Source organism: Podarcis vaucheri, assembly GCF_965113315.1.
Source record: "Podarcis vaucheri genome assembly, chromosome: 15".
In the NCBI taxonomy this organism is placed as follows: domain Eukaryota; kingdom Metazoa; phylum Chordata; class Lepidosauria; order Squamata; family Lacertidae; genus Podarcis; species Podarcis vaucheri.
Window position 1 is genome coordinate 23,883,682 of NC_138753.1, and position 101,188 is coordinate 23,984,869.

At 41.0% G+C, this 101,188-nt stretch overlaps 1 protein-coding gene and 1 long non-coding RNA gene across 4 annotated transcripts; one reads left to right on the forward strand and one right to left on the reverse strand.

Annotated features, from left to right (window-relative positions):
• Positions 1–643: 643 nt before the first annotated feature.
• ARHGEF12 (Rho guanine nucleotide exchange factor 12) lies at positions 644–99,526 on the reverse strand. Of its 3 annotated transcripts, none has more exons than XM_082200929.1 (42): positions 98,224–99,526; positions 57,187–57,210; positions 55,799–55,887; positions 53,453–53,509; positions 45,958–46,056; positions 44,441–44,490; positions 43,507–43,564; positions 42,461–42,639; positions 41,849–41,926; positions 40,664–40,783; positions 40,043–40,177; positions 36,075–36,146; positions 33,502–33,594; positions 32,488–32,598; positions 32,132–32,230; positions 31,369–31,411; positions 30,977–31,082; positions 29,982–30,119; positions 29,667–29,699; positions 28,123–28,234; positions 27,617–27,719; positions 27,270–27,476; positions 26,883–27,015; positions 26,566–26,601; positions 25,811–25,965; positions 25,031–25,177; positions 24,467–24,552; positions 23,150–23,275; positions 22,156–22,270; positions 21,146–21,246; positions 20,853–20,930; positions 18,964–19,039; positions 18,442–18,609; positions 17,288–17,375; positions 12,387–12,476; positions 12,109–12,185; positions 11,481–11,711; positions 9,868–10,329; positions 8,901–9,211; positions 7,144–7,216; positions 2,529–6,430; positions 644–1,826 (listed from the first exon to the last, which is right to left on the reverse strand). In XM_082200929.1, exons 1-41 carry the CDS (start codon positions 98,253–98,255, stop codon positions 6,420–6,422), a joined length of 4,602 nt encoding a protein of 1,533 aa, XP_082057055.1. In that variant the 5' UTR covers positions 98,256–99,526; the 3' UTR covers positions 644–1,826; positions 2,529–6,419. The 3 variants fall into 3 exon arrangements, with proteins under 3 accessions (XP_082057055.1, XP_082057054.1, XP_082057056.1); XM_082200928.1 differs by having other exon boundaries at positions 27,270–27,479; XM_082200930.1 differs by lacking the exon at positions 53,453–53,509 and having other exon boundaries at positions 27,270–27,479.
• LOC309519885 lies at positions 33,620–41,922 on the forward strand. The gene is made up of 3 exons (XR_014214050.1): positions 33,620–34,387; positions 39,469–39,658; positions 41,834–41,922. It is a non-coding gene; the product is annotated as an uncharacterized lncRNA (long non-coding RNA).
• Positions 99,527–101,188: the final 1,662 nt, after the last annotated feature.

A 101,188-nucleotide genomic window follows, 5' to 3' on the forward strand; every position in this document is an offset into this window, starting at 1 on the left:
AACAATAGCCAGAAGTGAAGAATTCAGAGCCAATAAAGACCCTATCCAGCTTTCTCCTCTGACATTTCAATTAGGGTTTTCATGCTCCCTTCTCAAAGCAAGAGATAATTGTGATTATTTTTCTGTGAATGTTTATTATTATTATTATATTATTATTATTATTATTATTATTATTATTATTATTATTACTACTACTACTACTACTACTATTAGCAGTAGCAGTAGTAAACTATATTTTTAATGCTGTACACTGCCCCGGGATCTTTAGAAAAAGGATGATATATAAACTGAACGAATTTTACAGTTCACATACAGTTCAGCATGAACAGTTTTGTGCTGAAACTCTCCTAGTTTGAAGGATTACACTGAATCTCATGGAACTGGCAGAAGAGTCCTCTGTTTGCAGGGGAGGAGTGTTCTGTGCCTGAGAAGCAAAAGACAAGTCAGAAATGTTGCATTCTTTTGTGACTGTTGCGTGCTCTCTATAAGCTGAGAATAGATCTGATAGCCTCAGATGTCAGAAAAGGGGGTTCTTTATCATGGAATTGCCAAATCAGTGCAGACAGACAAGATCACTGGTCCACCAGGCTATTAGTGTGAACTTGAATCTTCTGGATTTAACAAAATACCATAGTCAAATGTGTGGGTTCCTTTAAGCTTTTTTACTGGCATTTGAATGCTTTAATTTTCTATTTCCCAGATTCCAAAAAAACAAACAAACCCAACAAAACCTCTTTTTTAAAATGAGCAATATTTTGTTCCAGAAACATACCACCTTATCAGCTAATTAATAAGAGCTATTTTACAAACATACAATACATCTGGATAATTAGAACAATAAATTCTTTTTTTCTTAAACATTCAAACATGATCAGTTAAAAATACAAGGTATTAAGAGGATTTCTTTTTTTTCTTTTCTTTTTTGCATTTCAAATTCCAGATTGTTCCTGTGTTCCTTAAAAGTAAAACCGGTTAAAAGGAGTACATGATTGTATAGTGAACAAATAAAATACATTTTTAGTAGGAAGGAAGTTTCAAAACAACTCTTTTTTTGTTTTTTTTTATTCTTAAAGAGCAGTGTAGTGTTCTGGCTGCAGTATCCCTTTTGGAGACCATTGGCTTATCAGCTGGCATCTGGGGACGGAGGGAGGAGGAGGACTGAAGGATCTCTTTGAAATGGGGACAGCATGGGGTCAAGTCCATCCATCAGATGCAAGATGCACCAATATTCCAGATGAGAACAACACAAGGAGCAACCACCAACACCTTCCTCTACCTCAAAAAGAGCTTTCTATCAAGTTGGAACATTTATGCTTAGACAACCATGGAAGAGTCCAAGAAGCCAGGGCCACAGCTGTTCTCAAGCTTTGGTTGTCAAGAATCAAGGGTCCCTATTGCCCAGGAATTACCTCCGCCCACTCCCACTCCAGGAATTGGTCACACAAGTACTATATGCCTGATGTCTGCAAGTGCCACCTAGCAACCCTATTCCTTGCATGTTTAAATGGTAGGTTAACAGCAGGTGGCAGCGTCAAACCAGGCGACTGGGCCCAGGACTGCCATGCTAAAAACTCTGCACAGAAGACTCAGTATTGTTTCCTCCTCCCTTACTACAGCGTTTACACAGTGAGGTTTGATCTACACACCAAGCAGAATGAGGGGAGGATGAGGAAGCAGAGCCCTGGGATGTGAGTAGCCCTCCTGCTCCTTCCCAGGGATCAAAGGATTCTTTATCTATCCCACCGCTCACAAATCATTCTCAACTCTGGCAGAAAGTGTTTTAAAAAATGAATATGTGAATGTATCTTCTTGCTTTGGACTCACAGCTGTCCATGGAGGCGCAGGTCAATTCTGTATCCAGGGCAGCTGTCTACCAACTCCACCTGGTACCTGCCTGTGGACTGTCTTGCCAGAGTGGTGCATGCTCTAGTTATCTCCCGCTTGGACTACTGCAATGTGCTCTACGTGGGGCTACCTTTGCAAGTGACTCAGAAACTACAACTAATCCAGAATGCGGCAGCTAGACTGGTGACTGGCGGCGGCCACCGAGACCACATAACACCGGTCTTGAAAGACCTACATTGGCTCCCAGTACATTTCCGAGCACAATTCAAAGTGTTGGTGCTGACCTTTAAAGCCCTAAACGGCCTCGGCCCAGTATACCTGAAGGAGCGTCTCCACCCCCATCATTCTGCCCGGACACTGAGGTCCAGCGCCGAGGGCCTTCTGGCGGTTCCCTCATTGCGAGAAGCAAAGCTACAGGGAACCAGGCAGAGGGCCTTCTCAGTAGTGGCGCCCGCCCTGTGGAACGCCCTCCCATCAGATGTCAAAGCGATAAATAACTACCTGACATTCAGAAGACATCTTAAGGCAGCCCTGTTTAGGGAAGTTTTTAATGTATGATATTTTAGTGTATTTTTGGTTTCTATGGAAGCCGCCCAGAGTGGCTGGGTAAACCCAGCCAGATGGGCGGGGTACAAATAATAAATTATTATTATTATTATTGCTGAAGTCCAAGGCAAGAATACCATCTTGCTTGTCACAATGAGCGAAAAGACACAGTTTCAGTTTATATCTTTACAAATTATTAACTGCAAATTATTAAAAGCCAAATTATTAACTGCATTGTAATCATAGTGATTGCTTCCCAGCTAAGAGAGCCAGTGTGGTGTAGTGGTTAAGAGCGGTAGACTTGTAATCTGGAGAACCAGGTTCATGTCCCTGCTCCTCCACATGCAGCTGCTGGGTGACCTTGGAGATAGTCACACTTCTTTGAAGTCTCTCAGCCCCACTCACTTCACAGAGTGTTTGTTGTGGGGGAGGAAGGGAAAGGAGAATGTTAGCCGCTTTGACACTCCTTCGGGTAGTGATAAAGGGGGATATCAAATCCAAACTCTTCATCATCATCATCATCATCATCATCATCATCATCTATATTGCTGCAGGCAAAGTGCCAAATTGGACTGGGGACCATATTTTACAATATTCCACCCACCTACAGTGCAAAGAAAGAATGGTCTGCAAGTTTTAAAAAATAAACTCAACAAGGTACAGGCATAGGTAGTGCCTCAGAGAAAACATTAAAAATATCAACCCCGGGGGGGGGGGAGAGAGTGAGAGAGTGAGAGAGAAAAACTGTCTACCAGGCCCTCAGATGTGGCAGTTAAGAGTTGATTTATCACAAGAATTGGAGTTAATGTTACTAAAAGCAGATAAAAGCAAAAGCACTGCAAACAGAGACGACTGCTTTGGCCCTTCTGTTTTTACTGGAAAATTTGAGTGGTATATAAAGAAATCCCAACGTTCATCTAAAGCTTTGCGCTGCCTGTGCTCTCAGACAGCCCAGAAAAAAGAAAATAAACCCAAAGAAAAGAAAGAACAGTCCAGTCTACCACTATTGGCATTCTATCAACTCATTCTGCTTCATGTGTAGACCAGGTCCAAATGATGCAAAAGCAGGCTGTGCAGGAAGTTGACATCTGGATCAAGGCCTTTGCCTTTTGAATCCCCCACCCCCTGCAATAATCTTCTTCTATAAATCCAGGTTAAACACAAAAAAGTACAGTGGAGCCAACATAATGTTATCTTGTCCATGAAATATTCCATTATTTCTTTTTTCAGCCTGTGGTTTTGTTTTGTTTTTCATTTTGCAAGGGAGGAGGAAAGGAGAGAGAAAAGGCTGTTCCATACTATTGTCCAGTCTAAAGAAGGGAATGTTCACAGCCAGACATGAAGGACAGGAAAGGATTCTTTGGTTGGAATTTTTCATGGCTATTCTAGTACATTTAAAAAAAGGGGGGGGACCACACACGCCCAAAACCAATGGGAATCCCCGCAAAGTGCATTTTAGTGTTGACCCTCTTCACAAAAAATGGATCTGTGCCTGGGGTCTGTTGTACAGTAGACACGCTAGGGAGTTAAGACATCCCCAGTGATTTTAGGATACTGTGTTGGGAGCAATGGACAATCCCCATTTCTCACCACCTTCTCTTTCTTATAAGCTGAATAATGCCCTTAACAGGAGATTGCATAACATGGCATAAGAACAAGCCTGAAAAACACACAAAACTAAACACCACCAAAAGGACAGGAGCACAGTACTGTTTCACTTCCCGGGGTGGGGGGAAAGAGATGGTCACATCCTCTAAGGATGACTAAGAACTCTTCAGGCTTTGCCACAAAACCTGCATTCGCCTTGTATGCCCTCCTTTCTCAGGTTGATCCTCAGGAGATTTTGGCAACCTGACCCAGAGGCATATTGTAAAGATGCTGAAGCAATATCTTGCCAGACACCTCTGCAGGTCAAATCTATAGTGGAAGTGCTACAGCAGACAATGATCTTGGGACTCCTGCCACAGAATGCAGCGAAGAGACCGGCAACAAGAATCTGCAGTGGAAATCTGAACTCTCCACTGCTCAAAAGCTACTCATGCTAGGGAGAGGTCCATGTTGTGAGCGTGATTTCTTGATCGTCCTAGACATGGGCTGTGGAAAGGGAATGTAAAAGTGTTGCTAGCATGATGTTACATAGCTAAGAGGTAAAAAAGAGGGGCTATTTAAAATCTGAAAAGGTCCATGTTTATCTTCCATACTCAGGCACACCTAGTTTTCCTAATGCCAAGAGGTGGCAAAATAGAAGTTTTACATGGAAAACAACATGAAATTATAGAATCAAGCAGTTATGAAATGGGAACAAGCAGATCCACGAGGCACTCAGAACGGCACTGATAAAAGGAAGCTCATGCAGATATGGAAGGAGACCCTTTGGTTTTGGGGCACTTTCTGCCACTGACAAGGGATGGCAATCCGTACAACTTGCTTCTGGAAAATCTTATCTCCCCATCTTGACAGACATCAGTTCATGGTTTCAAAATGTTGGCGGTTGGAGGGAAGGGGAGGTTTTTAAAATTTGTCCTTGCACAGCCTGCCCATTTTTAGTACTACTATTCCTCCTGCTAAGGGAAGAAGAGGTTTGTGTTTCGCATGACTGGGAAATAACAAGCGTTTTGATTCTTTGCCATTATAGCTACAGGGAAAATGTGTCTCTGTGTTAATGGAGCAGGCAGTATGACCTTCACGCTGGAAGGAGGGGGAGAAAACAAAAGAAAAAGAAAAATTCTCCACACTTCGCAGCACATTCAACATGAGGAACACAAGTTACGGGGATTTCTAGAGTTCGGCACATTTAGATCTGAGTTGTTCCCCCCCCCCCCAAAGGCCAGGATTTGGGAACCTGGTGCGGGGGGGGGGGGGGGAAAGACCAGCCACTTGCAATGAAAGGAAGAAGCTGCATCCTGAACTGTCTGTCTCATGGAGGTAGCACCCAGCCTTGTACCACTTCCGGTAACCAGTCTGGAATGTCCAGTGTTTTTACGTATGTGCTGTGAGCTTTCAATTTCCATTCTTAGACAGGGTTCAGTTTCAAAACACAAGGATGTCAGAATTCCTATTAGGAAAAATACTGCGGAGCTGCTCCCATGGAGGCTTCTGAGCTAACCAGTGTGATTTCAGAGCACTTTGGCACAAACAGTGCAAAAAACAAAACAAAACCCCACCACCCCAAACCAATCCCACTCTCCCAATCCCATTGCACATGCAATGGCCAACAAAGCACACCTCTGGGTGTCGAACATACCTGGGATTTTACTCAGGAGTACCTGTGGCTAACTCCAGTGGTAGAAGGTGCTCAAACCAGGAGTGACTTAGCAGGCACATTCTTTGCCCCACCTCACTGCTTTCAAAGAGAATTCAAAGCCAAAGTAAAAATCCCAAGCCTTTCATCTCCTTGTCAAAGCACCAGGTGCCATTGCAAGGAGAGCCCAAAGGCTGCCAACCTTTCAAGTGCCTGGTTGTGTACAGCATGGCATACCATCACTGCACAGGGGGTGGGGGGACCATTACAGGCGAAGCTCTTTTGAGCAGTGGACTGGTTGCTGGCAGAATCCAATCCAGTGAAAAGTCAAGACACGCTCTCACACACAAGCAGCCCTGAATGTGGGTCCAGGAGCATAGGGATGTTGGGGCCTAATAAAATACAAATTAAAGTGTGCTTTCAGTACATGGAATGAAGTCAAATAAATACATTGATTTTTTTTTGTATATGTCTAAATACATTTTTATATATCCTACACCCAAAGCTTTATACATTTGGTTTCTTCTTTTTGTTCCTCTCTTTCCTCTTGTTTGGAATCAAAAAGAATTACTGGTAGCAAAGGAGGAGAAAAAAAATCACCACCTCTCCCTGACAAGCTAGTGCAGAGGCCTAAAAGGAAACCATCCTCCACCCCAACCCCCCCAGTTCCCACTCTGCTGCACTTGGATGGTCCACGGAAAGAGCCCTCATGCTGCAAGAGTCCAAGCAGAAGCCGACAGGTGCCAATGCGAGGCCAATGCTTCCATCCAACCTCCGAGAAGCTTGACTAACTTTTATCTAAAGAGAAAGAAAGAAAGAAGTAGAATGCAGTATTATAAAATAGCAGCTAAGCACTATGGATCTTATGCACAGGTGTTTCTATCGCAGGTGCACAATCCATGCTCTGGTGCTTTAATGCATCTCTGCACTAAACAGTTATATGTGAGCCGAAGACAAAACACAAACAATTATTTCCATTTGTCTGCTCCCTGAGGCTGCAAAAAGAACATGAGGTGTTGAGATGGAAGATACATACACTGTATTAACTAACGCTAATGCAGGAGAGGGGTAAAAGTGCCTATAGAATTGTACGCTTCTTAAGAGATCTCATATCTACAAATAGGAGGCTACAAAAATGTCATAAGAATGAACATATTACACTGGGTGGGGCAGGTCAGCTTGTAAATTATGACCACTGGAACATGGAAAAATAACTCTGAAATAAGCTATCAGCTTATCTTCTGTTGGGCCCTTAGAACTATCACGTTATCAGGGGACTGAGTGCTGAGCAGCAAGGAAGGGAGCACCTCCTATACCATACAATCCCCTAAGAGAAAGGTGCACAATGCCAGCAAACCCGGGTATTGAATTAGAATGTTTTTTAGCCAGCAACTTTTCCTGAAAATTCAGGAGCTGCAGTGAAAGCTCTAAAAACTTTTGCAAGAAAGATTAACAACTGTTGCCCCTTGTATTTCTGTTTAGAAGGTGCCCAGGGAATGGGGAAGGCATACCTGAGTGCTCATCTGTGGGGGCTGTTCCAGCCAGCCTTTGTTGAAGAAGAGTAGCATAGTTCTCCTCCACTTCCTGGAAGATACAACCCAACACACATTTGATCTGTGGCTCACTTGCAGACAGGCAATCAGATCAGACTCACTGAAACTGTGTCTGGCCAAGTTCTGGAACAGATTCAGTCCTCCATCACTGAGAACTCCAGTGATGAGAGAACCTCTCCTATTCTTTCAAGCTATTACTTGTTTTCTCTCCAGATATGGAAAAGGTCTTGCAGGTTTGGCAGCAGATGAAAACAGCAGCCCATCAAGGACAGAAGGGCAATGCTTCAGAAGGGAGCAATGCCATTTTTACACCACAGGAACCCCACTCATCCCAATTTAGCATCTCTTTGGCATTGGCCTGTCTGCCTTCGGTATATCTTCCTGAAGCAACTCTCACACAATCATTACTGGGCTAGCAAAACTCTGCACTTTCTAGCATCTTGAATGTGAAAAGTCACTGAGCACATTTCCCAGATGGAGAAGAGACACAGGAAGACTCTCAAGTCAAGTCCTATGTTGCATTTTCACATGTCAACCTCATGCTCCATGAAAATTCCTGTCTTATTCAGAAGGCCCACATTCCTAGTAATCTGTGAGCAGAGTATCTCTGAGCCACAGTGCAAAGCTGACAAGGAAGGAAGTCTGACTTATAAATATGTGTACATCCTATGCCTATGCCCATGGCATCACTCACAGGAGCAATCATGTGCCTGGAAAAATGAAACATATTAATTGCTCCACCTTATCCATCTGTGGTGCAGCAGGAAGCCAAGCCTAAGTGAGATGAAGCAAAGGCTGAATTCCCTCATCACTGGACTCTATCTTGCAATGTTTTGTCTTTATTCAGGTTGGTGCCAGGATAAAAAACAGATTGTAGAGAATAAGCCCTTAAACCCTTATTTCATTTATTTCATAATATGTGTACACCGCTTGATTATTTAAAAAAATCAACACGATTTACAAAGAAACATGTGCTTCATATTGGACTCGCACATGATGCACAATACTCTTTGGTTTCTTGGGACTGTTAAAAAGTTGCAAGAGCCATCCAGTTGGTTGTAAGGAACTGGCCTGCCTCTGACAGCATTGCCCTAGTCCTGGTTCCGTCATGTAACAACCAGCCCTTCTTCCCAAGGTGCTGCATTGTCTTCACATCTTTCCCCCTACTTTGATTCCTGTACTTTCATTTCACTGTGGCCAAATCCCTAGCTTGCCAACTTTAGATCTAAAGTGTCCCTGTCTCTCTTTGAGCCTCTAAGATACAGAGAAGTTCTCACCTGAAACTGTGGCTTTTGACACACTCGTTTCAGTAAATGGAAACTAATCTTAGACTCTAGATTTTCTGCTCCACCCCCTGCCTCCTTGCTGCCTGAGATTTTGAATGATACCTCACAATACTGGATCCTAAAATCACTCTTTCCCTTCATTCACATTCCCCACATGAAGCCTTCTCTTTCTCCAGGATTACCTTAAGGTTTTCATTTCTTTCCCTTTGAAAAACTCAACTGAACTGAACTCTCCTGGTCGTGGAACAAAACTCACCACCAATCTCAATTTGAAAAGCTACAGTGAAAATCAGTGAAGAAAATAAAACACATACAAATCCTCAGCATGCCTTGTTCCCCAGGAAGCCTTTTTGTTCCCAATTCCCCACTTTCTAAGCATGTTTTTAGAAAAAAGAAATGCAGCCAAATTTACACAAGAACATACTGTACCTTTAAGTGTTCAAGGTTGGCTTCTATCTTCTGGATGTAATGCATTATCAGGGCACAAGACTCCACAGAGAAGGGAGGCCTTAGTACACCTGAGCAGGATTCCTTAGCAGCTTCCCAGTGGGAGGCCATTAATTCCTCTGCAAATGCCAAGTTTCCTCCGTCTGTCCGGGTGTCTTGCAGAGATGGTGGTGGTTGGTGGGAAGAGTCCATTGTGCTGTTGCCTGCAGTGCACTGTAGAACCAGCGAAGTTACCTCCTCATCTGTGGAGCTCTCCTGTACTGGGCCATATCCGTCAAGGATCAAATAATTTCCTGTGAAGACAACATCTTAACACTAACGCTTCCAGATAAGAGCAGCTCATCTAAGATGGCAGCAACAATACTGTATGTACCTGCCCCTAACACCTGTGCATGCCATGCAAGTATACAATTGGTGTAACTTTAGCAAAAAATGTCAAGATGCATTCAGTATGTGACTGGACTCAAACCTCTCTGGAGGTTCTTCTCCCTAATCTCAGGTGCTTTGGGTTAAACTGTGATGAAACAGGATTTCATGGTAAGAAAGCTACCCCATCTCTCCTGTGGCTCCTGACACAAACCTGGATTTGTGAATATGAACCCTCTGCAGAATTCGTCTGCCAAAGTCAGTATTTGCAGCCAAGAACACATCATTTTAAGTTTTGTGAAGGTACAAATTTCTTACAAATTTCTTCCATGGAACACTGCCCTTGAATGGCTGATGATGTAGGCCCCCTGCCCCCCCCAAAAAAGAATTGATGTACTGGGAGGTATCTTCCCACAGGGTTTTTAGGTTAAGGTTATATGCATTCTCACAACCAGTGAGATACAGTGGATGGACACATCTTCCTTCACAATGATATGTGCCATCAGAACTGACGTCTTAAGAGCTCTGCCCAAATTATAGCAATATTTCATTTCAGCCTTACACATTTGTGGCATTTATTCACCTGAGATCCGCAACTGCACCTCTTCTTCCTCCTTCCTTTCCGCCACTTCACCCTCTGATTGGTTCTCATCGCTGTGGGCTTCCCGAGCATCAAAAAAGTGCTCTCCACCATCCTCAGAACCTATCACTTCAGGCTCGGTGGTTGGGGTATCTGGGTTTGTGCTCAAGGGGTCCATTAACTGACTGCTGTTTGACACAGTGTCCCCTGGTTGAATGAATTCACTTGAAGTCCGATGACTGCAACAAGGTCCAAAATTATTTGTTCCCATGCCAGAGGGTGTCCTACTGGCCCCGGAAAGGGATGTCTTGTCATTGTCCGAGTACTGTAGTCCTCTCTGGACACAACTCTCCACTTGGGTCCTCTGACAAATTGTCCTATGCCTGGCAATATGCTGCCAGCCTTCGGGAGACTCCTTCTCAGACATGCCCAGCTGCTCCATTAGCAATTTCTTCAATAAGCCCACTGAAAGGGAACATAAAATCATCACAGATCTTGCAGGTCATCTCCTGCAACTGAAATTAACCTGTGCACATAAATGATAATGTTAAAGACTGGTGCTCTTGAGAAGGCACGAACTCAGCAGCCAGCTCCTTTTCTCTTTTTAGAGAAGGTGAAAGATGTAAGACATGTCAGGAGACAATAATCTAAAGACTGGCATGTTATCTAAATGCAGCCATGTGCATCTCTATGTCAAGGCAACAGCTGCCAGCTCCTCCACAAATCTCATCCCATTTCCCAGCCTAGGTAGAGTGGTACTTTTCTGAGACACCTGGAGCACAGCAGCCATATCCCTTGCCTTTCATTTGTTCTCATGCTCTAGACCTGGTTTAATCAGAAAGCACATTTTGGTGGTTGAGCTTCACCTTCCTGACACCTCTCAAAGACATAAGGCATGGTTGAGTAGGCAATAGATTTTATCAACTCATCATTTATCCCTGTGTGTGTATCTTGACCAACTGGCAATCTAGGAAGTGGAGAAAATTACCTGGTGCTTTTAAAGAATACAAAGGTTTTTTAACAGGGAGCGCGCTCCCTGTGGAATGCCCTCCCTTCAGATGCCAAGGAGATAAAGAATTACACAAATTTTAGAAGAGATCTGAAGGCAGCCTAGTATCAGGTTTTTAACGCTTGATGTTTTCATTATGTTTTTAGACATGCTGTACGACAAACTGTATTAATACAATACAATATAATATAATATAATATAATAAATATAATATAATATAATATAATAAATATAATAAATATAATAATTGTTGTTATGTTATGTTATGTTATGTTATGTTATGTTATGTTATGTTATGCTATGCTATGCTATGCTATGCTATGCTATGCTATGTTATGTTATGTTATGTTATGTTATGTTATGTTATGTTTTATGTTATGTTATATACACCACCAATTCACCAACCTAATGATGGTACCAAAGAACCACTTCCTTTTAAAAGGTATTTTACAAAAGCACACAACCAGCCAGCACCTAGCTCTTTTCTGCCATATTTGGCTCTCTCTCTCTCATGCTCATTTAGCTCAAGAGACAATGGACAGCAGTTGAGTACCATCAAATCCACCATTCACTTACTCTTGGGCCCCACACATCCTCAGCTACTTACAATTTCTTAGTGCATCCAATGCCCATCGTTCTTCTGAACTTTGGAACAAGTGCTCTGGACTTGTGTGGCTGTAGTGCTCAGAGGACTCTTTGATCAGCAACTCTGCTGCTGGTTTTTCTCCAAACTGCCTGCCTGCCTCCAGGAGCTCCTCCTCTTCCAGCTTCTCAGACATTGTTGCTGAAGGAGACTGAACCTTCGCCATCAGAGGAGACTCCAGTCCCATATCTTTATCTAACAAGCAAATCACCAAAATCAATGCAAACTCAAAACTGCTTAAAATACCTTATTTAAATTTCTATCTCTCTTAGCCTATAGCTTTAGGAAGGCTATAACAAAATACAGACATTGCTATTAAACATGCTAAATGCACGCATGGTTCTAGTCCTGCAGATGGGGACAGAAGACAGTAAAGTATAAATAGATACAGTACATTGGGCTATTAAGAGACACAAACCTGGAAGGAATAAATGGACCATGGCTCAAAAGTGACTTTTGTGCCATGTGCACATCTAACACTTGAAACACAATTCACAATAAAGAAAACATTGGATTTGCCATAAACCATTAAAGGTATAAAGGTAACTCACGCCACAGTGGTGGGACCCAGTACCAAGCGTGTAACTTTTACCTGGACTCTGCATGCTGCTATCAGGAGTAGCTTGTTCTTCCTTTAATTTCTGCTGGTCTTCCTCCTCATGATCTTCCCTGCAAACCAAAGAGAGAAAACAAATCAACCACATAAAAAGTGGTATCACAATCCACAACTTACTTCTTTCTTTCTTTCTTTCTTTCTTTCTTTCTTTCTTTCTTAACCTGCCCGGTTATAATGTATGGAGTTTGAAAAGCAATACTAAAACCAGAGTGTGCGTGCCTGTGTGTATGTACATAAGCAAACACACAACTTACTCGCATGGCCCAGACGGCGGAAATGGAATTACGCTTCTACCTCGTCCAACTTTCACTGTTCCTGCCATCCGTGCTATGAGGTCCTGCCACCTGTAGATAAGTAAAAAAAAGAACTAGTGTAAAACATGATGCCCAAGAAAAAGAAGTGTGCAGAGTTTTAGCAAAACTGCTAACTGATTCTTCCTGCACTTCTTCCTCACATCTTTCTCATACACAGGGACAAGAGGTTTCAGTGCTGCTCACAACTCTTTCAACCTATCATTTCAGTTTGCCCCCGTCGGCCTAAATTTACCTTTGCCAGTTCCTTGCATACATTTTTTCCTTCTCTTAGGGTTGATGTGTGAGCAGAAGCAATAAATGACTGTTCAGTATGGAGAGAGGGAAAAACAGCTTAGAAACAAGAAGACTTGTCTCTGTGATGGCCAAGTAGCTAAGATTGCACAGGGTCTCCGTCACAATCACACAAACCCACGAAAGGAAATTCTTTATTCCTGGAGCACATGCTGCTTTGCTGTACATGTACTCAGTTGTCAAAAAGAAAAAAAAGTGGCTACTGGATGAGGGCTGAAGGGACCCAGAGCAGGGAGGGAAGCTGATGTGAGAAATCCCAGCAGCAGAGCACTGAAAAGGGGGAAATTGGTGACAAAGCACAGCATGTAGCTATTCTGGTTTCCCTAAATGTTTAAGGTACGCGCAATGACAAAAAATGCATAAAAACTAACTGATCCTGCTAACACCAAAGCCCTAAGAAATGTACAAATGCAGCAATGGGAGGGAGAAAGAAAGAAAGAAAGAAAGAAAGAAAGAAAGAAAGAAAGAAAGAAAGAGAGGTTAAAAGAAGTCAGGGAAGGCAACCCCTAGCAAAGGAGAAATAACTTGTTCTGTCTCACCTGCAGCTTCCCATTTACATTTTTTTTAAAAAATAATCTGCTAAGAAACTAACAACCACTGCTTCCATGCTGGCTAAAAAAAAGCTCCACAATGTGCAGTCTGCTTGGAAAATGCAAACTACTTCCAGCAATGTAAGATTTTACTGAGAAAAACTAGTCAGATTATTTGGCAACTGATGAATAAAGAGTTTATTCTGAACACCAGAAAACATTGCAACCCATTAAATATGCAGAGAATCGCTGCAGAAACTATCCCCAAACATATACCTCTAACTCCTGCGCTTAGAACTTAATAGCCCATTTGAGATTCCAAGTAGGTGAACAAAAACACACAGACAAAACTTGTCAGGCTGCTGAGATCTTTAGGTACACAGAAGAAGTCATTTTAATTGCACATTGCCTGTAGGAAAGACAGACTTGCAGATTTCTCTTTCTGCAGCAAACTTTTTAAATTTATAATTAATGCTCCTCACGCCTTTTCAGAACATTTGCAGTGTGCACATGAAGATGCTGCAGAATATGCCTTTTAAACTCTAAATCCTCTGTTACAGTCACCAAATATGTCTAGTGTGCAAGAGCAACCACTAAATATGCCATTCAGGATTAACTATTGAGTGGGAAGAAACATTATCAATTAGGGAAAGAAATTCAAGGCACATCCCAAGACACTCAACACAAAAGGCCCATTTGGGCCTCTTGCATGAATAATTTTAATCTCTGGCATAACCTGTATGACCTCTATCAGGAGAGATGGGGGAGTGCAACCCTGCTGGTCTCCTTGGCAGCTCGACAGTTTTTGATGCCACTGCTCATTGTATTCGTCTGGAATGACTCAGGGAGGCAGGAGTTGGAGGTACTTAATTATAGTGGTTCTACCACTCCTTCATGCAGGGTCACTAAGAGAAAGTGGTACTAGGAGATTGTTGCTTGGCTTCATGGCTTTGGGGCTATGGGAATCCACATGGGTCCATTCTGTGTCCTATGCTATTTAGCATCTATATGAAACCACTGAAAGTTGTCATCTGGGGATTTGGAGCACAATGTGATTGGTATGCAGATGACACACAGCTCTATCTCTCCATCCTATCTGAAGTAGGAAAGGCTGTGCAGGTGTTGGACCAAGGTCTGAAGGTAGTGAATGGCTCAGCTTATAAACTCAGGCTGAATTCTGGTAAGATGGATGTGATGTAGGTGGGTGATTCCTGTGTCTGGGAATTAGGCGTACAACCTGTCCTGAGACAAGATACACTCCCCCTGAAGGAAGAGCTTCATAGCCTGGCAGTAGCCCTGGATTCCAACTTGTCATTTGTCACTCAAGTGCCTTCTGTGGCTAGGAAAGCTTAGACATATTTGCCAGCTGCAGCTTTCCCTAGATCTGGATAACTTGCCCTCCGTTGTCCATTCTCTGGTGCCTTCCCACTTGGACTACAGTAAACAGCTGTGTGCAGGGCTGCCCTTGAAGACAATCCAATGGGAGCAGCAAGTTTAGAATGCAGTTACTAGGCTGGTAAGTGGGTAGCCTGATGGATGATGTGTCACCAGTTCTGAAAGTTCTGCACTGGCTACAAGTGAGCTACAAGTGGGCCAAATTCAATATGTTATTCCTAGCATATAAATCCCAAAATGGCTGGGGACCAAAGTACCAATGTTAGAAACTGATATATGAAAGCTAGAAGCTAAATGGCACCTTAAACTTAGATTATGGCCATTGCAACAGAGTGTCTAGGCACACTTTTTTATAACAAGAATACAAAGCTGAAAATCAATGAGCTGCAGCTAAAATCTTATGTTCATTTTTCACATGGTCTAGTCCTCATCTGAAGACTGCAAAAAAATAAATAAATAAAGCGATACTTCTCCTGCCCGCACCCCTAATATTCTTATGATGATCCCTTCTCCAGTCTTCAGAGTGTGGCTGGAAGTTGGGAAACTGAGAAAGGTCCTCCTTTTCTTCCAGCAGTGGCAGTTTTAATCTGAAATCTTAGGTGCAGTACTGCATCCAGAGCACAGAAACTACTCACATTAATGAAATTCCCTGTCGCAAAACGTGCCTAGAACAATGGGAGTTTTGAACACTGCAAAATACCTAAAATATTGGGGAAAGTACTAACCATCATCTTGGACTCAGCATGCGAGGCTTTGTTGGTGGGTTACTCAGTTGGCAGTACCCCTGAGAGGAACTTATTAGCAGCAGTTCCCCACTTGTAGAATGCCCTCCCTAGTGAGATGTGTCTGTTTCCTTCGTTACTGACTTTCAGGAGAAAATTTAAAATATTCCTCTTTGCCCAAACATTTGGCAGCTGAAACACACTGTCCTTGGCACCCATGAGATCACTGGTTAAGAATGTTTTTACAAATGTTTTTAAATTGTGTTTAGTAGCAGGGTTTTGTTTTTTGTAATGTTTTGCCATTGCTGCTTCTGCTGCCCTGGGCTTGTCCAGGAGGAAGGGCAGGATAAAAATCAAAGAAATAATAATAAAACAAGTAACATGGGAAAGGAAATTCTGAAAGCAAAGCTGTGGCCTGTTGACATAACTGTTCTGCAATGTTAGTTCCCCCTCCACCTTTGGGATTTGCTTCAAAGGTGTTAATTAGTGGCTGAAAGAGCAGTCCTCTGTGAAAACAGGATTTGAGTCAGGAGAAAGGAGCCTTGTAAATAACAGCCGAGCTATCATCTCTCATGCTACATAGAGGTGAGTTCAGAAACAGAAAGTATGAGAAAGTATTCAATTAGGGAAGCTGGCAGAAACCTCCCACTCACCCACCCCAACCACATTATAGGCTGCATTGTATGGTACTGTTAGGCGGATGGAACATAATTGACATAGCATTCAACACATGGTGGTGATTTCAGCTACTTAAATTTGCTTCAGGAAATATATTTGATAATAACAGAGTAAGGCTTTTTAAATGCATATAAATATGATCTTGTAAAATTGTACTGTAATATAATGGATTCTTCTGAGAAGATTACAGTAAAATAAGGAGAGAGTATATAATTCAATGAAAGCAAACAACGACCAGGGAATTACCAAAGATGAGGAGCAAAATTTATGAGATGCCCTCAATTTCCCCATGTCTTAAGATAGTAGGTATGTATGTATGTATGTATGTATGTATTTAAATCAGTATGGCATAGTCACTTCTGGTATCCCTGACCTTCTAAACAAACTCTTAATTAAAACACCATGCAGAAAGAGGAAATGACAATTTTCTGCTATACAAGACTTGAGGACTATTAAAACAAACAGCAAGAGGTTTGGATCACTGCCAACTCCCTGAAGCTGACAAATTTTCTAAGAGTCTCCCTTCTCTCTCTTAGCTGTAGCAGTTTTAAAGAAAAGGTGGGGACATGCCAAGACTTCAAAATTTCTATAAGCAGCCTAGATCACTTTTGCCCAGAAAAAAGCTGTTCCTTTTAACCTTGCATAATTTACTGCAGGGCACAAAATGCAGCAGAAACAGCAAATTGTGCCGTTTCATCAAGACTTCTAGCTTGAAGATTGTACCCTGCACCCTGCTTTTGAGTCAATTGAGACAGAAGTCCTAGAAGACCACCAAGCAAGAAGATGGCATTTATACTAGCTCATTTATTTTAGGAAAAAAGAAACAGGTTGTCCAACATTATATCTCACTGAAAGCAAGCATCCTATCTCTCTATTTGAATCATTACAAAATGTAACCAGATACAAGGTATTCAACCATCTAAGTTTGGAGGTGTTGCTGACTTAAGCTTACAACCAAGGCCAGCTCTATAGATGGGTAAGCTATGCAGGCTCCAATGCTGTAGACCAGCTGAATCCCTCTAAGTATATGCCCCATTCTTCCTAGCTGGAGAGGAGTTTAGAGCATTAGCCCAGAGGCTGTAAAGAGGGGGAAATCAGGAATTCTAAAAACAACTATACTACTTTGAGTGGGAAGCTGCTTCATAGATCTTGAACACAAGATTTATCTCCCTCCTTAGAAAATGATAAGCACACTGCATTGGCGATGACTGCCAAGCTCACTTACACAGTCTTTTCAGAAACCGTCTGTGCCACCAATTCATATATCTGGGCTCCATTCTCTGACATGGAGATGACAAAGAAGGCTTTGTTATCTGGGGGGAAATACAGAACAAGTTAAATCTGATGGCATCTTGTCTTGTTTTGTTTTACCTAGAAATCAGGAGGCATGTACTGTAGCTAGGGCTGGGGAGGAGAGCTCACACAAAGAACTGCATGAATACAGGATGGGATTTCATTTCTAGTGCTCAAAAATTGATGGCAGAGCAATGTTACTGCTCCCTATATTGACTTCTTGAATTCCCAAGAAGAAATATTACTGGAGTGTCTGCTCTGTTCAAATCTGCAGGGTGGTTATATACTGAGTGCACACTTGTGTTTAATCCAGCTATGTTATTTCCAACAAAAACAATAAGACCATAGTGTTGTCTGGCCATACTGTCCGAAACAATACATTTGAACAGAGACTGTTCCTCCTGGTATGAACAAAGCAGACACACTCTAAACCAACTGATGAACAATATTAAGCACATATAAGTTGCAGTCATGCACCCTAAATTAATGCAACTAACAAGCAAATCTAGGACCCAGGGGTGTCAAGTTTCTAGAAAGCATGGTAAACTGGATAGAAAGTTGGGCTTGCACCTGGAAGAATGAGCTTCAAGTCTGATATTTACCATGGATTCATTATGTGGCCTTGGAAAATAATAAACAGGGAATACCAGTGACCTACTCACATCATTACTGTGAGGACAGAAAACTAAAGGAGTGCTTTGGGAAGTAAATGTCGGAGCTACCTAAATGATACAACACAGCAGATGTAGCTAACAGCAAAGCTGTTCCAAGCTTAGGCAGGCATACTTCGGCAAAGTTTCAAAAGTAGAATGAGATAACATTAGGCTCATCCCAACAGACACAATCTTGCTTCAAGGCACTGATTGTGGGGAACATGGAGAGGGGGGAAACGTTCTCATACAATTTCCCTGTGCCGTTCAGGCTTGATCCAGTTACAAGGATGCATAAGCAGACTGTAATCAGATCTGCAGCTCTAGTTCAGTGTAGACTCATTTTTTCCACCTGAGCAATGGCTCTGTTAGACAAAACTACCTTCCTGAAACCATCTTTCTTCTGCCACCATCTGGCCCTCGGAGCTGCACTAACCTGTGGCCACCTGGCGAACCAGCACCGTATTCAGTTTGATGACAGGGCTGAATATATGCTTGCACTCTGCAGCAGAAGCCAGGATCTTGCTGTGACATCTCAGCACCAGTCTATCATCTTGCTTCTGTAAAAGCACCAGAATATCCTCCAACAGCAGCGTGTAGAGATCTGCAGTGGGTTATAAGGGCAGTCAGGAATGGGTTACTGATCACTCTCTGTGGCACATAGACGGCAAACCCACACAGACACAATAATCAGCAGTGTGCTCTCTCAGCAAGGCATGCAAATAATTCACCTTGGAACTACAGAGGGGATTGAATCATCTGGCATATCACTGCTGTGTCCTTGCATAATCTTAATGATCCTCCAACCCATTCCAAAATGCCTAGAAATAGCTTAATCAGCTTCAAGAAGCCTACATACATTATTGTTAGTAGCTAACTTGTGCAGGTGCACCTCCTAATTTTCCCCTTCTACTTAAAAATCTCACAAAAAGCCTGTCAACATGATATACATGATTACCAATTGTCTTGTCCCGATTCACCTTCCACGTCAGAGGCCCTTCATGGATCATCTTCTTCTTGGTTAAATCCAAATTCTGTCAACATAATACAGAGCAAAAAAGCACCATTCACAGGAGGTTCACCAATACTGACTGGAGGACTCCATAGTCTTTCAGACTATGACAGTTTAACATTAATAATGTGAAAACGAAAAGCAGTACCCAGTTAAAAGGCTGGAGTATAGCCCCAAGCAACTCAAAACCCGGGGGCACCTCAAAGACTATTCAGATAAATTGTAACAAGAGCCTTCATAAGCTAGAGTTCACTTTGCCAGATGCAGGACTTCTTGAATATTTTGATATCAGATAGTTAACATTTAGAATTCCTATGCCTACCTATAAAATTCTAGTATAACGATTGGAGTGGAAAGGTTTCCCTAGTCTGTACAAAGGCTCCATTCACCAAAAATGACAAACCATGACTTTCAGTTACAGAAGCAGTTGCAACCACTGGGCTTCCACATTTCCCCCTTCCACTACATTACATGAAGGGAGCTTTTGCTTCTAGCTTATGGAAAACCATAATTTGTTCTTTTGGCCACATGCAGCCAACTATGGTTTGTCATAATCTAGAAGTATTGTATAAATTTCTAATCTTCTCCCTTTATGCCCAAAGAGGGGAGGGGAGGACATGAACCCAAGGCTCTGCTCTAGTCATTTTCATAACAAACAAAGGACAGTCAGTAGAACCATCTATTTGGGGGCCCTATCATCTTTCGTCATATCACAAATCTGCAAATTAAACTGCTGATTCACCAAACTTCCATAGCCCACCCTTGGTCCTATGAATATGACATCCTATAAATCAAAAGCACGAAAATGAACCAACAGGGGTTACAAATATATAGGTACTTGCAAGGTCATGTAAGTTCTCAATGCCTGTCACGCACCTGAAAGTTTCCAATACTGAGACGTTATGCATGTAAAATAGAATTTTTATGAGCCCTTCCTTTCTGACCTTTCAAGCACTGCCATCACAAACTTAACATTTCATGATCACCTTGAATTCTTTATATCACAGTTTACAGTTTGTAGTACTTTTCTGGTAGAATTTTAAACTTCATGGTATTACAAGCTACTGAATGATATGCTCTGAATTTCAGAACATGCATGAACCTAAGTAATTCCGAGATTCTTAGAAATGCACAATTAAAGAAACATATTCCTGGAGAGTACTTATAGGAATTTTTATAACATACCTGCACATGTATATCCCACAGTGCAAGTCAGCTAACTGGCTTAAAAGTTACTTAATTCATTAAAGCGCTGCTGGTCTTTTATGGGTTAGAAAAAGGCACTTGATCAGATGAAACTTCATGCCTTTATTTTTGTCAATACAATGCATAGCAAAACCTAACAGATCTCTGTGTTTTAACTGGTGGGCCTTGTAGCATTGACTGATATTAAATCAACCCCTTCCCTACTCTTCACTAAGAGATTCCATATTGGGCAGGTAATAAATGTCAAAAACCAACTACTGTCAGCTAACACGAAAACTCTATGCTCCTTTGGAAAGAAAGGTGGGTTAGAAATTTAATAATAAATAAATAAATAAATAAATAAATAAAATAAAATTAAAATAATGAAATAAAATATGGAAGTCTAATAGAGCTTACAAAATGAGGAGCAGCAAGAAGCTGAAAGTCTTGTAGGAGAAAAACAATAGTAAGTAATAACTCCAGGGAATATGTAGCTTCATGCAAGATGCAAGCACCACCACCGGTACATTCCATAGGCTACAAATATTGTATGTGGTGACTCTGGAGGTGGCGCTGGTGGCAAAAGGATCTAAGAATATATTAAAATCTGATGAAATTGACAGGGCTCGTCTCACAATGTTTCCACTCACCCTGAATTCATCCAGCATAGGGCCCTCCAACTGCTTCAAGTAGGACAAATCAAGACGGCGCTGGTAGTCTTCCAAATGCTATACATGAAAGAGAAAATTAAGCCAATTACATTGGCGTGACTAAATGGCTGCATCCAGGCAACAGCACTTGATCTCAATTTGGGATCCCTTTAGGAGGACAGTTGCACATATGTTGTCTCCATCCTCTTGCTATGGATATTACACACCACGGCAGCACCTCTCACTCTTATCTTCTCCAGACCAAGACCCATGGACCTCCCCCTTCCTCTCACCTGCTTATTTTCTGCTTCTTTGACAGCTTGGTTCACATAATTGAGGATCTGCCGACAGTGATCTGCTGCTTTCTTCACTTTCTCTTTCTCCCCAGGTTGTTCTAGAAATGAAACAGTGATCAAGACAGTTGTCTCCAGAGAATAGTCCACAAAGGTACATGTAGAAGTTGTCACATTCTACTTGACTCAATTAACAATAAAAAAGAGCATTATGCTGACTGTGTATATAATATTCTCTGATTACTATGCCTCCTTCTCATGTTACAACTTAAAAGATCTAGAAGTGTGACAAAAAGTCACTGCTGTGTTTCCTAACATATCATTAGCACACGTCATGTACATTGTTGGCGTCAAATGAGAGCTGTATACTGTATAGCTCACTCTCAAGAATCTCAACCCTGCTATTAGGATAAGCTGTGAACAACACATATCATCTGTTATTGACATGAGAAAAGGAGTGCATCTCTGGGGGTGAAGTCAAATGTTAAGTTCTGAAGCCTCTCTCATGAATGAGTATAGCTGCAAGGTAGCAGAGGTTTAGGATCAGTTTTCCTTTTCCTAAGATGGGCTATCTTTACAGGTTGATGAGCCCCCACAAAAGTATTACATAGTATTACACAGATGCACTTTAACCAAAATTTAGCAAGGTTCTGTTTCATGCATGCTACAGCAATTAAGAATATAGAAAGGCAGCAATAGCAATGACAAAACAAAGCGCTCATAGTTCTTCCATCCCGAGTAAACTCACAGGGATGCTTTACAATTATTTCAGCAGAATTTAATAATTTTTGAATTACATTTTTATTGACCAAGGGAAAGTAGTTTACCTCCCCAATTCAGAGAAAGACATTTGGCACTTGAAAGAGGAAAAGTGGCAATACGTTAGGGGCAGGGACTGACGGTACTGAATAGAGTGAGTCATGGATGTCAGGTTCCTTTTGAAACCCAAATTGTTCTTTTGCAGCTGCTGAAGTCCCAACCACTCACTAATTGAAAGAGCTATATGGTACCTGTGTACTTTGCAATGTTATCCAGCAGAAGGGGATATTTGGTCAGCCTCTGCATCTCAGTGGGAATTATATCTTTCAGCTGCAGTCGGCGACAGAGTGGATTGCTCTCAGCATCCTAAATTTAAACAGCATAATAACAGCATTTGTCATTTTTATTAAGGCCATAATTACCTGAATGTGTACTGTCTATTCATCATATAAATGTCTTGCTGGCTCACATTTTTGGCAATTAAATACAAGTCAAGGAACGCTAAGATTTATCAGACAGACAACACAGCCCTGTTGTACTGGGCAATTATATAGAGGAAAGGCTCATCACAAAAACTGGCGGTGGCTTCCTTCCCTCATTACTTCATATGGACCTGATATCATCAGCAATCAATCTCAGTCACCTACTTAAAGAGGAGCCGTCTTAGTCTTTAGTGCCATGGAGAAAATGCACTACACATTTTTCAGAACTCACACTGCTTCCAAATTGCCAGACATTCCAACCAATGTGAAAAGGCTTTTCCTCAGTAATGGATTGCATAAACCCAACCACATCTCCCCTCATTGCTCAACAAGGAGTGCTACGCTTACTCTAGTTTAAGATAACTAACATTTCACACTTCTAAGAGCATGTTGTGAAGTCCTACTTTGGGAGCTGAGAACTTAAGTGCCTGCAGACTAGATGTATTGGACAGTCTTCAAGTCCATCTAAATGGGTCCTGCCATCTCACACGCTTGACGTGGAGCAGTGCAAGCTGGGTAGCACATCCTCTGACTTGCTAAGCTCACCAAAGGAATGTCTTGGATATCTTCTAGTTCACTGTACTGTATAAACCAACTCCCATTTGGTCTGAAATCAGAGATTGACGTATTCCGCACAGCATTTAGGATTAAGATTCTTCTACCAAAGATGGCAGTAAAAAAAACAATCCACATTGGTTTATCCTAATCTACGTGTACCGGTCCTCTAGCAGGTATAAGATAGATTTATAACAATCAAAATTACCTGGACAAAAGTCTGGAAGCGAGAGTCCTTTTTCTGCCGTGACTTGATCACCTCCAGAGCAAAGGGCTGGTTGCTACAGAAAGTGCCAGTGGCTTGTTTCATTTTCTCCTCCCCTGCTCCACTGAACTGAGACAAGAAACCAAGGGAACCAAATGTAGCAAAGCACAAAGCACGAAAGGTCATATAATGACATAAAGACTAGCATGCCCTGTTATTCTGTTAACAAAGGAGATGTTGTCAAAAATGTATCCAAAACACGGCCGAGTAGTACAGTGGTACCTCGTGTTAAGTACTCAATTCGTTCCGGAGGTCCGAACTTAACCTGAAACTGTTCTTAACCTGAAGCACCACTTTAGCTAATGGGGCCTCCTGCTGCCGCTGCGCCACCGGAGCACTATTTCTGTTCTCATCCTGAAGCAAAGTTCTTAACCCGAGGTACTATTTCTGGGTTAGCAGAGTCTGTAACCTGAAGCGTCTGTAACCTGAGGTACCACTGTACCTCAGAAGAACAGCCTTCTATAGCCCCTATTCCCAGTTCTCACCATTGGTCCATCTTTTCACATAAAAAATTGGAAGAAGGAATTCATGTTATGGTTTAAGTTTTGGATTCCTGTGAAGAATGGCCCATGTAAAACTTAATAAATGGTGATATAGAAAGTAATTTAATGCCAAGTAGATATGGGGGCTACTTATTTTTGGGTGGTATCATGGTGGGGTTAGGGTAACTATAGCTTGCTGAATGCCATTACTAGCACATGCCTACCTAGAATTTCTATGATAAAAGTCTTGTCTCAGGAATGTAGTCTGACAATAGTTTTAATAAGCCATATAAGATCTTGATTCTTCTTGGAATAAAAGGGGGGGTTAATCTGCAAAACTGATGAAGGAATTTATAACTTGAACGTTTCTACAGTGGTTCGTTTCCAGTATCACTTCAAGTTTTATGCTATCTGAACTTCCCAGACAACTTTTAGAGAGATAAACAAATCCTCCCCCGTTTTGTAGGTCACCTTTGAGCTAAATGACTCATTCATTTATTGTTAATTGAATAAAAGAAGTGCTCAGATAGATGGATACACTGTAAGAGAAATGAAACACGTACACCATACTGAACTCCCTTCATCTTGCACAACTCTTGACTCCCCCAGATCAATGCTATTCTTTCAGAAATAAAGAATTCCTGATAATGGGTTCTTAGACTAGACAAATTGCCAATGTTGACCTGTGGGCTCTATTTGCTACTTCAATCTTTGGTTTCTCAAAACATTTCAGTTTTCAGAAGGAAAGGGGGCGGGAAGCAAACAGAATTCAGTTTACCCAAGTTAACAAGTCCTCTCCAATTTGATCAATAACTGACGTTTCGTTCCTTTTCCTCACTGCTTTCATCTGCTCATTCAATCCAGCTAAATAACCAAGAAAAAGAAGAGAGAGGAAATTACCAACCAATTTCAAACTATTGATGCAATTGCTCCAATCCAATGACGCCTGATGTGCTTGAGAGCAATAAAGAGCTTCCATGTTTAGGCAAACATTGGCCAACCAGTTCAGAGGTAACCCTCACTGTGCTGCCCCTTCCATGTGAGTTGAGTCAAAAGTCCCTGCTTGTGTCAGAAAGCCAAATGCACACCAGAAACTTATGGAGCTTCGTATCAAGAAAGAAAGGCTTCAGATATTATAGAAAATTGGAAACCCAAGAGCAGTATTTTGTAAATATTGCATATCCAATTACTGTTCTGTAAGGTCTCCCTGTTGGGTAAGTTGCACACAGTTGTCTATTACCTCAGGGTTGCTCTTACTTCAACACAGCCGCATTAGGAGCCTGTGCATATTGCCACTACTGTTTTAAAGCAGGGTTGAAAGCCGTTAGATGCCCTCACTCACCATGGAGCTGGAGGATATCTTCCACATTTGAAAATATTTTCCGCAAGTCAGAGTGAGGTAAGATCCCTTCACGGGACACACGCTGATAGAAGACCTGATCAAGAACCTTCAGTGTTCGGACATGAGCACGCTCGGTGTAAAATAACTCTAGAAATAGACAAGAGAGGTGAAATGGCCTTTGCATGGAAAAACCAAAAAGGATGGGAAGAAATTAAACAGTTTAAAATCTGGAGCTGGAGAATCAGATTTAGACAATTTCAGGAAACAGATCATCTTGCATAGTCAGCAGCTTTAATCTATGGGGAAACTCTGCTTGTTTTTGAGGGCTCCCAAGAGGGAAAACTGAATATGCAAAAAAAGAAGATGTGTTAATGATTGCATTTGGTCCCAAGTAGTGTATTAGCTTCTTCTGGACAAAAAGACTATAGATTTGCATGCACTGAGATTAAGAAATATTCCAGAAAGCTCTGGATTTATATTCAGATCATGCCTTTCAAAAATATTAGACTGCCTTTTGTAGAAGTCTGAAAAGCCTTCAGGCTGCTCTTTGAGCTGTTCCACCACCTTTCAATCTATCTCGGCTAGATCCTGACCTTAGAAGCTGAACCAGGATAGCCTCCATCCGTCCTTCAACATCTGTGTACCTGGATTTCTAAAGCTGAAGTTTGTGAAAAAGATCAATTCCTACTCAGAGCAATCTAATGAAGACAGAGGTGGTACTGGCATGTGGAGGGTTGGACAATCTAAAGTAAATCTGATCAATGCAAAATAAAAACTTACCATTAATCACTTCCTGCCGTTTAATCTCAGAGGGTTTCAGGCCAAGCAGCACCTCACGGCTCACAAGCTGCTGCCAGTTGGGTGGGTCTGTCTCCATGTCAAAATCAAAGAGCTCATCTTCACTCTGATTATCCACAGCACCCACACTGTCCATCCTGTGAGAAGGGAAGTTTCAGTGAAATATTTTAATTTTAGGAATGGACTTTGTGGGATGGGAAGAATAATAAATGTAAGCTAATAATAAAACACCCCAGAGACTTGATCAAAAAGCCTGTCTTGTGGTTAGAGAAATGGAATGTGTAGATGCCCTCTGCAGATAAAAGCTGCAGCCAGAAACTAAGTGATTTAACTAAGGCAACATTGTAGATTAATGCAAAGGGGTGGAAATCTCTCCTGAAAACATTCCGGTACTGTATTAAAATCTGCAAGTTTTCAAGATGCATTTTTTATTGACACCTTATCCTTATATCAAGCAGTCCTGCATTGTGCCTAGGTATCCAAACAGAACTTTATATTAATGTATTTGAATCTGAAAAATAATAATAATAAATATATAAAATAAAATAAAATTATACCCCACCCATCTGGCTGGGTTTCCTCAGCCACTCTGGGCAGCTCCCAACAGAATATTAAAAACACCTCTAAACACCTGAAGCCCTCCCTTATCTGAAGGCAGCACAAGCAGATATTTATTCTAGCGAACTCTGCCTAATTCAGGTATCACTGACAAAATCTGCTTTCACATTTGTACTCACTTGCGGAAAGATTTTGGTGTTCCTGATTCTGCTAACCTAGAAGGGAAATAATTATTTATCAAACACTGATTGATGGAGAAAGGCAACCAGTCACAAATCTTATAGCATGGTCTAAAACAAAAGTTCTAGGTTGTGCATAAATGTTCCATACCATCTAGGAGTGTGTTATGCTACATGTAGAGTTAGAGAACAGGTTAGAAATTTAGAACACCATTGCCTTTCTAGGTTTCTACGTAGATTGGTGCCCCATTTTCCTCTCACCCACACCCAGAACAAAGGCTGGGCAATGATGACTTATCCTCAAAGCTAAGACTTGCCTGTCAAACTCTCCTTCCTCTTCCTGCAAATGGTCAAGTGGTGGAGATGGGAAATCAAAGACGGTATTAGGTGTACGAGGCGTACCATCCAGAGAGTCACTAGATGATGGAGTTTCTCCAACTTGCTTCGACCCTAAAAAAATAAAATAAGGGTTTTCTCTCTCAAATTTTGATCAATCACATCCATTTCAAAAATTGCTTCTTGTCTCCATCTCATTTCTCTGAACCGCCATCACCAAGCAAGAAGTAACTGAGTCTTCAGCAGTTAGGGACCTACAACAATCCCAAAAGGACTGCAGCCTACATGTTGGTGAAATTCTGGTGGCAGTTTAACATTCTGGGAAGAGCGCATTAAGCACATAGTTTTTAATCTTATTTTCTTTTCACCTGTTTCGCTATCCTTGCTCCCTTCCTGGGAAAGAAACGTTCCAGCAGCTTGTGGAGACATGAGGTTAGCAGGTGGGTAGGCTGCATCTGTGCCATCGCTGGACCCACTCTGGCGCATCTTGACAGAGTCTTGTGGCTCTGGACTGACGGAGGAAGGTGTGGATAAGTGCTTTGGATGGCGCTGCTTTTGCATTTCCATGGCTCTGCCTACTGGATAGACAAGAAGCAAACAGCTGCAGAGAGATTGTGTTTTCACTCAAATAATCCACCCCACACTAGCAATGCTCAGCTTTGGGACAATCCAGTCAGGATGCTAGAAAAATAATATATTTCTTCATCTTACATACTTGCATAGCTGTCATGGCGGCTTGGCCTCCTTGGGGGTCCCAGAATATTGGGGAAGACTCTCCTCTTCTTTTCATCTCCTTCCTTCTCTTTCTTTATACTCTGCTGTTGTTGAAAGAAAGTCAAAGAGAGCATTCATTGAGGCAGCCTTCCCACATGAACCCAGTTAAAAAGAATTTTTCATTAGATGTTCGGAACCATGGACACAGGTGAATTGTCTTGCAACACCCTTGTTAGTTCAGAATTATTTTCCACTGTGCAACTGATTTCCAGTGAGGCAAAATGCCTTTGCAGGCTAAAGAGGATTTCTGTGATCTCAATTAGATCCTATATTGCCAATCAAGAAGTGCAAGTAGCTTCTAATGAAGTATGCTCTAGGAGATAGCGGAAGTATTTAGTAACAGTTAAGACCAAGGTTCTATTAAGGTCAACTACTGTTTTTCATTAGTCTGTCTGCCCGCCAAACTTAGCTGGATAGAAATTCTAACCAAAGATGTGCCACTATTACCTTTATTTTTGGCAGGAACCCAATCCGTCGCTTCTGATCTAGCCCCCGGGGCTCTTTGACTCTCACACCAAGATGTTTCATGTAGGTGAGAACCACATATTGTATGCTTGAACTGTAGGTAAGGTCAAACAGAAATATAAAATATATTTAAGCCACTTAAAAAGTAGTATCAGGTTGCTTGAATTAAGCAATGGGGAAATGAGAGAGTAGCAAATTTTTTTTCTCTTCACTTAAGGACTTGTCTGGCATCGGAGCATCAGTTTGTACTGCTTCTGCACCACACATTGATACCCTTATTAATGGCCAGCATATCTATTCTGCTTGTAAAGAAATAATAAGACTGATGACTACTACCGCATTGGCCCAAATATAAGCCACACTTTTTTTCCAATTTAAGACCCTGAAAAGTTAAGGTGTGGCTTATATTTGTGACTTTTTACCACATGCTGCAGAAAGCTGCTTGGCGGTGGGGGTGGGGGGAGCAGCACGCCTGCCTCCCAGCTGGTTGGTGGCGAGTGCTCCCTAACTACTTGGCGGTTGAGGGGAGTGTTGTGCCCACTTCCCAGCTGGTTGGCGGTGGTGGTGGGGAGCATGCACAGGCCAACCAGCTAGGCAGCGTGCACACCACCAACTAGCTGGGAAACGGGCACACCGCTCTCCCCCATCGCCAAACACCATGGGAGTGTGCACACCGCCAACCAGCTGGGAGGCAGGCACACCGCTCCCCCCCACACACACACTGCCAAGCAGCTAGGGAGTGCATGCAGCCTCCCGGTTGGTTGGCGGTGCGCATGCTCCCTAGCTGGTTGGCCTGTGCATGCTTCCCCCCCCCCAAGCAGCTAGGGAGTGAGCGCACCACCAACCAGCTGGGAGGCAGGCACCCAGCTCCTCCAGCTTGAGGAGCGGGGCACCAAGTGTCAGCACTGGCTTGGTGGCTGCACTCACAAATAAGCCTTGAATTTTAAGGGTGCGGCTTATATGCAGGTGTGGCTTATATTCGGGCCAATGCGGTATTAGAACCTGTTTATGCAGCTGGAAATTGAAAGAACACAGGAAGCTGCCATACACTGAGTAAGACCATTGGTCCAGCTAGATCAGTATTGCCCACACTGACTGACAGCAGCTCACTGGGGTTGCAGAGAGGGGGCATTCCAAGCCCTACATGAAAATGCTGGGAACTGAACCTAGGACCTTTTGCATGCAAAGCATGTACTCTACTGCTAAGCTACGGAGAAGTTTACATAATCATGTAGAAAGTGAACTAGAAGTTATTGAAAGCAAAATATACCTGATTTGCAAATTTACTGATTGCTGCCAGAAAGTAAAAAGAAACAAAGGGCTGGGGAGCTTTTCACGCTAGAGAAAGATAGGAGTCATAGCGCTTAGAGTACTGAGTTTACTGCGTACGGCTTAGAACTTAGAAGTTAAATATGCCCACACAGCCAGCAGAGGGCTCTCTCTGCCTGGTCACGACACAGACAACACTGAGCAGGATTGTGACAAAGGCACTACTAAAAACAGCAGCTCCGAAACTATTTGCTTACCTCTTCTCTTCTTCAATGGGTTGAGACGTCATCCTGCAAAGGAAAGTGGCAGAAGAAGCCAATTAGCAGTCGCATCATCATCCTGTTCTCTCTAATTCTGCCTGACAAATACTGAATTACCTATCAGACCAAATTTTTACAGAATGGTATTCTTTTTGAATACCATTCAAAAAGGTCCTTTGAAAAACTGAATCCTGGTTAGGACTAGATATGAGCCTTATTACAACAAAATGCAGCTGTGATAGACATCATCATTAAATTCCCTTCTCTGCTTATGGGATCCCGAGATACCACATCCAACACATGCACACTTACAGCACTTCTTCAATTTTGGTAATGATCTGCTCTGCACATGCTCTCTCCTTCTCCAGTGTGCTCCGGTCACGAAAACGTTCTGCATCCAGCTTGGCTAGCTCTCCTTCTGCCATGGTCAGCCCCATGCTGCGTTTCTGTCTGAATACATAGGGGAACAGCAGCCTGAATAAAATTACTGGGAAGCAGAACGGAAGAAATGTACACCCATCACTCAGGGCAGCTAACATGTGCCCTCGGGGCATCATAGCCAGTCATGCCACTATCAAGCTTGTACCCTTGAGCAATCTGCTTCCAACAGACTGTACTTCACACTGCAGAAGGTGAAGCTAACAAGTACTTCAAAGTTGTAAGCTTGCAGTGCAGCAACCTTAACATGAAACACTGATTTTTACACACAGTGACCAGTAAGTACTGGTGTAAACAATCTATGCTGAGCACAGGAACTGCTGGGTCACTGTGAAGTCAGTTGCTATGCCTGTGCCAGCCAGTTGGTTTCCCTGTCAGGCATGCACAGAATATTAATACTAGGCTAGAAGACCTGCTCATGAAACAGCAACAATAACTGCCTATCTTTCTTTAATGTCACAGAAATGAGTTTCTTGGACTCTGGAAGTTTCCCACACAGAGAATTTATCTCGGCAAAAAGAAGTTCTGAATTTTGAAGAGGAATATTTTTAAAATGATAATAATTATTTTACAGCGGTCAATTTCACTGAAAAGCAGAGACTTTCTCTTCCCAGGAAGGACTGACTCTATGGAGGTCAGCTGCTTGGCAGGGCAGCTGAAAAGAGCTAAACAGGAAAGGCTGAGGCCGCAACCCTTCCTACTGCTCCTTCTGCTGCTGTGAAAGGGCAAAAGCCAACCCTCTCCAAAAGGCTTCAATGCTTTGGCCCATGCTCTAGTCATCCCATACTGGGACCATGCCAGAAGGTCAGAAAGAAGATGCAGAATTACTCCTTGAAGCCAGCAGAAAGCCACACAGAATCAATATATACCTAAAATCTTCAAGGTGCCTCTGGACTTCGGGAAAAACTTTATCTTGCATAGTTTGAATATAGTGGCGGTGCAATTCTTCAGGAATCAAGTCTAGCCTTCTCTTTTCTGCAGGTAAAAGGAAGAAATGTCAATCTGTTTCACTCAGAATGAAAGACTTCTCTGTGATATATTTTTTTCTTGGGTCCTGAAGCATGGATTATCTTCCTGCCCAGTTACCAAAGGATTTAGCAGCCCACAGCAGGCCTGCATTACATAAACACCAATGCAATTTCTTTCTGTCTCCCAAATTCAGCTCTGTGATATTACAGGGAGTCTTGTGAGGACACAAAACCCCTTCAGTATAGGTGCTTATCAGAAAGCATTCTCAAGGCAAGATTTAAAATAATCTTACCTAGATCTGCAGAAATTTCTTCTGGGACTGGGACTTTCAGATTCTGCAACAATAAAAAGATACAAGTGAAATCAATCAATCAGTCTAGGCACCTTCACATCCTCAGAGATGTCCTCCAACTGCACATCATCTCAGGGTGTGTACATGCATGCATGCATGTATGCATGCACACGCGCGCGCACACACAAAGCATGAGGCATACAACCTTTTACTGTGTTGGGTCCCTTGATCGAGACTGTTATGAACTGGTTCACGTGTCACATTAGTTTTAGATTCACATGAAACTATGGCTTAATGTGAATAAGCCATTATTGTGATGTCCCTTCCCTTCTACTGCTGCTGGGCTGCAGACCAAACAAACCAAGGTCTGCATTTTCCAAATAAACAACAAGCCAGATTCCGACACATTTCATCTGTGGCATGGCAGCTGCAGGAGAAGAAGGGGAGCACCGTGGAAACTTGTTCACAGTAAATCATAGTGTGTTTTAAACTTTGGTTTAATGTGATATGTAAGGTGAGCAAAGATCCACACCTAAAAATTAATTAGTTGGTTTAAGAACTACATCTAAATATTAATCTGCCTTGGAAATATAAGGGACTCTGCTTACTCTGCCTCAATGTGAACATTTGGTTACAGAGCAATTATGATGATTTAAAGTTAAAACTTGCTCCCTGAGACCATCAAATCAAAGATCAGTAAAGCAAAATTAGTTGCAATCAGTAATACATATAGGAAGAATGGTATGCGTGCTTTGGAACTTACTGCAGCTCGATCCAAGAAGAACTGGTTAAACTCACTAAAGACACGCCGAGTCTCTTTGGAGTTTGTTTGTTTGTACAGGTCCGCAAAAAGATAGCAAAGCTATGAGGAAAGAAAAGGATTTTTTAAAAGGATATTCTAAAGGAGTTACAATTTCCTTCGAGAAACACAAGACCAGCACCAGCAGCTGAGTTGCTTTGAGCATTAACTTCATTTCTGAACTAAATTTAAAATCTGAAAATAAATAAGGGTTTTTCTTCCTGAACCCAAAAGGCTATAACTGCATGGAAATAGGTTAAATAGAAATTCAAAATCCATTAGATCCACAACATGAAACTACATCTAGAATGGCATCTTACCAATGAAGCAGGGTCAAACTGGGACACGACATGATGCAGGAAGACAGACAGGTGAGCAGGGCGAGATTTCAACAGCTCTATATTCTGGAAACAGCTGCACTGCCCATTGATCTGTACATACAGATGAGACAATATCAGAACCAGCATATCCAAGATATCTGCCTCCTCCCTCCCTCATTTTGTTGATTCAGAAAAACTTGGCATAAGCTTGCTTCCTTTTCCTTTCACACTACCCTGCATTTTAACACAGTTTCTAAACACACACATTTAACCTCCTTAGAAATCTCCAGTCAGTCAAAATACTTTGGAAGAGATGGGCTTATTTATTTATTTTAATATAAATGCTACTTTTGATTCATATGATTACAAATATCAATGTGGTTCACATTATACATAAAACAATTGAAATCAATAAATATCAACAGCAGAAACATCCAAATTTATAATTTCAGGAACTAAAGCAGCCAGAACAAACAAACAAAAAAAGGAGGGGGGGGAATATCCTCCTCCATCTAAGGCACTCTCCAACAGGGACAAAGGATTATTTTGCTTTACTGCCAGTTTCGTTCTAAAGGTGTAGACCATTATAACTGGTAGGTTCTGCAAAGCAATATTATATTTTTTATTATTATCAAGGTCCTGATGACCGGGAAAATCAAAGGCCACTTTCCTACAGAAGGGAAGCAGGGTTAGAAATGACAACCACAAATCCCACCCCTCTTCTGTACCAGGACTAGAAAATTCAGTAAAGCCACTAAGTTAAGCATATTTACAAATCAGGATAGGAAAAATGGCTCCCAGCCATTTTAAAACAAAAAAATCCCAATCAATTACTGCTGGCTAAGGTCAGCCTATCAATGAATCCTCTAACAAGTTTAATAGAATTTTCCCAAGAGGGGCTCCTACCACCACCAAAACAAAATCCTGCATGAACAAACCTGTCACTTAGCCATAGGGAAGCAATCACACCACAACCAGCCTTTTACAATAAGAAGAGAACAGTTAAAACTTCACCTGCTCCTGTTCACCATCAAAGTCGTCATCTTCTGCTCCTATGATTGGAGGTGCAATACGACTGGAGGGACTTCCAATACTGGATTGAGAGTCCTAGCATTGACAAAGGAAGAAACAAAAAATAATCCAAGGAACTGCTCTTTTGACAAATGTGGATAAAACAAGGGCGTTCTGTTTAGTATTTTTATTCAGCTGATTAGTTTAGGATAAAAACAAGAACCGGTGATGTTTGTTTGTTATAATAACACTACTTAATTTATCCACGTCATGTATGCTGCAAGGGTCTTTTTAAAATTACACCGCAGTGAGTCCACTGAAATTCAGCAGTCAGAATTATGTAGCAGAGTTATGGAAAATGATGTTATGTATAATTTATCCTCAAAAAATTGTATTTGAGCCATTACCCATATTTATACATGTAGCAAGTGCTGTATATGTGGTACATGGAGAATTATAGACCATTGTAAAGAACTACAGTGGAATATACGGGAAATATGTGTGAGAGATAAGACATCATCAGGATCCTGCTTCTGTTCCACCTGGACTGACTCCTCTCAAACCAATAGGGTATCTTACATCATCTGCCCAACGGATCAGAACAGAAGATGCTAATTCTTGCTTCAGCAGAGCTGGTTGTTTGCAGGATTTGTTTTGTTTTCATTTTAAGTGAGCTGTTCTTGATGCAATGATATGCTTTACATCCTTGCCCAATCACAAAAGTCTTTGGAGAAGTCACTGCTAGTGGCCTATGACTTCAACGTGTGGTGCTACCAGCCAACATCTATCTAGCAGCTCAGTAACTCCATCCTGGCTCAGACCAGACCCCCTCACTGCTGAACTTCTGGTGTTTGATGAAGAACTTTTGTTATTGTTTATTTTTATTTCAGTGAGTATTTCAAGTAATCCAAGTTTGTCTAATTTTAACTGGTTTCAGCTATATAGTATCTCTTTTGCAGCCTTATACCACTGCTTAGATACTATGTTGTTAAGCACTATATAAATGGTTGTGATATAAATGAATGAGTAGTATGTTTATAAAATGTTGTCAACCACTTTGAGGATTGCAGTAAAAAAGTGGGATATAAACATACGGGGGGAAACACAAATTATCTTCCTTAATGGCAAGGCAGAACTAACCCAAGCACTGCTAGAGTTTGCCCCTCAAGTTCAAGGGCACTCAAAGAAAAGGACAAAACACTTCAAACCCACATGCTGCAATCCTTGCTCATTAAGTTATATAATCCTTCTTACTAAGTACACAGAAGACATCCACATGGGCCCATAGCTGCTGTTCAATGCACAAACCAATAGCTGAGTCAGACCATTAATCTATCTAACCCAGCGCTATTAATGAACTGGCAGCTGCTCTCATGAGGAAGCCCTGCTTTCTCATATCCTTTTAACTGAAAATGCTGAGGACTGAACCTAGGAATGTCTGCCTGTGCTCTGGCACAGACCTATTAGCCCCTCCCTTCAGCCTTGCGTTGAGTGGCAATTCTCAATTGATTACAACAAGGGAGTTGCTCTGATAAATACAAAATCCTGGCTGGCACATTAGGAAGCATTCAACAAAAGACAATAAAATAAACGAATGAAATCTCTTGTTTCTTAACACAAATTTCTCAACAGCCTTGATTTCTATAAAGATGAATTTCTACAACAAAATGAATTCAAGATTAAAGTGTCATCTGAAAAGACTGGAACCAATTCACATCTAAAGAATAAGGAAAATATGAGAAGAACAGGGACTCTTGACAGTAAGGCTATACCAAAAGTTGCTATCTAAATCTTCATGGTTGCTGTGGTGGTTGTTGTTGGCATTCCTCTGTCTTGAGAGACAATGCAGTGCACCTTCAGGGGTGAAGTCAAACCGCTGCATTAGCAACACCAAAGGGATCTCCTTGGGGTCAAGCTTCGGTAGTGTGTATGGAGGTCCTAGACTGCCCAGATGACAAGACCTCTCTCCTGTCATCACTAATGTGGTCCAAAGGAAAGCAGAGCAATACATCTGGCACCAGTCCTGTTGCAGGAGCTTCCAGAAGGAGGCAACCAAGGTGCCATCCAACCGGCTTAGGGACTCTGCTCTGGATTTGCATAGGGTTTACTCCTCAGCCTTTTCTTCTCTTGAATATATCCCACAAGGCAGCAGAGGTTTAGGATAAGACTTTTCCTTCTTCTAGATAGGCTACTTTCCCAAGTTGATGAGCCCCACCTGCCCCTCACTTCCTTCTACAGCACATGCAAAAACCTTCTTGACTGTTGGACCCACTATTGGTCTCATCGACTCAATCCGCCACTGCCTGTCTTTGCATGTAACAGAAGCTCCTAGCTCACTGAGAGTTTGAGCCCCATCAGCTACCCTCACCTGATTTAGCTGGCCAGTCATAGCATTTTCCCAGGGTGTGGCCACTGTCACATGCTGACAGTTTCTAGGAGCCACTAGTGAAAGCTGAGTGCAGGGTGGGAACCAAAGGTGGACAAACAACCCCAGAAGAAGCCATACATGTCCCACACTAGAGATACTACCCCTCCCCTAACACCTCATACACCCAAAATCTTTATCATACACTCACAGTATCTTGTGTCTCACTCTTCTCTGGGCTCTCGTCCAGATAGATTCGTTCCTTCAGGCCACCCCGGGGACTCTGGGAAGAACAAAGAAAGAAAGTTTTCTCAGTGCTTGCAGTATCAAAAAATGAGAACAAACAAGGAAGGACGATCCCATGACTCCTGAACTCATACATTTGTAAAGTATACATTAGAGCTAAAACAACATTAATGGGCACCACCAACATCATATAGTGTATATGAGTAACCAAGTTCTATATTCTTCTGCAATAAAGCAAACTTGTTAACGCAGCATACTGAGGATGTTAAAGAATGGTATAGTATCTTCCCCGAGATACTGTTATCTCAAAATCATTTGGCCTTAAAATCTCATTGGGACATGAAAGAGAAACAAACTTAATTTTAGACATAGAGCCTTCATGATTTCTGGCTTGCTCCTCTTTTTAAACACTGTTTTCAAAAAAACACAGCTGGCAACACAATCTTGCACAAGTCTACCAAGATGTAAGATCCACCTGGTTTTACTGGACTTATTCCCAGCAAGTATAGGATTGTGGCAGAAAATGCACCTCAGTATTAAAAAGATAATCAAAGTGGCCAAATGATCCACTATTTAACTGTGATTGTTTATACAATGCTAATACTTCATCTTAACCATGAGAAGCCTACAAGAAATTTTATGCAAATCTCTCTAAGAATTTTGCCTCCTTTGGAGGAAAGATATACTGTGGTTTTGGGGTTTTTTATGCCTAGGATCCCCATCCCACTTTTTATTAAATCCTCATTTTTCTCTCAAAATTATATTTACTAAAATGGTGTGCATGCACATGCACACACACTTACTTGAAAGTTTAGGTAAATAACTGTTCAACTACTTTCTTAGAGTAAAGAGAAGAGCCTCCATTTCTGATAAATTCCAAATTGCAGTCATTTTTAAAGCTGGATTATGGGCCTAAATTGAGAGTCTTCATTCATTCAACCTGAAAATGCCCAGTGATACCAAAGGCTACCAAAACGTCACTTAATAGCAATCATGTTTCAAAAGTAAATGGAAAGGGAACATCAGCCTCCTCCCCAAAACAGCCGGTACAGAATTATAAGCTTTAGACTCCCCCTCCCCATCAATTGCTCCCTGCTTATGAACTTTGTAGAAGTCATATAAATAGCATTTCCTATTTGTAACATGTACAACTTGTTTTAATAAAGAAAATCATGGCAGAATAATGTATGTATAGCCTAACATGAAAAGTGTATTTGTGTGTATATCAAGTATTGTCCTTTTTATATAAATGTATAATAATGCATTTACAAAAATAATTTAAAAACCTCTGCATTTGTTAAAGTCTGATGTATGTACTTTGATTGCTGCCTCAGAGACAATCCTCTACGTTTACAGTATGGAGATATTGAGGGAATAGCTCATTCAAAATGGGTTGCTGTGTGCCTTCACAGCATGCAGCAATCAATCGTAATAAGTGTATTTTGCTTGGCAGTGGGGTGTCAGGAAAAAAAATCACTCTGTTCTGCTCAGGTGAGGAAAAAAATGAAAGAGAGGTGTGGTAGTAAGAGACCACCCACTGAAATTCCACAAACGTGGCAAGCAATCCACTGCCCCCGCAATGCACTAATGAACTTCCACAGCAGCAATGACTGCAGATGATTAGGGCTATTTTTGCTTATCAGATTCTCTGCAGAAAAGGGAAATCTGGATTGAAGCTTAAAGGGGGTTGTACTGTGATGATGGCATTGTAAGAATGCTGGGGGTGGGACTGGGTGTAGAAACAGCAGCAATTCAGCAGCAACTCCACAAAAAACTCCTGTCTGAAAGCATTCCAAGTATACAGCTTCAAAGTACTTGCTTCTGCCAGGTTAGGAATCTAGTGTTCACATCTGTGCGGCACCATTCATAAACATATGCCAGTAATTAAAACTATCAAGTTTACAATAGTGTCACAGATTTTTTTTTTTGTTGTTTAGTCGTTTAGTCGTGTCCGACTCTTCGTGACCCCATGGACCAGAGCACGCCAGGCACTTCTGTCCTCCACTGCCTCCCGCAGTTTGATCAAACTCATGCTAGTAGCTTCAAGAACACCATCCAACCATCTCATTCTCTGTCGTCCCCTTCTCCTTGTGCCCTCCATCTTTCCCAACATCAGGGTCTTTTCCAGGGAGTCCTCTCTTCTCATGAGGTGGCCAAAGTATTGGAGCCTCAGCTTCACGATCTGTCCTTCCAGTGAGCACTCAGGGCTGATTTCCTTCAGAATGGAGAGGTTTGATCTTCTTGCAGTCCATGGGACTCTCAAGAGTCTCCTCCAGCACCATAATTCAAAAGCATCAATTCTTCGGCGATCAGCCTTCTTTATGGTCCAGCTCTCACTTCCATACATCACTACTGGGAAAACCATGGCTTTTACTATACGGACCTTTGTTGGCAAGGTGATGTCTCTGCTTTTTAAGATGTTGTCTAGGTTTGCCATCGCCTTTCTCCCAAGGAGCAGGCGTCTTTTAATTTCGTGACTGCTGTCACCATCTGCACTGATCATGGAGCCCAAGAAAGTAAAATCTCTCACTGCCTCCATTTCTTCCCCATCTATTTGCCAGGAGGTGATGGGCCCAGTGGCCATGATCTTCGTTTTTTTGATGTTGAGCTTCAGACCATATTTTGCGCTCTCCTCTTTCACCCTCATTAAAAGGTTCTTTAATTCCTCTTCACTTTCTGCCATCAAGGTTGTGTCATCTGCATATCTGAGGTTGTTGATATTTCTTCCGGCAATCTTAATTCCGGCTTGGGATTCATCCAGCCCAGCCTTTCGCATGATGAATTCTGCATATAAGTTAAATAAGCAGGGAGACAATATACAGCCTTGCCGTACTCCTTTCCCAATTTGGAACCAATCAGTTGTTCCATATCCAGTTCTAACTGTAGCTTCTTGTCCCACATAGAGATTTCGCAGGAGACAGATGAGGTGATCAGGCACTCCCATTTCTTTAAGAACTTGCCATAGTTTGCTGTGGTCAACACAGTCAAAGGCTTTTGCATAGTCAATGAAGATTTTAAAAAGTCACTATTAAAAAAATTAGGTGATGGAGAAGAGGGGAGTGAGGTGACGTAAGACAGTCACTACCCAAAAAAGAAAATATAATTAAGTTCTCTTGCTGGAGACCTGGAGATGTATTAACCTAGGCTAGTATGCAATGGTTTAGGTTGCCCTGAGCCCTGCCCAAATATTTCAATTCACACAAAAACAGTTGGAAAGGGACTGAGATGTCTGTGGTAGGAATCAAGCTCCTGCCCCTTCCCTTTAATGGCAAATTGCCCCTAAAAGTTTGAGTCATTCTAACCACAAAATGGCTTCTAACATGTTCTGAAAGGTACTGTTATTCCCCTTGGTTCTCTAGGAGAGGCCAGCACTGCTATTCTCTGCACAGCAACTGGGTGCGTGCCAGGAAACCCCGGGCTTGAAAAATATGGCACTCCTTCTCCAGGCTGCCAGTGAAGACTCACACAGCAGGCTTCCACACAACATTGGATTCTGTCCTCACACCTTCCTTTCTAAGTATGCAGACTAACAGCTTAAGCATCTGAAAGGTAGGAGAGGCAACAGGAAGAATACAGAAGCAGGAATTATTTGTGGGATCAAAACTGGGCTTGAAAAGGTGGGTTCAAATTCCTGCTAGGCCAGGAGGCTCACAGGGTCATCTTGGTCAAGTCACTCACTCAGTCAAACCCACCTCATAAGATTGCACATAAAGCCACCTGGCACTCTTTGGAGGAAGGCAGGAGAAACAGGATAGAAACAGCAATTTTTAAGGAAGATGTCAAGTGACATGGACACTAAAACCACCACAACTCTTTCAAACTGGGTCTCACTTGCTTCTATCAGAAGAGGATTGGTTGCCTTCCAAATACAAGATACTGGCCAAGACAAAACTCACTAATCAAATCACATGTTGCTTCAAGCAAAGTGCTCACCTCAGCTGTGTCACTATTTAACTGGGAGCCATCACCAAAACTGCAGTCTCCTTTGTTCAGCCCATCTCCGCTCTCAGTCTCTACCTCGCTGATCTGCAAAGACTCTGCCACAGACTTGGAAGATAAAACTCCATCCTGTAAATAGACAGACAGGGGTAAGAAACACCAAGCACCCCATATAGTGATGCTTTAACAAAAAATTTAAAAGAGTGAGCTATATCAGAAAAGGGACATGTAAAATTTTGCAGGTCCCTGATGAGAACTATGTAAAACACATCTTGGCCTCTAATTTAAGGGCTCCCCAAAACTTTACAAAAGGGCCAGGCATCTGCATACAGCTATATTTAACCCTACTAAACCATTTGAACAAAGTATGTGTGTAATTACTCATAAAAAGGCTTTAAATCCTCTGCATAATGATCTCCTCATCAATCATCAGTTTCTATGAGCTCAATCAGAAATGAGACCAAGCTTTAACTTGTGTGTACTTTAATTTACTGCACTCAGAGAACACTGCAAGCTTGTGCAAACCGGCACAGACAGAGCTGGGAACAGTTTCCTCCTCCCACACAACATTCCCTTCTAGGATAGTCTGATCAAGACTGCAAGCATTCCCATTACCTGAATAGAGCCTGTTGCCTTGGACAACTGTTCCTGCAGCTGAGGGATGTGCTTCTTGGCTTCCTGTATCTCCTTGAGCAGTTTTGGAGTGGGAGTGCGGCCGTAATCTTCTTGCAAGGACTAAAACAATTTAAAGATTTGGAGAATCATTCCATCATTATGATCCCCTGGTTTAATTTACAGGCCAAGTTTCAAATACTAATTAAGCCACGTTTTCAGCACCCACCTTATTCTTGTGACTGTAATTTGTTTTACACTGTTTTTTAATATTGAATGTTAAATTGTAAGAAATAAAAATAAATAAATACTATTCCTACTAATGAAGTCAGTTCAGTGAGAGAATGTCGGAGACAAAAAGGGCTGAAGGTCACTGGGAGGCCACAGACAAGGACTCCACAGCCTTGTAAAGATAAATTAGTTTGAATTGGTGAAGTGCTCTGTAGCATACAAAAATGTGCCAGACATAAAATTACTAAAAACTGTATATATATACACACATAGTTCTGCAATTACACTGAAGACTAAAAACAACTCTATACAGGTTTCTATAACCATTTGTCCCCTTTCCCTCCATGTTAGCAACCAATGATTCAAGTTAATGTAATGGCTGGGATAAGGAGGCAATGTGCCTCCCAAATCTGAAAATAAATTAACTTGAAACATTGCCTAAGAATAATAAACTGCACTAATATTCACTTCCAGAGGTTTTGTGACTTTTTGTTTCTTTAAGGCAGGGGTCAGCAAGGTTTACCCTGCCTGGACCGGTTCACTCCAGTGGAGATCCCTCTGTGGGCCAGATCGTGTGTGCACATGCCCCCGCAATTTTCGGCGTCTGCGTCAATGTGATTTTCAGCACCGCGGAAGTGAGTTCTCAAGCCGCGCTGTGCCTGTTCAGAACAGCATGCGGGGACTCGCCAAGCAGGCAGCTCGGTTCGGGGGCGGCTCATGGGCCCATTAAATGACCCTTTGGGCCGCTTTTGGCCCATGGGCCTTAGGTTACTGACCCCTGCTCTAAGGGAACATGAAGATGCCTCCCTGAGAAACATTAAATGCAGACTTAATCTTAGAGCTTTCAAATGTACAATCATTCCTGCATTGTGCTTGGGATTCAGGTGTTAAACCAGGTTAAATGGCCGATTTAGGAAGCAGCATTCTTTTTTTCTCCAAAAGATTCCTCTTTGGTACCTGTAGCCTCTCCTGCTCCTTCTGAAGCATCTTCCTCAAAATCTCCACCTTCTGGCTATGAACAATATTATTTTCCTCCTGATAAGAAGAGAAGGCAAAACATAATTACAAGGCAAGTTCAACTGTTCTCAAATAGATCTTCTACAAAGTATTCTGAATTGCTCACAGTATGTTAAAACACATTATAAGTTATCCATACTTATTTTTGTATTTAAGACAACACAACCACTGGGCTAATTTTATTTCTTAGCAGGGACATGTTTGTTGCATTTTCATTATCATGTGATCCTCTCTCCTTGCCTTCAGCAGAGAATCAAATTTATGGATGACAGATGGGCTGGATAAAATACTATTTCAAGCAGCAGCATAACAGATCAACAGCAGTGCCACCCACTGCCATCCCAATTCTGCCTCTTTCTCATGCCTCCATATAAATACAACAATTTGAGTTCTGTGGCAATATGGCTAGGTAGGGAAATATATATTGTAGCAGACTAATCAGATACATCACAGGACTTAAGACCTTATTATCATTAGAGTGGTTGGGGCAGGACAAAGGACATTTTCATACCATAGTCTAACCCACTTCTCCCCAAACCTGCTAGATCTTACCCCCATCAACACCGGGCTGGTAATTCTCTCTGTGTTTCCAGATGTTCCAGGCGAGTGTGGAGATGTCATGATGGGAGACATATGTCCAAATGCTACTGGATCCATCTCAGAATCAGCCAGTGGAATCTGGGGCGACCCAGGTGGGCGCCCTTGCACAGTGAGTGCTACATAGGAGCCCGCTGCAGAGACAGGACAAAATCCCATTTATTTTTGGTCTTGTGATCCGAGAGGGAAAAGTCTATCCATTCAGAAAACCAACTTCTCATGCTAAGATACCTGCCAAAACTACTAACTGAGAGAACACATGCAAGCAAGCAAAACCCACTTTAGCCATTAAGTATCGACCCAGGATTCCTAAAGTGTGATGCTTGTCAGGGTATTGTGTACATTAGAAAAGGTGCAACAGAGGAAGCAGATTCCTTCTGTTTTCTCAAGCACCCACCACATGTATACTTATGGCACTGGAGCACCAAACAATGTGTGCAGTACCACAGGAGCCGAGGAAGCACGGAGTTGTCCTGGGCCAAATAATCCCTGTTTAAAGAAGTTGGTCATATGATCATTCCACCTGCTTCAGCTATAGTGCAGAGAATCAAGACAACTAAGCATGACAAGCACAGGTTTAATATCAACTGAATAATGTTGACAAGATGAAGAATTAAATGTGAAGGACTGTCAGATAAGCAACTTTTCCCCTAGCTTTTAACAAAACAAGCAGCGGAAGTCACCTGCTAGTCAAATAGGTTTAACTGTCTCATAGACTGTGAGAGTTTTAAAAAAAAATTATTATTATATATTAAAAATTTTATACTGCCCTATACCCGCAGGTCTTAAGGTTCATACCCACAGGTTCATAGTTTTCCAAATTATGCCAGATTCCATTTAATACTATGATCCTGAAATGCACCCCAATGCCTTCTGACAGTAATAAAGCAGTATCATGGCTAGAATCCCATTACAAACTGTCCCCTGGCTCAACTCGGACAGTTCAACCTCCATGATTCAGCCCAGGGAGAACAATAGCAGTTTGTCCTTAGTTTACTCACACTTTATCAGCTTCACCACCTCCAAATGGTTTGAGTGAGTTACCAGAGTCCCATTCACCTAGGAAGAGGTAATAGCTGTGTGAATTTGCGTTTTCAATTGTACATGACATGGGTCTTCCATGCTACAAAGCTTAACTGATTTCACTTCCTTCATGCCTTTTAACAGGAACTATGCTCCAACAGCATGATATAGACAAGAATGCCCTGAAATATCAAACTAAAACAGTAGAAGATTTTCATCACAGGCATCAGACATGCAATTTAACAGCAGATAAAATCTTTGGAGTCATACTCTTAGATTGTTTTAGAGCCAAATATTCACTTAGCCAGTGTGGTGTAGTGGTTAAGAGCGGTAGACTCATAATCTGGGGAACCGGGTTTGCGTCTCCGCTCCTCCACATGCAGCTGCTGGGTGACCTTGGGCTAGTCACACTTCTTTGAAGTCTCTCAGCCCCACTCACCTCACAGAGTGTTTGTTGTGGGGGAGGAAGGGAAAGGAGATTGTTGGTCGCTTTGAGACTCCTTTGGGTAGTGATAAAGCGGGATATCAAATCCAAATCCAAACTTGCTTGTGATTTTGATGGAGGACTGTATGAGAAACTGAAGTGAATTCTGGCTCTGCCCTCCTCTACACACACATGCAAACACCAACTCTATGCTTAAAGACGTTTTTGTAGACATGAAATTGAAGCCTTGTGTAATGTACATCAGCTTATAAAGCAAGGTTATGAAACTAGAGTGCTGTACAAAAAAAAAAGCATCTGGCAAAAAAATACCTCTTGCTCATTGCCAATTCTAAATATAGAAAAACACACAGTGTCTCAAATGTTCCTGGGAGGTAGATTCTGGCAAAACACTGTGATGACGACCACGGAAGCATTCTTGTCACTCTCCAGCAGCAATTTACTCTTCTAATGACACTAAATGTTCTCACCTTAATAATTCGGTCACCAGTTTGAACCCCAGCCCGCATGGCTGCTCCATCTAAAGGGAAAAATCAGCCATTTAGAACGCAACACATTTTTGTTCCCAGTGTTCTTCTACTCTGGTGTCCAAGCCAAACACGCCTTTCCCTTTCTGTAAAGACTATGTATGCCAGTGGTGTCGAAACTTTTTTCAAAGAGGGCCAGATTTGATGAAGTGAAGGGCCATGAAGGCCGACCAAAGGGCCAACCAAAGTTGTTGAGCTTTTTTAAGGGTTGGAGTTGCTGAGCTTCATTTATGATTGGAGTTGTTGAGGTTTTTTTAGGATTTTACCCCAGGAAATAAACTGCCGCAGGGGCTGGATTTAAACGACGGGAGGGCCGGATTAGTCCCCCAAAATGGACTTTGGACATGCCTGATGTATGCTGTTCCAATGGCACATGTTGTCCCCTACTGCAGACCATGCCAGACCATCACCAGCATGAGCCAAGCCACAAAACCTGCTTTGCTGGATTTCATAAGGAGGAAAAGGACAGTCCACTTGTCTACCTACCTCCCTACCTGCTTCTGTTTTGGGCCAAAATACACAATGTGGGAGGTTACCATGCAGCTGCGTCCAAGTCTTTATTCTGCCTTTATTCTGCCTTTGCAACCTACCATTCCAAGAGCCTATATATTCTAGGAAACTAATGTGATTGGTTGCAAGTAGAGCAACCAATCCTTCCTTTCCTTCATAGCAAAGACAATAAAGCACTTCTTTCAATTCAGTCTCTAGAGTTGCACTAGTCTCCCAATACGCAATAAAGCAAGGCTTTATCCTCATGTAGGCCTCTATCGACTACAGACTAACTACTGGACTGTATTTTTGTCTCTAGCATACTTATGATCACTTCATAAGAGATTTATATACTTGGCAGAATACCCAAATACAAATTCTATATACTGCATGTTGAATGTGGAACATCCTCTTTTTCTATGCTTGCCCTTTTTATACACACACACACACACACACACACATACAGAATTCACAACCGAAATACACAGAATGCTATTTTCTACATGAGTATTGTTCCTCAAACACAAAAATTCATATGAAAACTTAGTGCCCTTTTGCATGTTAGAATTTTAGTGGATACACATTACAATATTTGACCTATTTGCACATCTGTAATGTGAAACAAAACAATAATGTTCATTTTACCTGTACACTACAAAAATAAACTGCTAATAACAAGGGTCAATGGAAGCTCTCTTTGCCATGTTTCTGAATGCATTGTAATGTGAAACATGCATATTCATGTTTCACACTACAAGGTAAAAGTCAGGCATAGGCAAACTCCAGCCCTCCAGATGTTTGAGACTACAATTCCCATCATCTCTAGCTAACAGGACCAGTGGTCAGGGATGATAGGAATTGTAGTCCCAAACATCTGGAGGGCCGGAGTTTGCCTATGCCTGGTACAAGCAGACACACACGTGTTCACTACAACTGTAATACATGGAATTGCCCTGAACAAGCATCGTCACCTTCTTTGACGGACTGCACAAAGACAGGATTGTCTCCACTGACGGTCAGCCCAAATCCGTTTTCATCTCGCTGGATAATAACACAACGCTGGACAAGACCTGCATAAGAAAAAAATGAAAGAGACACAATATAGGCATCAAGCCAGAACCTCATTTTGGTAAGCCATAATTGCAACCTACAGAATGTGTGCAAAAGGGAAGCTGCAGGGTGGACATGGAAGGAGGAAAGAACCAACAATGGGAGAGCAGGTCATAAGCAAGGTAATTACTACAGCAGGTTGGCCATGCTTACAACATTGATTGCATGACACAGAGGTATAGGAAAGAAAGGTAAAGTACACTGGCACATCAGCCACATCGTCAGCTAACAATAACCTTTAGAGAACAGGGCTACTTAATGATTCTTTTTATGAAAATAAATAAATTATACTTTTCATTTTACAACAAACACAAAACATAAATTTGAATTATTCCACATCATATTTTGACTCCCCTCCCCTCTTTCTGCAGTTTCTTACATTTATGCTGTTTTTTCCTGCATTTCCAAGTTAACAGGCTACTTAATGATTCTGCACACTTGTTCTCTTTCCAATGTTTTCTATATAGCACCTACAGTTGCCATAAAAACTGCTTCACTTGCTAAAGCTGTGCACAGGCTCACCGTCCTCAGGTTTGTACATTTCAAGGAGAGCATCCCAATATCAGGGAAATGGCCACCAAAAGCTACCAAATTTGATACGAAGTGGGAATGGTAGTCCAAAACATATGGAGGATACGACTCTCAACAACCTTGACCGTTGGCCATGCTGGTTTAGGCTGATGGGATCTGCAATTCACAACATCTGGAGAAAAGCAGAATGGATAACCCCACTCCAGATATTCAGATGGGCTGAACAAACCACACACTAAAAGCGTACCTTTTGTAAACAAAAATAGCCTGGTAAAGTATTAAAAGCTGTAATGTAAAATTAACCTTTTAAATAAAGCCACAGAACTCACTGACTGGCCTATCTGTAATTAGTCTCCATTTCTAGGCTGATTGCAGAGGGTGGGGAGAGGTTCCCCTCTTCTCCAGCCAACTGCCAAATAGTTTGACAAATGAAGGCCAGAATGAATGTCTGTCAAGTGGTGGCACTGAATATAGTATTTTATTTCACGATTCACCTGAACTCCATAGGTGACTTGGAATTCCATGCAAGTAAATGAATGGGCTAGCAACACATTCTCTAGGCACACAGATTTTTATCTTTCTGGTTATACATCTGAAGTTCTGTATAAAACTTTAATCATACTGGATGCAATCCAGATTTATCAGAATCAGCTGAGAGTTTCCCATTGCTTTTCAACCAAAAGTAGATTGCACAAGCAAGTAGCAAGCAACATTAAAGCTTTGCCTCGTAGAAAATCCTTTATTCATCTTCCCAACTTCTCTTAAATATTGTTTTTACAACCTGCAGCTTCAAAAATGTATATGAGATATTTATGAGGATAGATGAATAAAAGAGTAAGTTAAGATATGCAGGAAATGATGAAAATAAATGCAAAGAACCACAGAAAGAGGGGGAAGGGAGTCAAAGTTTGAAATGTTAGTCATACCATGTCTACCATATCTATGGTATGACAAAGTTAATAGTATCTTTAGAAATCATATTGTTAGAAAAGCACTATATAATGTTTGGATAAGATATAAAGATTTGTTGGAAAACAAAACCCCTAGATGGGTGTCACCAGTGGAGGCTAAAGCAGTGAAGAAACTCAATATGGAGGTCGGATGGCCGAAGTATTGGGAAATTTTGGAACAGGATGGAGATAAGTTTAAACTACAAAGCCAGGAGAAATTGAAACATAAAGTACAAAATTGGTTTCAATATCGTCAAATAATGGAGTTTTTTAAACAGGATAGGAAAATTGGCTTCCAGGTGGAAAAATCAAAACTAGAAACTGAGTTACTAGAACCCAATACTAAGAATTTATCCAGAATGTATAACTTGTTGCTGAAATGGAGTACACAGGACGAAACAGTCAAATCGGCTATGATTAAGTGGGCACAGGATGTTGGGCACAATATCATGGCAGCTGACTGGGAATGGTTATGGAACACTGGTATTAAATTCACGGCATGTAATGCCTTAAAGGAAAATATTATGAAAATGGTTTACAGATGGTACATGACTCCAGTCAAGCTGGCAAGAATTTATCATTTGCCCGATAATAAATGTTGGAAATGTAGAGAGACTGAAGGCACCTTCTACCACCTCTGGTGGACGTGCCCGAAGATTAAGGCTTTCTGGGAAATGATCTATAATGAAATGAAAAAGGTACTTAAATGTACTTTTCCTAAAAAGCCAGAGGCCTTTCTCTTGGGCATTGTCGGCCAATTGGTGTTAAAAAGGGATAGAGCTTTTTTTATGTATGCTACAACAGCAGCAAGAATACTCATCGCGAAGTATTGGAAGACACAAGATCTACCCACTCTGGAAGAATGGCAGATGAAAGTGATGGACTATATGACATTGGCTGAGATGACAGGCAGAATCCGTGACCAACGAAAGGAGACGGTGGAAGAAGATTGGAGAAAATTTAAAAGCTATCTTAAGGACTATTATAAACTTAATGAATGTTAAAGTGTTGTGGTTTTTAGAAATAAAGGGATACAGTGATATAAGGTCAGAATATAGAGAGGAATAAGATGACAGAGGGTGGAAGTAACAATTGGGAGTTGCTAAAAATTATGGACATTGGGATGCAGAAAGGGGGGGGAAGGGGAAGTCCAAGAAAAGAGGCTTATGAAAATATGTTATGAAACTATACGTGTATGTTTGTCTTTTTAAGTGTTTGTTCGTTATTTAAAAACTTTGTAAAACCAATAAAAATTTTATTAAAAAAAACAACAAAGTTTGAAATGTTAGAATTTTTGTCGAATAATTGTAATGTATATAAATGAAAATGATATTTTTTTTTAAAAGTACTGTTTTTACAGATTGCTTTTTCCTTGGATATTTGTTGCTTGTCTTTTAAATGCTGCAGTACATGTAGGAAGCAGCCCTATAACCAAGTCAGGCCATTAGTCCAGCTATTTTCTTGCAGCGGGGGTTGGGGGAATAAAAATCCTGAGGTAAAATTCTGTTTCAGGTAATTGGCCAACTGGCTTGACATAAGAATCATGTAACAATAAATCAAAATTCAAGCGTTCAGTAAATAAATACCAACATTTCTATCAGTACAACGGGCTATCTGTACAATGACACATGGGATAGGTGAGAAGAAGCAAAACCAAAAGCATAGCCCTGTACAGAAGCAACAACTCAACAGTATTACAGCATTCTGAACTAATTATTTCAGTAGAAATATGTCAAGCATTCTGAGCTTATTATTACAGTAGCAATAGCTCACACACTACTTGTAGAACTCAATCAATTCCATTTTTCCAGTGCTCAACTTATTTATTTATTCATTCATACATACATACATACATACATACATACAATAGTTATAGGACTTGCTTCAAACATCTATTAAGCTATTGTTATTACTCTAGGAAGCAAACAGTATATGGACCTCACCGTACAGGTGAGCGAAGTGGCATCCATGAGGTTTGGTCCCATTTTGATAATGCAAAAAAAAGCCTCCCATAAAAATTCTGAGGATTATAAAAAAAGGTTCAAACTTATGCATTGTTTTACCTAAGAGGCAATTGCCTGGAGGCATGCTGATGTGGTTTGAGTTATTGGTCCAACCACACTGCCAAGGTAATATGTGAAGTTTCCCAGGACACAACTGAAAGAGAGGTGGTATCCTGCATTTATGGCACAAGACACCACTTTCTTCTCCTCATCTCCAATTCTTTAATATGATTAGTATATCTAAGTCTCATTTCAAAATACAATGCCAAAGGGAAGGAAAGAGCAGGATTTACAGGACGTGCCACTTCATTCAAAAATTGCATGACAGTTTTTTGGTTTTTACTTTCCTAGTAAAACTCTTCCCAATTACAAATTTTAACTTTCCATTGCAGAGGTCAGACAGATCCATACCCTGTGCGCATTCGCTTAAACTTCTCTTCCAATGATGACACAGTAATTTTTTTTAAAAAATCAACACAGCACTCCTTTACTTATGGTATCTGGTACAAAATAAACCTATTCCGCCACTCCACCCCCCACTTTAGTAACAGCTATCATCAGTTTGTGGGCATTGAGCAGTCAGCCCTGCTGTTATTATGCTCAAGTTATTGTTATGGATGTAACACAGCTGGCAGCATCCATGATCATTTTTGCTCCTTGTTCTTGCTACAACTGCAAGGACGTAGAAGGCGTAAAATGAAGGAAAGGAGCAGTACAATATATATAGACTCCTTTAGCATCCATTTAGGCCACAGGAAAAAAAATGGCATTATAAAATATAGACATGTAAGCTCCCCATCCCCCCAAAAAATATAGAAAAAGATTTTAGGACTAAGAATCTCAGATTTAGTTTTACGTAGTACAAATGTTTTGCAAAAATTCATAAAGCTGAACAAAGAATATTGTTCAGGGGAGGGTCAACAAAGTCTAATTGAGTCATCCTCAACCTCCAAATTATCTGCCATGAACATGAGTTGGCTAAGCTTTCCTGGAACAAAAACTACAATTTATGCAAAGAACCTGATATCAATACTCATTCCTTGAACCTCTTAAATGTCTGAAATTACCGGTATTGAGAAACAGACCACAGCAATAGTCACCACAACACAGAGATTCAATGTGAAGGTACCAAACTCTGCTATGGAGCTATTTCTCCAAAATAGGGGGGGGGGGAATGTTTAGTCTTTATCAGCTGAATATATGAGAAACTGGTGATATTTAAAAAGTAGAATGCAAAACACATATTGTATTATCCAGGAGTTTAAAACCACAGTCCCTGTTTATGTTTTATGTTATATCTCATTTCATAAGCAATCAAGGATTGTGAACTTATCTCTCATTCAAAACAGGCATCTCAACAGCTCTCACCTTAAAAGGGTAACTGCAACACCTCTAATCAATTTTACCTGTTCAAGACATTTCCTCAGTAATATCCAAAGACAAGCAAAATAGGCTGCAGTCGTATAAAGCATAGCATTCTCCACTTGCAGGCTCTTAAATAACTTGACCCCATCCAAAACAAATATTGCAAACTTTTCCACACAAATTACACCACCAGCAGGAAGAGGGGGAGGGGAGGAAGAGAGCCAGCACAGCAAAATAAAGGAAAGGAATGGGAGCCACACAGATAAATCCTAACCAAAGACAGAGTTTCTGCAGGAAGTATGAGAGGAAGCAGAAAGGTTTGGGTTAGGAAATCATGTTTCACTATACATTCATGAAAAGCCAAGGCACACAGTAAAGGCAGGGAAACTAAATTTAAGATGGATCCCAAAAGGCACACAACACATTTCCTGTAATCAAGACAGATTAATTGGTTACTTCACAGAAAAACTGATGGCAGTGGAAAGTTTCCACTACTGAAGTTTTGAATGATACTTAGACCAGTATTCAATACAACTAGCACTGGGATTTCTTCTGACCTCTAAGGTAGCAATATTGTTATTCCCCCTTTTTGTACATAGCAGAAGGATATGCAAATAGCTGCAGGGGAGGGGGGGAAACCTCTCCCAAAGGAGATTACATCAATATAGTCAGCTCTTCTACAGTACTTCAAAGAGAAGTACAAGCTATTTGTTAGGGCCATGTTGGATAAGGCCAACGCAAATTGCAGTCCAAAACTCTGGAGGGCACCAGGTTGGCCAAGGTTGCTTTAGAGCAGTAGTTTCCAAATGGGGGTCTGTGAACCCAGGGGGTCTGCACAATCTACCCAAGGGGTCTGTGGTGTCATTCACATAACAAAAACTACCATAGTGATATCAGAATTTTCAAAAGTAGGGGGTCCTTGGCTTGTATTTTGAAAAACAGGGGGTCCACAGTACATAGCAAACTGGGAACCACTGCTTTAGAGGGTTCTGCAGCTACCACTATGGATGCTACTTTAATTCCTTTATAAGGAACCACACAAGAATAAATTAGCTGTGGAGAGTTTGCATATGCATTGTTTGGAACGAATAACAAAAACCATGCCTCACTGTCCATTCCATCCCACAGAGCAGTTCAGCACAGCAAAACTGATGAGGACAATTCTGCAGCATTGAAGAATTAGTTCAGCAAACCAGTACATAAATCATAACAAGACTGGACCCTTTAATTTGTTATTTTTCTAGAGAAAGCATGAGATTTCTTCCAAAGTGCATTAAAGCTAGAAACTGAAACAACTTATCTAGAAAGAAATGGCTTTGAAAAGAATTCAAGTGCTAAAAAACCAACAGTGACACAGGGTAACAAGTGATTATACAGAGTTCAGAAGGTTTTGTGCCAACATACATATAAGGAGGTGGTGGAATCTAGGCAAGGAAAGAGGTAGGAACACTGATACTGTATTAAAGAATCTTAACAGTTTTGGATTTACCCATTTCTAAAAGGTCTGTTTATTCACAAGACAAGTAGCAGAACAGAAATTAAGGGGTAGAAATTATACCTGATGTGGAGCATGCCTATTATAAGGTTAACTGGAGTTTTAATATTTTCAGTTACAAAACTACCCATGCTGTTCTAATGGTTCTATGCAATTAGCTGTCAATCTTAGGTATGGTAAGAATATCCATTTCTCTAAGGAAAATTCAGCAAGAGATGCCCAAACAGTTGGAAAGTGAAATGACTGTAATTTCCTTCAAACAAAATGCAAATACATCCATATCAGTACCATATCCTGTATGGTCTGTAACTCAACCTATTCACAAACCTTTAAGCTGCTATTAGGTAAAGGTAAAGGGACCCCTGACAGTTAAGTCCAGTTGCGAATGACTTTAGGGTTGCAGTGCTCATCTCGCTTTACAGGCCGAGGGAGCTGGTGTTTTTCCGCTCCACAGTTTTTCCGGGTCATGTGGCCAGCATGACTAAGCCGCTTCTGGTGCAACGGAACACCAACACCAGAGCAGCGCACAGAGATGCAGTTTACCTTCCTGCTGGAGCGGTACCTATTAATCTACTTGCACTTTTTGGGGTGCTTTTGAACTGCTAGGTTGGCAGGAGCTGGTGCCGAGCAACAGGAGCTCACCCCGTTGCAGGGATTCAAACCATCAACCTTTTGATCGGCAAGCCCAAGGCTCAGTGGTTTAGACCACAGCGCCACCCGCGTCCCTAAGCTGCTATTAGCTGACACTGATTCCTAAATATTCCAACCCCTAAAAAGGATTCCTATTAGGAAATGGAAGACAAAATAAAAGACATCTGGCTTTTACTACGCGAGTTAGTGTCCATCTGCCAAAAGCTTGCACACAGCAGCCACATTAAAAAGCTCAGTCCTTTTCCCTGCTGCAGAATAAGCCATGCATGTCAGGTAAAGGGCAGAGGCCTTGGGCACACAGAACAACAGCACAGAGCACACTGAACAAAGGCACAAGGCTGCAGTGGCTGCTTCAGCTTACCATACGTCTCGGATCTACTCTCCTCCGAGCTACACTTTGTCTTCCTGGAGGAGCTATCTGCACGAAAGCAGGAGAAAAAGATATAGGAAATATGGAGACCAACATGAAAAAAAATTCATAAAAGTCAGAATGATTTGTATAATTGGGTTAATGCATGCAAAACACGAACAAGGTATGAGCAACACAGAGGTGATAACATTTTGAAATCAGAATGTGAATACCAGAGGTTTGAACAATACAGGTAACATCACACTGTAAGGTTCTTGTAAGGAAGAAAATGTTAACACAATCCAGCTCTCTCTTTTCTATATCAACTACTGAATTGTATTTAATATGATCAACATCCAGGCCCTACTCTATAAAAACACCATATAATAAACGGGCTGCTCCCACCACTCTGGGGAATGGCATCAAGTTTTGAATCTAACTGTCTGTGAAATATTTTTGTTCCAGCCCTGCTACCCAAGTTCCCTATTTAAGCTAGAATCACATAATGTTTCATGGCAGTCGGAACAGATCATCACTACAACTTAGGATACAAAGGTGAAAGAATCTTGAACACCTACGATCAGAATGTTATGGATGCAAATTTACATGTTATACTTTCACAAAAAAAGAACTGGTACCAGCCCACACTCTTAGAAATGGGATGAGCTTGTAACATAAAAATGGGCAGTACGTCCTTCCTGTGACAAATAAGTAGTTTTAAGCAGGGCAAATGAAGTAATGGATAGATATTTCTATTTTCACTCACCCTCGTAAACAAACAGTGAAATAGGTTACAACTGTTTCAATTTTACAAAAGGGGAAATAAGTTATTATATAAATAAATAAATAAATAAATAAATAAATAAATAATGATTATATTTACAATTATAGCAACCCAGCATAGACCACAGCTTAACTAGACAATGAATCCTGCTCTCCAAAATTCAAGCCCAACATGCTTGAACCCAGCCAGCATGAAGATGATTGACCTATCTTTGCATATCACATTCTGCAACCTTCAGAGTCACCTCTTACCTGCTGCATGATTTGGGGAAATAACAGGCTAAACAGTATGGTGCACAGACAAGAAGCAACACAACACATGGGGCCAAGAGGCTCACCCGCAAGCCAGTCATACAGTTAGGAGCACACAGCAGTCACTGGGTTAGTAGGTTGGGGTGGGTGGAACCTCCACATGCAGACTAATTTCCAAGACAGCAATAGACTCTGAATGCAACATAGATGGTCTACAAGTATAGGGAAAAAGAAAGAAAGTGAATAGCCATGTCCAGTTAAAGGTTTATAAAAATACAAAATGAGAAAGTACAACTTCACTCAGGAGACTGAAAAGAAGTTCTTCAGGTCACAAAGCCAAGTGATGATGTTTAAAATTCGCTCCACAGACAAAGAATAACCTTAAGTGTAACCAATAATTTATCTAGACCAGTCATGTGCTGCAGTCAGCTTTAGATTATTAAAAAATAGCTATAAAACCTACCAAAGGGAGGTCCCCAAATACTGGTGGTTTAATAATGTTGTCCTAAAAATAGGTGAAGTGGGATAAGAGATGCAAAGTTGTGCAGGATTTTGTACAACAAAACCCTCAGTAATACCCATTTTGGCGATGGTCTGCTCCTTTGCATTGCAGAAATATGCTCGCAGATCAGCATAATCCCCATGCAGCTTGCAGTTGTGCCAAATCAGCAAGACTGGCACCTGCATAGTTACGGGCTGCAGCTGCTTTAAATAATTGTTTCCTAAAGCCTTAGGGATAAATGACATAGGATGTGCAACTGGATCTTCTAGTGTTTCCAAAACGCAGCCACAATTTTGAGTATAGAAGCAGTGCTGGAGGAGACCACTGGTCCAATTAAAAAAATGCTGCCACAGAAGACTTATTCAAAAACAGAAATGTTTGGAGATCCAATACATAGTTCAAATACATAGTTCAAATAGCTTGGTTCCAAGGTTTCAAAACACCTCTTCCACTAGAATATGTGTGCTCCACCAATAGCCCTTTCTCTCCAAATAGGCTTAAAATAAAAGAAATCAAATCAAACCGAACAGGTAACAACAGAAGTCCATCATATTTGCTTTGGCCAAAGATTCTGCCACCACCACTCACCCACCTATCACTACTGGAGTCGTTATCTACATAACTGAAGAACACAACAATTAATAACATTGGGGAATTCAACTTGTGAAAAGGGGCTATCTAAAATTCTGCAATCACTGTGAAAAAGAAAGACAGCAATAGCTTCTTAATGTTACACTATGGAAAAAGTTAGGTCACTTTTTCACTCTAAAAGCTCTTTGTTGTGAAGCAATGAGTTGTGTGGGAGGCTATGAGGAATCTACCTGTAGGGTCGAAGTCCTGGGCACTGACGCAGCGTTCAACCTTCTGCTTCTTGTCTGCTGGAGACTCTCTGCTCAGAATGCTGCCATGTCTGAAGCAAAACAAAAAGAAGCAAAGATGGAGGATCAACCAAGACAACAGATACTATAAAATCATAAACACCAAAATGACCCTGCAGAATTTAAGAAATCTGCACAGCTCCTCACATGTATCTAGTAAAGGAGTAAAATTTTGCTGCTACTTCTATTCTGCTGTCTAAATCTGCAGAGAATATTATTTAAAAAATTAAAGGTTTTATATAAAGCTGAGCTGAAGTTGTGAAGTTGCAATACCCAACTGAGGGTATGAAGTTGACCACATTCTATTTACTTTCAAGTTTGTCTTCTGTAAATGGCCACAGCTATGGTAATCTCAGTCATTTTGTTCTACAGCACTTGAAGACAGGGAAGACGTGCCTAATTCCTGCCTTCCAGTGCAAGAAGTCACAAGAGACACAAACCCGAAGATAAACTGGGGTGGGGTGGGGGAGGATGTCAATTTTGTGCCGAAGTTTTCTGCATGGAAAAACTCTGACTGATTCCTAGCCCTACACTAACAAGTGCTGGGCTTTCCACATTATTGATACAACCAACTCTCCATTTATGCTGGGGGTACGTTCCGTGCTTCCACACAGATCGGTGAAATGTGCATAAATGGGGAACACCCTGGAGAATCCTAGTAGCTTGTGAGGAGACACCCCCCCCCGAGCCCAAAGAGGATGTCTCCTGGCAAGCTTGAGGGGCAGTGGGGATCTGTTGAGGCTATTCAACATTTCCACCTAACAGCTCAACAAAGCCCTGCTGCCCCTCCAGCTCATGCAGAGACACACACCCCTGCATAAACCAGAGGGGCAGCGGGGCTTTCTCAGCTAATGTGCAGGGAAACAGTAGTGGCCACTGCGCTACCCCACATATCAGCTGTTAGGTAGGAAGGCTTAGCACCCTAAATAAATCCCTGCTGTGCTTCCAGCTCACAAGGAGACCAAACAGAACATCCTCTTCGGGTTCTGGTGAGGATCTTCTTGCAAGTCACTAGGACTCTCTAGGATGCTCCCCATTTTCAGGTCCCCAACATCATATGTGTGCACGGTCACGTGCAAGTAGACTGCACAAAAATGGGGAGTTGCCTGTACATAGGGAGGCAATGTGTGCCTAAGAAAAGCCAACTTCATGCAGTTGCAGATCCATCTCTGATACGTAAATAACCCTTGGAACTCTTAAGCACACACAAGCACCGAGCTGGATCCAAGAGCTCACTTGTCTGCGCAAGTATGGTAGTCTGCCAATATTATCTTGATTATGAAGAGAATATTGTAGGTAGCATGTAAGTAATCAAATTCTCAAACACTCACCTTGTAGGTTTTTTGAGGGGAAACCTGAAATATAAAAAATAAAATAAAAATTAGCGTAGAATGGTTAGACATTTAAGAATCACACGAATAAGAATTCTAGCATAGCTCTATCATTCCTTTGTTGCTTCTCACCACACACAAACCTCAAAGTAACCTCACAGAGCTTGGCGTAATTACTTTTAGCAACTATATATTTTGACTACTACTATTAAAAACACCAGTTAGAAAGGTGTGTAAGTACTTGTTGCACACCAAGTAAATCTGTAGGGCAACTCACTTCATTCTATATACATCTACCTTCATAAAGGTGGCTCAAGCTATACGACATTACTGCACAGCAAAGCAGCTGTTTTAAACCGTTGACATTTCTCTATAATATCCCAACCCCCATGCTGCAGCAAAGCATCTGCCGTTAACCAGGGCAGATTTGTTCAGAAGCCTGAGGACGTAAACACTCCAAAATGCAGTTCTGGGAGAATAAACTCCAAGCTTATCTCCCATAGCCTCAGTCTTTCTTACATGAGAATGCCAGTCACCAAACAATGTTGCATATGTCAAGGGGAGAACTGTTCCAAAGGGATTCTGTGATAGATTCCCGGAAGCTCCTGGGCTGCAGGCCAGCTATCCCAGTCTCTCGTTCTACACACACACACACACACACACACACACAGAGAGAGAGAGAGAGAGAGAGAGAGAGAGAGAGAGAGAGAGAGAGAGAGAAGGGATATGGAGGCAAGGCAGCCAGCAAGTCTTGATCACAGGGAAACCTCACACAATCCTTCACATATTCAGCTCATTCACTGAAAAGTAGAATCTAATAATGTCTCATTTATACCTTCCAGTATAAAATTCTTTTATTTAGTGCTCACTTAATGAAAATAGTCAAGCTAGACTCTGACCCCCTTCCTTAAAAAGGATAATTCAGTAATCTCTGAGATATTCCACAAAGCGTAGAACAACGCATATTAAACCAAATATGATTTTAATATGTCCATTAAACAAAATAGAAAGATTTAGTTATGCAAAGTTTCTTCTTCTCAGTCCACTTATATAACATTCACAGCACATGCAAGTCTGCTGAAGACATTCATTTTTACTAATATATCAACCCCATATGGATTATTCTGGCAGAACTGTGTATAGTACAGGTGCAAACTACAGCGATAAGATTCAATTTAGGTTTGAGTTTTTTTAGATTTACATTCAGTGATTACACTTCTGCTGTTTCTCCAGATACTACATATAAAGCAGCTAGTCAGTTTCATACTTCCTGCTCTCACTAAAGCATTGCTTTGGGTTTAGGTGAGAGAAACACAATTCTTAAAGAAACCGCTATACTACAGTTCCAATGATGACAACAGGATTTGTATGACACAGACTGGAGAAAACCTGTCGGCGTAGGACAGAGCTTTCCAAATTATGTCGTGACACATTAGTGTGTCGGCTGCAGCATGTAGGTGTGTCAAGTGAATGCTCCCTGCTCTCCTCCTGGGGCTGGAAATGGGTTAGTTCAACCTCTGGTTTCCTAGTAAAACTGATTTAATGTGTCACAAAATGATGGATGTTACAAAATTGTGTCACCAACATGAAAAGTTTGAAAAGCTCTGGCCAGGAGAATGAGCAGCTGATATACACTGCCAGAGTTGCTCCCAAATTTCACGTACATAACCTAACAAAAACATTTTTAGTAGAAGAATAGGACAGCAGACACAGCCAAAAAGTGACTCATGAGAAAATGATGCACAGTATTATTTGCTTTAGATTTCTGGCTGTTCTACAAACACTTCTAGTCTCCACCTTCAATGCAATAACATTAAAGCTTCATGATTTAAGGAACTCAGAACTTGAGGCAAGTTATAACATCCAATTTCAGATTTCACAGTGTTATCAAATTCAGTAGTAGGCATGTCTAAATATAAATACAGTAAATGTCTTAATAATTTTTTTGTATGTACTATTCATTTTTAATTTGAATACCAAGAGACATGTGGCCAATGTGGCTTAGTTTTTAAAATAAACAACTAGATACTATGGCAACAGGCAGACAACCAACCAGTTCATAATATTTTTTCCAATTATATGCTACAGTGAAAATTTCTGCACAGGGCAGCCTGGCTAGTCACCATGCTCTGGTAAACTCCAGGTTGAACTGTTGCAATATGCAGTACATGGGGTTGCCCATGGAAACAATCCAGAAAATGCAAGGATGCCAATCTGCGGAAGCTAGGATCATGATGGTGACAGCAGGTCAAACACACATAAACCACATTTTACAGCAGCTCTGTCGGTTGCCAATTGTGTTCTGGGTCCAATTCAAGGTGCTTACACTTGCATAAATCCCTTAAAAGCCTGGGCCCAAATATCTAAGAGAACACCTGTTTCCATATAACCTGCCTGTGCATTTGGATGTGCAGAAGAGACTGGCCTAGTGGTCTCTGCACAGTACAAAATACATAGTACAGGCCCCTAGAAAAAGACATTTTTTGTGGTGGTTCCACATCTGTGCAACTTCCTCCCCACTGAGATGTACCCAGCCTCTTCATTATACATATTTTTCAGAAAACAGGTTAATAAACATTGCTTTTTGCAGGCTTTTGGAGGAGGGGTGGGATAAAGATTTGATAGCTGATCTCACACAGTTGGGATTCATATGGAAGTGAAAAATAATTTAATGCTGCCTTTTCCTAATGTGCCTTAGAGTTATGAAATAGTTTTCATTGTATTTTAATTTGTTGATGCAACTGCCCTGTGGGCTTATTGGCAAAATGCAATATCTAAGATTGATAGAGAAAGTTAAGAGTAGCCATTGTTTTAAGAGGTTGCTGTGCTCACTAAATCTAAGTATGGGCTTTAAGCTCGATTGGGAAATCAATGCATCAGGCTACTGTTTCTGCCCTATATGTGCATCCCATGATGAGACTGTGCCACTTCAGGAAAAACTAAAAGCCAGAGCCACCATGGTGCAACCCTGGATGCTGTGTTCAAAGTCTGCTTCTCACATTCCCACCCAATTCCTCTGCAACCCACTCAAACACTTAAGAGATTCCAAAGCTTCTCATCAGCCTCAAACAGCAAGGTGCATTTTTATTTTACATATATTGCCAGCAACAAAGTACAGTGCTGCTCTTGTTCCAAGCCAGGCTTCAAGCATATAGATTAATATCTGTCTCAGCAAGAGGGTTAGAGAAAGGCTGAAGATAGAGGGGGTGGAAGTGTAAAAGTCTTGCTACTTAAGTTTCAGCCACAGTCCAGCCATTCAGACCCTGCTCAAGCAAGTTCCACAGCACTGTTCCATGACACAAGTCCTCTGATTTTTTCCAATAGCTGATGTCAGGGCTTTTCACAGAGAAAGAGCTGCATTTACAGAGCCAGCAAGGAAGGAGGGCTTCCCCAGCTACTCTCAATGTGGTCATTGTGCTGCTCTGTAGCTGCAGCCAGAGCAGAGCCTGGAAGATTGGTTTTAGCTGCTGCAGAAATTATGCCTGTTTAGAAAGAAGGGTGTTTTACAATCAAACATTTCCAGCCCTGAATACTGTACTTCCCACGGGGCAGTTCATTCTACATCTAAGACTCTAAGTGTTTTAGGCCCACTGAACCTGTGGAACAAAACTAGTTTACATTTGGCAAGGTATTCACAAGACAGTATTGTTATGTGCCGTGACACCAAATTTTCCCATCTCAAAGCTTTCTAAAGACCATATTTTCACTGCACAGAAATACAGCCGTCGTCTGACACTACCAACGGGAATTAAAATGAATGAAGTCATTCCTTAATTTAAGCATATTGGGAGAAGTTTGGAATCAGGATACTCCAAACATGGTATTAATTCCACCCTACACAACTCATCATGCATATTCCACACTTACACAAAGCATTCGGTTTTGAGGTTTAAGTAGCAACTCTTTCCATATATATGCTCAGCGGTCCTAGTGGAGTGCATTGATGCCACATCCTGCGCAACTCTGGGATCTAGCATAGTGATGATTCCAACAGGCATGTTAGGAAAAGCTACCAGATCTCCAAAATGGGGGGGGGGGATCTAAGGAGAAAGTGAAATCATTCTTCCCCAGTAAGTTACACAACGTAAGTGCCTAAACAGGAATGCTAGTTAGTAAACTAGAATGTTTTCACATCTTAGATTTCATGGACTGCCCATAACACAGCAGTTTTATTAAGATCTCATAAATCTGAGCATTCTGGTATTCTTCTCACCAGACAGAACCTATACATTAGTGAGATTCCAAACTATGCTTCCCTAGAAGTCATCTGGCCATTATCCCAAAATACCTGTGAGCCAAAGGGTATATATATGTTGCTTGATGCATAGCAGTGAGGTACCGTATTTTTTGCACCATAACACTCACTTTTTTCCTTCTAGAAAGTAAGGGGAAATGTCTGTGCGTGTTATGGAGGGAATGCCTACGGGTGGCATGCCTACGGATTTTCCTCCTCTAAAAACTATGTGCGTGTTATGGTCGGGTGCGTGTTATAGAGCGAAAAATACGGTAATTTTAATCTATTTCAGTATTTTAACTGCTGTATGTTTTAAAGTATGGTTGTGATTTTTTTTTTAGTTTCTTGTTTTATCTTTTTGTAAACGGCTTTGAGGATTTTTACAATCAAGTGATATATACATCTTATGAAATAAATAATTAAAATTATAAGTTATGCAAGTTCTTTTCTCCTACCTGGAGTATGTATGTATTTTTAGGTAAAGAAATTCTGTCTAGTCTATTATTTAGCTGCATCACCAAAAGTGACAATTTAAGGAAAAGTTGAATCCCATTTGATTAAAATGTTGCTTTGGCTACCCCAAACAATAACTTTAAAAAAAAAGATAGGCTTGCAAACTGCCTGGGAAGTAAGTTGTATGTAAATGGATTTACCCTGTTCTCCTCTCAGTTTACTGTTATATTTTATCACATATATTGAATTGGCTATTGTGTACACAAATAATATTTAAATGGAAGATTTTTTTTAATAGAGAATAGATGAGGCACACCTGTTTCAAAAATAAAAGCAGAACAATACTGCAAGATATTTAATAGAAGTACAGTATGAACAGGAACACTATTCTACATTTGCATATTATCTAGGAACATGCAAAACATCAAATCTCAGTGTTGTCTACACTAAGCGGCAATAGCTATTCAGATTTTCAGTCAAGAGTTGCACCCACTCCTACCTCAAGATGCCAAGGACTGAACTGCATGCAAAACATGTGCCCTACCACTAAGCTTCAACCCTTCTCCATCTGTCCTGGATCATCTTCACAAAACTTGTCCATTTAAAGACAAGACTGGGACTGAGAGACAGAGAAATCACTAGGGTTAGACAAAAGACATGCAAATACTGTAATCCAAAGCCTTCCCTTCCATATATTTCTGCTGAACCGTTGCTGACAAAACCAGCTCTGAAAACTAAAATGTCCAATTCTATTCAGCACAAAGAGTTGTCAATTCTCACTAAGTTCAGAGAAAGGTGAAAGCTCACAATGCCTTGTCTAGTCAAGCACATCCCTTTTTACACAGCTGTGCCCTAGAACAGGAGTAACTAGAACACTGCCTCCTATGAAAAAATACTGCTTCCTTTGAAGCAGTTTCCCCTCAAGGAAATGGTTTCACAACATCCTCCGCCCATCACATCTAATCTAACATCCATGCATTAATAGGCATGATGGATACCATAACACTCTCCGTGCTGTCAGAAACCCACACAGCCGCTTCACCACACATGGCGTATTGCTGATAATACAACCGAATCTTCAGAATGTTTTCTGTTTGTTATTCAGCAATGTTCTGCAGAAAACAAACTACCAATTTAACTCCCTCATTCTATTTTTAAAAAAGCAATAGTATTCAGCACAGAGATCCTGTCAGCAGTGTCTTATGACAAAGATCTATTGGTCTGCTTTAGAAGCATATGTCAAATTTATTAAATGAACCATAGACCTTAAAAATGAAGGGGAAATAAACACAGCTCCTTAGCATTTACTCCTATCAATTTACATCCCTTGGTTAAAAAGCAAGTCTTTTTTCTTTTTTCTGGTAAGAATAAGAATGAGATATGCTATATTCAGGACTACTACAGAGATAAGAGATGATCTAGCATACACCTAACAGTAACTACTAAATGAATATGAAACAGATTAACCTACAGGTAAATCACAAAAGCGAGTCGAGTGGTTCCAGCAAAGTAGCATAAGGATTCAGCTGAGGATTCTGCACAGCGGAGACAGTGTTGCTGTCTGCCTCTTCTGGGTGAGACATTTTTCCTGGCTGTCAAACCTTTGTTCTCAAACCGAGGCTGAGCTCAGATTTTTTTGAAATATGCTTTTTTAAAAGTAGGAGCTAGACCACAAAACACAACACTGTTGTGTACAATATTCTCTTCTCTGTTAAAACATTGTTTTCCATAAAGAAGAATGTTTCACCTTTTATTATTCTGCACCAAGAAAAGCTGTTTTCTATCCCTCTTCCCACATCACACATCAGAACAAGGAAACAAAGACTTACAGAGATTACCTGGATTGAAAGGGACCAGAGAAATTAGCCAGCAATACTATTTCTGATGAAGGTCAAATTGCTTAAGAAACCCAGCCATCCCATCTGATTTTGGTGGCTCCTTAAAAATGCTCATCTGATATTCTTGAAAATACATTTGGTCAGTCCACTTGGGATAGGCAAAAAGAGGTGGAGTTTCTTCATACCTCCCTCCTAGCTATTATCTCAGTGAAGACTGCTAATGGAGAGGAAGAAAACAGCATCTACGTACATCTTCGCAAAAGGGCTTCAGCCAGTAGGAGGAAGAACAGCTTAGGTCTGAGTGTTTAGCTATCTTAGAGACCAAAAATATATATATATTTAAAAATATAATTACAATAGCAGTGTGAGGGGAATAAAAAAAATCACTGATACTACAGCCACAAATTGGGTCAGAGTTCTTTTTTGTGGTGTTCACATCTCAATATATAGGTTTATTCTAATCTCTTCATAGAATAAATTGTATCTATATATTACAATTTAATATCTAACTGCCATCATTTCTTTATGTCTGCCAGCAAATTACTTTGGTAATTTGGTAATATAAACATAGGAACACACAGACTGTGCAAAGTCAGATCACTGGTCCATCTAGCTCAGGGATAGTCAACCTTTTTATACCTACCGCCCCCTAATGCATGTTTCTTGATGATGAAATTTCCTTACTGCCCACCAGTGCTTGATGTAAGGAGGATTCAGCTTGTGCCATAGAACCCCCTACCGCCCACCTATAATCCTGAAAAGCCCACTAGTGGGCGGTAGCGACCAGGTTGACAACCCCTAATCTAGCTCGTACTTCCTACCTACACTAACTGGCAGTGGCTCTCCACATTTACAGACAGAGCATTTTCATCCGTAGCTGGATATGCTGGGGATTGAATTTGAGATCTTATGTATACAGCAGCTGTTGTGCTACTGAGCTATGCCCTTGCTCAAAAAAGGGTGCATGTAGTTAAAAATGATACCTGGTGAGCTTGTTACTGTGTAGGAGTAAGAACGGCAACTAGAAGACAAAGCCAAGTACTAGAGATCCCCCACCCAAGGCAATCTTGACTTTCACTGCTTTAAGCAGAGAAGTGCACCTTGGAGGAATGAGGGGCAAGGGAGAAAAAATGCCTTGAATTCGCATCCTCGGTTCCAAGAAGTTGTACCTTCCCAAAAAAAAACCTAAATGTGCAGATTTTCCACCAATCAAGGGGTTTATTCTGTTTGCAAGAAGACCTCTGGCCCACTCTTTTTAGGACTCCCCCACGTAACTATGCCAATAAATCTCCTAGCTTGCCTACCTGTCCAGCTCACTGTCCAATCCCTGCCCTTTACTGCCTGGTCAATTTTGGCCACACTTCCAATTCTACTTCGTGTTCAACTAGATGGTTTTACTGGTTCTAAATCCTGTCTTTCTTTGGCACTTCTTTCTCATATAGACATGTTGGCAACTTTTATGTGGTGCGCTAGTCCAGAACACTTCTATATGCAGAATTCATTTGCTTATTAGAGTTCTAATCCTGCAAGGACTTCCAGAAGTTTACACCTGGAAACTATAAAAATAGCACCAACATTCAGGAATCCTATCCCTTCCTCCCACAAGGGAGAATGGAGGTCAGCAGGTCAGTGCAGAGAGCAGTCAGCTCACTGCTCTTCCGGAGACATAACCAATTCAGCCCAGGGGAAGGAGGGCAAGGATGGAAGGGCTGTTTTCTTTTTCTGCCCCAATAAACATAATTAGGATTGTGAGCAGTGCTGGCGGGAGAGAAATTTCTTCACGCTACACTGTCTGTTTGTGTTTGATTAATGTAAATCTTCCCAAGGCACTAACCATGCCTCAGGCAACATGATGGCTGAAGCTCTGTTAACAAGCATCCATGCAGCTGAATACAACAGATAGAAAACACAAAGGTGGTAGTAGCAGGGGGGAATCCTCAAGAATTCCCCCTAAAATCATCTACTGTCTGTGATATCACTTCATTCTCATATTACCAGGGTTGGAAACCAGAGAACTGCATGGAATAACAAATCTGAAAAGGAAGATGTAGCATTTCTTTACATTTTTCCTGTAGCTTACAAGACAGGCATCGCATCATCTGCAGTCTAGATCAATATAAGATTTAAAAAAAACAAAACTGTTGTGATGAAATACAGCAAAGTCATTGATTTCTACATTACAGACAACGTATGAGTCCCAACCAAGATAAAAGACTGAAGAGTTTAGCAAAAATTCCTAAAAAAACAACCCCTCAGATGCAAAATTAGAAACATTTACTATGCTACATAGGAGTTTGATGCAGACTCCTAGGATTTGGTCAAAAAAGTAGGTGCTAAGCCAAAGAGTCCAAATTTTGTCCAGTTACCATGGTGCCAGGACCTGACACTGCCCAGACCCCGAGGAAATTTTTTTCTGAGATTGTCTTGAGACCTCATAGAGAACCACAGTGCAACTAAGAACCCAGAGGAACCTGAAGTCAGAAGACAGCCTGAAGCTCCCCCACTTCATTGGTGGCCCTACTGCCCCCACTACACCAATGGCAACATCGCAAGCCCTGCCTTGATCCCTGATTCTCCCCTTTTGCCCCACGAGTGGACCTCGTGGGCTGTCCAGAGTCACCATACAAGTGACCATTTGGCTGCTCAAACGCTTTGTCACCAGGGGACTCCTCAGGAAAAACAGTTTACTTCAGAGGGGAGAGAAGAACCAGCCTCAAACACCAAGCAGATGACCAGGAAGAGGAGATGCTAACAGTCTTAATATGTCTCTGTCTCCTCTGGACCCTTACTGGATTAAAAGCTCTATACCGGGCTGCTTAAATGTCCAGCTCACTTGCTCAGCTACTGCTTCAACACTGCCCTGGATACACTGAAAATGCAGACCTCTCTGTATAACCAATATGACTTTTTTATATAGTGCTGGAAATCTGATATAGGAAACTTGGGTTTAAATGACAGTTCAGTTGTAAGCCAGATGCCCTGGGCCACAGCCTCTCTCACTAAGCCTCTATCAGGCTGCCTTTGAGGACTTCATTAAGTGGTATCCTCAGCACACGGCTGACAGGAGGTTGAAACTTCCTCATTCCTAGAACTTTCAACTGTCCATACTTCATGCATATTCCCATATATGACACAGATACTGTGATGAGGAACAAAAAATTAAACCAATTCTGTTCCTCATTCTTTTACTCTCATGTACTGAGTAACTAGATCGCTCCAGTTCCCTTAGCTGTAAACAGGTATAATGTTACTTACTTTTGTTCAATCTGAGGATTAAATGGAACTCTTGCCAGTATTAGTGTGTCTTGATTTTTGGTGATGTAAAAAAATCCATATTTATTATGTATTAAGATAAATGATATCTTGCCTTAATAATGTCCAAGGTAGTTAACATCCTCAAAAATGCACCACCAAACAACTAAAACAATTTAAAGCCAGAGAAAGAGGCAGTATGGCAAGTAATTAAAACATCAAAGTCAGCATTAAAGGACAAATCAAATAAAAAAAACCACCTAGACACTCATATATCATCAAGCTCTCTGTTAAACCATTGGTATTAACTGATTTGTTGTTGTTGGGTTTTTTACGATTATTGTTATTTTAGGTTAATGTTCCAGTTGTCACGATTTGTGCAAGGTTATAATGCAGAAAGGTGTAAAGCAAGCAGTGATTTTAAAAATACAGTGGTACCTTGCAAGACGAATGCCTCGCAAGACGAAAAACGCGCAAGACGAAAGAGTTTTCCGTTTTTTGAGTCGTTCCGCAAGACGAATTTCCCTATGGATGGATGGCCATCCTGACTCGGCCCCAGACACGCTGATCAGATGCTTGGAAGCTGTGGCTGGATGGTTACGTGGGAGCCGGTTGAAGTTAAATCCTTCGAAGACAGAGGTCCTCTGGCTGGGACGGGGCGATATGGGATTGAGGGGGCAACTCCCATCTCTTGCGGGGGTGCAATTAGTGCCAGCACCGTCCGTCAAGAGTTTGGGTGTAATCTTCGATACCTCCCTCTCTATGGAGGCGCAGATTACAGCTATAACAAAGGCGGCATTTTTTCATCTCCGCCAAGCTAAGCAGTTGGCCCCTTACCTCTCTCGCCCTGACCTAGCCACTGTGATCCATGCGACGGTCACCTCCAGACTGGATTATTGTAACTCGCTCTACGTGGGGCTGCCCTTGAGACTGACCCAGAAACTCCAGCGGGTGCAGAATGCCGCAGCGAGACTCCTTACGGGGTCCTCGCTGCGAGATCACATTCATCCGGTGCTATACCAGCTGCACTGGCTCCCGGTGGAGTACAGGATCAGGTTTAAGGTGCTGGTTTTAACCTTCAAAGCCCTATACGGCCTAGGACCCTTGTATCTACGGGACCGCTTCTCCTGGTATGCCCCACAGAGGAACTTACGGTCCTCAAATAAAAACATCTTGAAGGTCCCAGGCCTCAGAGAGGTTAGGCTGGCCTCAACTAGAGCCAGGGCTTTTTCGGCTGCGGCTCCAACCTGGTGGAACGCTCTGTCACAAGAGACAAGGGCCCTGCAGGACTTGACATCTTTCCGCAGGGCCTGCAAGACAGAGCTGTTCCACCAGGCCTTTGGTTAGGGCACAGCCTGACTCCCTCCTTTGGCAATCCTTACAATACTTTAGTTTATGGTTGCCATCAATTCTGATTTTAATTAATTCTTATGACGTTTTTATAATGTTGCACTATTTTAGTGTTGTTAGCCGCCCTGAGCCCGGCTTCGGCTGGGGAGGGCGGGATATAAATAAAATTTATTATTATTATTATTATTATGGGCTTGCTTCGCAAGATGAAACGTCTTGCGAGTTCTTGCAAGTTTGTTTCCTTTTTCTTAAAGCCGCTAAGCCGCTAATAGCCGCTAAGCCGCTAATAGCCGTGCTTCGCAAGACGAAAAAACCGCAAGACGAAGAGACTCGCGGAACGGATTAATTTCGTCTTGCGAGGCACCACTGTATCCTTCAGCAAAGTGAAAAGCTCTCAAAACACCACTCCCATTTACTAACTGAACAATCAAATCATCATTAGCTGGGAATAAACAATCCCATTGACAAGTTATTTTAAAAGATTTTACAGATTCATTACTGCAGTTTCAGACCCTATGAAATGCTGACCCTACTATATCTGCTATCAACATATATCAGAAGGGCTGTAATTCAGTGGTACAGTACATGTGTTGCATTCACAGGGCCCCATGCTCAATCCCTGGCACCTCCATACATTATGAATAATAAATACTTATGAGCATGAATAGCCGCAGTGACTAAAAACCGAACAAACAGAAAAAACTGCATGAATGAATACAGCCATTTCACCGGGGGTGGGGGGTGGGGTGGGGTACATGAAGGTTGCAACAGCTCTGTAAGGCATTGTGAGAATGTGATTTTCAGCACAAGTAAAACAAAGACATTTACCACACTGTAAGGAGAAACATTGCAGATATTGCTAATGGTTGCTAGTGGCTTGAATTAATTAATTTTTATAATGAATGATTTTAGAATGTTGTTTATGTTGTACTTTTGTACTGTTTTATTGTTGTTAGCCGCCCTGAGCCCGGCTTCGGCTGGGGAGGGCGGGATATAAATAAAATTTATTATTATTATTATTATTATTATTATTATTATTATTATTATTATATGTGATCATTCCAAAAAAAAAAATTGTTCACAGAGCTAAGAGAGAGGAAAGGTAGGCCTATTAAGAGGGAAATACTGACAGGGAAAACATACATGACAAAGATAGCATTGTTTTGTGTTTTATGATACTTTACTCAGATGGAAAAGGCTGCATTTTATTTGGTATACATTTGCAATTTAGCAAGTTAAAAATAATTACATATGGATTGTCAGATCAAAAGAAGTGTGTAAGTGGCTTAAATTCTTTAAATGCCTCTTCTTTTATGCAGCATAAGTTGCCTTAAAATAAGACTGCTTTCCTGGAATATTTATTCAGCAAATATTTATATACCACCAACATTAAGAAATAATTATCATGGCAAACAGGATAAAATAAACAATAAAATTACATTTATAAAACTACTACAAAATACATAACTAATCAGTAAAGGTAAAGGGACCCCAGCCGCAGATGACTCTGGGGTTGCGGCGCTCATCTCACTTTATTGGCCAAGGGAGCCGGCATGACTAAGCCACTTCTGGTGAACCAGAGCAACGCACAGAAATGCCATTTACCTTTCTGCCGGAGTGGTACCTATTTATCTACTTGCACTTTTATGTGCTTTCGAACTGCTAGATTGGCAGGAGCAGGGACCAAGGAACGGGAGCTCACCCCGTCGCAAGGATTCAAACTGCCAACCTTCTGATTGGCAAGCCCTAGGCTTTGTGGTTTAACCTACAGTGCCACCCGTGTCCCTGATCAGTAGAACAGGTTAAAACATAACTGAATCATGCCCTCAGGGAAAGCAAGGGTGAAAATATTAGTTCTACACAGGTATTTAAGTGCTATACTGTAGGTGTCTGTCTGACAAACACTGAATCGGGAATGCATTCCAAAGAAAAGGTTCCACTATACTAAAAGCACTGGTCTTAGGGGACATAAGTTAAATCAACGTCTCATCTTGGGAAGTATCATTAAAAATCAGACTTATACCTTGCTTATCTTTCTGCTATTTCTGTTATAAGGTCTTTTCATTTTCAATTTGGCCTTTGCTTTTCTTCACACCCTGTTTGCTAATAAAGGAACTCCTTCCTGTTTTAGATTACTAGAGGCATGATCCCGTGCAAGAACAAACCAAGCAAATTGGAGCTTCTTGGGAAAAAAACAACACAAGAAGCTCTCCTGCTGCTCAGAACAAGATATGGTAAATATTTACGCAGAATTCACAGACCTTTACCCCAAATAAGGAGCCAGGCATGGGAAATGAGCAGCTTCCCAGAGCTCTACACAGCGGATATGGAGGAGTCCCCGAGGAACGGAAGCTTTATCACCAATGGAAGATGAAGTGCAGTGACTACAGTCCTGGGTCATACTAAAAAGTCTCTGGTTTCCCTTCTGCAAAGATTTGTATCAGTTCAACAGTATGCACAGCCACAGATTGCCAAGGAGTCTTGGATAAGTTCAGCGTCTCAACACATCAGACCAAGACAAGGTGTCAGCAGGAACACTTGAATAAAAGTTTAAGAATAAGAGTCTAAACATCAGCAATCAGTCCAACAGACTGAGGTGGAAAGGGCTAGCAAGAAGAGAAAATATATAGATGTTCATATCAGCCACTTCCTGCATCTTAAGAGTAAAGGCAAGAAGGCCGTGGGGGGGGGGGGTTGGAGGAGTTTCTCTGCCTCTCAATTTTCTCCAGTTTTTAAAAATAAAATTGGAGGAGAGGAGAGAATCTGCAAAACTCAAGAGAGAACTGCTACTACATCAGTCTAGATTACTAAACTAGAAACTCTCACATTTCATTTGAGAAGAGTAATTTCAAAGGTTGTAGAATGCAGAACATCTTAAGATATATTTTGGCCAAGCTAGGTGTCTACCAAGCAATGGCAAGCTATTTTATACAACACAGTTCAACTTCTCTTGCTTCTCACTAGCCTCAGATTCCTCCATCTTCTGCATTAAAAAAAACAAACATCTGTCACAGAATAAATGAACATGTGAAAAAGTTGAACAGTTTCTTTTAATTCATGCAAGCTTTCAAAACCCATAATGTTCAATGTAAAAAAAGTTCAGAATTTGAATCTATGGGTCTTTTGACATTGATGAGAGGAATAAACATGAATCACCTTAGTATTCATGTTTGGAGCGGATTATTTAGAACTGGGGTAGCCAACTGGATGGCTACCAAATATTTTGGACTATAATTTCCATCAACCCAAGCCAGTAGAGTTGTAGTCCAAAAAATCTGGAAGGTACAACGTAAGCTACCCCTGATTTAGAACAATTCCAAACTTCTTTCTGGTTGTGTCTGGTAATGAAATGAATGTGACCCTGCTGAACACCATCAAGAAATGCTTGGGAAATCAATACCATTGACCATAGTATCTTCCTGAATCAGCAGGTTAGAAAGGGGCTGGGAAGCATGGTGTTACAGTTGTTTCAGTCCTTCATGTCAAGTTGTTTCCACACAATGCCACAAGGCCAAATTATCAAACAGGCTGCTAAGGCCCTGGCCTAGAGCCTTTGATTTTCATATTAAAATCTACTAATTTTACAATTAAAACACCACTTGTGCTGGAAGAAGCCAGTGTTCAAAATTTTTTCTCTTATTATATACACGATGTATATGCTTTGATTAGTAAAAGTGAGGAAAAGTTTATTAAGCGGCCCACTTAGACTCTCAGCAATTTTCAAGTTTGAATATTGAACTAAGTAATATTAATCCAGTCTAGACTGTTGCACATTATAAAACCATGCTGTACTTGCTACTTGAAGCATTCTAACATTCACTTCAAGTTATCATACAGTGCTATGGTTTTCTTTTTCATTTATTAAACCACCTGAGAATGTACACATCATATGTTGTTCGAGATCTCTGTATAGTATTAATAGAGAGAAACGGTAGATATAAGAAAGAAAGAAAAAAGGCAGCAACTCGAATAACGTGATGAATCTTAGAGGCAACTCCAGTACATGCTTTTTGTAAGTACCACTTAAAAACTACAAAAAAGAGCTAACTATTAAGGCAACAACAAAAGAACAAGTTGCAAGATGATTATAATGGCAGGAATTAAATCATCTATTGCACCTACCTAGGTCAAGGTACTTGTAAAGTATTTATTCATTCAGTACTTACCAATAGTTCTGGAACAATTGGCAGGGGATATCTGCACTGGCAAAAAACACACGCAATCCCATGCTATCTTCAGCACCAGCCCAGAACACTGCAGGTCACTACTATATGGACTAACATGCCTAAATCTATTTGAAATCTATACATCTGGGTACTTATAAGTCTAGAACTGCACACACCCAATATCAGAAAGCAATAAGATGGATACAGAATAAAAAACAACAGTACCTATTTTCATTCTCCCAGCCTCTGAAAACACAGAGATCCATTGCCTAAAACAGCTTCAGATGCTCAAATCTCAATGTTGGAGACCAATGAGCAAATTTAAGCCCAGAAAGTGTATGAGGCTCACAACAGACCTTCTGATTCCCACTCATCACACATTAATTATTATTTTTTGTCACTGATAAAGCTATTGACTTTTTTCCACACTGATAATTTCACTCCCTTCCCCTCCAAGTCAATAAATGATCAATAGTCTTTTTTCCAGGCCTTCTGGTGTCGCCTACCAAATTTATGTTTAACAGTAACATGCACTGCTACTCAAAACAATGCTTTGCAAATGGGGGGGGGGGGAGTTTGAACAATCATAGTGGTTAACATTTTGTCATTACTCCATTTTTTCTTTTAAATATGTTTTCACAGAGACTCTTGAATTTAGTCTGATTGCTTACCTAATAATGGAACCAAGAACCTGCATAGTCCAGAGGATAAACAATGAAAATTCAGCAATTCTCTGCCACTGAACTCTGATCGGCTAGTTATAATTTAAAAATTAATTCTTGGAATTCTTTTGATGTGAAGAGCTGAAAGTGTTAACTACACACCGTAGATCACCATGTGAACATTCACCTTACTAAATGAGGCCTTGTGTAGAAAAATTGTGAAACTTTTTTTTAAAGTCACCATGTTGATCTTCAAATCAGCAACCAGTTTATGAATCTGTGAATGTTTCACCTCTCCTGGAGATTTCTAAAACAGATTGCAGTCAAAGATGGGCTGTGCATCTGCACTACCCTACTTAACAATACGTGCATAACACTTACTCAATTAAAACAACAACCTCTAAGAAGTTTACAGAAAGGAAAATTGAAAATATTCTTTAAAATTCTATCTATGGACTACAGTGGTACCTTCTCTAGTCCAGACTAGAGCCCCTCCCAACCCTTTAAAAAAAAGGCATCTGGCAACAGTAGCAAGGACAAAAAGCTGTGAAAATAGAGAGAATCAATCCCTGTGCCCTTGTACCCTTACTAGTGCAGCTGGAACACAACAGACAGACAGGTCCTGGCACCCACCGCTAGGCACGGACACTGGTAATATGGTGTCCTGTGCAAGGCCAACATTTGCTCCCCACCCCCAGCCAACACACCCCCTTCCCAAAGCTGGCTAAGCAAGGCACAAGGCTTTGGGAAGGAGGCATGAGGCTCCGACAGGGTCCTAGAGCCCTCCCATCTCCTTCCAAAAGCTGGGCAAGCGCTAACTAAGCTTTACGAAAGAGTAAGGAAGATTCTAGGACCTTGCAGAGTCCTCACATCTCCTTCCCAAAGCCCAGCACTTACTAGGCTTTGGGAAGGAGGCAGGAAAGTACTCTCTCAGTTCAGCACCCTGTGCAAGGGAACCAGTCGCACTGCCCTAAATCCACAACTGCAATAGGTTTTGCAAGGTCCACCAGGGTCTGCCTTCCTCCACTTACTGGAGAGGAAGAAAGAAAGAAAAGGGAGGAAGAGAAAAAGAACACATCTCCCTCTTCTTATTTTTCCCATAGCTGAAGCTCTCCTCCACAGGGTAACTCTTCCATAAAGAAAACGAAGTGAAACTCGTTTCCAAGTCACTCTCATGTGAGCCTGGGGAGAAAAGTCATGCATTTCTACCAATAACCAAATCAGCCTGACATACTGCTGATTTAGACCAAAGAATACCTGAATAAATAGTCATTTACACAGTCGTCTCCTCAATATCCCCAATGTCTGCAGTGTTCTCATCTTGAACATATACTGATCAATTATAAATTTCCACTTTCCTATAACGTACTTGTATGTATGTTATAAATATATGAATATACTGATCTACAGGAGAGGGAGGACAAGACCACCTAAGAATCTGCTCTAGCAGGACTATCTCTCTGGGCCTTCCAACCACCACCTGTCCTGTGTGAAGGATTCTCATTACTTTATACCGTACTGTTAATACTGTTTATTGTGTTTTCTAAAAGTGTTATTTAAGGTTACCATTTCAGCAACCTTGGAAGGATTTGCATCTTGAAAAACAGGAGACATATATATCTATATATAGATATAATTGTTTTTTAAAAAACACCCAGTATTAATGAGGAAAATCCAAAGCATTTTTTAATTGTGAGTGCAATTGACACTGTTAATCTTAAATGAACTGTCACCAAAATCCACACCAGTAAGTATTCAGAACCAGTTAATTCAGATCTGGAGAAATATTTTGTAGGTAAGATCTGTTCAGCACAGATTTGAATTTTTAAATAATTTTAATAAAAATACTAAACATTAAATTATTTTAAAAGGAGAGAAGAATGATTATTACCAACGTGTCAATTTAGTTCAACATAAATAATTGTTCACATACTGATGAAACCTTTTCTTCACCCATGAGATGGTAACCAAGGGGTCTTTTGGTCTATTATGCTTTTTGAACGCATCAATGTTTGGCAAAGAAAAAAATGTAAGGAGGCTACTAATGCAACACAATTCTCTTCAAAAGACCAAGTCAGTGCAACATCCCTGGGAGAGCTCAACAAGACAAAGAAACTACATTACCATTATCTCCACCTTTCCCTACCAATCTGCTTAACGGTTAGAACAATACCACCATCATCCCAGTGTGAACTCAGGCACACACAATCCAGTATATGGATTGATACAGACATACAACCAACTCTGTAAAATTCCAGCTGCCAATGGTATTATTATACACAGATTCTGTCGCTATGCATCTCCCAGCAAAATGAAAATTACTAACTATTGGTCCCATTAGTGGCCTTTACAACAAATAGGGAGCAGACGTCTAACTAGGAAAATCCCTGAAAAGAACAGTCCTGCTTTGACGACAAACACCAGAAGCCCAGTCGTCTCTCTGGTCATTTTACCTCACTAACAGCTAGCTTTGCTGTTTTTCTTGCTTGCTTATTTCTAATTAATTTGATCCAAGTGGTGATTTAAATAAGAAATCTACCTCGTTCAGTAATGGAATTCAGAATAAATCCTCAATACTAAGATGAAGCAAGAAGGGCTTCTACAAAAGCTGCCTGCTCTACACTGCCAGGACAGGCAGGCAAAAGGCATGTTTTTACATTGATGTAAGCTTCTACGAACTTCCAGTACAATTCACTCAGCAGCTGGCCTGGAGACTAAGCACTGTTTCAGTATCTCAGGAAACACAGCGCAGATCAGAAGGAACCATTTCCCTGCAATGCAAACAAATGATAGGGAGAGGGAAGATTTTAGAAGTATGTCTCAGTCATCCTGATGTTCTTGTCAAAGGAGTAAATAAACAAAGAACTTCCAGCAGCTATGGAACAATTGATGTAAAAAATGGGATTCTTGTCAACTGGCTGCATTCCAGATTACAGCAGAGAACATCAAACTGCTTGTGACTCCCAGCAACTTGTTGCAAGGTTAGTTTTCATCCTCAAAGCTTAATTATCTACTATTTTATTAGTGAATAAGGAACACTTCTAGAAGGGACATTTTCACATCATATCTATTTCTGCACCTTTGTCCAACACCTACCCACTAAGCACAACTGCTAAAGGATGTCAGCCTGCAGAAAGGACAAACAGCTCCAAAAAGCTTTCCACACTCAATGGGAGAGCTGAGTCACCACAGCTGGAAGCTCCTCTATATTTTGCCAGCTTCCTATCCCCAAAAGTTGAGATATTATTTTCTGATTTTCCCAAAAAGCACATAGAATTTCAGGGGATGTGAAAGACCATACAGTGAAATCATCAAGTAGGTATGTTTCCTTATTAACTGATAACCCTCAAGTATGAGAGAAAGGAAAATACTTAGAACTTATTATCTATAGCTAAAACTTGGGAGAAATTTTTCTTGATGTTTTCAGCAGGCTACTCAGTATCACAAAGAGTATGGGCTACCTAATAAAAACAAATTTAAAATGGGCTAATAACTTTTGTGAACTTATTTTCAAAGCCAGGCAAAAACAGTTATTACTCCTCTACTGCACAAGATTTTCTGAGAGTTCCACGGGAACAAGATCTTGCTACAAGTACAGTGGTACCTCAGGTTACATACGCTTCAGGTTACAGAGTCCACTAACCCAGAAATAGCACCTCAGGTTAAGAACTTTGCTTCAGGATGAGAACAGAAATCGTGCTCCGGTGGCACGGCGGCAGCAGGAGGCTCCATTAGCTAAAGTGGTGCTTCAGGTTAAGAACAGTTTCATGTTAAGAATGGACCTCCAGAACGAATTAAGTTCTTAACCCGATGTTCTAAACAAAAATTGCCCTCTATCACACTGAGGTACCACTATAAAATGCTTGTTATCCCCAACAATAAAAGCAGGGAATGGAGTGAAGGAGAGTAACTTGCAAGGGATATGGTAGCCCCTGAAACAGGTAAACCAAGACAAAATTTTCTTATGGCAAATAAGGCTTACACCACATAGGGGTGAGGGAGGGGACAGCTCTTATAATATGTTCCTAAAAATCAGTGTTCACACCACAGCATTAGCTTCCACACTAAAGTAATTTTATGTGTATACAGAGGCATTTTTACCTCCATGTTATATTGTAAAGATGTAAAGGTTGCAATCTCAATATTTTGTTAACTTACCCTTTGCTGCTGTTACAACAAGGCAACAATAAAACATTTTCCTTTTATGCCAGAACCCTACACGACTTTCTGTATCTCATCCAACCACTCTCATGTCTACTCACGACTGTGACATTTAATTGTAGCGTGTATGACTTCAGCAACAAATTCAGCTTCATTGACAAAACCCTGGATACTTTAATGCCTCAATTCTACATGGACTGAAAAACATCTCAAGTCTATAAAAGCCACACTGGGGTAATGGTTACTCAACCAGCCAATAGAAACAGAAATAAAACATGTGGTACAAAATGCGATAAGATCATTACCCACAAGAGCCACTTCCGCTTTTAAAACCACAAAAAACCACAGCAGAAGGCAAACCACAGCTTTTTTTTCCCCAGAAGCTTACAGTGCGTCCCCAGTTTGAAATGTGCAGCTATCTGTGATAAGATCCAAGGAGATTCCTTTGTCCTCTATCCCAGAATTCATGCTTATTTCCAGGAAGTAGGCAGATCCCCTTTACACTTCATTTTATGGATCTATTATTGTTCATTTTATGCGACAAATCAAATTGACTCAAAATGTTATATAGCACTTTTCAATATGAAGATAACTCCATCTCTCTTCCACTCACTGTCCTGTAATACAAACTTGAGGTTTACTATTCTGTTCCTATTCAGCTGTTCTGAAAAGCCATAAAAATTCTGCAGCTGAAGCCATTCTGCAGGTATAGGAAAGTATACAAATTTAATCAATAATAATAATAATCCTTAGGGGACGCGGGTGACGCTGTGGGCTAAAGCCTCAGCGCCTAGGGCTTGCCGATCGAAAGGTCGGCGGTTCGAATCCCCGCGGCGGGGTGCGCTCCCGCTGCTCGGTCCCAGCGCCTGCCAACCTAGCAGTTCGAAAGCACCCCCGGGGGCAAGTAGATAAATAGGTACCGCTTACCAGCGGGAAGGTAAACGGCGTTCCGTGTGCGGCTCTGGCTCGCCAGAGCAGCGTTGTCACGCTGGCCACGTGACCCGGAAGTGTCTCCGGACAGCGCTGGCCCCCGGCCAATAGATGTGAGATGGGCGCACAAACCCCAGAGTCTGTCAAGACTGGCCCGCTCGGGCAGGGGTACCTTTACCTTTTAATAATAATCCTTATTTCTGACTATTTACAAGTTCTGTAGCCTTCTGTATCTTATTCATCACTTCTTGTATGCAGTTGGATTGTTAATGGCTAATTATCACCCTTTCCAAGTTTCTGGTTCATCAGTATCCTACCTTGCAAAACAGAGCCTAAATGAGTTGATAAATATCTAAACAGCAGCAAATAAATACTTGGAATAAGCTTAGGATACCCATCCTCAGTCTTCCTCTCCCTCTCATATACAAAGAGTCTTGAATAGGATAAAATGTACATAATAGCTATAATAAATGGAGTGGCAATTTATAGAATCAGTAGCATCAAGTGGTAAAGTACCACTTCAGTTGCAGTGGGAGCGCTTGTATAATGTATACTCATGTACAGAAAATGAATATGTACCAGTGAAAAAGATATGTCAAATCCTTCTCTCTGGCATTATTTTTTCTACATGCAGGGAGCATAAATTGGTCCCTAGCACCACAACCAGAGTATAAAGAAATGTGTATGCTCCCAAGACCTACTGCTTGTTTTAATTGTGACAGCCAAACATGAATGAATTTGCAATCCTGCAATTTCTTTCAATTCTTATATATAGTCTCTCCAAATTTGTATCCCCCCTCCTTTGCCTGCATCTGGTGCCAAAAATCAAATGACCCTTCTTCATGCCTCCAGATTCCAATAACACTTCCTCCAGGCACCTTCGAATACTGGCTCATTTGAAATTCCACAAAAAACATGCCTAAACTGCTCACAGATTACCATCAGCTTTAATTTTTCAACATTGGAAGCTATCCAAACACTATGCCATGTGACATGATAAACCAAGACTATGAATAGAGAGGGTCTGAGATCAGTTTCCTACACAAACAGGAACTATTTGGCCAGACCAGGACACATCACTACAATAAAAACTGCTTGAATAAGTCAAATTTATTTGCATCACACATTTAGTTCAGGAGTGCAACAAACTGTTCCAAGTGTGCTGCCCTTGTAAAGCCACACCTCATTCATGTGAGTACAGGCAGAAAGATAGGCAGTTCTCCCTTTGGCAGTTTATACATGCCATTTCTTTATCCACACTGAGAGGCCCTTCTGGTTAATTCACACCTTGCACTTCATGCTACATCCCCCAATGAGATCATTAACAGAGAAGCCATAATTTCACTGAGCTGTTTAAACAAGTTTAGAAGCTTAAAGTGCATCTCCCAAGTCAGTAAGTATATCCTGTTGCAATCCTAAAGAGGACAATATGTGTTTCTAACAGAGACAGCAATACTTTGGCCATCAGTAGCTGAAGGGCACCTGACAACCATGATGATGATTTACGCAGATTAAATACACAGAAACAAGGTATGAACTTGAATTAACTGCACAGATTAGGAATTTGAAATGTTTACACAACTATTCCATCCATTGGGAAGCATTTCTATGCTTATTTACTGCTTTGACTTAACTGTAGAAGTTCTTGTTGCTCTACAGAACACAAAGCTACAGATTGGGGGAGTGGAAAGTCCAATCAACCATTGGGATAGGAAATATGCAACTGTTTGCCAAGAAATGGTAGCTGCTCACCTTTCTAATTTCTAAACATATGCAATACATGTTTCTGTTGGCCAGAAATCAGGATTGTAAAGTGGCCCATTTTTTCTCCAGAACCTCTGAGATCAGGTAGGCTACAAATTAATTAAAACACACACACACATCTCTAGAACTGAGTTCACGAACAATATATAAATGAAGTGTCTCTGAAAATGGCACCAAGTAAAGGGTAGATGCATGTGGCTCAAGAGTTAAAATGTTTTGGAACAAATTTCATTTATTTACATGGTGCCAGAAACTTACTAGATGTTCCCTAAGGAAGCAAAATAAAATAAGCATGTCTTAAGATCAGACAGACTTCCATTTCCCATCTTCATTTGTTATACCTTTGGATTCATAACATACACTAAGGAAATGCTGAATTTTAAACAGGGTGCCGTCATAGAAATTTCATTTCTTCTTTTATAACATTAAGTATTATCTTAAAGGTTTTGTTGTGGGGCTTTGTTTTTAACTTTGCATTTCCACCTTCCTTAACCAGAGCTCATTATTCCAAAACAAGTGACAAATGCATAATTGCTTGTCTGTTTACACACACACAATTCCTCACAAAGCAAGAGGGAATGTTTCCTTTGTGTGGTGCCCTGCAGATGCTGTAGATTCCAACTTCCATCAGTCTTAGTCCATGGCTATGAAGTTAATGGCCAAGAATAATGGAAGCTGGAGTCCACAATACTGTATCTGGAAGGCACAAACTGGCTCCCCCAGTGCACTGCTTTAAAGGTTAAAACCAGCACCTTAGTTGCATTAGAAAATGGTATTCCATTGAGTTCTTCTAGTACAGTGGTACCTCAGGTTACATACACTTCAGGTTACATACGCTTCAGGTTGTACTGTTAAAACATGGTGCATATACCGAAAAAGCATCAATATTTTTTAGTGCAGCATTCACATATATATACCCATGCAGTACCAGCTATAGGTTTTGATTATACAAAAAGTGTGTCTCACAGTTTAAACAAAGGAATCACCACTGCCCGTCTAGTTGGTTTCAACATCAGATCCACAGCAAATTTTGATGATCAAATATAGAAAGGAGTTGAAGTTTGACTAAGTTTGACTGTCTATGCAAGGTTGGTGTATAAATCAATATGAATCAATAGTCACACTTGAGAGAATCCTGCATGGAACACCACAGGCTTTAACTGAATTCTGATGAAATGAAGCAGCTCTCATGTACAAGTGGTAGAAATATTTGTCCCTCCAGTGTATTGGCCGTCATTGTGAAGTTCTCATTTATCCCCATTCCGACTGTTATCCAATTTGAAATATAAGGTACTCCTAATTGGCTTCTTTCAGACTTTGGCAGGATTTAAATATGATGTACTGGATGGAATGAAAATAACTTGGTATCCATTACCGCCTTGAACCTTTCAGCATTACTAATTTATGTCATAGTAAGTTCAGTGCAACCAAAGGATTACATGCATTTGGCCAGCAGTATCCCGCCTCCACCCAAGCAATTACCTTGGCACCCATAGCTTTCTTCAAAACCAGAAAAGCAAGCTCCAATTTTTGCTAGAGATAGAATAAAAGCCTGAAGAAACTGTCTAGTTCTAACCAACAACAATGATCAAAATTTCCAACTTGAAGGGGGAAAATAATAACTAGAGGAAAGCTCATTCTAAGTACATGGTCATACCAGCTAGTGCAGTTTGTATCATTTGTATCATTTCATGGGTTGAACAACTGGTTGCTTCACTTCCAGCTGAGGGAAAGGGAGTATCTCATTAATGAAATACTCACATTCTGTACTGTTTGACACAAATGTTGGAACAGAACTGGCCAGACCCTCTGTCTGGGAAGCGTGAGAGGTTGCCTCTTGAAATGGCAGTCTTTAGACCTCTTTCTGACAATGGATCAAAAACCCAGCTTGCCGTTTGACACAGTGGGCTGTGGTGCTTAAAAAAGCAGCATAAGAATGTTCTAGGTGGGAGGACAAAAAGGCATAGCTTGTCTCTTCTTCTCAGAGAAAATCAGTGCCACTAACATTCTGAATTATCACTGAACACTGAAACAGAATATCTTTCTTTATATTCTGATGTATATACATACCATCATTTAATGTGTTTCCAGATAACCTGGGAATAGATACTTTACAGTGATAGGCAACACAAGTTTTTTTTAAAAAAGTAAGATAACATGATGACTGGAAATGTTTGACTAAAAAGACTGCTACAAATATAGTTTAAATATCTGAGCACTACAAATTAGCAAAATGAGAATTATGCACAACTTTTATATAACTACAACTTTTCAGTTAAGCAACTGCAACAAAGGATAAGAATTTCATAGAAAATGGTTGTGCTTAGCAGAACAATTCTTATTTTCCACCCATTTAGATGTCACTATTATTATGCAGGCATACGCTGAAATATGAGGCAAATTAGAAAGAGTCAAGTTTAGCATCTAGTGATGAAGGAAAACAACAATTAAGAAATCTTGTTTAAGTAATTGTGTAAATTCTCCACAAACACTTATTTCACTCATGGTAGCAGGGATTTTAGATGCTATTATAAGAATTCACTTTAACAAAAACATGCTGGAAGAAAAGATATCAATTGCTAAACATGGGACACACTACCTTCTAAGGACACAAAAAAATGCACACAATGTGTGAGGCAATGACTGGCAATGCTATATGAAAATTGTTGTTGTTTAGTCATTTAGTCGTGTCCGACTCTTCGTGACCCCATGGACCAGAGCACGCCAGGCACTCCTGTCTTCCATTGCCTCCCGCAGCTTGGTCAAACTCATGTTCATAGCTTCAAACAGTATTTATTATTTATGAAAATAAATGCAGTTAATTAGATTGACAAAAAAGGGAAGCAGGCACATCCAGACGTTTCTTGGTTGTAGCAACACAATGCACTCGAGTCATCATGATCATCTTAAACGTTTTCAAATTGCTCAGCAATGAAGGAAAAACACACTTTATCCCACTCAGCCATGTATCGCTTGCCACAAATGGCAAAACAGAGGATGTTCAAAGCCAACGCTTGCCTGCTTTCAGACAGAGGAACCCAAAAATATTGTTTTCTATCTTTGTTATGTAACAGCAAAGACAATGGCCATGAAAATCTGTATGTTGACTGTTAACTCAGTGGAAACCAAGAATGGCCCCAGAAGTCATTAAGACTTCACATTTATTTGGTATGACTTTAAAAAAAAGTGAAAAAATTAAAAAGGAGCAAGTTTTGTGCATGAGTAAGAAAAGATTACAGTGATATTCACTTAGGGTAATAGATGTGCTGATTTCACACTCTTGAGGAACAGGGTAAACAAAATTTGTTAAATATAACTCATGATACAGTCAGATTAAATTACAATGAAAGATTTAAACTACAGAATAGTCTTCTGTAACAGATAAGGAGAGATGTTAAGCTCCCTTTAAAGAAACATACTACAAAGATGAACAAAACAGAGGAATAATATAGTTCAGTATATGGACGGAAGATATATTGTGATAAAAAATAATGACTAAGCTCTAAACAGATACAGTATTTGAAAACTGAAAATGTGAAGCAGTCAGTTCCAAAACACATTCTAAACAGTTCAACCCCTACCCCCAAGTTTCTTTACTATATATAAAATAAAAGGGCAAAGAGAACAGATTTGCCATGAGTCTCCCTACTATTAGGTGGAGATAAATATAGACACACACATACACACACACACACTTTTCAAACCCTGCCATATACTGCAGTTTTAAGAAGGCCCTTGAGGAAGCTAAATTATATAAATATTAACACAAAGATTTAACAACAGTTAATCAAAACAGAACCTGTAAAGGTATACATTTTTTAAAAAGAGCCATAAAGCTATACATTAAAAAAAACAACCTGTGGGTAGTTTAATTCCCAACTTGACTAAATTGCATTGGTTTCACCTTCCAATATATTGCTGAAATAAAAATGTCTTACTCTTAACTACTTTCCAGAAGATGATGACAAAGCTAGTCCTAGAGCCAGAATTCTGAAAAAAGTGTTACTTCAATGAAAGTCCTGATTACCCGGCTTCACATACACACACCAAAAAAACCTGACCTAAGCAAAGTCTCTTTGGATGATCTTAGCATATAGGAAGCATGATCATTATAAGGCAAAAATCATCACCATAAATGAGATTAACAAGAAAAGCTGCAAGTAGAAGAATGGGCAGGTTCAGTTCTGGTCACAAGAGCATCAACACTGGTAATCAGATCTGAAGCCAATAGGAAATAAAAGTTACTGTTGACATACAGATGTAGACCTTGATCTGCAACCTGTCCTGCGAGCATAACCTCTGTTTTTTAAAAAAGCAGAGAGAAAAGCTATATCCTGCTTAATCCAACACAGACTGAAGAAATTAGCACTATGTAAGAAATAAATTTCAAAGAGAATGAATCCTCCTAGTTCAGGCCAAAAGTCCATCTATTCCAGGATCCTTTTTCTACAGTGGCCAACCAGTTTCTTATAGGAAGTCCATAAACAAAACATGGGGGAATTAGCCCTCACTTGCCAGTTCATCTCTAGAACTTCAAGAGTACCGGTAATTGGTAAGAAATCAGCCTATGAGTGAAGACTGATGTCCATGACAAACCAAGGCCAGGTTGAATACATTGCAAGCAAACAACACTGCAAAGCACCATGCTTGAAGGTGACTTTAAGGAATAACAGAACTGTTCATTTCTTTTTCTTAAATAATAATAAAAAAGCTGGGGGGGGGAGAGAATCATTTATCTGTCTCCTATCACCATTAGAAAAGAAGTTGCTCAAGGATAGAGGTCAAGCAGGGTGGCACAAAAAGTCCAAGATTCCTGTCATACAGCACACCTAGGCTGAAGACAGAAAGCTAGCTTTCACCACCATTAGCAAGTAGTTGTTAATACTGAAAGTTGAATGTGGAGACTTCCGGAGGCGGCGCGAAACGGGTAATGGCGGTCCTCTTTGCGCTGCAGAGAGGGGCTCCGCAGAAAAGGGTTGTTTGCTACGGCGAAGCGACGACCCATTAAGTTAAACCACGAGCAGAGCGAGCTCGTGGCCGTGGGATCCGGCGGGCACCGAGAGCGACCCCCAAAACGAAGAAGGGACCCCGTAAGGGGCTCCGGAAGCGCGGAGGGGAAGCGGTGCTGTGGATTCATCGCTCTTTCTGCGGGAGTGAAGCCGCGCGGCTGTTACCGATGAGCGCCGACCTTTCTTCCTTTACATTGGATTACAAATCAACTACTCGTGAGTAGGATTTATATGAGATTGGATTACAAATTGTGAATTCGGCTGAAAGCGAGAGACGAGAAAAAGGAAGTCCGTCTCCCGGAGGTGCTTAATGATTAAAGGCAAAGAAACTGACAAGCTGGAAGCAATAGAAAAAGGTTTTAAAAAGAGAGATACCATACGTCTGGAGAAGCTTGGAAATTGAAGGGAAAGGCAAGTTATTTCTAATTTTCTGTGACTGTGTCTATTTTAATTGGGGTTTCTTCTCTGCTAAAATTTTCAAAACTTTAAAGACTTGAGAATCCCTAGCCCTGGACTTGCAGCGGGTAAAAGTTATGTTGCGGATATATTTACAAAGTTGAAACAGATGTCTACCGGTGGATACAATTAAGCAACTGTATTTTGCACCTTTTAAGAAACTATTGTGGCAAAACTGAGAGGGCTCTGCAAGAAGGAAAAGTTCTTCTCTAAAGATATTTATTAACTTGTCTAATTGTAGGAACTTTAATGGCGACTGAAACTTTGTTTCTTCTTTCATGAACTGAGCTATACTCCCTCTAGTGGAGTTTGGGATTTACAATTTCCTGAGAACTGACTTTGTTTTGTCTCTCCGTGGCTTGGTGACTCATTCTGAGGCCTGTCTTTCCCATGGAACTTTTGACAGCTTGACCTTGAATCCAAAGACAGGTGTGGAATGAGGGTGGAATGAGTGGCAAACCAAAAACAAGAGCTGCGTCGAAAGCAGGGAAAGGCAAATTGGTACAAACAACTTTGGTTTCCCAGGGCCGTAGATCTTCAGTCCCTGCGGTACTACAGGCTGTATCATTACCAACAACCCCAGCTGAAGAATTAGAACAATTAACAAGTGAAGAAGATATGGCAGCTGGGGGATCCAACATTCTTCTAGAGGAAATGCTACAACAATTTGCAATTTTGAACAAAAAAGTGGATGATCAGACTGCAAAAATTGACTTAGCTACATCTTCAATTAACAAACTTTCTGAACAGGTGGCTAAGCATTCACAAGATATTGGAAACCTAAAGGACGTAGTATCTGAAAATCGAAAATTGGCCGAGGCTGCGAATGAGAAAGTAGAAGCAGTAACTAAAGAAGTAGAGGAACTGAAAGGAGAGGTAAGGCCACTCCACAAACATATTACTGACCAGCAGGCCTATCTGTCTTTGGTGGAACTGCGAAACAAGGAAAATAATTTGAGATTACGCTTTATTCCAGAGATTGAGAAAGAGGATCTGACTGGCTTTTTGACAGCAGAATTTTCTAAATTCTGGGGCATAAACGAAGATACAGATTTTAAAATAACAACTGCATTTAGATTGGGAAGGGCGACTGGGAAGGACAGACCTAGGGACTGTTTGATTATTTTAAGGACCAAGCAGGAGAGAGACAAGCTACTTGACCTACACTTTAATAAAGCACTTGAGATCCAGGACAGAAGAGCACAAATTTACAAGGACATACCTAAACAATTACTGGATCTAAGATCTAACTACACCGACCTAACTGGACTTTTGAGAGGCAACGGAATACCTTACAGGTGGGAGTTTCCACAGGGTCTTTCGTTTAAATACAAAGGAAAGAAGATAAAGATCAAAACGAAAGAGGATAGCCAGAAGTTCCTACACGACCACGGAGAAGACTTGCAGAAAGGAGTGGCAGCCATTTGGCCACCACCAGCGCTAGGAAAAGAACCACCACCTTCGGATTTGGACAAAAAAGAAGACACCCAATAAGAGTAACAACAGATTGATACAGGATGTCTCTGCAGCTTTACAGTTGGAACATTAATGGTGCAAATTCCCCAGAAAAACGCAAAAGGATTTTTCATATATTAAAGAAAGAGAACTTGGACATAATTTGCTTGCAAGAAACCCATGTGACCAGGTTACATAGGAAGGTGTTAATAAACAAAAGATTAGGCCAAGAATTTATCTCATCAGACCGAGTTAAGAAGAGAGGTGTGGTGATCTATGCTAAAGAGAATTTATCACCAAAATTCTTGTTTAAAGATGAACAAGGAAGAATCCTGGCTATTGAAATTTCGACCCAAGGAGAAAAAGTTTTGATATTAGGAATCTATGCACCAAATGAGGGGAAATCAGAATTTTATAAGAAGCTGCATGAGACACTACTGGACTATCTGGACTACTCCAACATCATTATGATGGGAGATATGAATGGGGTTGTCTCCACTTTGATGGATAAGTCACAGAATCAGAATCTGACTAAAGATGGAAGACTACCAAAAACGTTTTTTGAATTAACTGACAATATGGATTTAATTGATTTATGGAGGACGAGAAACCCCCTAGGTAAAGAAGGAACTTTCTTTTCTGAGGCCCACCTGTCATGGACAAGAATCGACCAAATCTGGGCAACTAGAGGGCTGGCACCTAAGACTACAAAAATAGAAATCTGCCCAAAGACTTGCTCCGACCATAACGCTTTGAAAATGGAAATGAGATTTACTACTGCCGATTCTTTCAGATGGAAAATGAATGACAACTTGTTAAGAGATCAAGAGATCGTAAAGAAGGCCCAAAAAACTTTAAAGGATTATTTCGAAATCAACTTGAATACCTCAGTGGAAAAAAGAATTATCTGGGACGCAAGCAAAGCTGTTATGAGAGGGTTCCTGATACAACAGAATACAATCAAGAAAAAACTCTGGAATAGTAAAAAAGACAAGATTTTGGAGAAGATAAGTGATGGGGAGAAAAAATTAAGAGTGAATCCAAAATCAAAAGAGACTCTAAGAGAAATAAAATTCCACCAGTCACAATATGCGAAATTGATTAACCAAGAAGTGGAATGGAAAATCAAACAAATGAAACAAAGATCCTTTGAATCTGCAAACAAATGTGGGAAACTACTTGCTTGGCAGTTGAAAAAGAGACAAAAATTAAATTATGTCACCAACCTAGAAGTTGAAGGGAAAAACTTTCAGAAACCAGGAGAAATTAGAAAGTGTTTCCAGAAATATTTTAAAAAATTGTACACACAAGAACCTGAGGAAGCAATTGAGATAGAACAATTCTTGAAAGATAATGGCCTTCCAAAATTATCTCAAGAGAAGAGATCAATCTTGAATTGTAAAATAACACTACAGGAAATCGAGGATGCCATTCAGAATATGCAACTAGGCAAATCTCCGGGCCCCGATGGACTTACCTCCAAATATTACAGGACTTTAAAAGACTATCTGATACAACCATTAATGGAGGTTTGTAACTATATTATGGGGGGAGGGAGGACACCAGATACGTGGAAAGAAGCATTCATCACATTGATACCTAAAGTGGAAACTGAAAAGACTCAACTTAAGAACTATCGCCCCATCTCACTCCTAAATGTGGATTACAAAATATTTGCGGACGTTTTGGCTAACAGATTTAAAAAAGTATTAAATGAAGTAATTCATAAGGACCAAGCAGGCTTTCTCCCAGGTAGACATTTGTATGATAATACCAGGAACATTATCGATATTTTGGAACTTTTACAAACAAATATTAACACCAAAGCGGTGTTAATCTTTATCGACGCGGAGAAGGCCTTTGATAATATTTCTTGGAAATTTATGAAGAAAAACTTGGAAGGGATGGGAGTGGGAAGGGGGTTTGAGAACGGAATAGAGGCAATCTATTCTGAACAAAAAGCTAAGTTGATAGTGAACAATGTGGTGACAGAAGAACTTCATATTGAAAAAGGAACACGCCAGGGGTGCCCCCTATCCCCTTTACTGTTTATTTCAGTCCTGGAGGTTTTGCTGAATATGATAAGGGAGGATCGGCAGGTACAAGGAATACGGGTCGGAGCGAAACAAAAGTTCAACGGGTAAATAGGAGCAAAAATGCAGGGGAAGAATGGGAAAAGGGGGGGGGAACACCAGGGGAAAGAAAAATCTCAAGACAAGAAGAAATTAAAGACTTGGATTTTCTGTGGTTAAAAATTAAGGAGGAACTCAAGCAGAACGAAAACAATATAGAGAATAAATTAGAGGAAATGCAAGATAGGATAGACAAAAGAATAGAGGGAGCTATAGGAGAGCTTGGAAAGAAAGTTCAAGAGTTAACAGTCAAAGCAAAGACATTTGAGGAATCTAACAAAAAAATTCAAAAAGACATGAGAGAACAGAAAAGGGAGACAGAGAAAATGAAGGAGGAGTTGCGAGAGTTGAACAAATCACAGGAGCAGATATGGGACAATATTGCGATGACTGAAATGCGACAAAGACAAATGCACTTAAAATTCAGAGGCATAGAGGAAGAAATGAAAGAGAATATTAAAGAAAAAATAACTATAGAACTAGCAAAATGGTTAGAGATCAAAGAAGAGGAGGTCGCGTATACAATAGAAAACGCCTTTAGGATTAAAATGAGAACACACCAGAACAAAACCAGGAAGCCCATTGGGGACTGCCTAGTAATGTTTAACTCAATAGGAATGAGGAATCTGATACTTAAAACAAGTTATCATAAAAAGCTAGTAATAGGCGGTAGACCAATAATTGTCCTGAAAGAGATTCCGGTCAGGCTACTACGTAAGAGGGAAGGGTACAGACACATAATAGGTGTCCTGAGAAGGAACAACATCCAATATAGATGGGAATTCCCTGAGGGAATTGCTTTCTTTTTTAAAGACAAGAGATTCAAACTGAACAGCTCGTTAGAGGTAGAGAAGTTCCTGAGAAGATACGAGAAGGAACTTACCAAAAAGGAGAGTGGAATATTGGATAGAAAGGACGTGAGGGAGGGAGGAGGTGAGGGAGGGGGGAGGGTGAGGCTGCAGAGAGGGGAGGGGGAAGGAGAAGGAGAGGAGGTTGAGGGGGAAAGTGTAGCGGAAGGGGAAGAAACAGGGGAAGACACAGAGGAAGAGGAAGAAACAAAGAATTAACAATTGGACACAAACGCTACTTCTTTCCTAAATAATGTCTTTAACTTTTTTAACATGGAATGTCAACGGTCTAAATGAGAAATCCAAAAGAAATAAAATATTGAAAGTTTTGAAAAATAAGAAATGTGATGTGGTATGCTGCCAAGAGACCCATGTGGCTAAAAGGCATAAACATATACTGATCAATAAAAAGCTGGGAAAGGAGTTTATTAACTCAGAAGTGAATAAAAAGAGAGGGTTGGTCATCTATGCTAAAGAGAAACTGGAACCTAAAGTAATATGCAAAGATGAGGAGGGGAGGATCTTAGGGATCCAGATTACCAACCAAGGGGAAAGATTTAACGTAGTATCGATATATGCCCCTAATACAAATAAAACCGAGTTTTACAAAAAACTGGAACAAATGCTATTAGAATTAGAAAATTATAAACTAATTTTACTAGGGGACCTGAATGGAGTCCCGGAACCTAATATTGACAGAAGCGAAAAGAGAAGGAAAGGGAAGCAAGGGAAACTCCCAAAAACTTTTGATGATCTCCAAGAAAATTTAGATTTATTGGACATTTGGAGATACAAAAACCCTACAGAGAAACAGTTTACCCATTTCTCTGGAGTACACCAGAGCTGGGGTAGAATAGACCAGATCTGGGTCTCCAGAGAGCTTACGCTGAGAGCGGGGAGGTGTATAATAGAGCCCAGAACATTATCGGATCATAATTCAATTTTTTTGGAAATAAAAGGTACTCCATCAGGCCCGTATAGATGGAGAATGAACGATTATCTACTGGAACAAGATGAGATTACTGATAAGGCAAAGAATGTTTTGAAAGAATATTTTGATCATAACCTGCATAAAGAAACAAAAATCAATGTGGTCTGGGATGCCAGTAAGGCAGTCCTTAGAGGCTTTTTGATCCAACAGAACAAATTTAGGAAGAATTTGAGAGAAGCAAAGAAGGAAGAGGTAGTTAAGCAACTAAAAGAAGTAGAGAACAAATTAACAAAAAACCCTGGGGATGAGAGGTATATTCAAATCTATAAATTATTACAAACTCAATACTCAACACTGCTGAATCGTGAAATAGAATGGGGAATAAAGACGATGAAACAAAGATATTTCGAATCAGCAAATAAAACTGGTAAGTTGCTAGCGTGGCAACTGAGGAAAAGGCAAAAGCAAAAGGTGATTAATAAAATTAAATTTGAAGATCAAATAATAGAGGACCCCAGTGAGATCAAAGGAAAGTTCCTTCAATACTTCGAAAATCTGTATAAAAAGAAAGAGGCGGAAGATACAAACGAGATAGGTAGGTATTTGGAAAGGAACGGGAAAGAAGACCTAACAGATGAGGAAAAGATTATGCTAAATGAACCAGTAACGATGGATGAGGTCAGAGATGCAATCAAGAAAATGAAACCCGGAAAAGCCCCTGGCCCAGATGGCCTCTCTCAAAAATATTATAAAACCTTAGAGGAACATCTGACCCCGGTACTCTGTAGTGTAATTAACAATATCCTCCAAGGAGGGGAAATGCCGGATTCGTGGAGAGAGGCATATATCACATTAATACCCAAAGCAGACTCCGAAATACTTAACATAGCAAACTACAGACCAATATCATTGCTCAATAATGATTACAAGATTTTTGCAGGAATAATGGCAAACAGGTTAAAGAAATATCTGAATAGAGCAATCCATAGGGACCAAGCCGGATTTCTGCCGGGTAGGCAGATAAAGGAGAATGTGAGGCATGTAGTTAACATAATTGAATATTTGGACCTTAGGATCGATATCCCTGCCGCCCTAATCTTTATAGATGCCGAAAAGGCTTTTGATAATGTATCCTGGGAATTCCTCATCAAATGTATGGAGAGGGTGGGAATAAGAGGGCCATTCCTAGAGGGCATTAGAGCAATCTATTCAAACCAGAAAGCGAAACTTAGTATTAACGGTAATTTAACAAACTCATTTAAGATCACAAAAGGTACAAGGCAGGGGTGTCCATTATCACCCCTGTTATTTATCATGGTATTGGAGGTTATATTGAACAAGATTAGAGGTACTCCGGAAATAAGAGGGATTAAGATAGGTAAAAAAGAATACAAGGTTAAGGCCTATGCCGACGACCTAGTAATATCAATAGAAGAACCTCTAGAAAGGATAAATGCAATCATTGATACAATGGAGGAATTTGGGGGACTATCTGGGTTCAAATTGAATAAAATAAAAACAAAAATGCTGGTAAAGAACTTAGACGAACAATCAAAAAATAGAATTGAACTAGAATCTGGGATAAAGACATCAAAAAAGGTTAAGTATCTGGGTATTTGGCTCTCAACGAAAAATATAAATTTGGTGGAGGACAATTACAACAGAACATGGAGAGAATGTAAAAGAGATCTGGATAGTTGGAGTAGACTACACCTCTCATGGGAAGGCAGAATGGCCGCCATCAAGATGAACATCCTCCCCAAAATGATATTTCTATTCCAAAATATCCCGGTAATCAGGGGTACAACGATGTTTAAGAACTGGCAGAGGACCCTTTCTAGATTTATTTGGCAGGGCAAAAGGGCCAGAATTAAGTATAAGCTGCTTACGGATAAAAGAGATAGAGGTGGATTTGCGCTACCGAACCTACAACTATACTATGAGGCCTCGTGCTTATGCTGGGTGAAGGAATGGATTGTACTGGACAACACCGACTTACTGGATTTGGAGGGTTTTAATGCTAGGTATGGATGGCATGCTTACCTATGGCAGGATAAGGGGAGAGTGCACAAAGGTTTTTCTAGTCATATCATAAGAGGGGCACTACTGGAAGTGTGGAACAGATGTAAGAACTTGGTAGAAAAAGATACCCCTTTATGGCTGTCACCTATAGATATTCTAGTAAGTAAAAAAGTGAATATGGAAGGTAGAAGATGGACCTATGCCGAACTTTTGAAAAGATCTGAGAAAGGTTGGGAAATTAGGCCCTACGAAGAGTTAAAAGATAAATTAACGGGGTGGATACAATTCCACCAAATTAGCTCTTTATGGAATGAACACAAAAAAGCTGGGATGAGCAAAAACAAATCCAAATTCCAGTTAGAAATAATAGAAGGGAAGTCTAAACACCTAACTAAAATGTATAACCAACTATTAGACTGGGATACCATGGATGAGGAAGTTAAAGAAGTTATGATCAAGTGGGCCATAGACATAGGACATCCCCTAGAATATGATAAATGGAAAAAACTATGGACCAAGGATATGAAATTCTCAGCATGTGTCAGCCTCCGAGAGAACATGGAAAAGATGATGTACCGTTGGTACATCACTCCAACAAAATTAGCTAAAATGTATAAAACCGGAGATAAGACCTGTTGGAAGTGCCAAAAGAAAGAGGGAGACTTCTTTCATATGTGGTGGTCTTGTGATGTAGTAAAGAAGTTTTGGGGCTCTGTCTATGACGAATTAAAAAAGATGCTAAAGTACACCTTCCCAAAAAAACCCGAAGCATTCCTTTTAGGAATGACGGGTAGTGAGATCAATAAGGATGACCAAACCTTATTTCAGTACGCAACCGTAGCCGCTAGGGTGCTGCTAGCGCAGAAATGGAAAAACCCCAGCATGCCAACAATTATGGACTGGCGAACCAAACTAACTGAATATATTGACTTAGCAATAATGACGCAGAAGATTAGGCATCAGAAAAATACGAAATTTATTAATGATTGGAATAAATTTTTTTCATACATGGAGATGACATTAGGAAACACCAAAGTCACAGTAGGTATAATTTAAAAGCTGTGAGGTAAAACATGACGATTAGCATAAGACGCTGCTGTAAATATCGTTGAGATAGAGGTCTCGTCGTGGTGGTGGGAAGTCAAGGATCGGAAATATTGTATATTGATTTTTGAACTATTTTATTGTCTTTTTATCTTTTTTGTGATTTGCTTTAATATTAACAATGTATATGTATTTTTTAGAGGTTGGATTACAATAAAAACTTTTTTAAAATTAAAAAAAAAAAAAAAAAAAAGAAAAAGGAACACGCCAAGGGTGCCCCCTATCCCCTCTGTTGTTTATCTCAGTCCTGGAGGTTTTGCTGAACATGATAAGGGAGGATCGGCAGGTACAAGGAATACGGGTCGGAGCGAAACAATATAAACTGAAAGCATTTGCAGATGACTTGGTTTTAACATTACAGGAGCCAGAACCTAGTACAAAAAGAGTTTTGGAATTGATTCAGAAATTTGGTCGGGTGGCGGGTTTTAAGCTGAACAAACAAAAAACTAAGGTGTTAGGGAAAAACCTGACGGTTATTGAAACAGAGGAGTTTCAGAAAGAAACAGAACTAAACATTGTTAAAAAAGTGAAATACCTGGGGGTCAATCTGTCTTCTAAGAATTTGAATCTATTTAAAGATAACTATGAAAAATGTTGGTCAGAAGTTAAAAAAGACTTAGAAATTTGGTCAAGATTGAAATTATCCTTGTTAGGCCGAATCGCAGCTATAAAAATGAACGTTTTGCCAAAAATGTTGTTTTTGTTCCAGGCCTTGCAGATTGTGGACAGAGTGGATTGTTTTGGAAAGTGGCAGAAGGACATTTCTAAATTTGTCTGGCAGGGCAAAAAGCCCCGAATAAAGTTTAAAATATTAACTGATGCAAAGGAGAGAGGGGGGTTTGCCCTGCCGGACTTAAGGTTATACTACGAAGCTGCGGCCTTCTGCTGGATGAAAGATTGGATTTTATTGGAAAACACTGATGTCCTAGATCTGGAAGGCTTCAACAATTCGCTAGGTTGGCATGCGTATTTGTGGTATGACAAGGGGAAAACACATGGAATGTTCAAAAACCATATTGTCAGGAAAGCAATATACATGGTCTGGAAAAAATACAAAGACTTATTGGAAAGTAAAACTCCGAGGTGGATTTCACCAATAGAGGCCAAAGCTCGGAAAACATCCAATATGGAGGCATATTGGCCGAAATATTGGGAAATAATAGAGAATATTGGAGGTAATTGGAGATTGCAGAGCTTTGAAAAACTAAAAGATAAGGTGCAAAATTGGCTACACTATGCCCAAATTAATGAGGTTTTCAAGCTAGATAAAAAAATAGGATTCCAGGTGGAAAAATCGAAACTTGAGACAGAGCTGTTAGAACCAAAGACCAAGGTAATATCGAGAATGTACAACTTGCTGCTTAAATGGAACACTCAGGATGAGACAGTTAAATCAGCCATGATAAAATGGGCTCAAGACATTGGTTATAACATCATGTCAGAAGACTGGGAAAAGTTATGGACCACCGGTATGAAGTTCACGGCATGTAATGCCTTGAAAGAAAATATTATGAAAATGGTGTACAGGTGGTACATGACCCCAGTCAAACTTGCTAAGATATACCATTTGTCTGACAATAAATGTTGGAAATGCAAGGAGGCTGAAGGGACATTTTTCCACCTCTGGTGGACGTGCCCAAGATTGAAGGCCTTTTGGGAAATGATCTATAATGAGTTAAAGAAGGTGTTTAAGTACACCTTTCCCAAGAAACCAGAGGCCTTTCTTCTGGGCATTGTCGGCCAGAAGGTGTTAAAAAAGGACAGAACTTTCTTTATGTACGCTACAACTGCAGCAAGAATCCTTATCGCCAAATACTGGAAGACCCAAGATTTGCCCACACTGGAGGAGTGGCAGACGCAACTGATGAACTATATGGAACTGGCTGAGATGACTGCAAGAATCCGGGACTTGGGAGAAGAGGCAATGGAGGAGGACTGGAAAAAATTTAAAGACTATTTGCAAAAGTATTATAAGTTGTATGAAACATAAGATGACGTATGATTCAGAACGCTAGCCCCAGCAACGAAATTTAATTATTTATGAAATTGTTAATATTTGTGAAAGAACCAAAGTTTAAATGGGTTAAAATGATATCAGGTTATATTTTTAGAGTAAATGGAGAACAAGAGATTTAAACTTAAATTGCAATTGAAAATATAAAGAAATATATGAAATAAGGGTATAATTTGCTGATGACTTTATTATCAAGAATGCATTATCCGGGGGATGTGGGGAAGTCCAATGGAAATTTGAAAAAAAGTTATTGAAATGGAATCCTTTGTTTTCTTTTTTTTATCTTTTCTTTTGTTCTGTTTTTTCTTCTGTTTTATTTGTAATTTGGAAAAATGCAATAAAATTATTATAAAAAAAAAAAAAAATACTGAAAGTTGAATGTGTACATTAAAAAGACAAGGAATGTAAAAAGACAATGTGTCAATTTTTATAATGATTATTTTAATACAGTAGAACCTTGGGTTAAGTACTTAATTCGTTCCGGAGGTCCGTTCTTAACCTAAAACTGTTCTTAACCTGAAGCACCACTTTAGCTAATGGGGCTTCCCACTGCCGCCGCACCGCCAGAGCACAATTTCTGTTCTCATCCTGAAGCAAAGTTCTTAACCCGAGGTACTATTTCTGGGTTAGTGGAGTCTGTAACCTGAAGCGTATGTAACCTGAAGTGTATGTAACCCGAGGTACCACTGTACAATGATAAAAAGAATACCTTGTTTCAGCAACCAACCATCTCCACTATAACTGCTCACCTGCAGCCTATTTTTCTGCTATTCAGATCAGTTACTAGTTGACTAAAACCTGTTTGATAACATGAAATAAATGAATGGCCTAACAGAACTTCCAGTAAGCTACCGAAACAAAACACTTACACTCTTATTTTTTAAGCTCGAAAAAGATTTGTAGGAAGATAATTAGAGCTTGAAGCACATGCTCTGTACAAGAAAATCCAAAGCATTCTTCCCATTTTTCTGGAAGAAAATGCATTCAAAATCCAATTATGCATTTAAACTGAGTCTGCTGCTGCTTTTAAAGAAAAGCTTCAGCATTTTAGAAGCATAAATAAGCAGCATGTTTAGCAGTTCTGTAGCCAGCTCTGGAACCCAGAAAATTGTCTGAGATAATCAACAGAGCTGGATTATGTGCCTGTTGACTCCATGACTCATCTACAAAATAAACTCTTCAGGACTGCTGCAGCAGTCACAAGGCCAAACATTTGGACCAAACTTCACTTCTTGTAATGCCTATGTTATTGGGTGATGAAGTACAAACTAACACTATTCCTATCCAGAAGAGTAACAGATACTTGCCAAAGAAAAAGCCGCTGTCAAGTTCATTCCCCGCATCCTTTTCTTTATGATTATGCATCCAAACTCCAAAATACGAAGTGATGGCTGTTTCCAAGGTTTTGTTTTTTAATTTAGTACTTAATGAGGAGGAAGCAGACTTTAATAATAAAAGCACAATATGAAACCTCTTATCTAAACCCAACATATTGCATGTTCCAGATAACCAGGACTTCCCTGCAGATGAAGAGGGCATATCCTAGGTTCCAGAACTGTCAGTATCATTAAGTACCAATTGCTGGGAGGAAATGGGGTGGGGTTGCAGTTTAATAGGATGTAAAGAGAAGCGAGGGAAAGTAACATGAGTCAGAGGGGAAGGAGGAGAGGAAGAGGGGAGAGCACAGACTTCCATGTGCCAACTACAGATCTACTGTAAAGACAGACACTTCAGCATCCCATTTTGAAGAACAAAATATAAGTCCAAACACAATACAATGCTCCAAATAAATACCGTGGGTGCCAGGAACTATGAGATTGAAGAATGCCACCGTGCCAACTGGGAAATAGGTTAGGTTATTACGTAGTGTGCTCCAGCTCCACTCAGAACAACCTGCCCACTAAACATCTGCACCCCCAAGATGGAGCAATCTTCTATACAGCCCCTTCACTGAAGTTAGGAAATACTTTCAAGAAGTAACCCTATTACGACAGTATACCAGAACGCACATCTGGACCAAGTGACTAGCAGCCTTGAAAACCCTATTATCTGAATCCATTTAGAACCTAACCCAGATGATTTGATCATCATCAGATCAAAGCTGGGCTTGCCAACTCGAAAAGTAAATTCCAACCTCATTTACTCAAGGCTGTCAACCTTTGCACCTTTCCCACTGTTGCAATATTAAAACTTAAAATCCGACCAAACTCCAAGCAGTCAATGTAGAAGGTGCACAGAAACACTATTCATACTGACCTGTCCGTGATTGCAGACTGTGTGCCACTCATTGGAGCCCTTGGCAAGGAGACGACTTTTTAGCCAATCTGCATTGTACTAGTTATAATTTAAGTACATTACTGTCAATTTCCCATACACACACCAGCTTTGCTCCAGAGAAGTACTAGTGAAGTCAGTTAAAAACAACAGCAATGCAGTTCTTCACGATTGCCCAAAAGATCCATATCAGAGTACGCTCAGGAAAAGCCACAAAGCAACTTTTCTGCCCCAAATCCTCCAAGTAGTATGGGAGAAGGCCTTCAAAGTCATGATTCAATACTCTGAAAATCCTGCCGTTGCCTCAAGATGGTAACTGTCAGACACAGACACATCTGCTTCAAGTTATTCCCAAGCCTTGTGTCCAGGCATCACAGTTCCAGAACTCTTCTCAAGTCATTAGGCCACAGCAAACCAACAAGAAATCAAATAGCGTAGCAATCCCTGTCCAAAGAAAGGGGTGAGGGAACCTTGTGGGGGAGCAACTAACCTCTTCCCACCCTTACTACCCCATGGGAGGGCAGGAACGCCTCATCTAATACACTTTGGGTCAATTCCCCACTGCTTCTCTGGGCTCCACCACTTTGTAAACTGAATAACCCTTTGATGACCTTCTATGGGACTGTGTGGGGTGGCACTTCTCTCCTGCACTTGATATTCTTTTTCCTTTCTGAGGGGTGTGGGGAAACCCCTTTTGCAGCACTAGTCCTTATGGCCCTGCTGACCTTTCTCTGTAGGATTGTCAAGAAAAGCTGGTAGGGGTGTCCCACTTTTGAGCTGTTTCCACCAAGGAGGGGTGGGGGGGGGATGTTAGGAAGACAGGAAACCCCCTTAGCCCTTCTATGGAGAACTGAGCAGAACCTCCTCTTTCTCCCTTGGGTAAAGAGAAACTCTGCCTTTTCAGAGGGCAAAAAAACAGCAGAGTAAACCAGCCCCCTTCCTCTAAGACAGGGTGGGGAAATGAGATCTACACGCACCCTAGCCCCAAATTAGGCTCTGGGGCTGATTAAAGGGAGAGAGAAAATTAGTCTTGCATGAACTGAGGTCGCAGCTCGGAGCCTCCCCTCAGGGGAGGGTGCATAATATTCCCTACTTTGGTGGGGGGGTTGGGAGTATGAAAACACACACGAGCCAGGCCGGGGGGGGGTCCTCTCTCGACGCGCCCCCCGCCCTTTTCTTCTATCTCCGCCTCTCTCCTCCTCTCTCTCTTCTTCTAGGCCCCGAAGAGCATCATCTTCTTCCTGACAGGACTAAGTTCGTCGATGGGTCCGGGGTGGGGGGTGGGGAGGTCCGACGCCCCGAAATCGTCGTCGTCGCAGCAGCAGCAGTTGCGGCGGCCGCGGGGTGGAGGTGTGTGAGGAGAGATGAGGCGACTTCTTTTCGCCCCTCCGCGTCGAACCGGCTTGACTCCGGTTCGAGTCCGGTTTGGGGGCCCGCTTCGCCCGGTGGAGGCAACCCACCCGAGCCTCTCCCGTCGACGGCTGGGACGAGGAGTGGAAGAAGAAGAAGAAGGAGATTAAAACAACAGCCGTTCCCGGAGAGGCTCCTTCCCGCCGCCGAGTCCGGAATGTGAGGGGGAGAAAGCGGAGCGGGAGGGGAAGAAATGTGGGCTCCTTTCCACAGGCCGCGTATCCTCCTCCTCCTCCTCTCGCCGCCGCCGCCTAAGGGCCCGACTCGGCTTCGCCGCTCCCGCCGGCGCTCGCTCGGGCTAGATTCTCCTCAGGCCGACGTTCCCCGCCGGCTTCGCTGGGGCAGGCCCAAGTTCGACTCCACTCGGCTCCGTTCGGCCTCTTCCGGCGGTTCCGGGACTATTTTTGTCCCCCCTCCTCCTCTTCCCCCCTCCCCTCGCCACTTCTTTAATGCATTCTTCCCCCACCAACACACACACACACAGCGCTTCACTTCAGGGAGCCGCCTCGCTCTTCGTCTCCTCCTCCTTCTCTCGGCGCTCCATTCCTCGAATCCTTCCGCCGGGACGCGTCACACGTCGTTTTGGAATCTCCGTCGTCGCGGCTCTTCGACCCAACACAGCGCGCCGCCTCCGCAGTCCGCGGCGGGAGGGTGGGGGGTGAGGGAGGAGTGAGAGAGAAGGAAAGGAGTCCGTTCGAGGCCACACCTAGCAGGTCTTCCTTTGGCCCTCCTGCCGCTGCCGTCGCTCACGTCCCTCTTGTCACCAGAAGGTGACTTATTCGGGCAGAGCAGCAGCAATATGTATCCATTTGAAGCACATGACTTCCCCCCCCAAATAATCCCGAGAAACACAGTTTCCCTTCTCAGAGCCCTAACAAAACTACAATTCCCAGGATTCGTAGGGAGAAGTCATGTGCTTTAAATGTGCAGTTGAAGATGCTTGAAATGGGTGGTGTGAACTGCCCAAAACGCAGTCTCGCGTCTCAGGATTAAACAGCAGCCGATTTATTCCTCTCTTTCTGTGACCCACCTGCACTCCCAAGTTCTTTTGTTTTGCCTGATGCTAAGTTTGGAAGTTTGGCTGCTGTTCCAATGAAGCTGCATATTGGAAGATTGAGGGCAGACAAAGTACAGTGGTACCTCTGGTTAAGAACTTAATTCGTTCTGGAGGTCCATTCTTAACATGAAACTGTTCTTAAGCTGAGGTACCACTGTAGCTAATGGGGCCTGCCGCTGCGCCGCCACCACACAATTTCTGTTCTCATCCTGAAGCAAAGTTCTTAACCCAAGGTATTATTTCTGGGTCAGGGGAGTCTGTAACCTGAAGCGTCTGTAACCTGAAGCATCTGTAACCCGAGGTACCACTGTACTTCTTCACGCTGTGCATGGTTAAACTATGGAACTCATGCCCACAGGAGACATTGGTGGTCACCAGCTTGGATGGCTTTCAGACAGGACTTATTCTGCAGGTATTTGCCTGTCAGTGGCTACTATCTGCCATGACTGGAGGCAATAATACTTCTGAATACCAGTTGCT

What these genes read in the sequence shown, in the direction of transcription:
- ARHGEF12 (XM_082200928.1), bottom strand. Translation starts at nt 98,255, where the DNA reads ATGAGTGGCACACAGTCTGCAATCACGGACAG. An exon ending in TAAATAGTGACACAGCTGAG is followed by an intron (nt 36,147 to 40,042) that starts GTGAGCACTTTG and finishes TGTTCTTCCCAG; the next exon opens with AGTCCCCGGGGTGGCCTGAA. An exon ending in GGTGCAGTTGCGGATCTCAG is followed by an intron (nt 9,212 to 9,867) that starts GTGAATAAATGC and finishes TTGTCTTCACAG; the next exon opens with GAAATTATTTGATCCTTGAC.